A 144,179-nucleotide genomic window follows, 5' to 3' on the forward strand; every position below is an offset into this window, starting at 1 on the left:
ACTCTGTGCTACCGATGCACTTAAGTGCGAGTTGTCAGCAGCATAAATTTAGCTCAGTACAGTCACAACCACAGGAGGCGCAGCCAGAGATGTGGCTGTGTGTTAAAAAGGCTGAGGAAGAACAAAAAAGCTGCCCGTTTTCATAAGAAATCTTACCACTAGATCATGAAGAACTGTAGCCTGACACGTGCCACACCACCCTCATCCCACAGCCTGCGGATCCCAGCCTGGAACTTGGAAGCAGCCGAAACAGAGAGATCATGAAGAAAAAAAAAAAAAAAAAAGGCCTGTTACAGGGCATAAAACTGTGCTTTGCGTCCAACCTGATTATGTGAGGGAAAAATTCCCCATACATAGATGATCCTCAGAACATTTATTTATCAAAATTTCGAGGAACATCTTGGAACCAGTGACCCTCTTTAAATAGAGAATATTTAAAATACATACAACAAGGGTACATAGATGCCCACCTCTTGAAAGCCACTAGTCTGAGTCAGACGGTGTCATGGGTGTTATAATATATATTTTTCATACTAATATGAGAACTTCTTTTTAGTCCTTTCATAACGTTTTTGCCATGTTATCTAATGTAATTCTTTGGGAGGTCTTTCTTGGCTTTTCAGACAACCCCAAGTCATACCTTATAAGTGATCAGGTGTCACTGACCTCAAGCCCAGCCTACAATAAACTCCAGGGTTTAATCTGTACTCTGAGCCCTTGCCACTGCAGACAATGAAGTCTATTCATAATCACTGAAAGTGCCATAGTTTGGCGAGCAGGGCCTGGGTGCCAATCCGTGCTTCATGTCACATTAATTGTGTGTCTTAGACATTTGCTTAACATCTTTAAGCCCCAATTTTCTCATCTGTATCCTGAGGTTAACAATTTCTTCTTCACTGTGATGCTGTGCAGACAATACCAGAAAAGATGTGTGAAACACTTAGCACAACATGAAAGGTCCATCGAATGGATGGATGCACATGTCATACTGTATGGTACATAGTAGGCACTAAAGAAAAGCTTCCTCCTCCTTTTTTTTTTTCCTCTCTTCTTCCCCTAGACAGCCTAATAAGTTACTGCTCATGCAAACCTAGGTCTATTAAGAAAAATACGGCGTTTAAAGAAAATAAATATTACCCCATGTGTGACAAATGGCCACACATGTAACAGAGCACATTTAAAGCTATTCTCATCCTTTGATAGTTGTTACAGAACAGATAAGAATAATCTATTCAAAAGGAAAATTAAAAACTAAAGAGTAAGCAAGGAACCAAATTAGACATTTAGTCAAGTCTGATTAATGGCTACTTCCAATGGTGATTTGAACTGAGTTCAGGATCCCTGCCTCTCTGACTGTTAATGTACAGTGGTGAGGGGTGACCATATTAAGAAGTGGAGTGCATAATTCATTCAAAGTTCACATAGATTGTCTTAGTTTGTGAAAGACCAAACTCAGGTGCAATTCTGGTAATGCAACAAAACTAGTATGTTTCATGATAATAAGTTTAGGCATAGAAAACTATCTTTCTTCTGGATAAATTTAGCTTCCTTGCCATTTCTTCATTTTTTTTTCAGTTTTTTCAATATGAGGACCCTAGTTTATAGTAGAATTAATCATGTTAATCGTGTGTTAAAAAATTATATCACTCTAAAAGACTTCCATTCATTCTAAAAAGGGTAGTCTATGTCACATTTAAAAAAGAAGGCACTCTTGAACAGGAAAAAGTGCAATAGGTAAATTTGAGAAGTATGAGTAATTCAGTAAAGATTCATACATTTCTTTTTATATGTTTTCCAATATAAATATGTTTCTCTATCATTGTTAAGTAACTCCCATTGGCACATTTAACTCTGAATGCTCTGATGGGAGATGCGATATTAAGTTTATTAGAAGAAAATAACAACTGAAGTTTAATAAATTTGGAAAGAGTACATGCAAATTTGTGTGTGTAGGAATTGACTTTTTTCAGTTGACAAAGAAATCTTGTCTGGTTTGAAGTTACAGTTAGAAAATGTTGAAAGTAAAAACAAAAATTGAATTTGTACCAAATTCAGGGGCTTTGAAGAGCTGATGTGTAAAAATTTGGTAGTGGTGAGGACCATGCAGCCACTTCTATTTGTGTAATAAAATCAGCAAAAATACAACAAGATTTACTCTAAATATAAGCTGAGGTCATAAATCAAGCTCTAAAACAGAAAATAAAATGGGTGTACATACATCCAAATATACATGATAAATTCTTTTTGTCTCATCAAAGATAATAGAAAAAAAATAATAAAATTAAGCTGCCTTCTGCCTTCCAGCTCTCTTCCTTTTGTGTAGAGCTGATCGTAGTAGTGGCCTCTTAAATCTGGCTAATTCTGTGGTCGGTGAATATTGTTTAACAAAAATTCTTTTTCAAAAACAAGGTCCTTCCCCTGCTCATCCACATTTGCCTCAGTTTGACTTATCCCCCCATCTCCCAGGCATGTCAGATCAGAGAATCATATCAGCCCACATCAAATCGATTTAGGACACAAAATCTTTCCTCAAAAATGAAATTCCCTATGAAAACTTAACAGGGCCAACAAATACATCAGAAAAGTGTTACGGTAAAAGTGCCAGAAGTCGAGCTAAAAAAATGAAGGCCGAATCTTTGAGATCAGGGAGAAGGGGAAAAGGGTCAGACAGAAAGAGATGTGAAAGGAAAAGCAGGGCAGGAGGAGAGACAAGAAGGAGAGAAGGGACCCAAATTAGAACAAGTGGCGATGTTTATTAATAACCTTGCTGACCCACGGGCCCCTGACCCAAAATACATTAAGTCTTGTTGGGACACTGCTCTGTCACTCACAGGAGAAGCATGTAAAGTGGTGTTGGAAGCTGCAAACTTTCCGAGAACTGACAAAAAAGAGCAAAAAAAAAAAAAAGCCAGGATAAGGTAAAGGCATAGACTCACGGGGTTGAGAAGTTCCCTTTATACTCCTGCAGCATCCTCTCTGGACAGCCTACCTCACACTTCCACGCTTCCAGCCAGCTAGGATTTAAAACACACATGAAACAATGTTTTTCTTGATTGCAAAAATAATACACATTCATCGCAGAACATTTGGAAATTATGGAAAAGCACAAAGAAGTCAACACCAATTGCTAGTCCCACCGCTTGTGTATAATCATTGTCAACGTGTTGATATGCATTTTCTCATCTTTTTCCTCTCCTTTTTTACACACATATATTTGTATGTTGGAAAAGTAAGACTGATGCCCTGCTGTCATCCACTATTTTGGAATCCGGTTTTCCCATCTGACAAGTCCTTATATATATTTGCTCATGTTGTTAAAACTATTATAAAACATGATTTTTATGTTGGCGTCCTATTTCCTTATTTGAAGGTATCATAATTCATTTGACCTCTAGTTAGATATTCATGTAACTTTGTAACTTTTTGCCTTTTTTAAATGTTTGCGTGCATCTCTGTTCCTTCTGGAAATTACTGTGAGCGAAATTCCTGGGTCAAAGGCTTTTGGTGGCTAAAATTTGCAGAGTTGCCCTCCAAAGTATTTATGTCAGTTTATATTCCCACCTGCAGTGAATGAGAATACAGAATTCACAAACCATCATTAATTCTTTCCAAACTAAGATAAGAAACTTAGAACCTACTGTGATTCATATTTCCTTGATTATTTGTGATTCTAGCTTCTTCATGTTTCTTGGCTGTCTTGTGTGTATGTTATTTGTCTGTTATTTTAATTTCTATTTATTTAAAATTGTAGAAGTTCTATTGAATTTTTCAGTTGTGTTAGTTCTTTGCATATAAAGTTGTAAAAGGGGCTTCCCTGGTGGCGCAGTGGTTGAGAGTCCGCCTGCCGATGCAGGGGACACGGGTTCGTGCCCCGGTCCGGGAAGATCCCACATGCCGCGGAGCAGCTGGGCCCGTGAGCCATGGCCGCTGAGCCTGCGCATCCGGAGCCTGTGCTCCGCAGCGGGAGAGGCCACAACAGTGAGAGGCCCGCGTACCACAAAAAACAAAAAAACAAAACAAAACAAATAAAGTTGTAAAAGTTCTTTGCATATTAAATTTGTTAACCCTTTCACTATTGCCCATTGCAAGCATTTCTTCATTCTGTCACTTGATTTTTAATTGTTAATGGATTTTTAATGTATATGTTTATGAATTTAAATACATAATTATTTTCATTTAGTCTTTCTTCCTCTACTTTTATGTTCAGAAAGGCCTCTACTTTTCTTCCTCTACTTTTATGTTCAGAAAGGCACATCCCAGCGTCAGAGAAATATTAACCTATATTTTCTACTAGTGCTTTTGTGGCTCTTTTTAAAAGATTTAAATCTGTCACGTATTTGGTCTGTGTGGTAAGAATCTATTTCCACACTGATCTAAATGTTGTATGCTATTGGGCCTATTTCTGTATTTTAAAATTTTATTCATTATCTTTCTGTCTTCATCACTTTTTTTGCCAAAACCCTCCATTTTTATTATCACAATTTAAGAATATGCTTTCATATCCAGTAATGCAAGTTTATTTTTTTCTCATTACGATTAGTTTTCTGGGTTATGCCTCCTTCTTTGTTATTCTATAAGAACTCATCAAGTTCAAAATGTAAGAAAAGACAATTGATACATTAATGTGTGAGGATTTGAGGTCTTTAATACTGAGTTTTCTCATTTAGAAGTAAAGCATGCCTTCTCATTTATTTTTTCACGTGAACTCCTATTAAAGTTGTAGTTTCTTCATGTATTTTTCAATGTGCATGGTGTCAAATTTATTCATTGCTATTGTGAATACAGTTTCTCTATTAAATCTTATAACTGTTTTCTGAGGAAAGTGATTTTTATTTTGTATTTTTGCTTTTTTATTTTGTATTTTCCCACTTTACTGGTTTCTTATTCAGAGTTTGCCAGTGGATTCTTTTGAGCCATCTAATTAAATCTTATCATCTGCAGATAATGATATCTTTGTCCTGTTCCTTCAAATTATATAATTTCTTCATTTTTTACCTGTCTTATTACCAAACAGTAAACTTCCACATTATTTAAAATATTCTTTATTCGGAATGACTCCAATATTTACTACCACGTGTGGTGGCCTGAATACAATGTATTTTTGCAGGGCTGCAGCTTTTAGAATGTGTTCAAAGCTTCAAATTTCAATCTCCCTTCTTGAACCTTCTGTTCACTGGTTCCCTTGTATACCTCCCAGCCCCTCTCTGCCCAGTATTGAACAAGTCTTCCCCTTTTAATACACGAGTGGTCTATCTCCATACAGACAACCCCATCACTTACCTACCGACGCTTCTTTTCTAATCTAAACACCCACATTTCACTGTGGTAAAGCTCACCTTCAATTCTCAGACCAACACATTTAAACCACTATTGTTTTACTTAGTGTATCCCATGAAACCACCAGGCAATTTTCTGCCAAATTAGAAGTTAGAGTCTTGTGTAAGATTTTTTTTTAAGTTTGCATTTTAAGAAAATGCTAAACTATTTTTCTCACATAGAAATTATGATTTCATTTGAATTTGCTGACTTTTTGCCAGTGAAAAGTAAAAATAACCTGGGATTTTGCATATGCCATGCAAAAAACGATTGGCTCCATGGGTTCAGCTGGTTAGAACAATATGTGAAGACAGAGTGAGGAAAAGAGTAACAGCGACAGTTAGGGATCCTGCCGGGGTTACCTATGGGAAGGACGAAGGGTGAGTGTCTACAAGGTGGGAAATGGAACTAGCCTCTGGATCACACTGACCCTTCATTTCTTCAACTCTGATTGTGGATCATTACCTGCCTTGCAAGCATAATACAGGAATGAGAGACAACATGTGTAAGGCATATTGGAGGACGCTTGGCAACTACCAGGCACTTACAAAGACGAACTGTTAGCTTCCGACTAGGTTTGAAGGTAGGGATACGGGCCATGTTATAGGTAACAAAATGGAAAGAAGAGACCCTTCTCTACTATAAATTTCTACATAGAGTTAACCCCGAGTACGCTCAAGGATTTTAGGATTTAACCAACAGGCAGTGCTGTACCTGGGGCGGGTGTGTGTGTGTGTGTGCAGTTCTAAACTACACATCCCCATGACCACCTCCCAAGGAGATAGAAACTCCTACTCCTCTGTGTGGCGTGGCCTTTGCTGTGAATGCCAAGTATCACTGGAACCAACTTTTCGTCCTACTGTGATGGACCATGAGCTCCAAATGTTTAGATTTCCTCTTCTGCTGAAGGGGACCGGAAGGGCTCCTCATTTTGATATTACACTAAATAGTCCTTGTGGCCATGTGCCTGGCATTTAAGAGATTCCTTGTCAGCACGTCTTCATTTTTCCAATTTGTTAGCCTGGAGAACACGCTTATTAGTATCAAACTTAAGTCTTACCAAGGCAGAGTGAAAATTTCCTTCTATGTTTCCCAAAGTGAAGCTAGAGATCTGACTTTTTTTTTTTAACGTGGTGGGAGGTTTCTGTATTATTATTGTTTAAAATCAATTTCCTTTACTCCATATTCTTTTCCTGTTGTTTATTTTATCTGTCCTTCTCTCCCAGAGGGGCAGCATTAAGGCCCCCATTTGGTTTTTATTAGTGTAATCTGTTAATAGCTGTTCTATAATGCTTTACTTATTGTGTTAATTTTCTGTACTTATGTCCAGAGGCAGCTTCCTGGAAGACCATATTTAAAAAAATAGAAGATCTAACTTACTTCTTCTTTAATGGGTCCAGCAGCCATTTATAGTTTCAGCTAAGATTACTGAATACTGTTGATTTACAAGGTCATTGAAAATATATATAAACTGCAGCTACTATTTTAAATATATCTATGGGAAGCCTAAAAAGCCCATTAGTCTGGTAAAGGTACAAACACTAACCCCAGGGTCTCAGTGGACATTGGCTTATCACTCCACTTCTCTGGGTTTGTCTTGAATATGTCAGAGCTATGGGTACGTGCTGTTCTGTGTACTGTCCAGTTTTCACGTTTAAGCCCAGAGCTTGGCAGAACCCAAGAGCCCCTAGCTGGGAACGGAGGCTCTATTCATGATCTGCCCCTCTTCACTGAGATGTCCCCAGTCTCTGCCCCTTGGGACCCATGTGTACTGTGCCAGTCACTGCATGCTAAACTCTGGGTCCCAGGAACCACTGTCCAATTGTTGGGGATTTTGATGGAATGTACCTTACATGAACTTTAGTATTCATGGGACTAGTTCTCAAATTAAAAAGGAGCTTCAAAGCAGAGCACTTGACAAACTAACTTACCTGAAGGATAACAAAGGAGATATCTGTGATCCACGTGATAGGTTGGGCCCCCAAGTTAGGTTGCATTCGGAATTAGATGGATGCACGGAAGTGAACATGGCTCAGTGATCAGCATCATGGGTTCTAGACCTGCCTCTGGTGTGAATTAGCTCTTAAGGTTTTTAGGGGCCTCAGTTTCCTCCTCTGTAAAATGAAAGTTGGGAAGAAAGTTCTAAGGTTCCTCCTTTTACAGTCTAGGCAGTGTTCAGTCAATGATCCCTTCTGTGCATCAATTCAGGGGGGACGAATCATCAGCAGGTGATTGAATCAGGATTAGGCTGCTTCCCATTCATTGTTGAGTCTCTGGCGATGGGCAGGCTCTTGGTGCAAAACAGGAGAGCCCATCTGTGCTTTTATCATACATTAGTTTTTATTGTGAAGCCTAAGTAAAATTCTGTTTGAGACGAGGTTTGTACAGTACCATGGCCGTGAGTGGCAGCGGGGAGGGCACTAGACGGAAGTCACTGTGGCCAGCTGTGTGACCCCAGGCAATTCACCTCTTTTCTCTCAGTCTCTTCTCCTTCATTTGTCAAATACTGGGTTTGGTGATGAATAGTCAAAATAGCTTCAACTAAGAAAGTCAGTGACCTTGTAAGAATTGCCTGCTGTGTTAAGCAAATGAGAAGCATCAAATGTGCCCCAACATCCAGTACCCACAGCAGTCAGAGCATGTTACCCATGATTCAATGCTCCCTGAGAAGCCATATATGAGCTTGCTATGGGGATGGGCTGGGAAAAAGAGGGTGGGAAGGGGATCTGTATGCGAAGGGTTGACTGAGAATTCTACGCAAAGAAGGAAATGAGACCACCCGTAACTGCCTGTTTTTGAGCTGAAGACTGTATCAAATGCTGTTTTTAAATTGGTGCAATGCCTGACTCTTAGCACCGAACCCCACCTGTTTTGTCTGTTTCTATACCATGCAAGTGATGGTGATGTTTGAGGACTTTCCTTTCAGGTCGTGCCATCAAAGGGCAATGAAAAGCGACCCAGCAAATTCAAGGCATATTTAAAAGAAAGAGGGAAAAAGCCCATATACATTTCAATGGAGGTACTTTAAGGCACTTCAGGTAGGAGTCTGAGAAATAATTACAGAGTTTAAGAAAAAAGAATCTTAACTTTGATCTGATTTTCTTCTGTAAAGCAATTAGGTGCATCATTTTTCAAGTGCTAAACTGAAAATCCTAATGGCTGGACCCAAACGCTTTCATTTGTGTCTTGGGACTTCTATAATCCCCCCCAAAAGTTAAAAAAGTTATTAAGGTGATTTTCCAGAGGGATTAATACATAAAGCATTTGCTGATCAGCTCTCATAAAAACTACAGCAGCATAGAATAGCTAGATTCAAATCTTGCAAGTGTCTAGTTAATAGCACCAAACTAAGAAATCTGTAAAGTTGACTTGATGGAGATAAACTGTCAAGGTACAAATTGAATTTTCCCTTCCAATTGCTGTTGGGGGTTTTAGTGGGAATATGCGTGACGTGGACTTTAATATTCATGGGAGTAGTCCTGAAATTAAAAGAGAGCTTCAAAGCAGGACATAGGGACAAACTAACTTACCTGAAGGATAACAAAGGAGCTATGTACAAGAAAGGAATGTGATAGATTGAGCCCCAATGTTAGGTTGCTTTTCCTCTTAAGATTTTTTTTTTTTTTTTTTTTTTTTTTTTTTGCTGTACGCGGGCCTCTCACTGCTGTGGCCTCTCCCGTTGCGGAGCACAGGCTCCGGACACACAGGCTCCGCGGCCATGGCTCGCGGGCCCAGCCGCTCCGCGGCACGTGGGATCTTCCGGGACAGGGGCACGAACCCGCGTCCCCTGCATCGGCAGGCGGACTCTCAATCACTGCGCCACCAGGGAAGCCCTCCTCTTAAGATTTTAAATGCCAAGTCCTTCATAGTTCATATACATAAAAGCTAGACTGTCAGTTCCTTGATGGCAGATACTAGGTGTTACTTTTTTTTTGCTTTCCCAGTGCCCAGCATGTAGTTCTTAGCACATAATATATTTCCATTAAATGTTTGTGAAATAGTGGAATAAAAATACTTTGTTAATTTTAAAAATGTGTGGCATATCTTCTCCCCAGTAACTAGATGGATTGACCACTTGTCCACCAACTAGGAAGCAGAGCAGAGGTGGCCTACAGGCTAAATTTGGCCAGTGCTTGTCTAACCTTTAGAAACTGAGAAACTTCAACTTCACACAACAATATGGATTTCTGGATTCTTTTGAAAAATCTAAAGATGTGGGACCGTTTGGGCCACAGCTGGTGACAATTAGCTGGGGCCCAGGAGCAGCTGCCCCCATTATACAGGGTTCCTTCTAAGATGCCACTATTCCCTAGCATATGACTCCAGGCCAATTTCACTTTTTTATTTACCAGCCTGGTCCACGGGACAGGCTCTCAGATGAGGAGAGAATATCTGGTCTGCATTATATCAGTGCTAATTTCGAATTGAGTTAAAGATCTGAGTGTGAGCTTAACTGTTTTCTCCAGGTCCATGAAAAGAGAATGCAAGATTCTAAGTACTAGGCTTCGAGGGGTCATCTTTAGTATGTACATTCCTATGACTTCTCTGTGCTCCAGGGAGAATAGAGCAGGCTTGGAGCTCTGAATAATCCAAATGATACTGTGTAGGAGCCCATCAGGAACTTGTTCAACTTTGTCAGAGCATATTAAAGCACCATACCCTCACATCATCAAAAAGGGTACAGCGGTCCATCTGTCTATACCTTTCTTTCTTATGTTACATTTGTACAGGAATTTTTCAAAATTATGTCACCTACCATATTCTCTTATAGTGAATCAAAATGGGGAAAGAATGGAGAGCAAGCCAGAATAATGCACATTGGTGAAAGTCCAATAATTGAAATAATTATTGCTTAAGACACCATTGCTTTAATCAGCCCATCATAAATCAATGCTTTTCACAAATGAAGGTTTAAAATAAAGTGCTGTTCAATAAATCGGGCCTCTTAAAAGGCATGATGCAATCGGGAAGCTCTGGAAAATGGCTAAAAAAGTGGTTTCTGAATGGATCCACTGGTTCTAGTGTTTTATCTTCCACTTAATTAAAAAAAAATATTACCTGATCCTTTCTTAGAAATTACGTATCAGAGGTCTATAATGGCCAAGCCTTTAACCCATTAAAAAAATTTACTCCCAGGAAGAGTTCATATTTGACGTTTAATTGCTTTTTCTTGTTGGAAAGGAAAATCTGTTTCTTTCCTTCCTTTCTTGATTGACTTTTCAAAACTCACCTTGTGAGCTATAAAAATGGAGAGGTGTAATTGATTTTCAAAAACTCAAGTGCACACACACATATTCACATATGCTTGTGTGTGCACTCATGTGTGTAGACATAAAAATCTCCCCTGTACTGGGAACTGGCGCTTTCCTCACATAACTCTGCAAGGCAGGTGTTACTATCTCCATTTAACAGAGTAGCAGCAAAGGCCCAGAGAGGTTCATTGCTTGATTAGGGTCACACAGGTAGTAGCGATAGGAGGCTGAGTCTTTATCCCTCTACCCTGTTGCCTGCTTTTAGGTGTGCTTCATACCCAGGTGTGCAGACATCCATGGAGCCAGGATAAAATGTCATGCCAATGGTCTCCATCTTTGGAGTCACTAATCATTTTAGCCTATTTAACCAACACCAGATTCTGGAATTTAATAAATAACGCTACACCATCCATAAATGTCAAAAGAGCCCAACTGTGATTTGCTCCTTTTATGTGAATACTGCATTGTTAACTGAGCCAGGAGAAGCCGTTGAAATAGCCTTCTAAGTGATAGCATCTTAAAAGAGATTTCTCATCGGACAGTTTGGTGTGGAGGGTGGTCAGATGCTTTCTTATTAGAACAATGCCCACATAGATTTCAAATGAAATTCTGGGGCTCCTCAAGATTTGTTTAAAGAGAAAGAGGGGGTCAGCAGGACATTGATGTGGAAAGGGAAGAAAAAGCCTCTACTTGGTCACCTCAAGTTAGAAAATTTCCATTTCAACATTGTCAATCCCTCTCCTCTCACGTGTAGTAAATTCACTACCAAAGGCCAAAGTATTCTTTCTTTCTTTTCTTTTCCTTTTTTTTTTCTCTCTTGCCACAAAACCAGCTATTATTTAGGTCTCTTGCAAAGGGGCACAAACCAACTGTTCCTCCTCAGATTTTCCCTTTCAGGCCTCAGGTGATATGCCTCCTTGGGTTATACCTTCCATGTTTTGTGGTCAGATGTGGGCTGTGTCATTATATAGTATTCCATTTTGCAAGAAAATATTTATGTATGAGTCTCATTAGGTCCCATTTCCTCTGGGAATGGTCCTGCATGCAGTGTTTTCATGCCAGTGGCAGGCAGTGAATCGCTGGTCTTCATGGGACAACTGGACAGCTGGCAGGAAACCAGGAAACTGCTCCTTCCCCTCTGTGACTTCGCTCAGCCAGAAAACTACAAGGTGTGTGACTGTAGGATGAAAAGTTCCTGAGAGGTTGAATATAACACTTTGAGAAAACACTTGGACGGAAACTTGCTGATGTTGAAGGAATGGAAATTTGTACCATTCAAAGAATGTTTTTTTCCTAGATCTGGAAACACAATGGCTTATTTGTACAGAGTCTTTTCATTATTTTAATTTTTTTTTCTTTTTATTACTGGTAAATAGTAATTCCCATTATTCACCAAAGAGCAGTGAAACTGATACTCTATATAGCTGAGATGAGGGTACGTTGGCAAAACCCTTTTGGAAACTCATTTGACCATGTGTATCAAGAGCCATGAGATTTTTTATAACCCGTGACCAATTAATTTTTACTTCTAGGAATCCATTCTCATACCAAAAAGATTATGCTCGAAAATGTTCATCAAACTATTGCTTATAATAGTTAGAACAGGAAATGGAAGTATAAAATATTTTCTTGATATTCATCGTTATGCAGCTGCTGTAATAATATTGAAATAGGATATGCACTCTTAAAGATTACAAATACACAGGCAAAATATGCAGAATTATAATAATAGATAAAATTTATTCTCTGCTTAATATATAAAAGGCAATGTGTCAAATGCTTTATAGTCATGTCTCCTTTAATCTGCTCACCAGATTAAGCCAAATTTCTTATATCTCCATTTTACAGATGAGGAAAGAGAGTCACAGGAATTGGTTTATCTAAAGTAACACTGCTAGGGTGAAATTTGAACCCCATCCTGGTTGATGACAGACCTTACACAACATGCAATTCCTCATGCTATGTTGTTAATTTTGAGTAAAAAAAACCATTCATCAAACACAAAAGAAGAAAGAAAAAAGCATCCCAAACTAAAAGCAACCAACACCAATAAACAAAAATCTGACAAGCTCTATTCTTATGATAATCACATGAAAAAGTAAATAGGAAAGCTTAAACCAGGAGAAAACAGCCAAACTTGAAAAGACTCATCTTCCACCAGTTAATAAAATGACAGGTAGCTATCTGAAACAACACTTAAATGTTTAAGGTTTTTTCTCTGGATGGGAATTAGATCCTACATTTTTTTTTTTAACATCTTTGTTGGAGTATAATTGCTTTACAACGGTGTGTTAGTCTCTGCTGTGTAACAAAATGAATCAGCTATTCCTATACATATATCCCCATATCCCCTTGACATGTCTTATCTTTTACTAAGATAATCTAAGTAATATTATTCTGCCAACTTAAGAAAGCAAATCTTAATGAGAGCAGTTCTTGTACGTAGATGGAAAAGACTCTGTCCAGGGTGAATTGGGAATTTTCTGGTGGACTGGGTCCTAGACCAGTGGTTCTTAACTTACTTTGTGTGAGAACATATTTGCAAATACTAATGATAACTATGGTCTGTCTCTTGTTTCTCTCTCTCCAGGCATTTCTCAGTATCCACCTGGGATTGGTTCCTGGACCTCCGAGGATACCAAAATCTGCGGATGCTCAAGTCCCTTGTATAAAGTAGTACAATTGGTCTTCCCTAGCGGCAGGTTCCAAATCCACAGATTCATCTAACTGCGGATCAAATTTTGGTTGGTTGAACATGCAGATGAGGAATCCGCGGTTAACAAGAGCCCATCGTATTAATATTTATACAACATTTTATTGCATATCTATCTACTTTTATTCTACTTTGAAATCTTTTGGGTTCATTGATGGTTTGAGGATTTTAATTTAAATCCCCCTTTATGTTTTGGCTTGCATAGTGTTCTTTGTCCCACAATTTGGGGGATATCATTTCCTAAATCGTTCAAACACTGATACAGTTTCCTCAGAGTCTTATCTACACTTGGATAACTAAGATTTATAAAGTAAGTTAGTATAATGAATAATTTAGGTTTGATGTTTTCTTTAATATGTTCACGTGTTATTATGGATGCTTGTATTCTGATGTGGGGCTAACAACTGCCTTTTTGGTTTTCTGTGTTAGGATGAAAAAAAAAAAGGAGGATATGCATTACTAAGAATCAAAGGAAGTGCCTGACTCTATAACAAAGAGAAAAGCTTCAAAATGTGAGTGGACTGCATTATGAACAGCTTTGCTTACCACACCTGCAAAAATGCACTTTCATTGAACACATATTTGTTAAGTGCACATGCAGAAGGCATAGTGTTAGATGGACATGAAAGATGGATGGATGATGCCCTTCTATAAGATTTTCCCAGGACTTTAGCATGCTGAGGTTTGGAATTGCACAGGTAGCCTCCTGGAACTATTGGCTAGGCTGCTAATAAGATTACAGCTAGAGTATGATTTCATTCTGTGAAATATTTTCATCATCAGGAAGAAGAAAATTATTTTTACCCTTTCTGCTGTTGAATAATTTTCAGGTACAAATCCCCCCAAATTTATGTGTCCTCTCTACCTTCTATTTAGATTGTACAACACGAAGACAGAAATAACCATGTTAAGAGGTCACTGGTCCGACTTCTCCAGAAACTTCCCCTGGGCAGCGGTCTCTACCTCTGTTACAGAAGACTGCAAAAATACCAGCCATTGTGCATCTGGCCAATTATGCAATGTTCTATCACAAGGGGAAATTCCTTCCTCACTCCAGCTGGTGAGCAGTTATGCCCTGGAGCCCAGGACGGACATGCCTTGTAACTTTTTAACCTAGTTAGTGTAACTGCCAATATTATTCCTATTCATATAAATGTCTAATCCTTTCTTGAATCTTGCTAGACTATTTGCCTCAATAATATCCTGCGGCAGTGAATTCCACAGGTAGATTATATGCTGTTTTAAAAAGTATTTCCTTTTATTCATTTTAAATTTGTTACCTTTTAATGTCACAAGATGGCCCTTGTTCTTGCATTAAGGGTACAGGCATTTCAAACTGAGTTTTAATTCTTCCAAGCACTTTCTCCGCCATTATTAAAACCCTATCTTCTTCATATATTTTCTATTTTGGCATGTGTAATCTTGATTAAATGGGATGATTGATGCAGACAGTCTCATACTGCTTTGGACATATAGTAGGCACTGGAAAAAGCTCTCCATGATTTTCAATGTTGTTTATTTGGAGACATTTATTGAGCATCTATTATGGGCAAGAACTGTTCAAAGCATTGGAGAGACAGCTTTGAATAAGAGAAGGTCCTTGCTCTGAAGGACCTGGTTTCCTAGAGAGAAGGCAAGCAGTAAAATAGTGGATAAAGATAGGACTTACATTGTTTCAGGTGCCTTATGTATTATGGGAAAATTAGACTAGAGTCACTAGGAAAGGATGCCAGGGGCCACTTGAGGTGGCCTGGTCAACTGTCCCCCTGCAAAGGGGACAGTTGAGATTGACTATCAAGGAGTCGTCTATGTGACATAGATGGAAGAACACTTCACCTATGAAGGTGAACTCCAGCCCTTAGAACAATGCCCAGAGCCAGCTGAAACTCAATTGCTGCTGCATGAATGAATGAATCAAGTTTAAGAAGGGAAATCTTAGTTTCAGAAATCATCAGTATGTAACTCACAGACCCAGGAGGAACATTTCTTGAATGCCTGGGTTTGGTAACTCCAAAGACTATTAGAGTAGAAGGAACAGGGGATTTACTTAGTTAGACTCAGCTTTCAGGACCTGCACATGTCCCCAAATACCCAGCTGTATGACCTTGGGCAAGTCAGCGAATTTCTCTTATCCAAAGTGTTCTCATTCATATAAATGGGAGTAAAACTTCCTTCCTTCATGGAGTTTGGAGGCCTGGACGTAAAGTTAAGTGGCAGCCCTTTAGAAACAGCCAAACAGCGTGAACATATTGCTAATTCTTTCAGGAACCCGTCCTTCTCAGCACTCTGTTCTCTTTCCTTGCCTTTCACTCTTTTCCTTCTTCTGTTCCCTATTTGTATTCTTGCCTCTGCCTAAAGCTCATCCCTGGCATCCATGTACTTAGCTTTCTGCCCAAGAGGTGGCTTAAGAAAAGGGGGGTGGGTTACCATTCTGACATTTTTGTCTATTTCTTAAGGACTTTAAAGATAGAATAGGATGGAGGTGGTAGTTGTTGGAACAGTGGACTGGAAGTGTTATTTCCAATAGTGATTATTATTATTTTTTTTTTTTTTTCTTTTTGCGGTATGCGGGCCTCTCACTGTTGTGGCCTCTCCCGTTGCGGAGCACAGGCTCCGGATGCGCAGGCCCAGCGGCCACGGCTCACGGGCCCAGCCGCTCCGTGGCATATGGGATCCTCCCAGACCGGGGCACGAACCCGTATCCCCTGCATCGGCAGGCGGACTCTCAACCACTGCGCCACCAGGGAGGCCCTTGTTTTCATTTTGTTTACTGCTTAATCTTCTAGGGTAAGGTTAACCAAACTTCTCTACATAAAAACAGACACCTTGCCTGAATTTCTGAGGACATCTTCCCCCAGAAGTGGAGACTTTGGTTGAGGATGATCTGATTACCTTTCTGTAGCTTCCTTTTGTGTTCTAGCCTAATAGGCAGATACCATTTCCTCAGGTTCCTTCTTGTTATACTTTTTAATTGCTCTTTCATTTACTCCTCCCCCCACCCCACCCCCACCCCTGCTTTAGGCAATTTGAAGTAGAAGCGTGCAACTCTGCATAATAATATATTATAAAGGCATTTCAAGGAATAGATGATTCGAATTGTTTACATGCATGGTTCAGATTTACTGGCAAATTGCTCAGGCCTTTGTTTTATCCTAGCTGCCAGCTAGGTTCCTTCTGGGTAAAACTCTGAAATAGGAGAAGTTTCCTTTTGGTATTCCTCACCAACACTTCCTTTGCCTTGTTCCTCTCCTTTCAACACCTCCCTTCCTTTCCCACCTCCACGTAACTCCGTGAAGCTGTCAGGCGTTTTACACCTTAATGTGAAGACATATGGGTGCATGGGTCCCTGCCCTCACCCAGACTGGCCCCCAGGGAAAGTGAGGTGTGCAAAGGAATAAATCTTCAACGGTATAATTTTAGACCCAGTGGCAACTGGGAAGGGTGGCTATTTTGGGCTGTGGGTTTTCTCCTTGACCTGAGATGATATTACTTTGCCTGCTGCTAGTGTGCTGGGCCAACCCTGCACGTGGTCCTTTTAGCAGCGTGTTTGGCGTTCCTGGGGGTTGCTTCTTCATTCCTCAGCTCCGTGCTCCTCCAGAATTCCATGAATTTGTGCAGGAGCATCACTCTGTCAATGTGCGCCCACCTAGGCTTGTCACAGGTGATCTCTCAAGTAGGGGTGCAGGCTACTCCCAAGGGGCAGCACAAATGGTATGCACGCCCTTCCACATAGGGGGTGGGGGGATTTTTCTGGTTTAGTTTTTGCCTATCCCTCAGCCTCCATGCTTTATCAGCTGCTTAGTGACCATTCAGTGCCTTCACTCCCTCTTCATGCAAGGTGAGCCGGGCCGGTATCCAGGTTACAGGGTCTGAGCATCCCTCCTATGAGACCTCCTTTGAAGCTGCACTCAGCATCCTCACAGCCATTTTGACCACCCGGCTTGCTGTCTTCCCACTCAAGCTCCAGATGCAGCTGCTGCCTGCGGAGCCTCTGTACTGCCTGGGGAAGTGAGTCAGGACTCCTGCAGCGGATGGGTGGGGCAGCTGCAAAATGATCTGAAGGTGGCCCACACAACAGTGCTTTCCAGATGTGGGTGAGGTTATAGCCAAGATCATCACTGGTAGAGTATCTTGTTCTTAATTTTTACAACCTAAAAAGAACACACAAGACTCAAAGGTCATTGGGGAAGGAGGAATAAGGTCAGTAAAGAACAGGAAAATGGGAACAGGTTTTGTTTTATTTTGTTTTTAGTAAAGAATTTGAGCTCTTTTACACCAAAAGAGAGAGAAAATAAAAGCGGCCTTTTATAGGTATGAAGAGAGCCCTGGCTCTCTCTCGCACGCTTCTACAGGGAAAACTCTGTATTTGCAGAGAGAGAGAGAGATTGAGGACATGAGGAGACCTTGACTAAGGAACAGAAAATAATGGAGAGTAAGACCAAAAGGGAGAAAAAGATCAAAAGACATTGTTGCCTTCCCTTATCTGCTGTTGAAGTAAATGTGATGTTTGTTGAGAACCAACCAGGCCTGCTCCAGTTATTTATTTCTGTATGACAGATTCAGCCTGACGCTTACTCACATAAAACCACAACCAACATTTTATTATGATCCGTCATGGTTCTGAGTGGTGGCTGGGCTCAGCTGGGTGGTTCTCAAGCAGCCTTTCACGAGAACGAGGTTTGATGGTGGCAGAGGCTAGAGAGACCTCTGAGGCTTCCTCACTCACATGTGTGATGGTTGACGCTGGTCCTTCCTTGCTGCATCCTCACCTGGGGCTATCAGCTGGAAGGCCTGGTCATTCCATGTGGCCTGAGCTTCCTTACAGCATCTTTCTTGTACTCCTTTCCTGGCCACTCAGGACTCCAAAGATGAGCATCCCAAGAAAACAAAGCAAAAGCTAAAGCACCCATTTTGTCCTAGCCCAGGCACACACATTATTGGTCCACCAGTCACTAAGGTCAGCTCAGATACAAGGGGAGAGCACATAGCCCGCTCCTCTGGATTTGAGGAGTGTTAGAAAACTTGTGGACACATCTTAAAACTGCTGATGTCCAATCACAATGTCAGCTGTTCCCAACCTCCCAATCTCCAAGAACTTCCTGTCTAGTTGGAGTTATAAAAAATTGATGAAGTAATTAGTGAAAAGTAAAGAAATATCTATTCTTCAGCCAAGCAAGGTGATAGGGGAACTTGTACCAAGTGATACACAAGATGAACACATGCCTCCAGAGAGGCCACAGGCAGTGTGTGGTTAGGAAGGCCCACGACAGCTTATGATTTGGGGAGAATCGGAGGCAAATAAGATGGCAGTGGGTAACACTCTCTAACTCTGGACTGGGTGTCCTTGCTAGCTTTATTCAGGCCCAAATGTTTGTCCTCAACATCTCATTTTCCTGTTACTTGTCTTTTCTTCTTCTGCCCTACCTTGGTTCCACCACCATCCTTCTTTCAGCTCCTTTACTCTTCTATGTACTATACCTTTTATGGACCTAAAAAGTCTCTCCATTCCTTCATCTCCCTTGGCATCACTTTATCTTTCTGTGCATGGAAAATCTTACCTCTCACTCCCCTTCATCACCTATCTGCAACTCCATTGCCATTTTTCAGACCAAAGCAGTATCCCTGCTTTTCCTTGTCCCATTCCTCACTTGAGTGCTTGAAACACATATTTTCATTTTGGTTTCCTCTTTTATGGTCACTGTCTCTTGCCTTCTATAACCATATCTTATATTCCGTGTAGCTCATGCCTTTCTTCTCTGCTCTGACTTGTCTTATCCTAGGAGCCATTCGCCCAGCACAGTGTCACGGGGCGCTGGCACTGGTGCACTCAATGCCTAGCATCTCCATCAATACAGCTTTGACAGCCTCAAGGTGAGGTCTTGCTCCACATCTGGCAACTTTCAGGTGGGGTCTGCTGTTCAGCTGCTAACCTTTCTTTGGTAAGAGTTTCCTACACCTTAGCATCACTAAGGACACTTTTTTTCTCTTTCTGGTCTCCAAATATCACCCTCTCTAGACCTATATGGTTTGGCCTTTTTTCTCCCCTTAGTACAGAAATAATTTATATCCACTCTAGAAAACTTAGAACACATAGAGAAACAAACATAAGAAGACAAATGTTGTATGTTTAAACACTGCTAATACCTTGTTGTGAGTCTTTCCCATCTTTTTTCTCCATATTTATGGTTTTTAGTTACAAAAAATAGAATTACTATTTAGATGGGCAGTGCTTTCCTGTAAGCCATTTGCTGTTTTGTAGAATCAGCTGTTATAGAACTCTAGCCCCTGACCCCAGCTAAGTGGACCAGGGTGAAGCTCAGGCCTCAGCTGGTTTACAGTGAAGTGGGGTTACTGAAGAAGGTGGTTTGCAAGAGACAGGTAAAAGAGACACAAGGTGAGAAGCAGAGGAATGGATGGCAGGATGCTAGAGATACTCTTTGTATCTGGCACTAATCCTGCAGTGACTTTTGTGAGATAGCATTTCTTCTCAGTTCAAACCGTTCTTTAGTGGTAGAGCAGTGTCTGAAGGGTTCTGGTATTTTCCTCTAATGATGCCCGAGCAAGATGACACTTTTTTTTGTAACCTGCTTTTTTCACTTCATAAGTGTTTTCTGTACCATCCTATATCCTCCCAGATTATAATTTTGGTGACTGCACAACGACCACAGTGGATGTCGAATATTTATGGGAGAAGTGGAAGGTCTGGCATTAAATGAGTACTGAGTTCAAATGCCTGTGCTGACACTTGTTTGCTATGTGACTTGGACCGATTATTTAAGCACTCTGTGTCTCAGAGTCCTCATCTGTAAGATGGATAGAACAATATGGTTAAGTGATATAATGAATCCAATATTCCAAGTACACAGTCTGCCTTATAAGTGTTCAGTAGATTTCATCTCTTGTTATTAATAATCATAATCATAAGTCCTCTATTACTGCTTATGTAATAGCCCCTATATTTTTCAACATTATAAACAAAGCTGCAATGAACATACTTGTAGTAAAATATTTATGCATGATTATTCCTTGAAATAAGTGCCTCATCAGATCAAAGATTGTGGGCATTCAAAAAGTTTAAAAAAATGTATTGTCATTGCTTTCACTGAATCTTCTATGTTGTCCAAATCCCAACCTTTACCATTTTCTTCTTCTTGTCCACAGTTTCAGAGACAACATGTCTCTTTCTGATCCAGCATTTGCTCTCTGGTCACCTTCCAACAAAATTAAGACAGTGTTATATCTGACACTTGAGCTGGGGCTCTGTCAGGAAGATTTAACTTATTCATTGAGTTATTCACTCATATGCCAGGTGCAGATTAAGTTTATATATAGGCTATGTCTATAGACTAGGTTTATATTTTCAGGACTGATTCCAGTGTTGTTAACCGTGGAGTGGGCTTTGGAGTTTTGTAGGAAGAGTTCCAGACACTTCTAAAGATGTCAGATATTGACCAAGGCTTATGATATCTATGAAATCTTCCCTCTTTAGAAAGAGAGACATTTGGAATAGGGACACCTTGATTCTTTGACCTGCCTGGAATGATCTCCCACCTGCAGACCCTACCCCGGCTTTCAGGCTCAGGAAATATCAATGTAAAATTCACTGAGATGCTTTTTTTGAGCCACCCACTGTGCTGGGCACTGGAAAGACAAGGAAAACCCAACATTCTCCTTATCCTTATTGGAGAAGTAGGTGTGCTAACAATTATTGGACCAAGAATGGAGGGGTGCACCTGTAAGGAAATCCCTGAGTCAGGTGACCCAAGAGCCAAGGTCTGCACACAGCTAGCCATTTGGTCCCCAGAGGGTTTTGTTTGGCTCAAAGTTATAGCATTAAAAATCTTTTTAGGTGTCAGCAATTAACAACTGGAGGTTTCAGGTAAAAATGCAGATTTCTTTCTTACCTTGAAGAAATGGAAGTTTTGGCAATACTGTATGCTCATTTTATCATGGCCACAGTGAGGAGTGGCTGACCCTTTAGCCAGGGCATGGGTTCTCCTTTTTGCCACAGTCCCCACCACTCCCTACTGCATTACCTTGTCCTCCTTCACTTAGCTATGCTATCTGTGTGGGCCATGAGTTTGCAACCATTGACTTAGTAAAGGGAGCACTTATTTTTTTCACAAGATATCAGGGAAGACACAGAGAGATCTGCTAGAGAGGAGATCTGCAGAGTCAGCAAGGATTTGCCATGTAGATAGGTGGAAGGTGAAGCATCCATGGCAGGCAGAATAGCACGTGCAAGCGTACAGGGGCTGGAGCCCAGAAGGCCTCCTTGGATGATGACAAGCAGACAAGGATGGTAGGAGAGTTGGATATTTGAGGGAAGGGATTGAAAGAAAGAATTGGAGAAGCAGGCAAGCACCAGCTCCTGAGCAGCCTGGCACCCCAAAAGAAGGCCATTAGATATTGTCCTTTAAAAACTGGATCCGATGACTGATAGGGGAACAGCTAGCTAAAAGAGTCTCAACCAACAGTGTCCTGACTTCATGGTGGCATCTAGCAAAGCACATTCTGTGCAGACCTCATTAAATCCTGACACCAAGCCCATGAGACTTGGACTTTGATTATCCTCACCCTACAGATGAAAAAATGCAGGTAGTAGGAGTTTGGTTAAGTGAATTCCCCAAGTCACCACCAGTAAATGGCAAGGCAAGATGTGGACCCAGGCCTAACTAGAGAGCTTGCAACTTAACCAGCTTCCTTGATAGCACCAATGCTTCAGAACAACTACCCCAGCAGCAAAATCAGGGTCTTATTGGGAGTGGATGGAGGGAGGCTGAGAGAGCAGAGCTGCTGGGAGACCACTGCAGTGGCCAGCAAGAGAGCAGGAGGCCTTCACCAGGGCAACACTGGTGCATTCAGAGGAGGCTATGGTGGGAGGCCCAGAGGAGGATGAGTCAGCGGGATCCTCCTTCATGGAACCTGCCAGCCATAGGAGCTTTCTCTCCCTGCTTTGAATTCTCAGAACACTCTGTGTCTGTTTCCCAGGACCTGCTTTGGCCACATCCCTGTAACAGCTGTATGCATCTTACCACATCTTGTATATTTTAAGTTGCTAAAGGGCAGGATGAATTTTGCTTTATTTGCCTTAATAATTTTTTTTTGGATTGCTGAGTACAGAGCTTTCGTAAATTCCAAAATTATCTTTTTCAGATCATTTCTCCTTATGTATGCATTTTAGAAGTTCGTGGCAAGTTAAACACTTTTCCTTTAAAAACGTGAAAATAATTTCTTTCCATGATCTACTTTAAAATACATGAGGAAAAGGAAGACTGGGAAGTTGTTTAAAAGCAGCAAACCCTTTAAGAGTCAATGTCACATTTATTGCTATAAAATATTTTTCTCTCTCTGTTAGACATCTGGTTCCCATTATATACAGTATTGGGTACTTGAGTTCACCAGCCATTTTGCATACCAAGCAGTGTGTCTGTGAAATCCCCTCTGACATCCACCAGTACGTATGTGCAGTGTGCAATTCTTAACTTTACATTTACAGGCAGCGCTTCTATCACCAACTTCATTCTTACCTATGTGCTTTCGAGGTTATTTTGTTCATACTTAACTTAAGGACCAAATTGCCTACAACTGAGAAATGAAGAACTTCAAAACCATGGAGCCTTTGCTTTATACTATCGTATGGTCCAACTATCTCTAATCTAGCCCTGAAGTCAGTGAAACAGCTAAATCTTAAGTCTATATTTCCTTATAATGTTGACTCAGAAATGAGAAACACAATATGGAGTGTTTGCTAATGAGTCATGAATTTCATGATAATTGCTTCCACATTCAGGAGAGCTCCCTTAAACCATCTAATCTTGACATATCCTGCAACAATCCCATGTGTTGTAAATGATTTTGTTTTATTTCTTAGGTTACTGTTAAGGGCTTATTTTATGGTTCATTTCATTTTCTTAAAGAAAACCACACACATGTGTACACACACACACGTGCACACACACACGTGCACACACACACATCATAGGGGATTTTGTCTCAATCTGTACTTTTTGAAATAAAATAATTACAAAACCAAAGGAGCCCTTGTCATTTGGTTTGGAAATAAAAATAAACACAGTTAGGAAGAAAGTTGAAATATGGTCTATTTTAGAGTTCTAATTCAGATCTCAGAATTAAAGCCAGGATAGAGCAATGCCCTGGCAAGTGGCAGTCTGTCTGTCCCTGTCCTCTCTGGACTTGAGAATCTCTAACTGACTGTATGGACACAACTAGCATTCAGTACAGTAATAATGGAAAATTAAATACGACTTTTAAAAACTGCTCATATTATAAAGTGATCTATTAGCATTATACGACTTCAGCACTTAAAGTGACTGATTCTAATTGCACGATTTGGCCTATGGCAAGCATTAAAGAGCTGCAGAATCTTGCGGGTATTTTATCTCTTTGGGGATATTTTAAAGTGAATTTTCTTTGGAATAAAGCTTTGTTCCTGCCATACAAAAGATTGTGTGGAAGAAATCTCTCAGTTCTGACAGAGTCAGAGATAATTATAGTTTCTTCTTCTTTGATTCATGAATTAATAAGCCAAATATTAAAAACATTCTTGCATTTTCCCTCCCTTTCTTTTATTAAGTGAAACTCTGTCTTTACAGCTTGTGGCTGTTATCCTGAAGAAGTAAAGGCGGATGCCCTTGTCTAATGAGCTTTTCTAGCCATCAGAGGGGCATTCTTTTTCTGCACCTGGACAGTCCTTCTGCATCTTTTCTGAGCAAGCCTGTGGATTGCTAAGATGATGTCACAGTGCCATACCTGGAGCTGACCTTGATTTAAACAGGTTATCACAAAACCACAGGGACTTCTGAGCAGGTAGTCTTCTTAGATATACCTATCCAAGGTTTTCAGTTTTCAGAAAAAAAAAGGATGAATATGGGGGAATGTCATTCATCTTTGAATTTGACTTTATGTTTATGATATCTACAGGGTTTTTCATAATTTTCATCATATGGACTCCAGGAAGTTTCTTAATCGAATAGTATTGGAAATTGAAGCTTTTCATGCTGAGGAAGTTCTTGTTGACCTTCCATGTTTAAGCAGTTTAAGATAAACTGCAATTTCACCTTAATCTGCATACATATGCATTTCTTGGTGGTTTTCAGATCTCCCAATAGTAGAAAAATTGCCTACTATGCTTCAGACTTTTGATGTCATGACACACATTGTTATCCATGTAACCACCAGTGGACACTTGGACATGTAATTTAAAAACTCCAGGAGCACCATTGGAGCGTACACACTAACCATATTTGTTTAAAACATCCTTTTTTTTTTTTTTTTTGCGGTACGCGGGCCTCCCACAGCCGCGGCCTCTCCCGTCTCGGAGCACAGGCTCCAGACGCCCAGACCCAGCGGCCATGGCCCACCGGCCCAGCCGCTCCGCAGCACATGGGATCCCCCCGGACCAGGGCACGAACCCATGCCCCCCGCATCGGCAGGCGGACCCCCAACCACTGCGCCACCAGGGAAGCCCCCAAAACATCCTTTTTTAAAATTGACATTTTTTTTAAAAGGACGGTGCTAAGTAGAAGGAAGTTTAAAGGCACTCTGGCTTCCTGTGAGTTTCTCACTAATAGTTCCCTGTAGCCTGTAATTGCTCTCTGTCTTCCAAAACCTGGGCTCTGCAGAAGAGACAGAGATATTTGTTATTGACCTGACAGGATAAAAGGAAAATAGGAGAGACGATCATAGCCATCGGCAGTTTGTTTATGAAAATACCATTTCGAGGATATACTTGAATCAGGCACAAGTAATGCATCTTGTTCATCTCCCAGCATATTTTAAATGCCAGCCTGGCTGGACCAAAAGAACAGTGCCCAGAATTAGGGCATTACCTTTCCTGCATGCTGGTGTGGTATATGACGGCGTCATTTAATCATTATATTTTTCTCAGCTATCCTAAAAATAGATATGAAAATTAAAAGTACAAATATAAAAATATATAAAGATGTATAAGAGCAAAAAATTAACATTTGTTTTTAAGCCATTATAATCTTTTATTTTAAAACTGTTTTAAACTCACAAGAAGTTGTAAAAAGAATTCAGAGACATCCCCTGTTCCCTTCACTCAGTTTTCCCAAAGATAACATCTTACATAACCACAGTACCTTGTCAACATTAGGAAATTGATTCAGTACTGTTAACCCAGTTATAGACTTTATTTGGAGTTCAGCAGTTTCTACATACATTCTCTTTTTAGTTGTGTATTAATATGTAGAAATGCATTAACCATCAGTGTTAAGTGATAATCTTTCACCAGTGAATATTGATGGTATGCAAGATTCTCAGGTGATGTGGTGTTATACATCCTGTGGCTGCCTAAAGAGAAAGTGGAGTCATTGGCATTCATGAAGATCCTTTATATTAATTACTTTGTCCATACATTACTTAACTAAACAATTAATCAATCCTATATCAAGTGCCAACTGGAGATACAGAGATGGTGACATTGCTCTCAAAGAACTCACAGAGGGAGATTGAAAAAAAAAATCCACAATGACAACACAGTGTTGCAGACCATAGTACAAACGAAACAAACCAACATTACTAGGCACCTACAAGTGTCCGGCATTGTACCAGGCATTAGCAATTAAGTGGTCACTAAGATGCATGCCTCTCCTGCTCTGTGAATCTTACTGCTGTGTGGAGGAGACAGGCCATTAAGAAGTACTGACAGCAGAGGGCTCTAACAGGGGGTTCAGAGTGGGTAGGTCCTGACCGGGTCAAAGGGTGCAGGACAGTGACCCAGGAGCATGTCATGTAGTCCAGTCAGCATTCCAAGATATTGAAACTGACTACTTGTGGGATCTTTGGACCAGCTGCTACTCCATTTCATTCAGAGCTTATGTATCGTCTAGCTTTGCTGCAGCATTTGAGCAGATGTCTTGGTCTCACAAGAACAGTCCTTGTTTCTTAGAACTGACTCAGAAGTCAGTCTTTGGTATCATACCTGCTATGCCAGATGCCCCCCATCAGCACTGGTGGACCTGGTGCTGGGCTCACACAGGAAACAGGTTGGAGAGGGCTCTGTTTTCTAGCAGTAAAGGGGAAAGTGTTCCTAGGGCATGGTTGGTAGCTAGTGCTAGAGAAACAAAACCATTGTATGTTTCTTTCTTAACAAATTGAGGCTCTTTACTCAAAATGTGACATTGTCACCAAGAAGCTCACTGCAGATATGATCAGGGGCGCCTCCTGCTTAGAAACCCTCAGTTGCTTTGCATTAGATTGAAGGTAGCATCCAAAATTCTAACTGTGGTCTAAAAGCCCCTACACGGACTACCTAACCTACCTATGTCCTCAGTTTCAACACATTATACTTTACTTCCAGTTCCTAGTGGTCCAGTCACACTGGCCTGTTTAATGGTCCTTTAACTTGCTAAGCTGTGTTCTACTCCTGGGCCTTTGCAAATTCTGCTTCCAGAAATGTTTTCCCCCCATTCTCTAAACATTCATCTATAACCTCATTCTTCAGGCTTCTGTTGTAAGACTTTCTATATTGAAGCACTTGTCTATATCAACAGCCCACTATTAGTCCCATTTTACCCTCACTTATACTCCCCTTGTGTATTATATAGTATGCAATCTTGTCTTCAATGGTGTGATTATATATGTGTCTCCCCCACTAAATTGTGAGTTCCATGAGGGTAGTGATGATGTCTATTTTTGCCATTATCTCCTCAAGACTCAAAAGTATTTATTGAATGAATTGTTGAATGGAGGGATGAATGACTAAATGAAATAATGACATATACCCTCATTTCTCCTATAACTTTAGGTATCGTCACATCTGGAATTTGGACATACTTTTACACTGTTTTGGGATCCTTTGTTTTGGGCTCATTTCTGGTGTCTTCTCTTTCTCCAGTTCAGGCAGAAATAGTTTTTCATAGGAAATCATGGCTGATGTGGTTTTTACCTTTGATTTTTGCCTACTCCCATAGGCTTCTGCTTGGGATATTTTATTTGATAGAGTTATCATTTCAAGGCCACTTCTACAAGTGGCATACCATGGGTCAGCTGCCTATCTCTCATCAAAGTGGTGGCCATTCCTTTGCAAAGAACAGCCCAGAACTGCTTTGCTAATCTCAGGGCTCTGAGTCATGAGCATGGCACTTTAGTAGGCTGGGGATCTGCAGCAGATAGGTCCCGCACACCCTTGAAAGAGTTTGTATTTTCTGGATTCTGTATCCAAATCCTGTCTTCACTGGCTTCAGGATGGGAGCGGCCATTACTGGGATGAAGGAGGCTCATTTGTGGAGATCAAATCAAGGAGGTATTTGGAACAGGGGTAGAGATACAAGCCAGGGACTATTTCTAAGGAGAAGTGATCTTTGAGCTGATTCTAGATTGATGGTCAGGGTTGAGTTAGTTATATGGGAATGTGTGACAAGGGGTAAGAGTGGGGCAGAGGGCATGTGCAAAGGTCTTGGAGAGATGTTTGGTGAAAAGACTCAACTGAATCTCTGGAAAATTTGGATACAAACCCATATCTCTTAAAAAGAGTGGTCCTTGCCCTATACCTTAAATTTGAATTATCTAGATAATTGCTTCAATTTTGTGGCTGATATCTCTCCAGTCTAAGCATATGTTTGTAATCAAATACAGATTATCTTAAATTTAGGTAGGGAGGTAACAATGCAGTGTGAATTCTATCCCTTTCTTAGTTGGTGTTTATAAAGGGGTGTGTGTATGTGTGTGTGTGTCTTTACACTCATTTGTCATTTGCCCAGGTACAAATAAAGATTGAAAGGACTGTTTATAGTAAGAGCTGTAGATTCTGGAGAGTTACTGCTAATGGTGACATTGCAGCTAGTAAAGAGGCAGCATGGCCTGACAGAAGGAGCTCAGATTTTGGAGTTCAAGGCCTGGGGACAAGGATCAATTTTGCATTTACTGACTTGTGACTTTAGGCAAGTGACTTAACCTCTCTGGGCCTCAATTATCTGCCCTCTAATTTTGGGGTGATAATAAAATTATTTGCCTCATTTATCTCATAGGATTATTTATATGATGTAATTTATATGAAAGAACTGCAAAAACTATGAAGCATGGTAAATGTGAATCATCATTGTTATCAAACAAATGTACTCAAAAAAATGTGACAATTTTCAGCAAGGAAGTGCTGTAAGTGTGGAGGATACCTTCCCAGACCTAATGTCACTTGAAAGTTTAGGATATCTCCAATACGGCAGCAATGTGGCAGCTAGACAGTCAACCATTTCAAAGAGTAATGAAAATGTACATTTATTATGTTGCGGGTTTATAATTTACATGGCAGTTTAATGTTGTAAAAGTTAAGGAGAAAGCCCCCAAATAAGGACTGGTAAGAACTTTTGATTTTTAGCAAGAAAAGTATCAAGTAAATTTTCCTGAAATATTTCTGAGTAGCTCATTTTGTGGTACTATTGGAAATCATGTAACATTTGTATTGTTTTATAGGGTATAGTGATAAACTTTCCCAAAAGGTTTTATTTAACCAGGAACTGGGAGGAAATGCAAACACATTTATATGTAACAAAAGACTATCACAAACATTAATTTTAAAATATAGCAAATCTAAACATGCATGTTCAATTCAGCATTAAGAAACTAGTGAGATCCTTTTGCTAATAAAAGTGATTTTTTTGAGAAAAGCAAATAGGGTTCACAGTAAAGAAGAGAGAGTTGGATTTATTCAGACTACACAAGCCCAGGAAGTGTCTGGTGGGTCATACAAGCTGGGTTACACATGAGTGGCAGGGAATTTTCGACCAAGCTAGATTTTTTTTGTTTTCTTTTCTTTTTCCTTCTTTTCTATTTCTATCTTGCCAGTTGGGACACTTATTTCTTCCTTTACTCTTGAGACTCTCATGAATGAAACTAAAACAAATATTAAAATATTGCTGATGGAGAGCAGAAATGGCTTTGGGAATGCACAAATATTAAGTGATTGCATTCATTGGCTCACTGGCCAAAACCTTAATCAGCTGGCTTGTGTAGGAAGCTGAAGAATATTTTCTTGACAACTTATGAGATCAGAGTTTTAGATCTTGAAAAGACAAGAATTTTTTTTTGGGGGGTGCTGCAATCCACTTAAAGATGGCTATACAATTTATACATTGTGTAGGGCTAGCTTCAACCACCCAAGAGTAGAGACTATTGGTGTTCCAGAACCAACTGGGGAGATAAAACACACATTATGGTCATCTGGAGTCTCACTGGACATAAGGTCGCCACAGAACACTTTGCCAAAGTGTGCCGGCATCTTCACTGAGTCTGAGTGCTGCCCAAGTATTATCACCTCCTCCACCCCAGAGCTACCCAGCAGCTACATGGCTCTTCAATATCAGCGTCCTGCTCTCACCACTACCTGGGAAAATTTTCTCCTTTTTTAGTAGAGAGTCCTTTCCACGGAAGTTAACCCGCAGTTAGGGGTCGCTTACCTCAAGCCTCAGAATGCACATACTGCATCTTTAAGAAGTAGTTTACTTCTGAATCAGTAAACACACCAGACAAAGCAGCCATTCCTTATGCATTCCTGCATACCCAGCAAGGTGAAAATAATAGAATAAACATCATATACTTCATTATGATATCGGTTTACACTTCCAGGGTACACAAAAAGAGGCCATTTCATCAAGCTAATTGCCTGAAAGTAAAAGAGAGAGAACTTTAGCTATTAGTCTATTATGGGGCTTTTTTCTTAATCACAAATAGGGGCCATGTGTCCCTGGGGGGATGTGTATTCTAATTTACAATTGAACTACAGATCAGAGCAATCAATCTTGGGCAGCACTTTTACAGTGTAATTGCTGCAACATAACAAATAAGAAAAAAAAAAAAGGAAGAAGAAGAAGAAGGCCTGAACTTCAACTTGAGGTGGAGATATTTCCAGGCACTAGTTCAGGGTGGGAGGGAGAGAAGAAACGCCTCAGACATGAATATGCAATGAGGGCTCATTAGCGGCCTAGTGTTGCCATGACGAATGGCATTATCCCCGGCCTGGTGCTGCCTAAACATGAATTTTATAACGACCCATTTATCATGACTTGTCATGGGCTTCGGTACTGTACTTTCTTCCAGCTCAGACACCTTTCCCTATTCTGATGGTGGAAATCTTCCTTTTTATTATTACTGTTTCCTTTTGTATTGGTTTCTGGCTCTTCACAGCAAGTATTCACACAGAGCCATGTGCTGGTGAGTGATTGTGACTTCAGAAAGTTGAGGAGCTACAACCTGATTACCCATTCCATCTTCTCTATAGTCACATCAAAAGTCAGACTCAACTTTTAAAGAAATTTCTTAATGTGGGAGCTTTTTTGTACTGTAGTGTTCCGATACTGCAGACTTTTTTTTAAACTTAAAATTAACCAGGTTTGTCTTCCGTTCGTTTATTTTGTTCCCTTTTTTTGTATTTCAAGGAACTTTTCATATCTTAAAAGTAGAACTCAAAAGTTTTGGGGTTTTTCTTCCCCCAAATCTTGGAGTCATGGCAAAAAAGTCTAAGATGAAAATGCTTGAAAGGTTTTTAGGGCTTAGTGTTTTACAAATACATGAGTTGATTTCTCACTTAGAAACACTCTTATCTTGTGGGAGGAAGGTTGGCCTGTTCGTTGATGACAGTATCTCAGGACGTATGTTTTGCTAATAGCACAAAACCATAAAATCCATCTCCCTTGATAGAAACCACGAGGTCTGTTTGAATATTTAGCAGCCACAAAATTGCTATACGCAAACTTTTGAGTCTTTGCCATTGGCCAGGAGGGTGGGTGAGTCCATCAAAGTGAAGTGCACCAGTGGGTCAAGAATATGGTTCTAGACTGGCAGAAGTGTCCTATTGTAATACAGACCCAATCAATGGGACTTACGATTAGTCTATTTAGTTACCAAAGAGAGTATCCCTAAAATTATTTCTCCATTCAGCTAGATGAAGTACAGGAAGGGCATAGGTGTGCAAAGGAGTATAATCTGGTGTTGTTTTGCACACGCAGGAATTATAGTCATTCCTGTATACAATTTGTAAACATTAAATAGTTGACCAGATCTTTTTTTTTTTTTTTTTTTTTTGCCGTACGCAGGCCCCTCACTGCTGTGGCCTCTCCCGTTGCGGAGCACAGGCTCTGGACGCGCAGGCTCAGCGGCCATGGCTCACGGGCCCAGCCTCTCCGCGGCGTGTGGGATCTTCCCAGACCGGGGCACGAACCCGTGTCCCCTGCATTGGCAGGCGGACTCCCAACCACTGCGCCACCAGGGAAGCCCTGACCAGATCTTTTTGAGTGTGGTTATCTCTATTGTGCCCCTGGATTCCATATGAACAGTAACAATACCTTTACCTATTAATACTTAAACATTAATAATACATTAAATAATTGTAAAATATTTTATAATTAATGAAAATTTGTATCTGCAAAGCATTTTGCGGTTCCAAATTTCTTTCATTAGATCCTCAGGCTGACTGGGGACAGAATTATTATTCCCATTTTGAAGAAGAGAAAATTGAGGCTCAGAGCTTAAGCGATGAGCTCAAGGTCACACAGTTAAAATGGAAGTGCTGGGGCTCAATGTCAAGTCTTTCAATTCCTAGGTCAGAGCTTCTACATACCCAAAGTCACCAGGGCAGAAATTGTTCCTAAAATGTCAAGTCATCTCTTTTGGGATTTAGTAAGTTGGGAAAGGAACCCACTGAAAAGGTGGCCATGATTTACACTTGAGAGCCTGTGATTCTCCTATACTATGTACTAGAATTGAAATTAGCACATGCATGTCAATTAAGTTGCCATTCCAGCCATTTAAATCAAATTATCTTTCATCATTTAAAAATGCAGATAGGAAGTGTTTTGTAACAGAAAGACTTGAGCACCATTCTAGCTGGTGGTCTTGTGTTATGAGTCTGCTGGGCGTTATATTTTTTGCTTCTTTGTGTTTCCCCCTATGAATGAATTAAACAAAATTTTTAGAAAAAAATTGGTGAAGAAAGGATTCAAATATTGGCAAACGATATTAAAGAACACTGTGATTACGACTGAACAGATTAAAACTGTGTCTGTATGACACCAGACATCTGGATGAAAATGGAAAAAAATAGTAAAAAACCTTGATGTTTTGTTTACTTGACACCATACATCTGGATCTTTAAAAACATCTGGGCTTTTGACTCTTTTTCTCCCAGGTTTTATCTGGGTGTTTGACATCATGTACAGAAAGGTGAAAAATTAAAAAAAAATTAATATGGTTATTACTGAATTAGATAAAATTATTGTATTTAATTAATATGCAAATATTAACTAATTATTCTGTTTAACATAACATTTAATGACTACAATTCTCCACGGGGCAAATAAATACAGAAAGAAAGATATAATTAGGTGATTTAAGAATAAAACTTGGCTTCAGGCATATTGAAATCTTGGTCATAGTTTACTGACAGTAATTTCCTTGGGCAGAAATCTTTTTAGGTGCTCAGACAACAATTTTCTCTCCTGGTGAGTAGTTTCCATGTGTTATGAGGATCTGTTAATTTACAATGTGTTTTGACAATAGTAAAATTTCGTAAACACTTAATAACATATGAGATACATCTAGATACTAGATACATCTAGTAATAGACGTTTGCTTTGCCAAGTGATTATCCAGCCTGATAAAAATCAATGTAAACCCAGTCTCTAAGTAGCCTTCTGATATGCCCGAGGCTGAACCCCAAAGAGGAATCAACTGAAACGAACTTCAAAGACTTCACTGCAATGAAAAGCACCTTATGTGACTGACATTTTTTTGTGATCTCATCTAAAAAAAGTTATCATAATTATTGAACATTTCCTCTGTAGCTTATTCTCAATCCAATCAGTTATAATGAAAATAGTCTGCTTGCTTTTTAGATTCTCAAGTTTTCGAAATGATTAGTGCTTCCTTGAGATATCCCATTAATTGCACACACAACCCAGATGAAAAGCCTGAAACCCAAGAGTATATAAAAAAACATAAGGTTGTTGCAATTTAAGTGCCTTCTAAAGATCTAATTTGATTTTTAAAAGCAATTCTGCAGATGTGAAAATTAAAGGCAGGCAGAAACAGATATGGTTTAATGAATGTGCAGGTTAAGAAACATTTAGAGCTTTCAGTAGCCTTCCTCTGAATTTTTTCTTTTTTTTAATTTAGCTGTTAGGTTGGAAAGATTGGTTCCACAACACAACAGAAACTGCTGAATTTTATGGGTTGCTATTTCCTTACCAAATTGCCCCATTTTTCTTGCTCAACCTATTTCTGAAGCAACGCGGTATTTCTATGTGCAGACATTCAATCCTAGTACCTGTCAATCAGATTTCAAGTTCTAATAAAGTTAAAGGGTCTCTCCACTTGATTTGTCTTAGTTGCTTCATCCGTGAGCCCATTCCCCCTCTCACCAGGAGCAAATTGTGCACTTATTCTCACTTAAAGAAAGAAAGAATGAAAAAAAAAAATTAAAAAAACCCCTTCTACTGGTTCTAATGACATCTTCAGTCATTAATGAGTTAATAAAAATCTCAAAGTCATCTGGGGCTAGATAAGGAGGAAGAAAGAAAAGTATTGTACTGTAATGACAGGCTCCCTGGCTGCCCTCTGAGATGTCATGAGTCAGTCATGTTAAGAATGTGTGCGTCCAATCATCTACTGATTTTTATCAGCAAGCCCTCCAGCGGGAACTGACAAGGGGCAGTTTGGGAGTCACAATGAATAAACAATGACTTTTTGGATTGTTGGGGGCTGTGTAATAGAGTGAGGGGTTTATATATACTAAAACATGATGACATTAGCAATCAATATACCAATTACCGTACAAGTTATGGGATGAGGCATTCACGGGTCTTCAGCCTCCTTGCACTTTGAAGAGGCCTTGAGCATGGAAGAGACTCCCTATGCACAGAGGCAGGCAGGGGTCCAAGACCTTAGGTCCCAGTCTAAAAGGCAAGCCCTGCTCTTCTGGCGGAGGTAGTCTAGACCTGGATGTTTTGAATGGCTTGGGGAGTTTATTAAAAATAGAGATTCCCGAGTCTCCTTCCTAGAGATGCCATCTCAGGAGTCTGGGATGGGGCTTGGTGTTTAGAACAAAGGCTCCAGGTAACTCTGATTAGGCAAGTTCAGGAGCAAATTCTTCAGGCCCCTGCCCAGTCCCACTGAAACAGAAACTCTGGAGGTGCGGCTCAAGATCTGTTTTTTTAACAGAGCCTCTAGGTGGTTCTGATGCTCCCTACTGTTTGAGAACCAAGGCTGTAGAGCAAAGATTCTTGCCAGGGGGTTGTCACCCAACGCTATCATTCATGTCCTCTCAGGCACCTCATGGGTAATTTTCTACTCATACTAGTTAAGAGGCTGAAGTGTGCAAATGGTTTACTTAAAAAATTAAATGAGGGTAGATCCAAGCTTATCTCCATAATCACGTAACTCTCATTCACTTGCACACACCACTAGGTTTTCTTGCATGATATTGATGTCTGAGTGATTTTGATTACAGAAGGGGAAGGAGAAACTTGGCTTGTGTCTTATTATTTAAAATAGAGGACTTCCCTGGTGGTGCAGTGGTTAAGAATTTGCCTGACAATGCAGGGGACAGGGGTTCAACCCTTGGTCTGGGAAGATCCCACATGCAGCGGAGCAACTAAGCCTGTGCGCCACAACTACTGAACCTGGTCTCTAGAGCCCGAGAGCCACAACTGCTGAAGTCTGTGTGCCTAGAGCCCGTGCTCCGCAACAAGAGAAGTCACTGCAATGAGAAGCCCGCGCGCCGCAATGAAGAGTAGCCCCTGCTTGCTGCAACTAGAGAAAGCCCGCCCACGCAGCAAGAAAGACCCAGCGCAGCCAAAAATAAATAAATAAATTTATAAATAAAATAAAATAGAAAGGGTAAGTGGGTTTGTAAGTAATCTTACACAAAAAGGAACCTGTAAGAAAAATCAAGGTATGTGAAGCATTTACTTACTAATAAATACAACTGATATTCATCTGTGTGTTCAACGCTCTCAGGTGCTTGTGTAGATTAGTGAAATCTACTACTAAAAAGAAATATCTATATATATGTATATATATCTATATACATAGAACATGCAGCTACCCCAATTAGGAGAGGAAAGTGTGCACGATTCAAGGCTGGTGTATTGCAAGAAGGAGGCCTTCTTGCAGTGAGGTTAGAGATTTCTCTTATTTTGGCAGAGTGTCTTACTGAAGGGGCAGTCCAGAGCTTGCTAAACTTTTGAAAGAGGTGGACTGGTCTGCCAGGTGTGCAGGAAGTTTAAATCAGTGTTTCCCAGAGTATGTTTCAAAGAACAATTTCCAGGTTCTAAGCGTTAATACAAAAAGATAAAAAATGTCTGGGGTCAAGCGAGAAACGCTAGGTACACTGAATTAGAGGGATTGTTTGCAGCAGGGGCCTCTAACACATTTCTATGTGCTGTGATTCTCCAAAAGAGTGTTGTTGCCTAATGGATGTGATCAGCAGAACCCTTTTATAAAGGATAATCTTGTAGAATTAGTGTTTATGGGAGTAACCTTTAGGAAACATGCATTCACATCTTCTAAGATGGCAAACACCTGTGGGTAGAAGCTAGTTATTCTCTGTGTTGTGTAATAAGGAATCTATTTGTTATAATTTATTAAACCCTGTATGTCTGGTGTCCACATTAATTATGTGGTGGCTTGAAGCCAGCAAGCAGGTTCGTGTAGTCATCACCAAAGAGTTAAGTAAGCTGTCCAGCTGCTGATGGTCTGGTTAAATCATCCCTGAATTGTTGGCATATGTCCCAGAACAGCTACTCATTAAAAACAAAAAAAACAAAAACAAAACAAACCTGGATTTTACTACTGAGATTACATTGTGTTTTCACAAATGAGGGATGATTCCATCACAGTTCCTTGCATGTACCCAGAAATGTTATACAAAAGCAGATGTGTACCTAGGCTGGTGTTGGAAAGTCCTTCTGCCCTTCCCCCTCTCCCCCCAGGCCCCAGTGACAGCATTGCCCTAACTGTTTCCACTATACTGGGGTCCAGATGGTGGCAGCTGTGGCAGCATCTTGGCTCCTACTCTGGCTATTCCTGAAGGTGACAGGAGGCTGGGGATGTGTACCACGAAGGTCAGGCCAGTAGGGGTCTAAAGCACATCCTTGGTTATAAACGTCTCCTCTTGAAGCTCTTGCCAGAGCTGGCCGTTAATGCCAAATGTTAATTCTTGCTGGGGACATGATGTCTTATAAATGTTATGAAAGAATATCATTTTTCCTGTAGAAGTGAAGGTACTTTTTATTTTCTTTATTTTTTAAAAATAAATTTATTTATTTATTTATTTTTGGCTGCATTGGGTCTTCGTTGCTGTGAACGGACTTTCCCTAGTTGCAGTGAGTGGGGGCTACTCTTTGTTGCCTTGCGTGAGCTTCTAATTGTGGTGGCTTCTCTTGTTGCGGAGCACGGTCTCTAGGTGCACGGGCTTCAGTAGTTGTGGTTTGCAGGCTCCAGAGCGCAGGCTCACTAGTTGTGGCACACGGGTCTTAGTTGCTCCGTGGCATGTGGGATCTTCCCGGACCAGGGCTCGAACCCATGTCCCCTGCATTGGCAGGCGGATTCTTAACCACTGCGCCACCAGGGAAACCCAAAGTGAAGATACTTTTAAGGCCATGTTAAGCAAAAGATTAGTTTCCCAAGTCACATCTGTAAGTCATGTGCTTGCCTATAAATCTCTTCTTTGCTAAAATCCCACCCCATTCCCCCATGGTGACACAAGAGCTGGAAGGAATTCTCACGTGGAAGAAAGAAGAGAACTGACATTTGAAACATGGGGAAAGATGAAAAATAAACAAACAAAAAACCTAAACATAAAACAATCCCATCACCCATGCTAACATTTGTCATCTTTTCTTCATAGTCCTACAGGTCTATGCAAGACCCAGAACTCATTAGGATGTGTCTCTGAACTAAAAATAATAGAGCAGATTCAGTTTTGGGAGGTCTCAAAGCCCTTTTTTCTCATCTCCTTTGTAAATATATCCTTGTTGACACAACGTGGGCTTCCCAGCTTTGGAGCTATAAAGCGTTGGTGGGAGGGGCTTCACTTTCCACTCTTGGAGGAAAGAGCAGAAGTTCAGCAAAGTTAACCGAGGTCTACCCACCACTTGTCTGGTTTGTTATGGAGTTGAATATTTCTCCCCTCTCTATTCTTTGAAATGTTTTGAATTAAAATAGCTTACTCAAGGTCACTGAAGGCATATGGTCCTGCTCAAAACTTTAAACAAAACATTAGTTTTTACAACCTTTTGTAATTTGGTATTGTATACAACATGGTTATATGCAGAGTTTCTGTAATCTTTTCAGTGGGTGACAGAAATATGAGAAGCAAATTTATAAGCCATTTAGTGAAGCATTTAATCAATTTCATGCATAGGAAATAACTCCAATGGCTTTGCTTTATCAATCTTTCTCTCCAGGAGAACTCCAATCCACATGATCTCCAAACACTGGCTGAGGGTGGAGGTGGGGGAGTGGGGGATGATGGAGAGCAGGGACAGGGCTGGGGAGGGGTGAGAGTTTTCACAAACATTGCGATGCACTTCAAATATCAGGGGCTTCTGAAGTCTGTCTAACTGGGTTGCCAGCAACTCTGTGCCTTCTGGAGGCTGTTAATGTATTTCAGAAAGCAAGCACGGGTCTAATGTTTAGAGGAAGTTTTCAAGGCCTTTTACTGCAAAGTTATTCATTAAACACCCTTTTTCCATAGTGACTCTCATGTGCTCAGCATGACAGCCTGTTCAACTTTTAGGTTCAAAGAAATATTCAGTGGTGATTACTTTCAAACACATGAAAAATAAAACGACTTACATGAAAACTTACTTCTGAGAACTAAGGAGTCAAAGCAAGGTGACCAAAATAACTGAAAATCCACCAAAGTGGACTGTTACAAGTAGATATATTTGAGCATTTTTCAGAATATTTGAACTGTCTTTTAGGGTTCATGTTCTGATTCTCTTGTGAATTGCTTAAAAGATTAATCCAGCTCTTGGCTATGTAGTGGGTTAATATTTTCTTTTCTATCATGTGCTAGAATCCCTCTTATAACACTTTACCCCAACACCATCAAGTTTTTAAGTGAAAAAGTCCTAAGGGATCAAAAGAAGATCTTGCAATAATCACTACCTGCTAAACTATATTAAAATTGCATCAGCTCTACCTCGTCCTCGAAAATTAGAACTGATAGAAAGGTACGATAGACATAGTTTCTAATTTGGAAGATAATTTGCTTCCACTTATTTCTAAACAAAGAAAAATATTTGAGTGAATAAATTCCAATCTAGATTATTTGGAGCTGATTTGAAATCAGCGCCACTGATGGATTTCATCTCAGGAGGATATAATGTTTCACGTTCCCTTTTAAATATGACGTAAATGAGGATGTTCCTGTGTTGGTAATTCAGTAGCATGTCCTTGGATATTTATTTTGCCAAGTTATTTAAGCTGTGAGGGCTGCACCATTATATTGAACAGAGTGGCTTTGGTAATCATACATAAAATTGGTAGCTCTAATGGAGATTGCCAATGGAGGTTTGCTTGTCTGTCTGTCTATCATCTATTGCTATTCAACCTGGATTAAAGCTCACTTGACTTTAAAAAAATAATAAATTATTTTAGAGGAAAGATGTCTTTGGTATAAAATATGTGTCATATTGTAAATATCATTATACACTTGATATTTTCACTCATCAGTGTCTTGGAGAGCTTACCTTGTTAATGAACAGATACACATCATTCTTTCTGTTTCTAGACTGCCCATGTTATGGCTAGTAACACAGCCATATTATTCCTGTACAATCAATATACAGGAAGATTCTTTTCACCTTTTTGCTATTATAAACAGCACTGCAGTGAATATCCCTGTACATAATTCCTTATGTGCCCAAATATTTCTCATGTGCTCATATGCATAATACTCATTTGCTATGAGTATTTTTCTAGCATGGCTACTTAGAGTGAAATTGCTGAATATGCATATTTTATGTTTTAGTAGTTACTGTCAAATTATTTACCAATTTTAATTTTCAGTGAGTCCTACCAGAATCTCTGATACAACTTTTCTCAACTCTACTTAAACCCACACGTCACTCAGTCACTCTCATTTTTTCTTCTTTTCTTTTTTTTTAAACATCTTTATTAGAGTATAATTGCTTTACAATGGTGTATTAGTTTCTGCTTTATAACAAAGTAAATCAGCTATACTTATACATATATCCTCACATCTCCTCCCTCTTGCATCTTCTCATTTTTCTTTAACATTGCCTTTGCTTCTCCAAGAAGACAGAGAACATCCATTGTGACTTCTCACTGAATTTTCCTTCTTTCAGGGCAGGCGGGGCCAGGCAGCCTAATGATTTACCAGATATTGAGAAATTGGGTGGCTCATGTCCACTGAGGTAGTCAGCCATTCAGAGATTGGGCAGCATTAGTCAAAAAACCAAACCAAACCACACCTATTGGTCCGTTTCAAGTGTGGTCAGAAAGTCAATGACACATTTCCATTTCAATCACAACATTCGTGCCCAGGTGCAAACAATTGTTTCAGACAGTTTGATACCTGAGGCCTATAGATTTTTACTATTTTAGAAGATGGCCTTGTAACAAAGTGGTGTTTGCTTAGGACTTAGGGCCTGTGAAGGAGATTGTCCTGAGAACATATTGCTAAGATCAACTTTCTTGTCCCCTTCACCCAATGATTTCTGTTCTTCTCTTACACACATGTCCTCCTCTCCCTTCTTACTCCTGCCTCTTCATCCAGACCCTTCTCACCAGCTCTTAACCATCTGTGGCTCCCTAGTTACTTAGCCTTGGCAGGCCCTTCTCTCTTCCATCCATTTCACCGAGCTAAACCTTTACAAAGCACAATCTGGTTTTGACTTACTCTTGCTTAAAATACTTTCTTCTTATCCAGACTCTTTCTCCTGTCATTCAAAGCCCTCCATGATTTGTCCCCAAACTATCTTTTAAAACTTATTTTTTCCTTCTCCTTTGTTGATTATCTACTTAGCAAAACAACAACAACAACAAAAAGTTGCTTCCCTCAACTTTTCTGCCTCTCCACCCTTCTCATGGCCTGAAATGCCAGAGGAGCCCTTGTCCTCAAAGGTGGGCTACTCCATGAGGCTTCTTCTACTGTCATCCTCATGCTTCACCAAAATAAGTGTCACCATTACTGAGGGGACAATGACAGGTAGTAGAACAGAAAAGGGAAAACAGAAGTCAGATGTTGGGCTGGTTCTCGGTGCAATGGCTGGATTGAGTGTAATCTAAATAAAGGTTAAACAGATTCTATGTGAGGGACAGTAATGTGTTTTCAGTTCTACAGTCTAAAACAGAAAGTGAGAATGTAATCAAATTACAGCTGTATTAAAATGTTAGGCTATAGCAAATCTCTAGTCGGCTCTACCCAAGTGCAGGCATCTAATCAGGAAATGGCCTATTATGTAACCCATGAATTGTTTGTAACTCAGAACTTTTCAGTGCAATGAAGCTAACCCCATATGTATTAATAACTAATATATTTAGTCTATATTATTTATAGTAATTCATACATGAAAATGATACTTTTGGGTCTCAATAGAACATGTACATTCAGCTGATTTTTTAAGATAAAAAGGATTAATTTTATACAGTTTTCTTTATACTTTTCTGCCTGGTCCCTCTTGTGACTAATGATTTACACTTATGGGTAGGCTGATGGAAGTTAGCAAAGTAATCCTGGCTACTTTGGGCCAGCTTTTTCTTTTCTTTAAGGATAATTGTTCAATATTGGGATTGAATCCCTAAAAATCTCTAAAACTAGCTTTTAGAATTTATTTCTCATAATGAAAAATTGGAAGCCAACTCGATGTCCAAGAGTAGTAGATTTATTTCATACACATAGCATATCAAGAGTGCAATAAAAAGCTATGAAGTCTATAGCAATATCGAAAAATGTTTGTGATGTACTCTTAAGGAAAGTTAAAAAGCAAACACATACATAAACTTAACTTTATATATATATATATATATATATATATATATATATATATGGACCATGAACTTGTCAGGATGGTAGACTTGCAAGTAATTTTATTTATTTAAAATTTCTTTTAATGTTACAGTAATGAGTTACACTAGCTGTACTGTCCCTAGCTGAGTAGTGAGAAGTGGACCAGAGGAGGATAATTCCTTCTTCTCTTATCCCAGGATGGAGGCTGGAGGGGTTCCCCAAGCCGGGAAGAGAATAATTGCAAACAAGGAGAAACTGCCCCAGTTGTTCTCAGGGAGCCTGGTTTAAACAAACACTTGTAAGAGAAACCTGAGGCTTCAGCACAGGGTAGAATTCATCATAGCTTCCCCAGCCACTGTAAACACACCCAGGTCTCTGCATCTTGATGGATTGATTATCTTATAAGGGGGCAAAGAAAACCAGCAGATGGGATTAGAAATGTGGGAAATGGGAGAATTACTGGGAATTTAGAGATGTGCAAATGGTGATTTACTTTCCAAATATTTTAAAGGTGAATTTTGGAAATGCTTGAAACATTGATAGCCCATGAGTTAGATGTTGAATTCAACAAAATTTATGAGAAAATTTTAATTGGGTATTTTGTAATCCTTGATCAGAGGGTGATGTACATCGAGAACACTAGACTGGGAAGGAAGTTGGAGGTAGAAGCCTAGCTGGCTTGGAGTCCTCATGGGTTCGCTAAGAACAGTCTATGTCAAGTTGCCTGATTTTTTTCTGATAGGATTAAGGTATAATAGGAGAGGGATGTTGTAGACCAGTGCTCTTCAGACTTGAATGTGGAGAGGAAATCACTTGGGGGAATCTCCAAAGCTTCTGATTCAGTAAGCATAAGACTATTTTTTCCAAGATTCTCAGGTAATTTTCTTGTGCAATCTCATAAAAAACAACAGCCTTAGACACTGCATCACCAGTCACAAGTTCGTTAGAGTTTTGATTACAACACAGATATATTTGCAACTAGTCGGATCTTTATTCAATCCTAGATGAAGTTAATTACTTCCACCTCTGTACAACTTCCATGCCTTGCACATACTTCTATTATTGCATTTTCTATTTTTGTGTGCCTTAGCTTCTCCTACCCATGCCCTCCTCACCCACACACCCTCGCTGGACTTTGTATGCCTGGTTACTTGTTTTTGAACTGAATTAAACACTGACTTGTTCTGAGTTTCTGAGCTTCGGGCTCTCATTTGTCCATGGACATGATAATACCTTCTCTATCTCCTTTGGCGAGGATCACATAAGAAGCCTGAAGGAGTGTCCAGAGCCTGATGTAAACCGGTAAGCTTAGGTTCTAGGCTGTTCTCTGCTAAACCTGATGTGACCTCAGACAAGTCATCTGAAGTCTCTGACCCTCTCTCTCTTTTACCAATAGCAAAAAGGTTTTAAAAATATGAAATGCAGGGTTAGTGTGGGAGGGGTAAATTAAGAGTTTGGCATTAACACATATACACTACTATATATAAAATAGGCAAACAACAAGGACCCACTTTGTTGCACAGGGAACTCTACTCAATCTCTTGTAATAAGCTATAAGGGAAAATGATGTGAACTGAATCACTTTGCTGTATACTTGAAACTAACACAACATTGTAAATTAACTATACTTCAATTAAGAAAAATATGAATGCTAAATAAACTTGATAGTTTCATTATTAATGATAAGAAAATACACTACCATTTAATTTTGCAAAATTAACACCCAAAATTAATTGAACAGCATTTATTAATATGTCAATAATTTTTATATGAATTCTCCCCATTGGTCATGTTTCTTATGAATGTCTGAGAGGGGTCCAATATATAAGCATTGCTCACTGGTAGATGATTTGCACCTGGTATATACGCTAAATTTCCATCCTGTGGCATGATTCTAGTTGGGAACCATAATACTGCAGCCTTAGTTGCAGCTGAGGTATGTGGGAATTGCTCTTTTCCATGTTGCGCAAACCCATTGTGAAAGCAGAGTGCCATCAGCACTGCTATTTGTCCCTCTCGAGAATTATAGTTTTTAACCCTCTTTGGCTTTGGCCAGAGAAAGAAGCCAATGAAAGAAGCGTGTTGACTTTGCCTGCTGCCTCCAGGGCCACCTTATCCCACTGGGCTGTGAAATCAGCATTCCTGTGATGACTGTCTCCTTTGTACCATTCTTTGCCTAAACATTCTTTTCAAAAGTGAATTTCAGAGAGAATAGATACAGACAACTTTTTATTTTTATTTTATTTATTTATTTTTTTTTAGGGTTAATCTGCCTAACTGAAGACTTTTACTGAAGAAAGTCTAGCTAACAACATATAAGTATTCATGTCTCAAGGACCCAGAGAAAGGTGAGTTGGAAATAGTAACGGCCCGAGAGAGCTGGTGGGTTAAGAACATGGACTCTGACAACCTGGGCTCTTATTCTGTCTTGACTACCTTTTTGCTGAGTGACCTTAGGTAAGTTAGCTCAGCTGTCCGAGGACTAAAGGAGGCAATCAGTTCTGTTAGAATCTATACTGGTAGGAGCAGAAATCTTTGCTTTGTCCCTCGAATGTACTCCAAATGCCTAGAGAAGTTCCCTGCACATAGTAGGTGCTCAGTTGATGTTTCTTGAATGAATAGCTTCCTCCCAGATTGACATAAAATACCTAGGCTTTTCTCTAAGTTTCTTCAAAGTGTTTCTCCACATTCTCTGAAGGTGCTGCTTCATTGGAATGCTGTTACTGTTCTCCAACAGTTAACTGACCCCAGCATTTTGTTTATTAAGCCAGACAAAAACTAGCAACCCAGTTAAGAGTCTAAGCACTAGGTGGACTTTCCTATCATCTGAAGTGTTTATGGACTTGAACTAAAGTAGATGCAACAATTTGAAACTTCAACCAAGTTTAGTCTTTTTTTTAAAAATTTTACTGTTTACAAAACAAGATATTTTATGGATGTAATTTATACATCGAATAGAAGAGGGTTATTCCCAATATTATCTTTATCTTCTAGACATAAATAACAAACAACTCCAGTGATCAAAATTTACTATAATTGTAATAGATTTTGACAGAGTTTATGTATTGTATGCAATGCTAACATAATGCTGACTTCCAAGGACAGAGGCCAGGATTTCTAGTTTGGCTTTGTTAAATGGAAAAAAAAAATCACTACTGTATTTGTAGTTTGTACTACATTCAAGAGATTAATTTTTATAAATAAAATTGTTTATACCGGCTTCTAATCAGAAAACTGAAATTATCTGTGGCAATGTAACCAGTAACAACTTATATACTATGAAAATATTTCAATAATTAATGCATGCTCCATCTAGAGTAATTGACAGGAGGTCATAAACATAATGGGCCATCTGTGTTTGATTTGTACATGAAAATGCTTAAAGGGATAGGCAGGTAGTTCAAGCTTCTCTGACAAAAAAGATTTGTTCCAGTTTCTCCAAGTAGCACAGCCATTTACTATAGGGTGTTTTTCTCTTTCCTTCTTTTTTCTTAAAGACTTTTCCAGATTTCTACTTGAGCTCTGCATTTCTCACTGCTTCTCATTCTGATGCAACAAGCTCTTGTAGAGTTTTGATGCGTATGTGGATCACAGCCATCCTCAGCAATCATACTTGGCTCTCCTAACCATTTCAACAGCAACTTAAAAGCTACACATGTGATTAAAAAAATATCAGAGGCTCACTCCAATGCTATGACTTAATCATTCATTCTGCTCACTCTGATCACTTCAAAAATTTATTTTGCAAATTTGTCTTCTTCTGTCAGTAAACAAACAACCCTTCTTATATCTGTTAAAGAGTAACAGGACCATTACGAATCTCAGTAAGATTTCTGTAATTCACTCCTTTTGGAGTGGACCAGAATTGTCCTATTTCTGGAACTAAAATGGTCTTGGTGGACATCAGAAGAGGTTCTAGAATTTTCTGTGTAGGGAAACCAAAGAGCATTAAAAATTGCCTAGAACATTGTCCTGAGATCCAGAACCAATTCATACAAAAACACATATACAACTGGAATTTACTAACCATTTATCATCTGCCAGATAATGTGCTAAACAATGATTATGTTGAACTAAACGAACAGGGTGGCGGGGTGGTGGTGGTGGGATGAATTGGGAGGTGGGGATTGACATATATACACTAATATGCATAAAATAGATAACTAATAAGAACCTGCTGTATAGCACAGGGAACTCCACTTCTCTGTACAGTAGAAACTAACACAACATTGCAAAACAACTACACCCCAATTAAAAAAAAAAGAAAAAGAAAAATACATATCATTTTAACCTTTTTAAAATAAAATAATATGGGCTTCCCTGGTGGCGCAGTGTTTAAAAGTCCGCCTGCCGATGCAGGGGACACAGGTTTGTGCCCCGGTCCGGGAAGATCCCACATGCCACTGAGCGGCTGGGCCCGTGAGCCATGGCCACTGAGCCTGAGCGTCTGGTACCGCAAATAAATAAATAAATAAATAAATAAAATAATAAATAAATAAACCAACAAAGTTGCTATCCTCAGGAATCTCGTATTCTACTAAATTCAACTTCTTCCTTTGATATCTTATAGGCACCATAAACTCTATACCTAGAAAACTAAATGTGCTATATCTCCTGACCACCCCACACCTTGCGTTCTGTATTGCCTATTTTGGGAAAATGTGCCACCATCTACCCAGTTACCCAAGGCAAGAACCTACGATTCTCCTAGACCCTTCCCTACCTCTTTCTCCTTCACCATAGCAATTCACAATTTCTGTCAATGCTAGCTCCTGACCACTGCTTGACTCTGCTTCCGTCTCACCATCCCTACAGCCATTCCCTCAATTCATTTCTTAATACATTTTGTCTGAAATATCACAACAGTCTCCAAAATTACATTCTTTCCATCTATATTTCATACTATTTCCAGAATGATATTTTAAACATTAAAATGCTAATACAATGATGTAATTTCCCTGTAAAAATCCTTGCGGTAAGAGCTTCAATTGTCTTGAAGACAAAACCCAAACTTCTTAACATGGCAGAAAGGAAGACTTCTGCTAACATGCACTGGGCCTGATTCTACAGGACCGCTTCTTGCCATCTGTCCTGCTATTTAGTCACACAGAAGTGTATTCCCTGAGCACACCGTGATACCTCAGTGTCTTTGAACATGCACTTTCCTCTCCCTGGAATCCTTGGAATTCAATTTTTTTTAAACAACTTTGTTGGAGTATAATTGCTTTACAATGTTGTGTTAGTTTCTGCTGTATAACAAAGTGAATCAACTATACATATACATATATCCCCATATCTCCTCCCTCTTGCGTCTCCCTCCCACCCTCCCTATCCCACCTCTCTACGTGGTCACAAAGCACCCAGCTGATCTCCCTGTGCTATGCGGCTGCTTCTCACTAGCTATCTATTTTACATTTGGTAGTATATATTATATAAGTCCATGCCACTCTCTCACTTCGTCCCATCTTACCCTTCCCCCTCCCCATGTCCTTAAGTCCATTCTGTACGTCTGTGTCTTTATTCCTGTCCTGCCAGTAGGTTTTTCAGAACCATTTTTAAAATTATGTATGTGTTAGCATATGGTATTTGTTTTTCTCTTTCTGACTTACTTCACTCTGTATGACAGACTCCAGGTTCAACCATCTCACTACAAATAACTCAATTTTATTTCTTTTTATGGCTGAGTAATATTTCATTGTATATATGTGCCACATCTTCTTTATCCATTCATCTGTCGATAGACACTTAGGTTGCTTCCATGTCCTGGTTATTGTAAATAGAGCTGCAATGAACATTGTGGTACATGATTCTTTTTAAATTATGGTTTTCTCAGGGTATATGCCTAGTAGTGGGATTGCTGGGTCATATGGTAGTTCTATTTTTAGTTTTTTAAGGAACCTCCATACTGTTCTCCATAGTGGCTGTATCAATTTACATTCCCACCAACAGTGAAAGAGGGTTCCCTTTTCTCCACACCCTCTCCAGCATTTATTGTTCGTAGATTTTTTGATGATGGCCATTCTGCCTGGTGTGAGGTGATACCTCATTGTAGTTTTGATTTGCATTTCTCTAATGATGAGTGATGTTGAGCATTCTTTCATGTGTTTGTTGGCAATCTGTATATCTTCTTGCGAGAAAGATGTCCATTTAGGTCGTCCACCCATTTTTGGATTGGATTTTCTGTTTTTTTGATATTGAGTTGCAATGAGCTGCTTGTAAATTTTGGAGGTTAATCCTTTGTCAGTTGCTTCATTTGCAAATATTTTCTCCCATTCTGAGGGTTGTCTTTTCATCTTGTTTATGGCTTCCTTTGCTGTGCCAAAGCTTTTAAGTTTCATTAGATCACATTTGTTTATTTTTATTTCTATTTCTCTAGCATGTGGGTCAAAAAGGATCTTGCTGTGATTTATGTCATAGTTCTGCCTATGTTTTCCTCTAAGAATTTTATAGTGTCTGACCTTACATTTAGGTCCTTAATCCATTTTGAGTTTATTTTTGTGTATGGTGGTAGGGAGTGTTCTAACTTCATTCTTTTACATGTAGCTGTCCAGTTTTCCCAGCACCACTTATTAAAGAGGCTGTCTTTTCTCCATTGTATACTCTTGCCTCCTTTATCAAAAATAAGGTGACCATATATACGTGGGTTTATCTCTGAGCTTTCTATCCTGTTCCATTGATCTATATTTCTGTTTTTGTGCCAGTACAATACTGTTTGATTATGGTAGCTTAGTAGTATAGTCTGAAGTCAGGGAACCTGATTCCTCCAGCTCCGTTTTACTTTCTCAAAATTGCTTTGGTATTCGGGGTCTTTTGTGTTTCCATACAAATTGTGAACTTTTTTTGTTCTGGTTCTGTGAAAAATGCCATTGGTAGTTTGATAGGGATTCCATCGAATCTGTAGATTACTTTGGGTAGTATAGTCATTTTCATAATATTGATTCTTCCAATCCAAGAACATGGTATATCTCTCCATCTGCTTGTATCATCATTAATTTATTTCATCAGTGTCTTAGAGTGTTCTGCATACAGGTCTTTTGTCTCCTTAGGTAGGTTTATTCCTAGGTATTTTATCCTTTTTTTTGCAGTGGTAAATGGGAGTGTTTCCTTGATTTCTCTTTCAGATTTTTCATCATTAGTGTATAGGAATGCAAGAGATTTCTGTGCATTAATTTTGTATCCTGCTACTCTACCAAATTCGTTGATTAGTTCTAGTAGTTTTTTGGTAGCATCTTTAGGATTCTCTATGTATAGTATCATGTCATCTGCAAACAGTGACAGCTTTATTTCTTCTTTTCTGATTTGGATTCCTTTTATTTCTTTTTCTTCTCTGACTGCTGAGGCTAAAACTTCCAGAACTATGTTGAATAATAGTGGTGAGAGTGGACAACATTGTCTTGTTCCTGTTCTTAGTGGAAATGGTTTCAGCTTTTCACCATTGAGAACGATATTGGCTGTGGGTTTGTCATATATGGCCTTTATTATGTTGAGGTAAGTTCCCTCTATGCCTACTTTCTTGAGGGTTTTTATCATAAATGGGTCTTGAATTTTGTTGAAAGCTTTTTCTGCATCGATTGAGATGATCATATGGTTTTTATTATTCAATTTGTTAATATGGTGTATCACATTGATTGATTTGTGTATATTGAAGAATCCTTGCATTCCTGGAATAAACCCCACTTGATCATGGTCTATGATCTTTTTAATGTGCTGTTGGATTCTGTTTGCTAGTATTTTGTTGAGGATTTTTGCATCTATGTTCATCAGTGATATTGGCCTGTAATTTTCTTTCTTTGTGACATCCTTGTCTGGTTTTGGTATCAAGGTGATGGTGGCCTCGTAGAATGAGTTTGGGAGTGCTCCTCCCTCTGCTATATTTTGGAAGAGTTTGAGAAGGATAGGTGTTAGCTCTTCTCTAAGTGTTTAATAGAATTCGCCTGTGAAGCCATCTGGTCCTGGGCTTTTGCTTTGGAAGATTTTTAATCACAGTTTCAATTTCAGTGCTTGTGATTGGTCTGTTCATATTTTCTATTTCTTCCTGATTCAGTCTTGGCAGGTTTTGCATTTCTAAGAATTTGTCCATTTCTTCCAGGTTGTCCATTTTATTGGCATAGAGTTGCTTGTAGTAATCTTTCATGATCTTTTGTATTTCTGCAGTGTCAGTTGTTACTTCTCCTTTTTCATTTCTATTTTCTCAAGAACCAGCTTTTAGTTTTATTGATTTTTTTTTTTTTTTTTTTTTTCCGGTACGCGGGCCTCTCACTGCTGTGGCCTCTCCCGTTGCGGAGCACAGGCTCCGGACGTGCAGGCCCAGTGGCCATGGCTCATGGGTCCAGCCGCTCCACAGCACGTGGGATCCTCCCGGACCAGAGCACGAACCCGTGTCCCCTGCATCGGCAGGCAGACTCCCAACCACTGTGACACCAGGGAAACCCCAGTTTTATTGACCTTTGCTCGTTTCCTTCATTTATTTTTCATTTATTTCAGATCTGATCTTTATGATTTCCTTCCTTCTGCTAACTTTGGGGTTTTTTTGTTCTTCTTTTTCTAATTGCTTTAGGTGCAATGTTAGGTTGTTTATTGAAGATGTTTCCTGTTTCTTAAGGTAGGATTTTATTGCTATAAACTTCCCTCTTAGAACTGCTTGTGCTGCATCCTATAGGTTTTGAGTCATTGTGTTTCATTGTCATTTGTTTCTAGGTATTTTTTGATTGCCTCTTTGATTTCTTCAGTGATCTCTTGGTTATTTAGCAGTGTATTGTTTAACCTCCATGTGTTTGTACTTTTTGCAGATTTTTTCCTGTAATTGATATCTAGTCTCATAGTGTTGTACTCAGAAAAGATACTTGATATGATTTAAGTTTTCTTAAATTTACCAAGGCTCGATTTTTGACCCAAGATATGATCTATCCTGGAGAATGTTCCATGAGCACTTGAGAAGAAAGTTTATTCAGTTGTTTTTGGATGGAATGTCCTATAAGTATCAATTAAGTCCATTTTGTTTAATGTATCATTTAAAGCTTGTGTTTCCTTATTTATTTTCATTTTGGATGATCTGTCCATTGGTGAAAGTCGGGTGTTAAAGTCCTCTAGTATGATTGTGTTACTGTCGATTTGCCCTCTTATGGCTGGTAGCATTTGCCTTATGAATTGAGGTGCTCATATGTTGGGTGCATAAATATTTACAATTGTTATATCTTCTTCTTGGATTGTTCCCTTGATCATCATGTAGTGTCCTTCTTTGTCTCTTGTAATAGTCTTTATTTTAAAGTCTATTTTGTCTGATATGAGAATTGTTACTCCAGCTTTCTTTTGATTTCCATTTGCATGGAATATATTTTTCCATCCCTCACTTTCAGTCTGTATGTGTCCCTAGGTCTGAAGTGGGTCTCTTGTAGACAGCATATATACAGGTCTTATTTTTGTGTCCATTCAGCCAGTCTATGTCTTTTGGTTGGAACATTTGGAATTCTTTCTTTTATACATTTAGGCAAGCTCTCTCCAGCCATCAAACTCATCTGAGACAGATGATGCCTTTTTTCTACACAGCTTCTCTTCCCTGATGCTTGCCTTGGTTATCAGTGGCCTTTTTGGGGGAAAATTCCAGGTTCCCTCTATGGCACCATGGCTCAGATCTGTGTCCCTGCCTCAGGTGGCCACCAGTCCCTGTATGTGTCATATGTGTTGAATAGGTGGTGTTGAAGGACATTCACCATTTGCCCAGCATGATAAGTCTGGTCCAAGACATGACAGTTTAAAGGCAGTTCTCATGAGTCATTGTCTTTAAGTGGGGTTGGCAACAATGTGGTTACTCTCTTTTTTCTTCCATCCTGTTATTTATTTAGAACCTATTCTTCTCTTTTGGACATGATTTCTTTCATTTGGACATGATTCAATATTTCAGCAGGTAGACCCTATTCTTCTCTTTTTCAGGCTAATGTTTCTTAAATGTTTTTCATTTTTAAATACTTCTTCATAGTCAGTTATGTCAGTTCTTATAACCCTTATTTACAAATATATGCCTTTTAATAGGCTTCACCTGTGCTTTTCATGTTTTCCAAAAGCCTCTGATAAAGGTACAAGACACAAATTCTTTTGTTGTAACTTTTGTATACTTTTTCAATCCATAGGTTATTTTTTTTTAAGTTTACACTTAAAACTTCTTACGTTATCACTTAAGTGATACGAAAAGCTAGCCAAGTATCTCAATGCCATCTATGTAAAAACCTCTGCTTTTGACCCACCTCCTAGAGAAATGGAAATAGAAACAAAAATAAACAAATGGGACCTAATGAAACTTAAAAGCTTTTGCACAGCAAAGGAAGCCATAAACAAGATGAAAAGACAACCCTCAGAATGGGAGAAAATATTTGCAAATGAAGCAACTGACAAAGGATTAATCTCCAAAATATACAAGCAGCTCATGCAGCTCCATATCAAAAAAACAAACAACCCAATCCAAAAATGGGTAGAAGACCTACATAGACATTTCTCCCAAGAAGATATACAGATGGCCAACAAACATATGAAAGGATGCCCAACTCACTAATCTTTAGAGAAATGCAAATCAAAACCACAATGATGTATCACCTCACACTTGTCAGAATGGCCATCACCGAAAAATCTACAAACAATAAATGCTGGAGAGGGTGTGGAGAAAAGGGAACCCTCTTGCACTGTTGGTGGGAATGTAAATTCGTGGGAATGTAAATTGATACAGCCACTATGGAGAACAATATGGCGTTTCCTTAAAAAACTAAAAATAGAACTACCATATGACCCAGCAATCCCACTACTGGGTGTATACCCTGAGAAAACCATAATTCAAAAAGAGTCATGTACCACAATGTTCCTTGCATCACTATTTACAATAGCCAGGACATGGAAGCAACCTAAGTGTCCATCTACAGATGAATGGATAAAGAAGATGTGGCACAAATATACAATGGAATGTTACTCAGCCATAAAAAGAAATGAAATTGAGTTATCTGTAGTGAGGTTGATGGACCTAGAGACTGTCATACAGAGTGAAGTAAGTCAGAAAGAGAAAAACAAATACCGTATGCTAACACATATGGAATCTAAATTAAAAAATGGTTTGAAGAACCTAGTGGCAGGACAGGAATAAAGACACAGACGTACAGAATGGACTTAAGGACATGGGGAGGGGGAAGGGTAAGATGGGACAAAGTGAGAGAGTGGCGTTGTCATATATACACTACCAAATGTAAAGTAGATAGCTAGTGGGAAGCAGCCACATAGCACAGGGAGATCAGCTGGGTATTTTGTGACCACCTAGAGAGGAGGGTTAGGGACAGTGGGAGAGAGACGCAAGAGGGAGGCGATATGGGGATATATGTATACATATAGCTGATTCACTTTGTTATGCAGCAGAAACTATCACAATATTGTAAGGCAGTTATACTCCAATAAAGATGTTAAAAAAAAAAAACAGACCTATGCTTTCTCCATGTTTAGTATACAGCACTTTTATGTGTAGCTAATTCTTATCATTACACTTTTAAAAAATTTAAAAATAGAAATATTCTAAGTATATTTTTATTGGTATTACATTGGATTCATAGATCATTGTAGAATAATTGTTTTACCATGTAGGTCTATTCTATAGGTTTTTTTAAAATGTGTGGGATTGTTTGTTTGGTTTTGTTTAATTATTTCCATTTGCTTTTTTTTAAATTTTTACTGGCTATCCTAATTTTTGAAGGCAAGTTCATCAGTTCCACTGTGGCATTCTACATAATGCCAACTGACCAAATAAAAATAAAAAATAAAAAATAACACTACCACCCAATTATTCATGTATTTGACATTGTAAAGATATAATGTTTTTTTAAGATAAATTTTTATTTTTTTCAGATACATTTTTGTTTCTGAAGAGGAGCAGCCCCTGTCTTTCTCTCCTGTAGAAGTGAAGGAAGCACCAGTTACCCTTTTGATTTTAATAAGAAAATATAAATGTAAAATATGAATTCGATAAAAATGTAAGCTTGGCTTTTACTATTTCCTGAACATGTGCTCATTATCTTTTAATAAATAAAGTGTACTTTAAGAGTGATAAGAAGAAGGAGAACTTTAAAAATTGTTAATGAATGTGGTTAACATATGTAGTGAAGCAAAGGCGTAGTTTAAGATAAATCCCAGTAATACCAGGAAGAAAATACAGTCAGTGGTTAAAGAATCTGCGTTTGTGGTTGTTTTAAAGGCGGCTGAGTGTGCCGTACTCTGCAGAAGTGACTAGAAGGGGACAGAGGACCGTGACATGGGTCACCCTTTGTTTCTCTTTATGCTCCAAGCTTAGAAGGTTGATTTTGCCTTCAACATATTGGAATAGTGGTTCTTGATTCATCCTAATGATTAGAAGAATTTTAATGTATTTTTCTGTATATCCAAACACTAAAAAAACAATATTAGACAGCTAGTCCTTGCCACCCAGATGTTCAGAGTTCAAAGCAAATAACAACATGACAGGCCAGAGGCAACTGAGCCATCTATCAAACAAATGCATGGCCTGATGAGACAGCAGATTAAAAGGCTTAACTGAGGCTAGTTTCAGCTGGTGGAGATAAGTGCCCAACTGTGTTTTCCACCAAAATGCAGTTTTTTCTATTGTTTTTGATACTATAAAAGCAATGTATACTCATTACAGAGAAAAATTAGAGTATACAAAGCAAAACTAAGAGCACTCCCAAAATGAATTTTCCCTTTCACCAGAAATCAGCCATTGTGATTGCACTGCTATATATTCTTGTAAGTAAATAAAATTGCATCTTATTCTACATAATACGTCGTAACCAGCTTTTTCCATTTCATGTAGCATCAAATACATCCTTATCACTAGACTTATTTCCTTAGAATCATTTTTATGGCTTCAAGTTATTCCATTTCTGGATTTGCTAATGAGTATTTAAACAATTCGCTTTTATGACACGATCTGGTGGTTTCTAACTTTTCTCTATTTGAACATATTGCTTTAAAATATGTAGAGTAAGATGTTGATTGGTGTAATCATCTCAAAGTTTTATGTGCTAGAATAAGAAACTATTGTTTGTCAAGAAAGCATATTACATGCTGCAAATCAGTTCATCACCTTAAAAAAGTTAAAACATATGGAAAACTGAGAATAGATATAAACATCAAGTTAGCATGACTCTTTATTTTAAAAATTTGGATGTTATGTTTTATAAACAAACCAGTCCAGTGTTTGAGAGTGATGGTAAAAAAGTTTGGAAGGCGAGGTGGAGACTTTAAGGATATTAGGATAAGAGTGGACTTTACGTATACATATATCCCCTCTTTTTTGGATGTCCTTCTCATTTAGGTCACCACAAAGCACTGAGTAGAGTTCCCTGTGCTATACAGTAAGTTCTTATTAGTTATCTATTTTATACATAGTATCAGTAGTGTATATATAGCTGATTCACTCTGCTGTATGGTATAAACTAACACAATATTGTAAAGCAACTATACTCCAATTAAAAAAAAAAAGAGTGGGCTTTAAAGGCAAATAGATAGCTGATTGAATCATAGCTTTCTGACTGGGTCTGGTCACAGACTTCTGTGTGTAGGCGAGAATACCTAACACTATACTTGGTACCCTGTAGGCCCGGGAGAGTTGGTACTCATCTAAATGAGACGGAAGAACTAGGGTCTCAGAACATGCGGAAGGGGAATGTAGACAGTGGAGGGGGAGATGGTAAGAATGTGAAGGAAATACTCAAATGACTCTTTGCGTCTGAGAAATGGGGAGAACTTGGTGATGGAATGAGGAGAGAGAAAATGTCACCAAGTGCCATACTGCAACAGAACAGAAAGATGTGATGATAATGAGGAGGACAACAGCTAATACATGACATTTACAATAATAATGATAACAGCAGCTCATAGTTACATAGTAGTCGCTATATGCCAAACAACAAGGTCTGTAAGCACTTTAAGTACTTATACTTTAAGTATATTCACCCTTTAATTCTCACCGCACCCTATCTGACCTACCTCCTATAGTTGTTGTAAGGATTTAATAGGTTAATATTTGTAAAGCGCATAAAATAACTCTATTTAAATGTTTGTAAATAAAGTCCTCCTTTTACTGGGCATAGAGAGGTCAAACGTCTTGTCTGAGGCCACACAGCTAGTCAATGGCAGGAGTGGGATTAGAACCTGGCCATCTGGCACCAGAGCCCATCCTGCCTTGGAGAGATCTCTGGCCGTGCAAGACAGTGATGAGGTACAGGTGCCTCTGCCCTGACTTTACTTCACCCAGAAAAGAATGCAAAAGGGCTCTACCTCTCTCCACACTAATGACCCTCCAAGCTGAAGTACTCTCCAAAAATGGGCACTCACTGGACAGCTGGTGGCTACATTACTGCTGCCCCATCTTGCCTCCTCCCGTCCACTCCCATCCCTGCAGCCCTCTTTGGGGTGAACTTAGGCACTCTGGAGAGGTTTGGTGTAACATTATTTAGCAAAGTGGAAATAAAATATATAACCAGATTGTAGAAATGTCACATTACAGGGAAAGGATTTAAAATTTCCTTACCTAATCAGTGTTTCCAAGATCACAGGGTCAAGACTGGGCTAAGGTCCTCCCTTTCTTGTCCTTTTCCCAGCGCCTTCTCCACTCCCCTGGCTTCTGCCTCTCAATTATTTCCCACCCCATCACCCTGTCCCTACTGCAACAATAATGGTAATAACAATAATACTGTGAGCTCATGGCTGTGGAGCTCTTATTATGTGTCAGGCATATTCATGCATTATTTAATCCTCATAATAGCTTTGTGAGGAAAGAACTTTTTTTTTAACCTGCTTTATATGTGAATAAATTGAGGTTTGGAAAAGGTAAATCACTTGACTGGTAAGTGGAAAAGTTGGAATTGGAGCCCAGCTCTATCTTGCTTAAATCGGATGCTCTCTTCTAATAGCATCACCCCCTGAGCATTCAGTTTTCCAGCGTCACCTAATTCTTGGAGATAAATAGGTAGATGTGCATAGGCTTTGCTGAATTAGATACTCTGGCAAGTTTTATGCCTTCCATAATTTTTTTAAAAATCCTACACGTATTTAATGAGGTTCTACATGAGCAAAAAGCTGTGCTCAGTATTTTGGGAATACAAAGAATTATTTAAAGAGGAAGAGATTCTCATTTTGTGAGATAATATATACATAAAAGATTATAATACAAATATGGCAACTATGGAGGTGTGATGCTTATTCAGCTACAAGAGTGTAGTTATAATACAGTAAAGTATATACTATATGAGACATTCAAGCAAACTTTGTACTCATAAAAAATTATATCCTGAGATTATCTTTATTGTTTAAAAAAATAAGGATTGAAAGTAAATTTTAAAATACTCAAACTAAAAAGTAAAAGAAAAATTGGACTAAAGAAGGAGGTAGTTAATAAAGATAAAAACTAAAACTTATGAAGTAGAAATAAAACATGAAAAGGGGTAGGTAAAATCAAAATTAGGTACTTTGCAAGACTGATGAACTAGATACATCCCTGTAAACCTGGTTAGAGAGAAAGCAAAATAAATTCAGCATTGTAAAGGAAACATAAGCACAGATATGGAGAAGATGAGGAAACTCACTGGTAGATATTATGTGCAACTCTATAGAAATAAATTTGGAAACCTGGAGTCCGATTTTCCTAGTAAAAATACAAATTCTTCAAATGATCATTTAAAGAATCATGAACAGATCAATTATTATTGAGACCGGAAAGTAAAAGATCTATTACTATAAAAGGCACCAGACCTAGATGGTTTTACAGATGAATTCCTTACAGTCTTTAAAAATCAATTCCAGGGGCTTCCCTGGTGGCGCAGTGGTTGAAAGTCCGCCTGCTGATGCAGGGGACACAGGTTCGTGCCCCGGTCCGGGAAGATCCCACATGCCTGCAGAGCGGCTGGGCCCGTGAGCCATGGCCGCTGAGCCTGCATGTCTGGAGCCTGTGCTCCACAACGGGAGAAGCCACAGCAGTGAGAGGCCCACGTACCACAGGAAAAATAAAAATCAATTCCGGTGTTATAGAAAATCTATTCAATAAAAAAGAAAGGTACTAAAATCATTTTGTGAAGACAGCTTCTAAAGATAGTACAGAATTTGAAGACCAATTTCTACTAAGAATTATAAACAAAATATTAGCAAATCCAATCCATCACTGTATCAGAAGCATATGACACCATTACTAGAGTCTATTATCAGAATGCAAGAATGTATCTTAATCATTTCAATTTTATATAAATTGTGGGAAGGCTTCCAATCATTTATAGTGGATGTGATGGTGACCAATGAATTCTTGATGTGTAATTCTTAAACACTGATTCTTGAATAGCTTGGGGATTGTGAAGTAAGGGTGGAAAGTGAACGTTAGGGGAAAAGGAAAAGAGTCATTTAGCTTTGAGCAAATGCATTAGTTATTTGTGCTTATTTATTTAATTTGTAGGATATGCAAGTTGAAGAGAGGTGTGATAAACAAGGAATGGACCTGTGAAGAATATCTACCATGTTCCAAACCCTCCCTGGGTGCTCTGCATATAATGTCATTTAATGGTTTAATCAGGCCTGTCTTAATATGCAGAGCATACATGTGCACCCTCACGTCAATAAAATGCCTTCTAAAAACACTTATAAAGGAACACGAACCAACAAGGCATTTTTTAAAAGTTGGTTAGGAGAGGGGCTTATACATAGAGCATTATTATAGAAACAAACACTTCAAATACTTTACTGATAGATGTCACTCATAAGGCAAGAGAGACAGTAATTTTAGCTGACATGTGAGTTCATATATCCTGACATTCCTTTACAAGCTCATTAGGATGGTTTTGCTGGTTGTAGCCACAGAGACACTAATACTCATGCTGAAAAGAAATCTCTGCTCACCGTGACTTTCTCAGGCAGTCTTAATAGGGTAAGTGTCTGCTGGTTGTAGCATCTCTGAATGGAGAAACTTATAACCTCACAATGTCAGGGCAGAAGTTTCTTTTCTATCCAGCACAGCTCTATCTGAAGCTCTATCTACCCTTGGGGTCCTGGGGAGGTGCGTGGGTCTCAACAGGAGGGACATCTCTGGACATATTTTTGCCATGAAGCAGTCTCCCATTATGTCCCCTTAAGGATGTTTTCTGCTTCATGTGTCTCTGGCATAGCCTGGGAGCTGTTTTCTGTTTTCTGTTTGTCTTGAGAAAGGAGATTCTGTGCTACAGTTATCTGCCCTTGAAGACCTGGTGCCTTCCTATGGGGAGGGGAGAACTCTTTCTCTGAAGAGCAACAGAGTAGAGCTCTGGCTCAAAGATATTGCTAAGAAAATTTAAACAAAGTAAACTGTGGACACCTTAGACGCTAGACTTTGTAACTTAACAAGTTAGAGTAATAACTATTAGGTCAATGACTGTAAGTCTATCCTATAAACAGTGATTATAAGATTTAAACAGGGCTTTGCCTCCCAACAGCTATGTCGGCAGCGGGTTGGTGATAGCTGTGGAGCTACCCTGTCTTTCTGCTTCATCACTTAAAGTGACAGTATCCAGCCTTCTACTCTGCATCTATCATAAAGACACATTGATTTCCTTTCTGGAGAAACACATATTTCTTTTCTCCTGCTAAAAAGATAAATCTGACAGATTTTAATCAAATGTAGTTGTTCACAAACTACAGAACTGCATTCAGTGCCACATATGAAAACAAAAATACACCAGAAACTAAAGAAAGAGTTTGGTGGCCAAGTTTATTTGTAGAAAACACTTGTATTAAAACACACCTACCCACAAACACACACACACACACACACACACACACACACACTGACAAGGAACTGAAGCCTAAAAGTTGGTTATTTTAAAATTCTTCACAATAGTGTGTTTGTAGTGACATCAGTAAATTTCAGTCTCAATTAAAATTTTCACTAAAGCTATGCTCTTCAGAATCTCTGTTTAACCCTAAGATTCTAGAATATTGGGTTTGGTCTTTAAAATGAAGTCTTTCCCAAGATTAAACTTGGCTTTTGGAGGAAACATCATTTGAGATGTGATATAGAAGCATGAAGCACCTTCAAGTCCTTATCCAATAGGCTCTCATAATGGTACTTTTTGTTCCATATTTGGCTATGATTTGGTTAAATGTACTGTGGAGTATTTGTGCTATTTCATAAATCTATATACTGATTCTGAGTAGCTTATATTATTCTTTTCAATATATCTAAGGGAGCCAAGATTTTATACATACATGTATATGTATATATTTTTTTCTTCTGAATTAAGACATTTAAACTTATTTTTCTTAATTTTTGATATAAAAAAGTCTGTGAGAGAGACAAAGTCTACAAGGCTTGATGCTTTTTTACATCTTATTCATTGATTAGGTCAGGCCCTCTCATTACGGGTTGCACAGAGCTGATTTTTTTTTTTTTTTTTTTTTGCAGTACGCGGGCCCCTCACAGTTGTGGCCTCTCCCGTTGGGGAGCACAGGCTCTGGACGCGCAGGCTCAGCGGCCATGGCTCACGGGCCCAGCCGCTCTGCGGCATGTGGGATCTTCCCAGACTGGGGCATGAACCCGTGTCCCCTGCATCGGCAGGCGGACTCTCAACCACTGCGCCACCAGGGAAGCCCCACAGAGCTGATTTTTAATGGTACTTTTCTAAATTTTTGAGTCTTTGTCATATTTTGTCTTTTCTTCTCAGTACAGATGTGACTGATCACATTTTCATTAGAATGGAGAGATTGGATGTCTCTTATTCACACCTAGTGGCAATTTCCTGCCTATATATCTTGGCATAATATATCTTATTTCAACTACTTTACAGAGGTAAAGAAACAAAAAAAGAATCCACATCATGAATGAAAGTGTGGAGATACAGTTTTAATTGACCATCAATCCAATCCTGCCTTAAATGGTCCATCTTTTCAATAAAGTTTTTTCTCTCTGTCTTCATAATTTTGAATATGATATTAAGATATATGATTCAAGTATTGTACTTGGAAAGAAAATCACTGAAAGGAAAGTTCTTTTAATAATCCTACAGAGTGATTCATAGTGTATATACATATATGATTTCATTGCATTTAAATGGGTAAAAATAGAAAACTATTTCTCTTTTAAATGTGAGCTTTAAAATTTCCTTTTAGTGTGATTTCACTGTCATTTCTAAGCTTGCAAGAAATTAAAAACATTATTATCTATATGATAATGTGCCCTATAAGTGAATTGCCCTGCAATGCATTATTGGGTTAATTTTGACAACTACTCTGGTTTAAAAATGATCTCCAATTCTGATATTTGTTCCTGATGTGCCATTTAGAGATATTTTTTCTTAAAAGCATAGGGTGATATGGGAAAGAAGGAAGATGATGAGTGGCCAAATCCAAAATTATCTTGCAAGAATAATATTAGAAGAGGTTGGCATTTAAATTGTAAGAGGAATAAATTAACTTCTTAAAGTAGAAAGTAAAAAAAGGAAGCTAATAAAAGTGGGTGAATTCATTCACTTGAAAATCATGGTGTCCTCATTAAGTGTCAGCCAAGAAATTTGTGGTTAAAGATATGTCCCAATTTCTATCGGGTGTCACTGGAAAGTTTAACCCAAAATGAAAGGCTATCATTACACAGGAAATATGCAATTCTTTCCTGAAAGTATATTTGTGATGCTCCAAACTACAGCCACCAGAAGATATGAAGGCAAGTACAAAATATTTCCTGGATCATGATTTATATATGCTGAACAAACAATAAACTCTCTACCCTCTTTTGCCCCTACAGAAAGCGCTACCAGCTAGCTATAACTCCAGCACAGTATTTCAAAGCAATATTTCCTGAAGTTTTTTTCTTATTTACAAAAGAAGCAATTCATTTTGTAGGACATTTCAAACAGGCAAATGGCCAAAAACAATTTTGACCGAAGCGAGTGTAAAAGGTATTGCAAAACACAAAGCGAAAGAATATTTAGGAAAGATGGAAACAAAAAAGAAGATCATTCATCCTTCCATATGGCTTTTTAAGGCCATTTACAATTATGTATCGTTTATGGGAGTTTCTATAAAATTTCTTCCATTGAGCAGGCAGAAGACTGAATAAGTTTGTGAATGCATCACGGAAGAAAGAGAAGAAATTCAGAATGACAATGGAATTTAGCTGATTGTTTGAGGAACTGTACATGATAATGACACTGTTAGCCAGGAGGATGCAGAATGTGATCTCATTTGTCTTTCCAGAAAGGGATTTCAAGAGTTTAACTAAAAATTAAAGTTGCTAATGATCCTGTGAAACATTAAGCAATGAGTCCTACCACAATTACGCATCTGACTGAAAAGGTACAGTATATCAGAAGTCTTAGAGTCAATGATTGTTTAGCTATCTGGTGTTCATGCAAATGCACTTCAAGAGAAAAGGAAAAATGTGGCATTTTCTCAAGACATCTTTAGATAACTTTATACATCACACGATTTAGACCATGTGCCGTGCCACCAATTCATGTCCTTGACCTCTTATGGAAACTGTAAGGAAGTTTATAGACATTTGTGGCTAAATGGGATTCTTGGAGGTGTCATAGTCTATTCCATAGCTGCCAAGTAGAGTCTTTGTTACAGAATTCCAGCTAGATTGAAAGACATTTTATGTGTCAAATTATTCACAGATCTTCACACACAACCCCACTTCTCCAACATACTACCACTTGATGACTCCCAATTTTCTGTCCTAAAGGTGAAATGTTCAAAGCCTCTCTACTGGGGCTGGCTTTCCATTTGTTTTGGAAATAATTCTTGGAACCCTCTCAAAATTCTCTGTAGCTCCCTAAAATTGGGATGTCAAACCATGGCATTTCCTTAAGAGGACACTCACTTTGGACATGGAAAGACCCAAGGCTGAGTCTCAGCTTGGCCAAATACTCTAGGTTTGACTTCAGCCAAGTTATTAACACTTTTAAGCCTTAACATTCTCATAAGGAAAAAAGGAATGACAATGCCTACCTCATAGAAATGGCATGCGTTAAGGTAGCTCACGTATTGAAAACACTAGCATAGAAGAACTTACTAGATAATAGTGAGCTAAAGTCAGAAATGGAAAGAGCCTCTGCTCTGCACCAAGGCTTTTATCTCATTCAATAACACCTTTACATTGTGCAACAAAGTATTTGTTGAGTACCTACTATGTATACTGTGCTATGTGTTAGGGATGTGGGAAGCAAAGCAGAGTCCCTGATCTCAAGAAGAACACAGTCTAGTGGAAGAATGACAGAAACAGGTTATGATGGAAATGCAAGAAGAAGAACCCAACCCAGACTACTGAGCATCTGAACTGTGGCAAGTCCTTATTACGGTGTACTAAAATTGTAAAATATACACCAAATTTCAGACTTAGTCCTGGAAAAGAATATACAATACCTCATTACCTATTATATTGAATCCATGTTGAAATGATAGCATTTTTTGGTATACTGAGTTAAACAAAACTACTATTAAAATTTTTAAAAACAGGAAAGCAGGAGAGGCTTGTGGCTTTTACTTTCCTCTCTATCATTCGTATCCTGTTGTTTCTGCTAATTTTATCAACAATGCTGTAGACACGAACATTTGATAGACTCTTGTGTTTGTTCCTCGTTTTTTCCTGACATAGTCTCTGCTCATCTTGTTACAGACCACTCTGAATTTGGAACCTCAGAACTTCAAGAAATTAAACCTTCTCTGTAAAAGAGGGACTTCTGAGGTGTTCCATTTAGTAAAGTACTACTTTGATGCAATAAAAAACACCCAGGAGGCAAGAAGTAGTGTCTCCTGCATCCAAAGCACCCAGCCTTCTCCAGGATTACTTGCTTGGCTGTCTCACTATGCAGCTAGTAATTCAGAGATAATCATGTTACCAAGATGCCATTTGATCTGTATTTGGCATATCTCAAGTTTTCATCTTCATTAATAGAGCCATCAAAGTTTTATTGGCCCTGACTGGTATTGGACACACTAGTGATTCACCCACAGGGGGAGTTTGCAGTTTGCATGGAAAGACTCTGCTTGCCAGATGGTAGCTGTTAATCTGCCTGCATCAGGGGTGCGAGGCGGGGCTAAGCTTGCCTGGCCCCCAGCCAGTGGGGCTCTCCCACACCTTTGATTACACAGTGCTGCAGGCCAGGCTGGGGAACCCAGGCCCTCGTGGCATGGTTAGCTCTCCCTACAGGTTTGAAGGCCCCTGGGGGAATGGATGTCTGGTGAAAGGAACGGATACTTCTTCCTGGCCTGTTTAGTGTGTCCTGCTGCCTCTAGTATAGGTCATTGAATCAGAAGATCCCTGTGGAAGGCAGTGTGGTACAGTGGAAGGGAAGTCAGAGAAACTTGGCTTTGAATCCTGACTCTGTAGCACTGAACCAGCTCTGTGGGGTTAGGCATATCACTTAACCTCTCTAAGCCTCAGATTCTCCCATTTACATGATATGAACCTGGTACTGTCACCGTGATAGGTGTTCCATATAGTAGTCAGGACAGAACAGCCAGATGGAAACCATCCTTCAGTCCCACTCCCAGATGTAGAGCCCAGAGAAGCTGTCATACAGGTCCCTGAGGGGGCTGGACCAGGATATTTATCAAAGTGTGGTTTGTGGTAGTGAGGAGGGTGGCGACCTAGGGGTTCATCCCCGGGGGAATAGATAATGAGGCTTACCATGCAATGCCATGCAAAGCAGCTTGAAGTATCTAGATAAATCTTAAAAACTGTGCTGGGGGGGCAAAAAAGAAAAAGAAACAGAACTAAGTCTGTGGACATGATTTGTAAAAGTTAAGAATATATATACACACAGCACAAGGACATACCACATGTTTTATGAGGATACATGGAAATTCAAGGAGATCATCAAATCTACTAGTGCTGTGGTGATGGGTTGGAAAAGAAAATGCAGAAGGGAAATGGGATAAAAGGCAATAAACAATGAGGGAAGGGCCTGGTACAAACTTGTAATGATATTGTGTTATCAGTAGAGGAGTATGACTTATTCAGTGTTCTGACTCTGGATCTAAAAGAAAAAGGAGAGATCAAGAAAAAAGTCAAGGTATTACTGACCAGAGTTCTTGGCCTCCTTAATCAATAGAAACTGATCAGAGGCCAGACAACAAATTCAGGGAGGCTTTGTTGGAGCCCTTGCTGCACCAGGGGGCAGCAAGAACAGGTAACAGGTTTCTTTGCTAGCTTGCTCCCTGAGGGGGGCAGGAGAGCTGGTCCCTTATATGGGGTGAGGGTGGGGGCGGGTCCAGGGGTGGGGCCAGAGGGCTGGCTTAGGTGTTTTGCCCACCCCTTTGGTGGTGTTGTGTGCAGGGGCCATGCGCAGTACCCTGTTTTTTTTCCTGCCTCTTCAGAAGTGGCAGTTGGGCTTTTTGGTCTCTTTGTATATTTTTTGTCCACAATTTGCCCCAACTGCACATGCACACAGTTATTTTTAGTCCCTTATAGTTTCTTTGTATTTTGTTGCTTGAGGAGACATTTGTCCAGGTGCAAGCACTGCAGCAGAGGATCCCAGGTCCCAGCCTGTCTCAAAGGGAAGGGAGAGGGGCTAATAAGAGTAGTGCTGTGGGGGATTTAGGATCAGGGCATGAGGATGGGCACCTATGTGGCTGTGGAATGGCTCTCCATTTCTCTCTCCACTTCCCCCCACCCCCTTGGGTGAGAAGAAGTCTTAGGAAAAATGCAAGACTAGAATGAAGCAGAGCAGCCTGAGATACTCATTTGCTGGTCTCTGAACTCTCAATCTCCACAGACCCTTGTTGCCCAAAGGCACTTCCCTCATTTTTCCCAATTCTCATGGTGGACCCAATTTTTGTGACTTGGTCACTGTAGAGCTTCAAGAAGGTGTGGTGCCCATTCCTGTTAAACCAGCTGGGAATTTCCTGGATCCTTAACCCTTTGGCCCTGCACATCAGTGTAGCTGCCCTTCCAATCAATGAGACCTTTGTGTGCAATAGGGCAGAAGGATATGACTGTGTGAGAAAGGATCACAGGGAAACTCCCATCATGTTCATAGAGTATGAGATAAAAAGATTATAAACATGTAACAGGGCACACTCTCTAGTGTCCTTTTGTTAATTTATGAATTGGAAGATGAATGTGGGTTTATTGGAATGGTATAATTGTCACCATGGTACAGATCGTAATTATCACCAAGTATAATGAAGCAGGGAAAGAAACAATTTCCCCCCTGAACGGCATGGCATCATCCATATAAGCCTTGCCCTCTTCAAAGCTCTGTGTCCATTTCCTTTAAATATAATAAATAAGACAGCACAAATACAGAATGTAATCTAACAAAGAGGATGGAATGACCTATCATTCACTTCCTTTCTTGGAAGCTAAATTTTTGAGATAATACTGAAACTAAAAATCAGCAAGATATCTCCGGAGTAAGAAAGGCTACTCTTGTGTCACACTTCAGTTTATCACCAACTTCTCCTTCTCTTATTCTTTCTACTCCTTTCCTCTGTTCCTCCTCCTCCTTCTTGATTGGCCAATCAGATGCCTTATCTCTCTGAAGGCAGTGATTAGTTCCAGGATGGGTATATGATGCAGGCTATGCCAACTCAAGGCTTCCTTGGGACTTTGGTTGGTGATATAAAGAGAGAAGTGCTGACATTTCTAGAACAGCCATATATAATCCAATAACTGCTGGTGAAGAGAAGCTGACTGAGAAGGAAGCCAAGGAGGAGAAAGGCAGAGTAGAGCCGGAACAGTAGTGAGATGGACAAGACATGCCCAAGTGCTAGCATCCAGCCATGCTGGGAACCAGAGCTCTCTAGACTCTTCACTTACATGAGCTAATCAGTTCCTCTTTTGCTTTTAGCTGGTTTGAGTTGACTTTTTGTCATTTGCAAACCAAACCAAAGATTTCTGAACATGCAGGCAAGTAAGGCAAATACTGCCACGCTGGGGAACACATGCTTATTTATCAAACATTTAGTACATGATTACCTTATGCTAGAAAGAGCCTTTGCAGAACAAAATCACATGACCCATTTGAATCATTGTCAAATCAAGAGAACACACCTATGTGTTAGTTCAAGGATACTTCATATATCTCTGGGAATCTGAATAAGTCTGCATGTATGTGTACATGTGTATGTGTCCTTTTTCTTCAATAACTAAAAAGTAATATGACCATATGTGGGGTTACCTGGATCACATAACATAACTAGACCTAATTCATGAATTCTTTACCAACACTTGTATTTGCATGAGGGTGTGAAGAACTACTTTAATGTCATAGGCTGATGAGCTGTGTGACCTAAGGCAATTTTCTTAACTTCTCTGAGCTCTTAGTGTTCCTCTGTAAAATGGAGATAATGATAGTCTGACATTAACCAATTGTTGTGAGTAATGAATAAGCAAATACATGGAAAGTGCTTAGCATAGTTGCTGCCATATAATAAAAATCACTCGATCGGTGATAGCTATCATTATTATTGTTACCATCACCATCATCATAATGAAGGAAGCTTCACAGGCAGTTTGAATAATTTGCATGCTTGTAGTGTTTTATTTATCTTTTTCAAAGTACTTTCACATGCCTCATCCAATGTGATATCATGAGCCTACAGGGCGTCACAATATCCATTTCACTTTTTGGCTTCTTGCAAGTTGATAAGAGCAGTTTTTTAGATTTCCATATTTGGCAAGATCCACTGATTCTATTGTAGTATCACATATAGTGACTGAGAAATGCATTTGTTTTTGTAGAAGAGTTAAAAAAAAAAAAAAAAGGAAAACATTTTTACCACAAATGTGGCCTGGTCCAAATCTTTCATCAAAATCAGAATTTTTAACTGCATAGTAAGACTTTGGTTACAGCTGTTACACTTGTGAACAGACCTAATCAGCAGACATGAAATACTGTATTACTTTGACAAGAGTGTCTTTCTTTTTCCTTTCCTTCCTATGTCAAGGCTACCAAAAAGAAAGGTCTAAAGCAAACTCATTTTTTATGTCACTGGTCACTTAAAATATTCTCAAAGTTGGAGCTCCTGGAAGAGGAGCTTGTGTTTCATGTTACCAACATAAGCAGATTGTTGAATTTGACACAGGTAAATGTTATCTTTGTTTAGGGAATTTTTTTCACAAAGGCATGCTTTCAGAAATGCTAAAATATGAATCCATAGTAAATACTTTTTTTTTCTTTTGCACAGGAACATACTTCTGAATTAACAACTGGGTAAAAATCCTCAATTGTATCGTTTAAGGGAATGTCACTATTTTTTTTTTTTTTGCAGTACACGGGGCTCTCACTGTTGTGGCCTCTCCCGTTGCAGAGCACAGGCTCCGGACGCGCAGGCTCAGCGGCCATGGCTCACAGGCCCAGCCACTCCGCGGCACGTGGGATCTTCCCGGACCGGGGCACGAACCCATGTCCCCTGCATCGGCAGGCAGACTCTCAACCACTGCGCCACCAGGGAAGCCCGGAATGTCACATTTTTGATCTTATACAAAGAATAAGAAAAGGCCTTGATTTACTAATTTAGCAAAGTTTGCTAGTAATTCCATCTTTTTATTTTGAATCTGTATATTGTTTTATCTAATTCAGGGAAAACAAAGCTTCCTTATTAACTGCTAAGGGGACAATGATGATGTGAAAGGGAAGATTCATACAGTTTTACAAGTGTAAATTTTAACAGTCTCTTGCATAAAAAAAATGAACAAGCTTATAAAACAAAACTTTCTATTTAGATTTAGATTATTTAGATTATTTCCCCTTTGTCAGAGCTCCTGCAAGAAGCTGGAAGAAATAATGAGTTCTGGATTTTTCTCCTTTAAGTTACTCATGTAGTTCTGTTTCTAAATGACTTCTGACATTGCAACAGTAAAAAAATTTCAAGAAGTGCTCTTTTCTTTGTATCATTGATTTACTGATCTATTCTGTACCTAGATTCTTAGAGTAGCTTATCAAGAGTACTTAATTCTATATTATCAATATTTATTGTACATCACAAAATGAACACCAAATTCCAGACTTAGATATTGACACATAATTATGTATGCCAATCATTATAAGAAGATGAACCATAATATTTAGGTTTTATGAAAACTGAATGTATTTTAAAAGACAGGGAGCTTGATTCTCCTAATTCTTAAGCAATTTCTTACAAGTAAATTAGACACCCTTAGAAGCTATATTAATCTAGATGTCCATCGACAGATGAATGGATAAAGAAGATGTAGTGTATTTATACAATGGAATATTACTCAGCCATAAAAAAGAATGAAATAGTGCCATTTGCAGCAACATGAATGGATCTAGACATTATTATACTAAGTGAAATAAGCCAGACAAAGATCATGTGATATCACTTATGTATGGATATTAAAAAAATGATACAAATGAACTCATATACAAAACAGAAATAAACACAGACATAGAAAACAAACTTATGGTTACCAAAGGAGAAAGGGGTGGGAAAAGGGATAAATTAGGAGTTTAGGATTAACATACACACACTACTATATATAAAATAGATAACCAGCAAGGGCCTACTGTATAGCACAGGGAACTATACTCAATATTTTGTAAAGAAGGGAAAAGAAGCTGAAAAAAAAATATATATGTATATACGTATAACTGAATAACTTTACTGTACACCTGAAACTAACACAATATTGCAAATTAACTATACTTCTATAAAAAATAAATATTAAAAAAGATATGCAGCAGAATTATTTGGTAATACATAGAAGAGGTGTATTAGTGTTGGTGGTGAAGAGTCTGTATTAGAGAAAGAACCACAGGGACACGCTTCACATTATCAGTGAACATCTTAGGTAACTTTCTGCTAAGTATTCCAGACTTAACAAATACTGCTTATAGGTTTCAGGTGTGTAATGCATGTTCCACTCAATGTTCCACCTAGGATGTTCCTAGGTCTCAATTAACTGGCACCCAGGAAGTCAAATTAACATTAATAGTTCTTGAGGGCCTCGCCTGGCCACCAGCAGGACCTCCTGTGCATGCCTTGTCCCTTCCATAGCTCCATCTGGGCTCTGCTGGGCTCAGCCGTTAACCGTGGCTGAGAGTCAGAGATGCTGCGAAGTCTGAGGTAGGCTGTGGGAGGTTCCTCGATCTGTGTCGCACTTCATCACTTCAGCTTGGAGGCAACACATCTTGGACCTGAGTCTCACAATGGCTTTCGTCAAATCAGCCCCTTTAATCTCATCCTGCAGTGTCTCGATAGAAGGTAAGACTGAGTTTCCGGCACTGCCTGGGAAGTACACAGCATCCTGCTCCATCTACCTGGCCTCCAGTGTCATCATGGATGCCTGTGCTCCAAAGTTCTTCTCTTTCAGTTCAGACTTCCAACCAATGTTGGACATGAACTCATGCAAATAAATGGGGTAGCAAGATAGGGAGTTTGTGGTCCCATAAGTTTCAATACTTATTTTGCTACTGTTAGTATATTTCATTTTTTTTTAAGAAGATGTTGGGGGTAGGAGTTTATCAATTAATGTATTTATTTTGGCTGTGTCGGGTCTTTGTTTCTGTGCGAGGGCTTCCCCTAGTTGTGGCAAGCGGGGACCATTCTTCATCGTGGTGCGTGGGCCTCTCACTATCGCGGCCTCCTTTGTTGTGGAGCACAGGCTCCAGACGTGCAGGCTCAGTAGTTGTGGCTCACGGACCCAGTTGCTCCGCGGCATGTGGGATCTTCCCGGACCAGGGCTTGAACCCGTGTCCCCTGCACTGGCAGGCAGATTCTCAACCACTGCGCCACCAGGGAAGCCCCATATTTCATTTTTTAATTAAAATTATTTGATTTATTTAAACCAAAAAAAACCCAACCCCATTCATTCATTTCTCTAACCCCCACCCCCCACCTCTGGCAACCACTAATCTCTTCTCTGTATCTGTGAGCTTGTTGCTGTTTTTTTTTTTTTTTTTTGCGGTACATGGGCCTCTCACTGTTGTGGCCTCTCCCGTTGTGCAGCACAGGCTCCGGACGTGCAGGCTCAGCAGCCATGGCTCACGGGCCCAGCTGCTCCGCGGCATGTGGGATCTTCCTGGACCGGGGCATGAACCCATGTCCCCTGCATCGGCAGGCGGACTCTCAACCACTGTGCCACCAGGGAAGCCCTGCTGTTCTTTTTTTTATTTAGGTTCCACATATAAGAGAGATCATAACAGTATTTGTCTTTCTCTGTCTGACTTATTTCACTTAGCATAATACCTTCAAAGTCCATCCATGTTGTCATAAATGGCAATATATCTATTGAGAGGTTGTTTCCATATTTTGACTATTGTAAACAATGCTGCAATGAATATGGAGGTTCATCAATCTTTTTGAGTTAGTGTTTTCAGTTTCTTTGGAAAAATTCCCAGAAGTGAGATTGCTGGATCACAGGGTAGTTCTATTTATAATTTTTTTGAGGGTCCTCCATACTGTTTTCTATAGTGGCTCCACCAATTTCCATTCCCACCAACAGTGCACAAGGATTCCCTTTTCTCCACATCCTTGCCAACACTTTTTATTTCTTGTCTTTTTGATGATAGCCATTCTAACAGGTGTGAGGTGACGTGTCATTGTGGTTTTGATTTGCATTTCCCTAATGATTAATGATGGTGAGCATCTTTTCACGTACCTGTTGGCCATCTGTATGTCTTCTTTGGAAACTCTGTTCAGATCTTCTGCCCATTTTTAAATCAAATTGTTGGGGTTTTTTTTTGCTATTAAATTGTATTTGTTCTTTATATATTTTGAATGTATTTTTCATTTTAATAGATCATTTTAGAGGATGACTTGATCATAGAGTGAGTATTCAAAGATAAATAGCCCCAGAAGCTTTATAAAAAAGCTTTTTTTGTGATTTTGTGGTTATGCCTGTATGGGACTCTTAAGAAATGTACTATTAATAGATGATGATTGTAGGTACACAGACCATCACAGAAAGTGAATAGGAATTTAAAGAAATCGGTGAAAGATCAAAATAACAAGCTTGCCATGATGATTTTTCAGGGTGGTTCAGATATTGAAGAGATGTGCAGTTTTCAGTAGTCAGTGATTTCTGCATGATATTTGCATAGAGAGAACTTTAAAAAGGTTACATTTCTTTTCTACTTTCATATTTACTTTGTGTTAAGGTTATAGGATCTTGTTGGCAGTGTTGCTGATGCTATTTTGGTAAACTCCAACTCTGTACATGTAGTAGGATGGAAAATTTGAGCTACAGCAACAATAAATATATTTTACGTCCCTGTAACATTCAAGCTGTAGTATGTTTGAGATACAGTGCAAGTTATTTTTTGCCTCGAACTCTGAAGGAAGAGAGAAACTTTTGTTTATAAATTTTAGAGATTTTTGTCTCTGCACTTAACACAAAGTCAAATGTAGATAAAATCCACTTTAAGCACTTTTGGCAAAATCAAATATGCCTGTTTTTTGATAAGGGAAAAAAAATAAACTTTTCATCAGTACAAATCCTCTGCTCTGTGTATGACTTCTGTCGGTCAAGCTGTGATCCTGTGGGCTTATGGAATACTGATGCTGTACAGGAAGTAAGAGGCAGATATGTAATTGGACACATCTTCCTCTTCCATTTTAGTTATGTCTGATTCTGAGTTGACTTATATAGAATTTCACATAAAGGGCCCTGTTTATATATTCTTTATTCCTCTCTCCTAAAAGTGTACAATTTTATATGCTTATTTGAGTGAAATAGTCTAAGGGTATTCAAAATCAATCAAACAAAGATTATTTAATTTGTGCTTCAGTGTGTTCTATAATGGATTCCTTTACAGAGATATTTGATAACATAACAACTGTCTGTGTGTATATAAATTTTTTTTAACTCACCGTGCTGGCATGTGTGTACTAGACTGTAAGTGCTTTGAAGAGCAGGGCTGTGTGGTTTTGTTCATTTTGTTAACCCTGTAACACCTAGTGGAAGGCTTTCGAGAAAGAAACACCAGCTTATAATTGTATAGACTTTACCTTCCTGAAGACGTCTGTCCGTGGTGCTTTAAACCATCTAGTGAGGTGGATTGGGCAAGTCTTAGAATCCTTTGTTTCACAGATGATTAAGTCTCAGAGAGTGAGTGAGTGATCTTTGATTCCCTCCATGTCTAACTGCATCCATTTTTTTGTGTCCCACAGCTGGACTCTTTGAGTGGAAGGAGCCTTACCATGAAAGGCAGTGGGAAAAGGGTTGCTGACAAATTTTATATTTGAGTTCAGTTGTCAGGCTAGTGACAATTAATAGAAGCTTTCCTACAAAGACACAGGACTTCTTCCTCACCTCTGTCACGTCACTTCCAGGACTAGAGGGAGTATCCAACTACATTTAAGATAGCCATGAGCAAAACCTCAGTATGACTGGCAATGGAAATGCACTGGATGCATGGATGGCAGTGGAAATGCATCTCTGCCTAAAAGTGGTCTCCAGTGTGTAGTCATTTTTCCTTAAGCTTCAGGTTCAGCCCTTGAGTTGCTGGACCATCTTTACCTTACTTTTACCTGGTCTCATTCACTATAGACTGAGTTATCTCTCAGATAGACAGGAATTTGTATTGAGAATGAGTCAGTCACAATAAGCATGGCTCACTGGGCACATGCCACCTTGTATCTTTGGGTTACAAACATTTATCTAACAAATGTTCTTATCTCTCAGAGTCTTAGTGAGGAGGCTTAACATTTAGCTAAGTCCTGCACATAATTCTGGGATGGACAATGTAGCAGTATGGCTTGACCTTTGGCATTGTGCTACATGCTGATATGTTACTATCCAATTCCACAAATAGTATATTGAGTACCTACTACATGCCAGGTGACTGTGTTGATGCTGGGAATAGTGTGGAAAATGACATATACACAGTTCTTGCCTTCATGAAACATATAACCTAGTAGGGACAGATGAGAAGAAAGGAATGGCAGTTGGATTAGTGTGATGAAAGAAGAGTCCCATAAGATGGGGACAACTTTTTCAGAGGGCTAAGTAGGCTGGAACTTTCTGGTTATCTCAGATCTTAGATTGCCTTAACTTCTTCATGTCCTAACAGGTATAGACTCTGGTCTTAGTAGAGGTGAAATATTTTGAAAGTTCTATGACCTATTGAGACTGTAGTTTCATCATCTGTGAACACATAGGAATTAAACTGGATGGTTTTAAAGTCTTTTGGTGAAACACTGAAGTCTTTCTTCTAAGCCTGAGAATAAGACAAGGGTGCCCACTTTTACCACTTCTATTCAACAGAGTTCTAGAAGTCCTAGCCAGAGCAGTTAGGCAAGAAAAAGAAATAAGTTAACTAAACTGGAAAGATAAAAGTAAAACTTTCTGTTTGCAGATGATATATAATCTTATGTACTGAAAATCTTAAAGATTCCACCAAAAAACTCTTAGATCTAATAAATGTATTCAGTAAAGTTTCAGGATAAAAAATTAACATACATAAATCAGTTGTGTTTTTATATATTAACAACAAAATATCTGAAGAAGAAATAAAGAAAACAATCCCATTTATAATAGCATCAAAAACAATAGGAATAAATGTATTCAAGGAGGTGAAAAATCTGTACACAGAAAACTATAAGATTTGGATGAAAAAAATGAAGAAGTCACAAATAAATGGAAAGATATCTCTTATTCATGGATTGGAAGAAATAATATTGTTAAAATGTCCATAGTACCCAAAGCCATCTATAGATTCAATGCAGTTATCAAAATTCCAATAGTATTTTTCACAGAAATAGAAAAATCCTAAAATTCATATGGAGCCACAAAAGACTTTGAATAGCCAAAGCAATTTTGAGAAAGAACAAAGCGGGAGGCATCACATTTACTTATTTCAAATTATATTACAAAGCTATAGTAATCAAAACAATATGGTGCTAATATAAAAATGAACACATAGACTAATGGAACAGAATCAAGAGCCCAGAAATAAACCTTTGCATATATGGTCAACTAATATTTGACAAAGGAACCAAGAATACTCAACAGGGAAAGGCTAATTTCTTCAATAAATTGTGCTGGGAAAACTGGATAATCATGTGCAAAAGAATGAAACTAGAACTCTATCTCACACCACCCACAAAAAATAACTCAGAATAACTCAAAATGGATTAAATACTTAAACATAAGACCAAAAGCCACAACACTTAAAAGAAAACATAGGGATACGTCTTCTTGACAATGGCCTTGGCAATAAATTTTTGGAAAAGACATTAAAAGTACAAATAACAAAGGCAAAATTAAACATGTGGGGCTACATCAAACTAAAAAGCTTCTGCACAGTAAAAGAAACAATCAACAAAATGAAAATGGAATGGCAGAAAATATTTGCAAACCATATATCTGATAAGGAGTTAATATCAAAAATATTTAAGAAACTCTTTCAACTCAATAGCAAAAAGCCCCAAACAACATAATTAAGAAATGGTCAGAATACCTAGATATATATTTTCCCATAGAAAACATAAAAATGGCCAACAGGTACATGAAAAGGTGTTCAACATCACTAATCAACAAGAAAATGCAAATCAGAAACCACGATGAGATATCACCTCACACTTGTTAGGATGGCTATTATCAAAAAGACAAGCGATAACAAATGTTGGTGAGGATGTGAAGAAAAGGGAACACTTTTGCACTGTTGGTGGAAATGTGAATTGGTACAACTACTATGGAAAAGAGTATGGAGGCTCCTCAAAAAGTTAAAAATAGAACTACTCTATGATTTAGCAATTCCACTTCTGGGTATTTATCCAAAGGAAATGAAATCAGGATCTTGAGGAGGTGTCTGCACTCCCATGTTCCTTGCAGCATTATCCACAATAGCCAAGATATGGAAGCAATGAGGTGTCCATCAATGGATGAACGGATAAAAGAAGATGTGAAATATATTATATATATAATATTCCCCAGTAGAATATTATTCAGCTATGAGAAAGAAGGAAATCCTGCCATTTGCAACAACATGGATAAACCTTGAGAACTATGCTAAGTAAAATAAGTCAGACAGAGAAAGACAAATACTGTAAGGATCCCACTTATATGTGGAACCTAAAAAAGTCAAACTCATAGAAACAAAGAGTAGAATGCTGGTGCCAGGGGCTGAGGGCCTGGAGAAATGGAGAGATGTTAGCCAAAGGATACAAACTTCCAGTTATAAGATGAATAATTTCCAAGGATCTAATGTATGGCATGGCTATTATAGCTAACAATACTGCATTATATACTTGAAAATTTCTAAGAGAGTAGATCTTAAATGATCTTACCATGCACACATATGTTTTGCCGTATACACGTGTATCAAATCATCACCAGTACACTTTAAACTTGCACAGTGTTATAGGTCAATCATATCTCAATAAAATTAGAAAAAGCAAAAAAATTTTTAACCTGAATATTTTTTTTGTATTATTGTAATAGCTAACATTGATCAAAGGTTGAATATGTACCAAGGATTGAACAGGAGGCTCTTACAGGCATCATTTCATTTAATAGTAAGTAATTTTTGTGGATCTGCTGTGTAAACTTGTCTATAACTAACACCAAGAATAGTGTGTTGGGACTTCCCTGGTGGCGCAGTGGTTAAGAATCTGCCTGCTAATGCAGAGGACACGAGTTTGATTCCTGGTCCAGGAAGATCCCACATGCCGCGGAGCAACTAAACCTGCAAGCCACAACTACTGAGGCCTGCATGCTTTAGGACTCACGTGCCACAACTACTGAGCCCGTGTGCTGCAATTACTGAAGCCCACGTGCCTAGAGCCTGTGCTCCACAACAAGAGAAGCCACGGCAATGAGAAGCCCACGCACCCAACAAAGAGTAGCTGCCGCTGAGTGCAACTTGAGAAAGCCCGCACGCAGCAGTGAAGACCCAATGCAGCCAAAAAAATAAAAGAAAGAAAGAAAGAATAGTGTGGTGGGTGTTAGATAACCATCAAGAGAGCAGATAGATGGTCCTGCCCAGATATCTTCCTGGATTTAGATATTTGATATCCTTTTGGGAGGAATTTGCATCACCTATACCTATAAACATCTATGTTCAATTTATATAATATTTGTATGTATACATTTGTTCATGTGAAAGCCAATCCATTTGATTCCTCATATAACTAAAAAAAAAACTATCAAGACAAAAAAGCAGTTTTCAAAGCAAAAGAGGTTCCTTTCATCTGTTATATCTACTTATTTAAAAGGGGAATTACATTTAAATTACATTTAAAATGCTTCATAGCCACTCATCTCCATCAAGTATCTTCTTCTGCACAGTTAAGTCTTTTTGGAATTACTTTGTGCTGCTTTCAAATGTTCTTGGGTTTATTTGAAGCCTGACTTATTAGGCATTCTTGGTTTTCAGCTACCTGCCAGGGATTAGTGCACATTCCTTTCTATAATGTGAGAGCTGGAAAATGAGCAATGCACTTGCAATAGACTAAAAAGCACAGGCTAGGAGAAAGAGGGTGGGGTGTTTAATGTCCCACTAACCTGGCAAGTTAGTTAAGTAACCATGATGATGATGCTATGATGATAATAATGATGATGAAGATGATGATGGCAGTGCTGGTGGTGTTAGTGACAAATGTGTATTGGGGGTCTCAGAAAGTTAGAAAAGTGGTTTGCATAACTATTCATTTAATCCTCACAACAACCAAGTGAACTCGGTGTTCATATATCCACTTATAGAGAATGAAACTGAACATCAGCCTCCATGTCCCCCTGCTCTCAATCACACCATCAGGAACTGGACAAGCTGAGATTTGAACCCAAGTCAATCTAATTCCAGATCTTGGGCTTTTAGCTTCTACATGGCACTAATTTAATACCTTTGTGCCAAGATTCCTTTCTAAGGGACAAGGTAAGTCAGCTCTACTATCTTTAGTTCTCTTATGATTTAAATGGAGCTATCATCATTTGAACATTATCAATCAATAAATTGTAAATTCTCCTAAAGTGTCATAGAGTTGGAAAAAGTAATGTTACATAACTGTCACAAATGCTTAGCAGGTTAAGAGTCAGTCTGTGTGTGGGGTTGGCCTGGCCAGGACCTGGTCCCACACTGCCAGCTGTGTGATCTGGTGTGATCTTACACATACAGCCTCAGTTTCCTCTCACCTCAAAGGAATGCTGGAACCATTGGAGATCATAAATTATAAATCTGTACAGTGCCTGGCAAGGAAAGTGCAACTTTACCACTACTCAAAAATGGTAATAAAGGGCTGCCCTGGTGGCGCAGTGGTTGAGAGTCCGCCTGCTGATGCAGGGGACACGGGTTCGTGCCCCGGTCTGGGAAGATCCCACATGCCGCGGAGTGGCTGGGCCCGTGAGCCATGGCCGCTGAGCCTGCGCGTCTGGAGCCTGTGCTCTGCAACGGGAGAGACCACAATAGTGAGAGACCCGCGTATCGCAAAAAAAAAAAAAAAAAAAAAAAAGAAAAATGGTAGTAAGGTTCTATCATGGTAATGACCATTTCACTTTTCTGCTTACAAACCACGGGTTCCAATCAAACTTTTGGGATAAAATTCTAACTCCTTAACTCAGCCTAAAGTAGCCCTGCTTGATCTGATCCCCGCCCATGTTGTCAGTCCTGTTTTTTAGCCACTCTCCCTCTCACTGGGTTTTTGAGTGCTTGGATGATTTAAACATTACTTTTCCACCCCAGGACCTTTAAACATGCTGTCCGGTGGCTTTCTATGAACTCACAACTCGATCTTGTCTTTGAGGTCTCAGCTTAAATGTCACTTCCCCAGGGTGTCTTCCCGGAACTCCAGAAAACATCAGTCCCCCTCTTATATATTCCCAGAGTCCTTTATTATTTGGGATACTCCTCACAGTGGTAATTAAGTACTTAACTCATCATTACTTGTTTAATGTCTGTCTCTTCACTAGGATGTAACCTCCAGGGGGTCATGTCCATGCTCTAGCTCTAGTTCCTGGCACAGGGCTCCATTCATAGCTGGTGTCTGATAAGTGTTTATGAAATGAATGAATAAAAGAATCAATGAGTTGATGAACAAAGGATTGGCTTATTTAAAAGATTCCTCTTGTCATTTCCCAACCTGTTTTGCTTAAAAGAAGACCATGGGCTGTGAGCCATGGAGACTTTTACCAAAGTCACAGATTGTTACCCCAAAGTTGTGTCCTTTCACCCCTGACGAGAACAAGACTTCCTGAGGGACCATTTGTTACCTGTGGCACGGGAGGCAGCCTTGTGTACCAAATGAGCTGCATCCACTCTGACCAGAGTGATACACCAGATGATAAAAAAGATACCACCTCCCTGAAACAGATGCTTCATTTTATGATGGAAGTTGAGAAGCCGAAGCCTGCAGGTGCGGGCTGGGCTGACACAGGCTCTGTGGAGGATCATTAGAGCCTCCTTAGGATTTACTCTGTGTTTAATCAGCCACAGGCAGAAGAAATGGCTTCATTTCAGCTCGATGAGAGCCAGATCACAAAAGGAAGATAGATGGCCAATATGGTTCATCACTTCAAGCATATTGTCTTCATTTGAAGGAACAGCCTGGCACCCGTGCTGATCAAGGAGGAAAGTACAATATAGCTAGCATGGAGGGTCAGCCAGTTTAACTCTCACTGCGCCCCTTAAAGAAAAGCTCTCATTTGTTTCCTTAACTAATATTTTAAGGAAAGTGAGAACCATAAAACACATGACTCAATCACTTAAGAAGTTCCCCGGCTTGGAATTCAAGATGTTTAAGGAAGGACTTTTTATACCCAAAATGTCTAAACCTCTACCTCTAAAGAAGTATTGCAACCAATGAAGGAAGTGCCTAAGGAAGGACAATCCATTTTCTGGCTGCTTTACATACCTGGTCATATTTGGGGAATAGCTACAAACACAGACGATGTCCTATCTATTGTGTGGTTACCTGCTGGTCGCTTGGAGGCTCTTGTTGTCGGTGGCTCAGTCCTCTGTTCACTTTGGGGAGGCATGTGAAATGAGATTCAGCTCAGCTCAACCGCAGTTTGCTTCTCGATGGCCTAAAAATGCCAGAAAAGGGATTTGAAGCTTGTGTGGGAGCCATAACACAGATCTGAACTCAGCGTCCTTGTCAAAACCTTCTTATTTGAAGTCAGAGCAGATAATGAGTAGTTTGGGTACTTACAAACAAGTGGATGTTTTAGAATCATTTGGTGTGTGTCACATCCGTGTTTTCCTGAGATCCCCGGAGCCTTAGCACAAAAAGCTTTTACAGCCCTCCCCACCCCAATGACTATTTTCCAGATGTTCTGAAACAACATCAAGTGACCCAGTTTACCCCTGAGAGGTTTATAAAGGTGCATTTATGGAGAGACTGGCTGAGGGGAGCTGAGATATTCGCTCAACAGCTTAGTCCTAGATAATCTCCCATGAACGTGGTATTGAATCGTACTTTACCTAAGGCACACCGAGGATGGTTTTTAGAAAACGATATGCTAAACACTCCTAAAGTGAAGAAGAAACTTAAGAAGCTTAACAATGCATGTAGAAATATTATCATCAGCTATCAGGGTAATAGTATCCAGTCATTCCCCACCTACAGGCACAGATTTAGGCTTAAGCAGATGAAGACAACATGGGAGAAGCGTGTGGTCTTAGAGTGTTTAAATAGCAGCCAGTCAAGGGGAAGGACTTTGTTAACATAAAACCTGAACACGTGTCTTTTGCTTTTTGTGCTGAATATGATGAATTACAGAATCACAATTGCAGAAATGAAAATAGCATACTGAGGTGAGGAGGGAAAAATTAGGAGTTTGGGATTAACAGATACTCACTACTATATATAAAATAGATAAATGACAAGGACCTACTCTAGAGCACAGGAAACTACATTCAATATCTTGTAATAACCTACAATGGAAAAGCATCTGAAAAAAGAATATTTTATATATATATATTATATTCATATATATACATATATATGAATCACTTTGCTGGACACCTGAAACTAACACAACGTTGTAAATCAACTATACTTCAATAAAAAAAATAGCATACCAAGAGGCACGCTGAGGCTTTGTACAGACCTTTATGGGGAAGCAATAACATTGAAACAAGAGAAGGCATCATTTGCAGATAGGAAATTGTTTCGTTCTCTGCACATGGGCAGCATATGCAGAGCAGTCCCCGGGATCAGAACCCAGCTCTTTGCCCACATGATGGAGGTGAGCCATTTTCGCAAGTAGAAACAGTATATTGCCTTATACTCAGTCTTATTTAAAAAGCCACCAATTCCCTCCTAACGTGGACTTCAGACAATATGTCAACATCTGGCATGAAGGTGGGATATTTCTTCCACAGTACATCTGCTACATGTAGACGACATTCAGTGGAATCGATCTCCCGGACTACCCAAAGTAAGCAACATGCCAAAGCCTTGATACGAAAAGTATTTAATGTTCTATAGTGTGTCAATCTCCCAGTGGCTGCTAGTGCAAAATGAACAACCTTCCTGGCACGACATCCATGATCACTGGCACTGAACTCAGGGCATTCATCCTGTGGAGGTCCTTTACACATGAAAGGGAAAGGAAGCACGTGTGAGAGGCTCCTAGTCTCTGAAGATCTCAGAATGCCTGCTGGTGGCCCTGATGTTTAGCAACCATTTATACCAGAGGCTGTTAGGCTACAACACGTCACCAACTCAGGGATGACAGTCCTTTCCCCGAATTTGGAAATAAATGCCTCTCATCTATTAGAAGGCTGGGAATCTTGGCCAACGTTGACATGTTTGTCTGACTCCCACTCTGGTAAAGAAGTAGAACTTCACCTTTTGTGAAGACATGGATGCCCACTTGAGATGAGATGAATACTTGTTGCTTTGCAAACATGTGGTCTGGAACATTAAAGACTGATCCTTTTGAGTCAATTGTCACTGCTGGTGCTTTTTTGATTCCTGCAAATGATCTACCCATAGTTAGAAGCATGACTCACATTACCTTTATCTTAACAGCCTGAACGGTCAATGCTGTTATTGATCATCAAGTTAGCCACTTCCTCTCATTTAAAATCCACTGACAGTTTTGGGTGGTTTGAGTTCAGTGGGTTGGGCAAGGGGAAATAGGCGATTTCCTCTGCCTCTTGTAGAGTTAATCTCTCATCCACATACTGCTAAAGCATCTCTTTCAACAGAGGTCTTTATTCCTAGTTTAGCAGCATGGAACTGTAAGGAACAAGTTTCCTCTTTACAATGCCGCAACTCAAAGTCCAAATGATAGATGATTTCCCAGAACTGAAGAAGACACTTAAGCACTTATATTTCTTTCAACAATTTATTCCAGTTGAACAAGACAGTCTACTCATGTAGGCATGCAGCAAGCAGGTTATGTGTGTGCAAACAAAAATGTCTGGCATTCATTCAAGTGTTGGGTGAGAAGAAGGACTTAGAAAGAATGTTGCTAACTAGAAATAGTGTTTTTTGAGTGTCCACCATTCAATATTTGGGGGCCTCTCTCCTGTCTGCATGAATTTTCTCTGTTCTTAAACATCCTGTTTAGGTCTGCTGAGAGAACAAAATTTCTTACCATGGATCTTTGGATATTTTCTTGGTTCTCTCTGGTGGCCTCAATAAAGGAAACTTCTAGTTCTTCATCTTCACATTCTTTATTATGTATCAACCCTCCCCCTCACCCCCACCCTGTCTACCCACCAAACAGCTACTTGGGCTGCTCAGATAGTCAGGCTGGCCCAGAATCTAAATCTAGAAAGTACCCACAGCTTCATCCAGCTGGTTAAGTTTTTCTCTCCCCTTAAGTAGAAATATTTGTTTCAACTAACATGTTTTGTTAGGTGTATTAATATCACTTCTGTTGCAATTATTGCCACAAGGAAACATTTGTAAATATCTTTGAAAAGGAGTCCTCCTTTTTTATCCCAACAAAAATATAGCTAAATTAGCATATGTCTTTCTAAAGTCCTTTTTCCTTTATAAAAGTCATCCCTTTCCTTCCTTCCCGATCTGCTGGAAGAGGTACATATGCCCACGTTCTCTACCCAAGGGTGAAGCATTATATATTTTGCCATATGTACTTGGCCCACAGAGGCTCAAAGGAGCTATAACAGCTCTGAGCATAGTAGTGATTTTGGTAATCTTGTGAAAGATTTTCCAACTGGCAGGTCTTTGGGGAACTGAGACAGGCTTCTTCCATGGGTGCCTCTCAAGGGATCAATTAGGATCAGAAATGATTGCTGTTTCCCTCCTATATTTACAGTATGTAATGAGAGTCCAAGTGTCCAGGATTCTCACCCACCTGAAACCTCCTTTGAAGGCTGAGCCATCCTATTTCTAAAGAGGGATCACTGCCACTCAGAAAAACTTCCATCAACTTCCTTCTGTGCTGTGTGAACTTAAGACTCATCTGAGTAAAGTGTTCTGAGAAAATTCATGCCCCATCTCAGAGAAACAGCTGTGTTGCCACAGTCACTAACTTTTGAAAGACGTTAAAGGAAGGTATTTGTTTCAAGCCAGTCGTTTCAGCTACAGCTTCCCCTTCAGGTTTTCACATCATGGTGTCTCCTTCTGGTCCCATAAGTGTTACTCTTGTTTCTCTGATAGGGAAACCACTCCTATTAATAGGGCTGGTAGACATGCAGACAATATGTCAATAATTATTTCTGGTGGGGCCCAAACAGCAGAGGAAATGCCTTTGTAGAATGGCTTATTTTAACAGAAGACAGATATGCCTCACCTGGGTTTTATGACAAATGTCAAATATATAGAAGGGTGTTGTGAAGCAGACCACCTTATTGGCAAAGGCATGGAAGACCACCAAGAAGATGGATGGGAAGCTTTCCTCAAGGGCTTTCCTGTCTCTTTGTGCAGGTATGGTAGTGAACCTGATGGAGGGCCATTGGGCAGGGGAGAGTGGAGACTTCAGTGAGCTGTCTGAATTTCAGCCTTGTCCACCAGGCTTGGCAATGAAAGTCCCCAAACCATGGAGGGTTGATAGGAGAGTGCAGGGAGGGATGGAGGAGCAGGGTGAGGGACGGGAGATGGGAGAGGGGACACCCTGGGAGCAAGCACCTTTTACATGTGGCATCTTAGGAACTTCCTGGACCTGCTCAAGAAATGTTGGTTCTCCAGGCTTCCTTACTGAGTTCAGTTCAATAAATACTTCTTGAGGGTCCACCATGTGCCAAGCATAGTGCTGGGCATTGGAGATCAGTGCTGACACCACTGGGTTTCAGCTCCAACCCCACCCCAATCACAGAGCTCTCTGCCCTACTTCTCCTGGGTCCCTCTACCTTGGGAGGACATGGAGTCTTGGGGTCACTTATTAGCTGCTGAGTGGCCTGGGGTAAGTTAATTTACTTCTCTGAGCCTTGTTTCCCTCAGTCGCAAAAAGGACACTTGGACTCCTGCCTCATGGAGTTGAGATGATTGAACATAACCGCGTGATTGTGCTTTGCTAAAAAGACCAGATAGAGAAATTGTAAAAGGGGAAGTGATGACTACCTCACTGTTTACCTTTTATCTCATCAAGACTGCTTTTCAGGTAATTTATATCACCCTTCACTGAAATTATCTGCCACTAGATTACAAGCTCCTGGCTCCCCTAGACCTGAGCTCATTTAGTCAAATACGGTTATCAGAAAACTGTACCCCTTGGGACAAATAAATTATAAAAAGGCCACCTTTCCTTAAGGTCGGTGTAGCCAGCACCTGGGTGTTCTGCTTGGTTAGAGAACAAGCTGGGTATCAGCTGCCCCTTCAGCTGGGCACCCTTGTACTGCGCACTACCCACACAACCGTTCATGGTGACCCTGCCAGCACTTCACATGGTGCTTGGCCCAACACACATACTCAGTAAATGTTTGCAAACTAAATTTATTACAGTCACTGTTGTGCCTAGAATTATGGCATTACATTTTCAATAAGATTACTTTAGTCATTGGGTAGACTTAATAGATAAATTATGGATAAAATATTAAAAGTCATCACAACAGGATTATTTTCTCCTCTTAAAATGTTTCTTCCTCTAAGTCAGTCATGGAAAGAATATATATTTCATTCCTTCTGTGTTTGCTGGACATAAACTGCTACATTTTTTTGCTTGTTTGCTTTTTAGCTTTTGTGACCATGAACTATGAGGAATCAACACTGACGTGGATTCGGAGAAAAGCATGGAGCAACTGAGGTGACACAAATTATAAAAGAAGGATAGATATGTCTTTATACATATGGGATTCCCCATGATTAGGGAATGGAGATGAAATAGAGAATTTGAGAATAGCTTGTAGGGAAAGTTAGCTGTGATACAGAATATTTGTTGGTTTAACTATTTTCCTTTTGCTTATTCTGTAAAGATAGTTTAGTTGCTAAAAGTAAAATCCTTAAAAGATGGAAGAGCCGCACAGTTTTGCATTTATCTATCCCATTTTGTGGTAGTAACATGGGGAGAAATCTCAAGAATGCAGATCTGCATAGGTTTCATCCTCCAGACCAGCTACCAACGTGGTCAGATGTTTTCTCTGTGGTCAGATGTTTTCTCTATGGAGCAGCAAATGCAAGTCTCTCTAGAAGGAAAAATAAGCAGGATCTAGTTTCATGTAAACGACAGGGGAACGAAGTAAAAACGGAACTAAAAATGGAATTGCTTTGTATGTGGGGCAGTTAACTTTAGTGAGACCCTAATGATTAGATTTTCGGCTCCTAAGGAGAGAGTGTGATGCTGTAGATGTCCATCTCTTAGGCGGTCCTGAGATGTCAAAGGAAAAATGATTTTTCGTTTAAACCTAGAAAATGTAGAATCTGTCACTGGCTGAAGGTGGAGCAAATGGCTCTTCAACCACAAGAGGATTCCTCAAATTCATATACTTTTCACTTCTTCATTCTGATCCCCCAGCCCCCACCCTGCCTGGCTTCTTTTATTTCCCTTTGAATTTGTATTAAATTCATTATAGGCTCTTAAAGGAGAAAGGTTCTCAAGGGTTTAATAGAGATGTTAGATGCTATGAATAATAAAAGGTGGGTGGGGGAGAGTAATTCACCATTGCTTCTTTGAACTAAACTGTAGTTCATCTCAAGTGCTTTTCCCCTTTTGGAGAAAAATATACCCTTCTCCTCCAGGAAGTTCTAAGTCTCTAAGGCCTATATTAACTTGATCTTTGGGAATAGTGTTTTAATTTTTTCCATAATCATCATGCAAATTGATCATGATAATCTCTGGGAAGGAAAATAAGTGAACCAATGGCCTCATTAACTCCAATGCTAGGGGGACCCACATTCCTAAGAGCTGGTGCCCTTACCCTGCACTGGCCCAGGCCTTCTTTGTGTGTGACTTGGTCCAGTCCCCAGTGTAAGCTGTGGCTTCTTCCCTCCCTGGCCTATTTAAATTGGCTCATTCATTTTACTCCCCTACAAAATAATGAGGGAATAATTTGAAAGGTCCCAACCTTACGAAAGAAATGTTCGTGCTCTGCTGGGTTCCAACCAACATCTCTTAACTGCCCTATGACAGGATCATACCATTGATGAACGTGTTTTATCTGGACCTTACCTTAAAGGCATTGAGGTCTCAAAATTGGACAATAAACGGAGTCAGCGTTAAAATGTGTGGCTCAGGTGCCTAATTCTAAATGCTATTCTGCTGAATTAGAAGAGCTTTTTTAAAGAGCGTGTTTTAATTTTAATTTAACATGGAAAATGGCAGAGACAAATAGATCTGTCCAAAATATACTGAGTAACAAATTTTTGAGTTGGTTATTAATTTCATGTAAGTGGTTCCTCTATTTTTATAAACTGTAAAATTCAGGAGAAAACAGAACCAAATGTAATATACTTTTATTGATTGCCTGCTAGGTGCCAAGCAAGGTGTTAAATGTTTTCAAATGCTGCCTCATTTATCTTTGTCTTACAGATGAGGAAAAGTGGGTGGTAAGAGGTGAAATAGATTGCCCAGCTGGAAAACAGCACCATCATTTACAGAACTGCCTCATTGTTAAAAAATATTTGACACCACTCTTTGAAAATTAACTGCCTCAGACAAGGGTAGACCTACACTGTTTCTCAGTGGAGCTTGTCCTACTAGTGAGTAGTGAGCAAGTAACTAGAACTCTTGGAGCCACTGGGTACCATGTGTCTGGATGAGGACAGTTACTCAATGGGTGTCCAGCACTGTACCCTGTGCACGCTAATGCCTTCCACTGATTAACTGTATCCGTAGCTGAAAAATTGATATATGTCTATGTACAACTAAGTTACTTTGCTGTATACCTGAAACTGACAAAACATTGTGAATCAACTATCCTCCAATATAAAATAAAAATCTTAAAAAAAGAAAGAAAAACATCAAAGCTAAGGAAAAAGTATAGCATTGAGCATATAGGAATACAAATAAATAATTGGCATAAAAAATAAATTTTCATAAACAATTAAAAAATATATCTCTTCCTCTTTGGGAAGGTTGTCCCCTTTTAGTGAGGTGCAGACACAGGAGGTGCTCATGAATTTGGGGATGGGGAGGAATAACCAGATTGCTAGATGGATTAGCTGATTGAATCTAGCCTCTCAAGACAGAGCAGAGCCAAAGGTGCCTCTTCTTTTGGAAAATCCCTTTATCGTAGCTGCAGCCATCCAGGTGACATTTCTTTGAAGTTAATTTGACCTCTCTCAAGAAATTCTATAATAAATATTCAATGACACCTACTTTCTGTAAGGTACTGAATTAGAATACAATAAAATACACCTGTAATCTACATTTGTTGAGTTTCTGCTACACGCTGGAAATTGTGCTATGAGCTACAGATACAAAGATAAAAGGGCCTAACAGTCTGGTAGGGAAGGTGGTTTATGAACATATGCAAGCAGTGTTAGAATGATGACAAACAGCAGGGTGACGTGAGGAGTTGAAGAAAGCTTTAGAGAGATAGTAACACTGGAGTTGGGTCTTGAAGTTGTTAGTAAGAGTCCTTCAGATTGAGAAGTTGGGGAAAACACTTGCTATTTTGAAGGAACTTCATGTTTCACTTGACAAAATGAGAGTACGTTATTGCATTGGGAATAACCATAAACATGGTTGTAATTGGTGTGTCATGGAGCAGGGCTGGCACTACAATTCATTTATCTGGTAGGATGGTATTTTCTCAGACTATGCTTAGAAGAACGCTGGTTCCTTGAGATGTGAATTGGTATTGTCTGGGAAAACAGGGGGTATTAAGGCCAAAGAAAATGTAGGGAACACTAGGTTAGGCTGTAACATCGGGTTTTTTCCTGCAAGACCTCAGAATCTTTAATATGATGCTCTGCATTATCGATTTCTAAGAACTTGCCCTAAACTTCTTTGTCTTTCCCTTTTCACTGTGCTCTCAGGGTTCCATGGGTCCCAGTGGAAAATACTGCTGTAAGGTAGAGGCAGCTGTCAGCAGTCTTTAAGAAGTGAATGTTTTCTATTTCAGAAAGGAACTCTGGGCACCTGGGAGGAAGAATGCCAATGATGAGAGACTGGATGCAAGGCAACTTATAACCAAATTGTTAAAATCTTCTTGGCAAAAGAAAATGAGTCAGAAATAAAGCACTTAAGGAGTAAAGGTGGGGATAGAATTGAAAGATACTTAGCAGGTAGAATGGATACTCTAAGATGATATGGGGGCAGTGAATGAGAAAAAATATTTGAAGGTGACACCCTAGTGTCTAGTTGGGACACTTGGGCAGTGAAGAAATGGTATGTAGAAGGTGAGAAGATTCATTCAATTTGGGATAGGACATAACTGAGGGTCTATAAAACCTCTCGATAGAGCTGGTCAACTCAGCCAAAAGCTGGGGACAGTAATCCACAGCTCAAGATACACACAAACACAATTTTATCTTTCTATGATGCTTCAGATGACTCTTTATTATCCATCAGTGTTTGAGGGATCACTGTAATTAACATTAAGTGTTGCTTGACCATAAATATATAGAAATGCAGGTAATAGAGAGTTGTGTTTAATAGAAAGTGGAATGTAAATCATTCATTGACTGTATTTATTGAGCTACTAATAAGTGTTTAGTCTAGCAACAGTGCATAAGGGAAAAGCAAGCAAACAAAAATAAAAATAAGTAAATATGTAAAGAAAGAAAGAAAAGAAAAAGAAAAAGACATGAACTTTGCTCAAGGACCTAACTGTCTAAAGCCTACAGAAGATGTTACAAGTGGTTGGATTTCTGTTGGGATCTTTGGACCTTCCACTTGCTAGAAGACCAGGGCAAGTTATATAACTTTTTTAAAGCATGGGTGTTCTCATTTGTAAAATTTTATCTGTAGAATATTTGTGTCTCCCTCATTAAGGAGTTGTGAGGATTAGCTAGGGTTAAACTAAAATGTATTTACTGTATTTTGAACGGATAAAATAAATTTCTTTAGGAAATAATGTATGCATTGTGATCTATTAATACATTTCACTATTTTTTATTTGATTTCCAGTTAATATCAAATAATAACCTGTGTATTTGAATTGCAAAAATCAAGCTGGTTTGAATTAAAGAAGTGTGAAAAATTCTTGGGTTGGCAAGATACATAACAGTTTCGTCAATTAAAAATAGGTAAAATGTGTTAAAAATAATGAAAAGTTCATGCTTTAATTGAACTGGCCTTTTCATGAGCCTATATTTTTATGAAGCTTAATGAAACAAAAATTGAAATGGTGCCCATTATGAAATCTGTGTTAATTGTTATGATTCCCATAAAGTTCACATGATTCCACAAAGTTTTGCACTTATTCCAACTCAAAATGTACAGTACCTGCCTTTCATTCTCTCTGGATTTATTTTTGGTAATAAAGACCAATATTCACCTTGGCAAACAGAGCATTTGCTAAATTGAAAACTTCCTTAAAATCACTAGAAACTTTGGACATGAGATTGCCAAAACTGCAGGATGCTTTTGTCAGTCTGACAAAATGTTTTTGTTCTTCCTGGCTTCATCAAGAGCAAGGCTGTTTCTTCACTTTACTGTTACTCCAATACTATCATCATCTTAAATATCCTTGTGCTAGAAGGCACTGCAATATTAATTAAAAATATAGTCTAATTATTTACCCTAGTTGGTTCATACAAACCTCTACAGTATAATCAGTGCACTCCCTTATGGGGTTTCACAGCATTTTGGAGTGAAATAGGAAGGTTTGTTACTGACTTATACTTTGCTCAGGAGTGTAATTAAGTATAACCTACAATTCACCTTTAGGTCACTAGATCAAACATAACTTATCTGGGCAATGTCCAAAGGTATGTGCCGTGTTGACTGGTGGGTGGCATACATAAATGAGTAGAACTTTTAATTTTACCTCCAGGCCTCTCAGAGAACATTTCAAGTGTTTCTAAAGACAGATGGAAAGCAGAGGGTGACCAAATCAGTCACTGACTTTAGACAATCCTCAACACAAAGCACCATAAACCAAGCCTGAGAACAGCTCAGCTGGCTGATGGTGTTCAGTGACCACCACTAGCCTAGAGTTGCAGACAAATATTTTCTAGCAGTTAGAGGTGTGGTGTGAAGACTCTGGGTGTGTCTGGGCCTGACTCATCAGGGGAGCTTGTCCTTTGGAAGCATAGAAGAGAAATGTTGCCAGGCCCAGCAGAGGGGTCAGATCTGTCTTTAAAATCTTATATCCTTGGGCTTATCTGGCATTATTTAATAAGGGAGAAATTTCTTCCAGAAGGAGATGCAAAGGGCTCACTGGTCTCCTCCACAAATATGTCTTAGAAAGAGTGACAGTAACAAAACTGACTTAATGGCATAAAATGTCCAAATGTTACCCCAACTCCCTTAAAATTCAAATTGGTGTCTAAGAGTCCTATTCAATTTGAAACATCGAATTGGCTGGTCTGAGGAAGAAACAACGGCACAAGCAACCACATTAAAAAGTTTGGGCAGTGAGAAACAGTAGTAAAAATAAAATAATATTTGATTTTAGTTATTGAAACTCATTAGAACTCAGGGTGGCTGAACTGTACATTCATTGAGAGACATGGTGGAAGATGAGATTCTTTTTTTAAAGGTCGTTTGGGCTAGATATGGAAGACTTTGAGTATCGTGACATGTAAAAAAAAAATGGTGTCATTTTACCTACATAAGCAATTCAATAGGAAAATCTTAATTCACTCAGAGTCTGAAGTGTGGGCAGGAATTTACTTTGACTTTCCTGATTAAATTCAACCTGACATTTTGGCTGAGGCAAGTTGAGAGTTCAGGGTAGAAATGGGCTAACTCTCTTCATCCCAACTTCCCCCCACCCCCAGCCCTGTTTCCTCAAGTCCATTCTCTACGTCTGTGTCTTTATTCCTGTCCTGCCTCTAGGTTCATCAGAACCATTTTTTTTTTTTTAGATTATATATATGTGTTAGCATATGGTATTTGTTTTTCTCTTTCTGACTTACTTCACTCTGTATGACAGACTCTAGGTCCACCCACCTCACTACAAATAACTCAATTTAGTTTCTTTTTATGCTGAATAATATTTCATTGTATATATGTGCCACATCTTCTTTATCCATTCATCTGTCGATGGACATTTAGGCTGCTTCCATGTCCTGGCTATTGTAAATAGAGCTGCAGTGAACATTGTGGTACATGACTCTTTTTGAATTATGGTTTTCTCAGGGTATATGCCCAGTAGTGGAAACAGCTGTATAACACAGGGAGATCAGCTTGGTGCTTTGTGACCACCTAGAGGGGTGGGATAGGGAGGATGGGAGGGAGGCACAAGAGGGAGGGGATATGGGGATATATGTATACATATATACTTTATTGTACAGCAGAAAGTAACACAACATTGTAAAGCAATTATACGCCAATAAAAATGTAAAAAAAAAAAAGAAAGAAAAAAGAAAGAAAGAAATAGGCTATTCTGTTTTACAATTCAACCGACATTAGCATTCAGGAAGGTAAATCAAGACGCCAAAGGCATCCATGAGGAAGATAGTACATGATGCCTCTCCCGGCATGCTCTGTGAATAGGAAAAAGGACAGAGCAACCAGGGATGGCAGTATTTGTGTTCTGCCTGCAAAGAAGTGACTGCCACCTGAAGGCTCTGACTCACAGAAACATAAGACGTCACATGAGATATAAAATCAAACAGAAAGAGATATATCAATATATGCACCCGAAAGATTTTATTTTATAATGAGTTGATTTTGGGGAGTTGGTCTGGAAGTTGGTTGAATCCACTGGAAAGCATTCCAAAACCCACCACTTCTGTTCCAGTAGATATGCTGTCCACCCATCCATTCACTCAACAGTATTTATGCAGCACTTACTACCAGCTGGTCACTGGGATATGCAAAAACAGAAGCCCCTGACCTCACAGAACTTAAACTCAAATGAAGTGTCTGAGTAGAGAAGGCTCATGGTGTCCACTGGGAATGTGGGCAAAGGGGATGACCATTTGAGGTGTGAAGGGGAGGTGGGCCCTCCCCAAAGGGGAGGTGAAGGGCCCCATCATACAGGCCCTTGTAGGCAATATTGTATTTTTAATACTAAGAGAAATGAGGAGCCACTGAAGGTTTTTAAGTAGGGAAATAAAATGATCAGATTAGCTTCTGTGTCCTCTTTCACCATCCTCAAAGTGTTCTGTAGATGTTCCATTTCTCCCTGCTGCCCATGTATACAGAGTTTTCTAACAACCTAAGAAGACAAGAAGAGCACAAGAGCTTTTGTGATGAGAAACTGGAGAAATGGAAATGGATGAAGAGATTATATTTTTCAGTTGAGTTTGGACACTCAAGACCTTACAACTGGACCACACAGTAGCTCTCTATGGTTGTCCTGGGTCTGATGCTCTCCTCTGCTGCCTGACCAGTCTTCTCAAACAATTGATCACATCATCTCCCAACGTGGAAGCCTCTACCAGCTGCCTAGGGCTACAGCCGCAGAGCCCAGTCTCTGTGGAATGGTCCCCTCAGTCTGCCCTGTACTATTATCCATGATATTTAATTCACAGTAGCACTTCCCAAACTGGTTCCACAGAATGCAAGTTTAGTGAGATGTTAAAAGGTGCTCTGTAAAAAATGAGAGGGGGGGCATCTACAAGTCAAGTAAATTGATAAAACAAACCCAGGGTATGATAACATCCTCTCTTTGAGATTCATAAGGCAGTTAACCTCGCTAAAGTCTCTGAGAAGTCCTGCAAAATGTTGTTTAACCTATCACTTCTCAAGCACAATTAACATCAAATTCTTTCCTCTAAGGGGTGCCTTCAAGATGACAGAGGAGTAAGATGTGGAGATCACCTTCCTCCCCACAGATACATCAAAACTACATCTACATGTGGAACACCTCCTACAGAACACCTACTGAACGCTGGCAGAAAACTTCAGACTTTCTAAAAGACGCCCTCAGGCGACCTACACACAGAGGTGGGGACAAATCCAAAGCTGAACCCCAGGAGCTGTGTAAACAAAGAAAAGAAAGGAAAATTTCTCCCAGCAGCCTCAGAAGCAGTGGATGAAATCTCCACAATCAACTGGATGTACCCTGCATCTGTGGAATACCTGAATAGACAACGAATTATACCAAAATTGAGATGGTGGACTTTGGGAGTAACTGTAGACTTGGGGTTTGCTTCTGCATCTAATTTGTTTCTGGTTTTATGCTTATCTTAGTTAAGTATTTAGAGCTTATTATCATTGGTAGATTTGTTTATTGATTTGGTTGCTCTCTTCCTTTTTTGATTTTTTATATATATATACACTTCCTTTTTCTCTTTTTGTGACTGTGTATTTGTATGTTTCTTTGTGTTATTTTGTCTGTATAGCTTTGCTTTTGCCATTTGTCCTAGGGTTCTGACTGTCTTTTTTTTTTTTAGTATAGTTTTTTTTTGTTTTGTTTTTTTTGAGGTACGCAGGCCTCTGACTGTTGTGGCCTCTCCCGTTGAAGAACACAGGTTCCAGACGTGCAGGCCCAGCGGCCATGGCTCACGGGCCTAGCCGCTCCGTGGCATGTGGGATCCTCCCGGACTGGGGCACAAACCCGTGTCCCCTGCATCAGCAGGCGGACTCTCAACCACTGTGCCACCAGGGAAGTCCTTTTTTAGTATAGTTTTTAACTCTTGTTATCATTGGTGGATTTGTTTTTTGGTTTGGTTGCTCCCTTATTTCTTTCTGTCTTTATTTTTTTACTACTTTTTTTGTTTTTAATAATATTTTTCTATTTTAATAACTTTATTTTATTTTTTCTTTCTTTCCTTCTTTCTTTTTTTTTTTTTCCTCCCTTTTCTTCTGAGCCGTGTGGCAGACAGGGTCTTGGTGCTGTGGCTGGGTGTCAGGCCTGAGCCTCGGATGTGGGAGAGCTGAGTTTAGGACATTAGCCCACCAGAGACCTCCCAGCCCCATGTAATATGAACCGGCAAAAGCTCTCCCAGAGATGTCCATTTCAATGCTAAGACCCAGCTCCACTAAACGACCAGCAAGCTACAGTGCTGGACACCCTATCCCAAACAACTACCAAGACAGGAAAACAAACCCACCCATTAGTAGAGAGGCTGCCTAAAACCATAATAAGTTCACAGACACCCCAAAACACACCACCAGACGTGGACCTGCCCAACAGAAAGACAAGATTCAGCCTCATCCACTAGAACACAGGCACCAGTCCCCTCCACCAGGAAGCCTACACAACCCACTGAACCAACATTACCCACTGGGACCAGACACCAAAAGAAACGGGAACTACTAACCTGCAGCCTGCGAAACAGAGACCCCGAACACAGAAAGTTAAGGAAAATGAGAAGACAGAGAAATACACAGCAGATGAAGGAGCAAGGTAAAAACCCACCAGACCAACCAAATGAAGAGGAAACAGGCAGTCTACCTGAAAAAGAATTCAGAGTAATGATAGTAGAGATGATCCAAAATCTTGGAAATAGAGTGGAGAAAATACAAGAAATATTTAACAAGGATTTACAGGAACTAAAGGGCAAACAAACAATGATGAACAACACAATAAATCAAATTAAAAATTCTCTAGAAAGAATCAATAGCAGAATAACTGAGGCAGAAGAATGGATAAGTTACCTGGAATATAAAATAGTGGAAATAACTACCGCAGAGCAGAATAAAGAAAAAAGAATAAAAAGAATTGAGGACAATCTCAGAGACATCTGGGGCAACAGTAAACGCACCAACATTCGAATTACAGGGGTCGCAAAGAAGAATAGAAAAAAAAAAGGGGACTGAGAAAATATTTCAAAAGATTATAGTTGAAAACTTCCCTAATATGGGTAAGGAAATAGTAAATCAAGATCAAGAAGTTCAGAGAGTCCCATAAAGGATAAATCCAAGGAGAAACATGCCAAGACATATATTAATCAAATTATAAAAAATTAAATACAAAGAAAAAATATTAAATGCAGCAAGGGGGGCTTCCCTGGTGGCACAGTGGTTGAGAATCTGCCTGCCAATGCAGGGGACAGGGGTTCGGGCACAGGTCTGGGAGGATCCCGCATGCCGTGGAGCAACTGGGCCCGTGAACCATAATTACTGAGCCTGCACATCTAGAGCCTGTGCTCCACAACAAGAGAGGCCATGATAGTGAGAGGCCCGTGCACCAGGATGAAGAGTGGCCCCCACTTGCCACACCTAGAGAAAGCCCTCACACAGAAACGAAGACCCAACACAGCCATAAATAAATAAATAAATAAACTTAAATCATATGGGCTTCTAAGAAGACCTCTGCTTAAAAAAAAAAAAAAAAATGCAGCAAGGGAAAAGCAACAATTAACATACAAGGGAATCCACATAAGTTTAACAGCTGATCTTTCAGCAGAAACTCTACAAGCCAGAAGGGAGTGGCAGGACATATTTAAAGTGATGAAAGGGAAAAACCTACAACCAAGATTACTCCCCAGCAAGGATATCATTCAGATTTGATGGAGAAGTTAAAAGCTTTACAGATAAGCAAAAGCTAAGAGAATTCAGCACCACCAAACCAGCTTTACAACAAATGCTAAAGGAACTTCTCAAGGCAGGAAACACAAGAGAAGGAAAAGACTTACAATAACAAACACAAAACAATTAAGAAAATGGTAATAGGAACATACATATCGATAACTACCTTAAATGTAAATGGATTAAATGCTCCAAAAAAAAGATATAGACAGGCTGAATGGATCCAAAAACAAGACCCAAACATATGCTGTCTACAAGAGACCCACTTCAGACCTAGGGACACATACAGACTGAAAGTGAGGGATGGAAAAATATATTCCATGCAAATGGAAATCAAAAGAAAGCTGGAGTAACAATTCTCATATCAGACAAAATAGTCTTTAAAATAAAGACAATTACAAGAGACAAAGAAGGACACTACATAATGATCAAGGGACCAATACAAGAAGAAGATATAACAATTGTAAATATATATGCACCCAACATAGGAGCACCTCAATTCATAAGTCAAATGCTAACAGCCATAAAAGGGGAAATTGACAGTAACACAATCATAGTAAGGGACTTTAACACACAACTTTCACCAATGGACAGAACATCCAAAATGAAAATAAATAAGCAAACACAAGCTTTAAATGATACATTAAACAAGATGGACTTAATTGATATTGATATTGATAGGACATTCCATCCAAAAACAGCAGATTACACCTTCTTCTCAAGTGCTCATGGAACATTCTCCAGGATAGATCATATCTTGGGTCACAAATTAAGCCTTGGTAAATTTAATAAAATTTAAATCATATCAAGTATCTTTTCCAACCATAGCACTATGCAACTAGATAGCAATTACAGAAAAAAATCTGTAAAAAATACAAACACATGGAGGCTAAACAATACACTACAAAATAACCAAGAGATCACTGAAGAAATGAAAGAAGACATAAAAAAATACCTAGAAACAAATGACAATGAAAACACGATGACCCAAAACCTCTGGTATGCAGCAAAGGCAGTTCTAAGAGGGAAGTTTATAGCAATACAACCTACCTCAAGAAACAAGGAACATCTCAAATAAACAACCTAACCTTACAGCTAAAGCAATTAGAGAAAGAAGAACAAAAAAACCCCAAAGTTAGCAGATGGAAAGAAATCATAAAGATCAGATCAGAAATAAATGAAAAAGAAATGAAGGAAATGATAACAAAGATAAAGAAAACTAAAAGCTGTTTCTTTGAGAAGATAAACAAAATTGATAAACCATTAGCCTGGCTCATCAAGGAAAAAAGGGAGAAGACTCAAATCAATAGAATTAGAAATGAAAAAGGAGAAGTAACAACTGACACTACAGAAATACAAGAATCATGAGATTACTACAAGCAACGATATGCCAATAAAATGGACAAACTGGAAGAAATGGACAAATTCTTAGAAATTCACAACCTTCCTAGACTGAATCAGGAAGAAATAGAAAATATGAACAGACCAATCGCATGCACTGAAATTGAAACTGTGATTAAAAATCTCCCAACAAAAAATAGCCCAGGACCAGATGGCTTCACAGGGGAATTCTATCAAACATTTAGAGAAGAGCTAACACCTATCCTTCTCAAACTCTTCCAAAATATAGCAGAGGGAGGAGCACTCCCAAACTCATTCTGAGGCCACCATCACCCTGATATCAAAACCGCACAAAGATGTCACAAAGAAAGAAAACTCCCGGCCAATATCACTGATGAACATAGATGCAAAAATCCTCAACAAAATACTAGCAAACAGAATCCAACAGCACATTAAAAGGATCATACACCATGATCAAGTGGGGTTTATCCCAGGAATGGATTCTTCAGTATACACAAATCAATCAATGTGATATACCGTATTAACAAATCGAAGGATAAAAACCATATGATCATCTCAGTAGATGCAGAAAATGTTTTGACAAAATTCAACACCCATTTATGATAAAAACACTCCACAATGTAGGCATAGAGGGAACCTACCTCAACGTAATAAAGGCCATATGTGACAAACCCACAGACAGCATCATTCTCAATGGTGAAAAACTGAAACCACTGCCACTAAGATCAGGAACAAGACAAGGTTGTCCACTCTCACCACTCTTATTCTACATAGTTTTGGAAGTTTTAGCCACAGCAATCAGAGAAGAAAAAGAAATAAAAGGAATTCAAATCAGCAAAGAAGAAGTAAAACTGTCACTGTTTGCAGATGACATGATACTATACATAGAGAATCCTAAAGATGCTACCAGAAAACTATTACAGCTGACCAATGAATCTGGTTAAGTAGCAGGATACAACATTGATGCACAGAAATCCCTTGCATTCCTATACACTAATGATGAAAAATTTGAAAGAGAAATTAAGGAAACACTCCCATTTATCATTGCAACAAAAAGAATAAAATACCTAGGAATAAACCTACCTAAGCAGACAGAAGACCTGTATGCAGAAAACTATGAGACACTGAAGAAAGAAATTAAAGATGTTACAAACAGATGGAGAGATATACCATGTTCTTGGATTGGAAGAATCGACGTTATGAAAATTACTATACAAGCCAAAGCAATCTACAGATTCAGTGTAATCCCTATCAAACTACCAATGGCATTTTTCACACAACTAGAACAAAATATATCACAATTTCTATGGAAACACAAAATACCCTGAATAGCGAAAGCAATCTTGAGAAAGAAAAACACTGCTGGAGGAATCAGGCTCCTGGACTTCCAACTGTACTACAAAGCTACAGTAATCAAGACAGTATAGTACTGGCACAAAAACAGAAATATAGATCAGTGGAACAGGACAGAAAGCCCAGAGATAAACCACGCACATAAGGTCACCTTATCTTTGTTAAAGGAGGCAAGAATATACAATGGAGAAAAGACAGCCTCTTCAATAAGTGGTGCTGGGAAAACTGGACAACTACGTGTAAAAGGATGGAATTAGAACACTCCCTAACACCATACACAAAAATAAACTCAAAATAGATTAAAGATCTAAATGTAAGGCCAGACACTATCAAACTCTTAGAGGAAAACAAAGGCACAGCACTCTATGACATAAATCACAGCAAGATCCTTTTTGACCCACCTCCTAGAGAAATGGAAATAAAAACAAAAATAAACAAATGGGACCTAATGAAACTTAAAAGCTTTTGCACAGCAAAGGAAGCCATAAACAAGATGAAAAGACAACCCTCAGAATGGGAGAAAATATTTACAAATGAAGCAACTGACAAAGGATTAATCTCCAAAATATACAAGCAGCTCATGCAGCTCCGTATCAAAAAAACAAACAACCCAATCCAAAAATGGGTAGAAGACCTAAATAGACATTTCTCCCAAGAAGATATACAGATTGCCAACAAATACATCACTATTCATTAGAGAAATGTAAATCAAAACCACAATAAGGTATCACCTCACACCTGTCAGGATGGCCATCATCAAAAAATCTACAAACAATAAATGCTGGAGAGGGTGTGGACAAAAGGCAACCCTCTTGCACTGTTGGTGGGAACGTAAATTGATACAGCCACTATGGAGAACAGTATGGAGGCTCCTCTAAAAACTAAATATAGAACTACCATATGACCCAGCAATCCCACTACTGGGCATATACCCTGAGAAAACCATAATTCAAAAAGAGAAGTATACCACAATATTCATTTCAGCTCTATTTACAATAGCCAGGACATGGAAGCAATCTAAGTGTCCATCAACAGATGAATGGATAAAGAAGATGTGGCACATACATACAATGGAATATTACTCGGCCATAAAAATAAATGAAATTGAGTTATTTGTACTGAGGTGGATGGACCTAGAAACTGTCATACAAAGTGAAGTAAGTCAGAAAAAGAAAACCAAATACCGTATGTTAACACATATATATGGAATCTAAAAAAACAAAAAAATGGTCCAAAGAACCTAGGGGCAGGACAAGAATAAAGACACAGACATAGAGAATGGGCTTGAGGACACAGGGAGGGGGAAGGGTAAGCTGTGACAAAGTGAGAGAGTGACATGGACATATATACACTACCAAATGTAAAATAGATATATAGTGGGAAGCAGCCGCATAGCACAGGGAGATCAGCTTGGTGCTTTGTGTCCACCTAGAGGGGTGGGATAGGGAGGGTGGGAGGCAGACACAAGAGGAAGGAGACATGGGGAAGTATGTATGTATAGCTGATTCACTTTCTTATACAGCAGAAACTAACACACCAGTGTAAAGCAATTATACTCCAATAAAGATGTTAAAATATATATATATATATATATATATATATATATATACATATACTAGTACAAACAATTAGAAAATTCAGGAGAACTTTTAAGTAATAAAATATAAAATTAATAAATAATGACAAGTTTTCTGCAAAAAAAAAAATTCTTTCCTCTCCATAACAGCTATGGTCACCCGGTTGAACAGTTTGGGAAACACTGCTCAAGCTAACCCTCCACTTTTGCCACATTGGTCTATTTAACCCCAAATGAGCCTTTGAACTTCACCTGCCATGGCATTCCTTATCTGTTCGCCTATTTTGGAAAATTCTTCATTATTCACTCTATCCTTCTAAGCTCATCCAAATTAAGTGCCACCTCCTTCAGGAAACCCACCTTGATTATCCCACCTCGGAATGATGTTGCTTTTCTCCTGACTTTTTTTTTTTTTTTTGGTGGTGGTATGCGGGCCTCTCACTGTTGTGGCCTCTCCCGTTGCAGACCACAGGCTCCAGACGCACAGGCTCAGCAGCCATGGCTCATGGGCCCAGCTGCTCCACAGCATGTGGGATCCCCCAGACCAGGGCACGAACCCGTGTCCCCTGCATCGGCAGGCGGACTCTCAACCACTGCGTCACCAGGGAAGCCCTCTCCTGACTTTTAAAGCATTTTATTTACTGCCTCATATTGTTGTTTTTACCATTTATGTTTACAATATTACTCTTTCCATCTTTAGACTTATGAAATGAGCTGATAAGTCTCTTGAAGGCGTTGATCGTTTTACTTTTTACATTGAAAGGCAGAATTATGAAAGAACACGAGCTTTGTAATAAGACTAGTAGTTATTCCAGTCACTTTTCAGCTAACCCGCTGCATGGCTTTGGGCGAGTTACCCAGCCTCAGTAAGCCTGTTTTCTCATCTGTAAAATAGGGATAATAAGGTACCTCCTTGTTAGAAGTGTCGTGAAGATCAAATGAGTCCATGGTCAGAATCTGACATGTTGTAAGCAATTAATACATGTCAGCTGCTATTATTATTGTAATTTCTGTTACTACTACTACAAGAAAAAAATCGCCTTTTTCTGTTATAGTGACTGTACATGTCCAATATTCCAGGACATCAAAATTTCTGAATAGTTTGATATTTTGGCATCCAAAGAGACTGCTTCTCTCTTTGCTGAGAGAGGTATACTGGATAAACCTATCACCTAGCAAGAAATGGTTTTCCTTCCAGAGAGGGAAGGCCTGTGGCTGTAACAGCCATGCTTCCGGGATTTTCTGGTTCACACAGATTTTTTTTTTTTTTTTTTGCGGTACGCGGGACTCTCACCTTTGTGGCCTCTCCGGTTGCGGAGCACAGGCTCCGGACGCGCAGGCTCAGCGGCCATGGCTCACGGGTCCAGCTGCTCCGCAGCACGCGGGATCCTCCCCAACTCCCTGACCGAGGCATGAACCCACGTCCCCTGCATCGGCAGGCGGACTCCCAACCACTGCGCCACCAGGGAAGCCCCACACAGATTTTAAGAGTAAATCTCGTCAGCAAACAAGGAATGAGTGAGACGTATCTGACTTCTGGTTCACTGTGAATTCTGTGTGTTGTGTGAAGAGGTGCTTGGTTCCTGCTAGTGATTGACTTGCCTGGTCTACGTGACCTGGACGTCAGAGGTCACGCAGCTAGAATCAGTGTCTGGGCAGGATCAGCATTTGATTGCTTTAGCCTAGGTTTCACTTGAATCTTGACATATTGTCTGATATTAAAGTTCAGAAAAAGAAAATGCCAAGTGTTCTATCTCATACATAGTAGTTATATGTGAATTAAGATAAAAGAGCAACATATATGGATATATTTTTTTCATGTTTCTATTCATTCAGTACTGTAAATGTTTATTGAGTATGCACTATGTGCTAGGCATGGTTACAGGAATTTGTGATGTAACAGTAAGCAAAAGACAGACGTCCCTATTATAATGGAGCTTAACTCTGGCTGCAGAAGACGGAAAACAAACAAGTAAACAAATGAAGATATAACATACAAAGTGGTGGGAAGTGCTGTGAGAAAAATCAAAGCAAGGGTATGAGGGATGCAGAGTTGGGGAGGTCAGGGAAGGTCTCTGGGTTAAGATGACATTTGAGTAAAGGTGTGAAGGAAATGTGAGAAGCACGTAGGTTAAGGAACTCTGGAAAGGAAAAGGACCCTGTCACCTAATAGGTGAGAGAAGAAAGCTGAGATAAAGGGAAAGAATGGCTTGAAGCTAGATAAAGAAACAACACCCAAGGACTTCCCTGGTGGCACAGTGGTTGAGAATCTGCCTGCCAATGTAGGGGATGCGGGTTCGTGCCCCGGTCCGGGAAGATCCCACATGCCGCGGAGTGGCTGGGCCTGTGATCCATGGTCGCTAAGCCTGCGCGTTCGGAGCCTGTGCTCCACAACGGGAGAAGGCACAACAGTGAGAGGCCCGTGTACCGCAAAAAAAAAAAAAAGAAACACACCCGATTTTCTGGCCAACTTTGTATTTTCTGTGATGTAAAGGAATTGGGAAGCCGTGGGTGGGTGTTTTAAGCAGCAGCACTACATTTGCCTTCTGAAAAGATCCTTCTGGCAGCGTGGAGTGGAGAGTGGGCTGGAGAGAGTCAGGTGGAAATGGAGAGAGGGGTGGGGGGATATGACAATAGCTCAGGTGGGAGATGATGCTGGCTTGGACTGGACCAGGGTTTGTTAACCTCAGCACTAGTGGTATTTTGAGCTGTATAATCTTTGCTCTTGGGGGCTGTCCTGGGCAGTGCAGGTTGTTTAGAAGTTGCTCTAGTCTCTACCAACTGTATGTCTGTAACATCCTCGCTCCCTAGTTGTGACAACTCCAGATAAATATCCTCTGAGAGGTAAAGTTGTCCCCTATTGAGAATAACTGGATTGCACAGTTGGTAGAGATAGATGGAAGAGGATGGATGTGAGAGGTCGGAGGAGGTAGAGTCAGTGAGACGTGGTGTACATGGGCTGGTGATGAAGAAGAAGAAGGAGAGAGAGGAGACAGGAGACTGGCTTGGATGGATGTGCTGTTACTGCCATACTGGAGGAGGAGCAGGCTTGCTGCCAAAGACACTCAGGTCAGTTCTGGAAGGGCAGCACTGGGGTGGCCCACGAGACTCCTACCCGCTTCCCTGCCAGGTGGACATGCGAGCAGCAAGGCCTGGAGTACAGCAGAGGGACCTGGGTGTAGAGGCAGGTTTTTACATTGGTGTCTGGTGGCTGGTGATGGGAGTAGATGGGACCAAATTAAGGAGCTATTTAGAGGGAGAAAGGAAAGATGAGGGCTGAGGGTAAAGCCACACGAACTCAAAGGGCTAAGGCCTTCATGAGCAGCCAGCAAGAAGGCCAGAAAGCTCCCTGGAGCTTGTGATTAACCTGGACACTCTACAGGAAATAGCGTGGTGATCAAGATAGGGGGCTCTGGAGTCCAACCACCTGGCTTTGCATCCTGATTCCACCACTTAAATTTACATGCTTGTGGACACATTACTTAGCCTTTCTAAGCTTTGCAGTGATGCTGGGAGGGATTAGATGTAATGCTGTATTTTAGATCTTTAACTCAGTGCCTGGCTTGTAGGAGGTGCTCAGTTAATGTTAAATGTAGAAGGAGATGTGGAGAGGAACAAAGCAGTGAATGCTGCATATACATGGAGATGGAGATGGAGATATTCTCTGCAAATGTTCAATTTGAGGCCCTTGGCAGCCTGCACAGAAGAAGCAGCAGCATCTCAGCTAGCGTGCCTGAATAGGATCTGCTGAAACCCTACACAGCCTGAAGCCCACGTGCTGGTGTGTAATGTAATGAAAGGTGTTTCCCTCCCTACAGGGCTCAACTGATACAATTTAGAGTCTCAAATTCCAGAGCTTAATTGTTTGTTCTACATGCAAGTTAGCCCAGCTCAGCACACCTGTGGACTAAGATCTTTTGATGCACCAAAGCCTGTCTTTTATTAAGCTTTTCGCAAGCAGTGAGAATAACACCAAACGTCCATGTGTCACCAACTATGCACAAGGACGTAAAAAGAGCCAGCGCAGTGAGGACTGCACAGAAAATGTGCAAAATAGCAAGTGAATCCCAGGGCTCTGGAAAATACAGTTACATGATTAATGTAACCAGAGTTAGATATAAAATAAAATTAAATATTTTATATGTAGAGAAGCACCTACACAGACATAAAATTCCCTATTAGTTGTATTTGAGGTTTAGCCATGTTGAATCGATAAAAAATGATTTAGAACGGATGGTTTCCAGCAGCTGGTTGCGCTTTCAGTCTTCCATAAAGAAGTTAAAATTAATTTTAATATGTTGATGGTGCTTATTGATGATAATATTCATAATAAATATCCATTGGAAAAATTCTCTGGGACATCTATGTGACTGGGAGGTCAAAAATGTTAATGACAATCACAACTACAAAATGCAATTCAGTCAATTACTTTAATTAAATCTAAAACTACTTTATGTCTTCTCATTTATATAGTAAACTAATAGTGGGGAAAGGGCATCATCTTTATCTGGCTCATTTCAGAGTCCAAAGATGTGGTCTCAGATTGTGTTTTCACATTGGTAGCTCTGACACGTTTGTGGAACATTTACGGTAATTATGGTCTTACAAGTAATGCTGCTGCTTCTATAAGGGGGAAAAAGGTGGAGATTTCCTTTTTGAATGCAGTTTTGTAGAAGGAGAATTTTCCCTTCACAGATGCTAATCTTGTATTTACAGACTGGGTTATGTTGGATGGAGCCAACATTCCAGGGTAAACAGTAGAAACATCTACATTTCAGTGAATCCTTTTTAATTATATTGTTTGATATCGGAAGAAAAGGAACACAGCTGTCTGAAGTTCTCACTGCCATACAGGTTCAAGTGCTTACAACTCACACAGTCCCTAAGAAATGTTTTCTTTTTTTTTTTAATTGTGGTGTCATATGAAACTTTATATTCCTTATGCCTTAATGTTGTTGAACTTGGAAAGCAGAAAGGTGAGCATTTTAAAGAATGAGTCAATTAATCAACAGTTTATTCAGTCCTTCTACAGATAGTTATTTAATGCCTATTATAGGCCAAGTAGTATTGTGGGCATCTAAATACAGCTGTGAACCGCACAGACGAAATCCTGACCCTCCCCTCAAGGGGCTTACCTTTAGTTTGAGTGAAATGAGAAAACAAACAAGTGAATTGAATAATATTAGAGAGTGGCAAAGATCATGGGAAAAAATGCAGGATGACGGTAGGGTGACTGACTTTTCAAGTATGCCCAGCACTGTTCTGCTTTTAGCACAGAAAGTCCTGCATCCCAGGAAACCCCTCTGGTCCAGGCAAACTGGGATGATTGGCCACCCTTGTAATGGGAAAAAGAGTGACTAAGAGAAAGCCATCTTTTGGATGAGGGGTCAGGGAAGGCCTCCCTGGGGAAGTGACCTTTGAGTTGAGGCAAGAATGATACAAAAGAGCTGTCTTCACATATCTGTCCAACCATCAGGATGAGGGTCATCCCCTCCTAGAGGTGTTCCAAAAAGGAATTTGTGCTATGAAAATATGAATAAACATTTATGGAGTATTTTCCATGGGTCAGACAATGTAAATATTTTATATTATTCAATTCTTCAGCCCAAGTGACAGGCATTATTATTCCCATTTTACAAGTCAGACATAAAGTGACAAATATTATCTGAAGTCTTGAGGCTAATAAGTAGAGAGTTGGGATAAAATTTTGCTCTGCCTGAGTTCAAAGCTCACCCCAAAGAGAGTGAGTGAGTTTGAACTACTTTTAGGAGAAAGAATCACTTCCTGCTTGGAGAGGAGATATTAAGAGAACTTTTATTTCATGGAGCCCAGACTATTGCTATATAGCCCATTAAAACCCCACTAAACTGGATTAACTTGGACATTGTTCTTTATTTAATCTAGACCTGACAACATCTGCATTAATCAGCCTCTAAAGAGTAAGCTATCTCCTAAAGAGCTCAGGGTTCCTTGGGGAAATATGTTGGGATACAAAGGTAAGACTGAAGAGTTTCTGCAAATCACAGATGAGGTAAAAAGCAAAAAATATACCTTTTTTTTTTTTTTCTTAAGCATAACTGTGATCCTATTTATCTCTGGGCTAGTGTTGCCTGTGGACAAATTAGGAGGCATATATTTTTGTCTTATTATTTAGCTTCTGGCATGTGTGCATTCCTTAAGTCTTTTCAGAGCAGACCTTGTGTATTATATCTTTGGATTTTCCACTGCAACTAACATAGGTCCTTGCATGTAGTATGAAATCCATAAATATATGCTGAAATTCAAATATTTGTAGGACCAGCATTGGTATCCTAATAGAGTTAAGATTATAATTTTAAGTAATTTTCTACAAGATAACTTCTGAAGTGAGTCACTTCTGGGTTTGGCTAACAATCATTTAGACCCCAAAAGGAACACTATCCCTTGCCAGTTATATTTTAACCCAACTCATGCCATAATGACAAACTTCGAATATATAAATTTATTTACATTAAAATGCAAATAAAGAAAGCAATTCTAGAATTGCTTGGTAGAATTGGTAGTGTGAGGGCATTAAAAAAAAAAACAACTCCACCATAAAAGCAATGAGAACACTGGCAAAAATCATCAAAAACAACTTTATCAGAACTCTGGAAATTAACCAAAGATTTACAGTAACCCAAAAAGTGTTTATTCAAGGAAGATGACTAAATGATGGTAAGAAGAGTGAGTGCTGTGACATTTTTAACTTGCCCATGTCCCATCCCACTCTCCCCAGTTCTGTAGTAGCCTTGAACACCAACAGCCCTCATAAGTATGGTAGGTAAGAAAATGAGTAGCCTAGAAGCCATTGAAGGGGGTAGAATGGTATTAAAGCTCCCCACAGGCCCCATCCCCAGAAAATTGGCACTATTTGACCTGTCTCACAACTTGTCTTTATTTGATCTGACTCAGAGCTCACTCTGTACAAAATGCCTTTTCTCTAGGGTATTGGTTAAAAACAATCAGTGGCACTGTTTAACTTAGCAGCTGTCTCAGTTGCTGATAACATTTGGAGCTACCACGAGACTAAGCAAGACATTAAAAAGGAAAAACTGGGGAGTAAGATGTCTACAGAAGGCTTTGAAAAGTTCCAACATATTCCAGGGAACCCGGAAGCCCACATGTGACTGCAGGGCTATGCACATACCCAAGAAAGACCTGAGAAGTTTCTAATCTCTCACCTGTGGCTGATCTTGTATAAGCAGGAAGTAAGGCTAAAGTGGAGTTCTCAACTTCCTGGCTGAGCATTGAAAGTACCTCTTCCCTCTTTCAGAGCTTCTTGGCAAATGCTGTGAGATTTATTGATTCAAATTATTTAATGAAATATTTGACTAATCATGAGCTGATAATATCTATATCGAGATTTCAGTGGCTGCACATGACAAAGATAATAGACTTTACTGAATTAGTTCAAGCCAGTAACCAAAAAAGCAGCAACAAAAATAAAAACTTCTACAGCAATGAATCCTGGGCTGGGGGGATCTTATTTACAGAGCAACCACATCATATTTTTTAAAGAGTTTAGTTTTCAAAGAAACAGAAAAGTATGGCTCACACCCAGGGAAAAAGCAGTGAACAGAAACTGTTCCTGAAGAAGCTCAGGTGTTGGACTTAAAAGACAAATACTTTAAGAGAACAAAGGGAAAATATATCTAAATAATTAAAGGAAAATATGAGAATAATATTTCACCAAGTAGATGATATCAATAAAAAGATAGAAATTTAAAGAAAAAGAACCAAATAGAATTTTTGGAGTTGAAAAGTACAAAAATTGAAGTGAAGAATTTGCTAGAGGGGCTCAAAAGCAGATTTGAACTGACAGAGGAAAGAATCAGTGAGCTTGAAGATAGTTTATTGAGATTACCCAAGGCTGAGAAACAGAAAGAAAAAAAAAATGAGTAAAAATAAATGGCACTTCAGATACCTATGGAACACTATCTAATGTATACACATAATGGGAGTCACAGAAGAAAAGGAGAGAGAAAAGAGTTGGAATAGAGTTTGAGGGAATAATAGCTGATATCTTCCTAAATTTGAAGAAAAATATTAATCTGAACATTCAAGAATCTCAAAAAACTCCAAGTAGGATAAACTTAGAGAGATCCACACCTAGCTACATCATGAAATTATTCCCAGATAAACAAAACTGAGAGATTTTGGCTAGCACACCTGCCCTACAAGAAATACTAAAGGGAGTTCTTCAGGCTGAAATAAAATGATGCTAGACAGTAGCTCATAAATGTATGAGTACCTACATAGGTCCTACATAGATACCTACATAGGTAAGTATAGAAGAGGGTATAAATGTGTTTTTTGCTTTTAAAACTGTTCTTGTCTTATTTTATTTAAAAGTCAAATGCATGAGCAAGAATTATAAAACTGTGTTGATGTGCTTACAATGTTTAAAGCTAATAACAATAATAATTGCACAAAAGTGGGGGAGAAAATGGAGGTATATTGGTACCTCCATTGGTACCTCCAATACTATACAAAGTTTTGGTATGGTATTGAAATTAAGTTGGTATTAATCCAAACTAGATTATTGTAAATTAGGATGTTCATTATAATACCCTGGGCAACTACTAAGAAAATAACAAAAAATAGTAAAACAAATAGCAAGGATATTAAAATAGTATACTATAAAATATCTAGCTTAACACAAAAGAAAGCAATTATGGATGAATAGTGAAACAAAAAAAAGACATAAGTTATATAGAGAACAAATAGCAAAATGGCAGATATATATCCTATCTTATCAGTAATTACCTAATGTAGATGGACTAACCACTTCAATCAAAGGCAGAGATTGGCAAAATGGATATAAAACATGATCTAACTATATGCTGTCTATAAGAGACACACAAAGACACAAATAGGACAAAAGTAAAAGAATAGGAAAACCTATACCAGTTAAACAGTAACCAAAAGAGAGCTGGAGTGGCTATACTAAGTCATATTAAATAGGCTTTAAGACAAGTTGTTACTAGATATAAGGAATGGCATTTTATAATAGTAAAAGGATCAGTGCATCAGGAAGACTTAACAATGATATAAGTATATGTACCCCCAAACAGAGTACCAAAATATATTAAACAAAAACTGACATAACTGAAGTGAGAAATAGAGAATCCCACAGTAATTGTTGGAGACTTCAGTACTCCACTTTCAAAAATGGATAGACCAACTAAACAGAAAATCAAAAAGAAAACAGAAAATTCAAACAACAGTGTAAACCCACAAGACCTGACAGACATCCAGAGAACTCTCCACCCAACAACTACAGAATACAAATTCTTTTCAAGTACATGTGGAACATTCTCCAGGAAAGACCATAATAAGTTTAAAAGGATTGAAATCACACAAAGTATATAAATATATTCTTTGACTACCATGGAATGAAATTAGAGATCAATAACAAGAATTTTTGGAAGATTTACCAATATATGGAAATTAAACTACATACTTCTAATTAATCAATGAGCCAAAGAGTAAATCACAAAGGCAAATTATTAAATACTTTGAGATGAATGAAAAGGAAAACAAAACCTGCAAAACTTATGGGATGCAGCTAAAGCAGTGCTTATAGGAAAATTTTATGATGGTAAGCACCTATGTTAAAAGGAAGAAAGATCTAAAATCAGTAGCCAAAACTTCTACCTTAAGAAACTAGAGAAAGAAGAGCCTGTTAAAGCCAAAGCACGCAAGGGAATAATAAAGAATAGAGCAGCAATAAATGAGATAGAGTCTAGAAAACAACAGAGAAAATTAACCCCCAAAGTTGGTTATTTGAAAAGATCAACAAAATTGACAAATCTTGGGAATTCTCTAATGGTTCAGTGGTTAGGACTCAAAGCTTCCTCTGCAGGGGGCACGTGTTCAATCCCTGGTCTGGGAACTAAGATCCTGTAAGCCGCACAGCGCGGCCAAAAAGAAAAAGAAAAAGAAAAAAAATGGACTTCCTTGGCGGTCCAGTGGTTAAGACTTCACCTTCCACTGCAGGGGGCACGTGTTCAATCCCTGGTCAGGGAACTGAGATCCCACAAGTCTCGCAGCCAAAAAACAAAACATAAAACAGAAGCAGTATTGTAACAAATTTAATAAAGACTTTAAAAATGGTCCACATCAAAAAAAAATCTTTAAAAAAAAGAAAAAAAAAGACAAATCTTTAACTGGATTGATCAAGAAAAAAAGAGAGAAGACTCAAATTACTAACAATTAGGAATAAAAGAGGGGCATCTCTAGTCACCTTACTAAAATAAAAAAGGATTGTAAGGGAAAACTACGACCAATCATTGCTAACAAATTATATAAACTAGATGGAAACAAACAAATGGCTGGAAACACACGAACTACTGAAACTGATTTGAGAAGAAATACAATATGTGAATAGACCAATAAAAAGTAAAGAGATTGAATTAGAAATCAAAACAATTTCCACAACAAAAAGCCAAGGCCTAGATGCCTTCACTGATTAAGTCTTTCAAATATTTAAAAAATACACAAGGAGACCAGAATTACCCAGATATTACCCTGATATCAAAACCAGACAATGACATCACAAGAACAGTGCTACAGACTATTATCCTCTAATAACATAGCCATCAATATCCTCAACAAAATACTAACAAACCAAGTCCTGCAAACATATAAAAAGGATCATTTACCATGATTAATTTAGCACATGAAAGTTTAGCAAGGTTAGTTTAGCATATGAAAATCAGTCTATTTGATATAATATACTAATAGAATAAAAAACAAATACCACATACTCATCTTCATAGAAGTAGAAAAAGCATTTGACAGTATTCAACACCCATTTATGATAAAAACACAGAACAAACCAGGAATAGAAGGGAACTTTCTTAAGCTGTGCAGATCACCCATGAAAGATATATAGCTAATTTCATACTTAATGGTGAAAGATCAAGATCAAAAACACGATCAGGAACAAGAGGAAGATGTCTGCTCTTTCCACTTCAATTCTACATTATACTGGCCATTCTAGCCAGGGCAATTGAACAAGAAAAGGAAATAAAAGTCATCTAGGCTGAAAAGAAAGAAATAAAACCTCTCTTTGAAGATGACTAATGCTGTTTGTAGAAAATCCTAAGAAATCCACTAAAAAATTGTTAGAGCTAATATGTAAGTTTATCAAGGTTGCATAATACAAGATCAATATAAAAAAATCAATTGTATTTCTATACACTAATAATGAAAAACTGGAAATAAAATTAAGAAAACAATTCTGTTTTTTCTTGTTTTATTCATTTTCTTTCACTTTTATTGAGATATAATTGACATACAGCACTATATGAGTTTAAAGTGTACAGCATAATATTTTACTTACATACATCATGAAATGATTACTACAATAAGTTTAGTGAACATCCATCATCTAGTATAGATACAAGACAAAAGGAAAAGATAAAAACTTATTTTTTCCTTGGGATATCTCTTAGGATTTACTCTTTTAACTTTCACATATAACATCCATCAGTGTTAACTATATTAACCATGTTGTACATAACATCCCTATTATTATTTATCTTATAACTGGAAGTTTGTACTTTTGACCACCTTCACTCAATTCCCTCTTCCCCCAATCCCACCTCCAGTAACCGCAAATCTGATCTCTTTTTCTACCAGTTTGTTTGTTTTTTGGAATATAATTGACCTACAACATTATGTTAGTTCCTAGTGCTCAACATAGTGATTTGTTATTTCTGTACATTATAAAATAATCACCATGATAAGTCTAGTTATCATACCATCTGTCTCCATATAAAGATACTACATTATTACTGACTCTATCTCCTATACTGTACATTTCATCCCCATGACTCACTTATTTTATAATTAGAAGTTTGTCCCTCTTAATTTCTCTCACCCATTTCACTCATTCCCCCATAACCCTCCCCTCTGGCAACCACTAATTTGTTTTCTGTATCTGTGAGTCTGTTTCTGCTTTGTTATGTCCATTTGTTTTGTTTTTTAGATTCAAAGTATAAGTGAAATCATACGGTATTTGTCTTTCCCTGTCTGACTTATTTCAGTTAGCATAATACCCTCTAGGTCCATGCAGGTTGCTGCAAATGGCAATATTTAATTCTTTTCAATGGCTGAGTAATATTTCATTGTATTATTACCACATCTTCATTGGTTCATTGGGCACTTAGGTTGCATCCATATCTTGGTTATTGTGAATCATGATGCAATAAACACAGAGATGCATATATCTTTTTGAATTAACGTTTTTGTTTTCTTTGGAAAAATACCCAGAAATGGAATTGTTGGATTGTATGGTAATTCTATTTTAAATGTTTTTCTTATTTTAAATTTATGTTTTGTTTTTTCTTTCTATTTTTAATATTTTGAGGAACCTCCATACTCTTCTCCACAGTGGCTCTACCAATTTACATTCCCACCAACAGTGCAGGAGGGATTCCTTTTCTCCACATCCCCACCAGCACTTGTTAATTGTGGTCTTTTTGATAATAGCCATTCTGACAGGTGTGAGATGATATCTCACTGTTGTTTTGATTTACATTTCCCTAATGATTAGTGATGTTGAGCATCTTTTCATGTCTGTTGGCCATCTGTTATGTCTTATTTGGAAAAATGTCTATTCAGCTCCTCTGCCCATTTTTCAATTGTTTGTTTGTTTGAAGTTGAGTTGTACATGTTCTTTGCATATTTTAGATATTAATCTCTTATCAGATATATTGCTTGAAAATATTTTCTCCCATTCCATAGGTGGCCTTTTCATTCTGTTGATGATTTCCTTTGCTGTGCAAGAGCTTTTTAATTTGATGTACTCCCACTTGTTTATTTTTGCTTTTGTTTCCATTGCCTGAGGAGACATCTAAAAACTTACTGCTAAGACCAATGTCAAAGAGTGTACTATCTATGTTTTCCTCCAGGAGTTTTATGGTTTCAGGCCTTACATTTAAGTATTTAATCCATTTTAAGTTTATTTTTGTAAATAGTTGAGAAAGCAGTCCAGTTTGATTCTTTTGCATGTAACTATTCGGTTTTCCCAGCATCATTTATTCAAGAGGCTATCTTTTCCTCATTGTATATTCTTGCCTCTTTTGTTTCAAATTAATTGACCATGTAAGTGTGGGTTAATTTCTGGGTTCTCTGTTCCATTGATCTATGTGCCTGTTTTTTTTGGCCAGTGTCATACTGTTTTGATAACTGTAGCTTTTGGTAGTATAGTTTGAAATCAAGGAATGTGATACCTTCAGCTTTGTTCTTCTTTCTCAAGATTGTTTTGGTTATTCAGGGTCTTTTGTGTTTCTATACAAATTTTAGAATTATTTATTCTAGTTCTGTAAAACATGACACCAGTATTTTGATAGGGGTTGCATCAAATCTGTAGATTGCCTTGGTTAGTATGGTCATTTCAACAATATCAATTCTTCAAATTCCTGAGCATGGTATATCTTTCCATGTGCTTTTGTTGTCTTCAATTTCTTTCATCAGTGTCTTATAGTTTTCTGAGTATAGATCTTTTACCTCCTTAGTGAGTTTTATTCCAAGATATTTTATTCTTTTTGATGCAGTTGTAGATGGGCTTGTTTTCTTAATTTCTCTTTCTGATAGTTTGTTGTTAGTGTATAGAAACACAGCAGATTTTTGTATGTTAATTTTGTATCCTGAAACTTTGCTGAATTCATTTATTAGTTCTACTAGTTTTTTGGTGGTGTCTTTAGGATTTTCTTTGTATAGTATCATGTCATCTGCAAACAGTGGCAGTTTTACTTCTTCCTTGCAATTTGGATTCCTTTTATTTCTTTTTCTTGTTTGATTTCTGTTGTTAGGAAAAGTGCAATACTGATACACTAAAAACTACCAAACATCAGTGAAAGAAATTGAAGAAGACCTAAATAAAGAAAAAGATGTCTCATGTTCATGGATTGGAGGAAAATATTGTTCAAATGGCAACAATTCCCCAAATGATCTGCAGATTCAAGGCAATCCCACTCAAAATATCACCTGCTTTTTTTCTTTACAATGACAAACTGATCCTAAAATTTAAATGTAAATGAAAACTACCCAGAATAGATGATCTTGAAAAACAACAAAGTGGGAGGACTCACATTTTTCAATTTGATGCTTACTCTAAAGGTATAATAATCAAGACAGTGTGGTTCTGACATAAGGATAGACATTTAGATCAATGGAATAGAATTAATAATCCAGAAACAAACCCACACTTGTCCAATCAATTGATTTTTTGACAAGGGTGACAAGAGGATTCACTGTAGTAAAGAATAATCTTCCTAAAAATGATGCTAGGACAATAGGAAATCCACCTGCAAAATAATTAATTTGGATCCCTACCCCACAGCATATTTAAAAATTAACTAAAAATGGATCATAGTCCTAAAGGCACCCAGCTAAAACTACAAGAATGAATTAGGCAATGGTTTCCTAGATAACACCAAAAGCAAAAGCAGCAAAAGCAAAAATAGGTAAATTGGGCTTTATTAAAATTATATTAACATTTTTGTGCTCCAAAAAACATCATCAAGAAAGTAAAAACACAACCCACAGAATATGGGAAAATATTTTCAAACCATATATCCCATAAGGGACTTATATCCATAATATACCAAATATAATTGAACAATAAAAAGAAATAATCCAATTAAAAATGGACAAAGAATTTAAATAGACAGTTTTCTAAAGGAGATATACAAAGGGCCAATAAGCACATGAAAAGATGCTCATTATCATTAGTCGTTAAGGAAATGCAAATCCAAACCACAGTGAGATTCTACTTCACACCCACTAGCCTGGCTAAAATCAAAAAAGACAACAAAAAGTGTTGATGAGGATGTAGAGAAATTGGAACCCTTATATATTGTTAGTAAGACTGTGAAATGATGCAGCCACCTTGGAAAACAGTTTGGCAGTTTCTTAAAATGTTAAACATAGAGTTACCATATGACCCAGCAATTCTACACCCAGGAGAATTAAAAATATATGTCCCCACAAAACTTCTTCAGGAATGTTCTGAGCAGCATTATTTATAATGGCCCCAAAGTGAAAGCAACCCAAATGTTCTTCAAGTGATGATTAGAAAAACAAAATGTGGTATAGCCATACAACGGATATTATTTAGTCATAAAAAGGAATGAAGTGTTAATACAACACAGATGAACCTTAAAATATCATACTAAATGTAAGAAGGCAGACACAAAAGGCCACATATTATATGATTCCATTTATATGAAATATCCAAAACAAGCAAATGCATAGAGACAGGAATTAGATTAGTGGTCAACAGGGGTTGGGAGAGGGGGAAACAGGGAGTAACTGCTAATGCATGCAGGGTTTATTTTTGGAGTGATGAATATATTCTGAAATTAGATAGTGGTGATGGCTGCACAACTCTGGGAACATACTAAAAGCCATTGAACTGTGCACTTAAATAAAAAGGGTACATTGTATAGTATGTAAATTTTATTTCAATAATGCTATCATAGAAAATACTTGGTAAGTCAACTTCTATGAGAAAAAATAGACATCTTAATAGATAAATTTCTATAAGACAAAATAAGTGCGGCAAGGAATCAGAATTGTCCTCTAACATCCAACTTTCTCCTGTTTTAGGTGATTATAAGGCTATTTAGCTGGATTAAATTTACCAGCTCCCTTTGCAGGTAGGAGTAACCATTTGACTAAATGCTGGCCTACAGTGTAAGAATAAAAGGTTTTGTGAAATTGCTCTTTTGTTCTTTTAGAGGGAAGTTGCTGGCCCTCTATTTCCTCCTTCCCATTCTAGGCAGGCTGAAGCCTGGACTTGGGGGTAGTGAGCAGCCATCTTTGTACAGGCTGTCAAGAGCAACCCCTTAGGGCATGCCATACAGCAACATGAAAGGAAGCTGGGTCGTTTGAGGAGGAGAACCTTTTGAATCACTCTGATGTGATGGAGGAATAAACTCTCTGCCATATATTGGCCATTGTTATCTTGGACACTTTCAAAGCAGTCAAATCAATCTTCCAACATCTTTGGGATCATGATAATTCTTATTAAAGATTGTTTTTCTTTCTATGGATTTATGCTCAGATCGTTTCAAATGAACAGCACTGAGGGTATGTTGAGGATAAACAGGGCATCATCCTTTTACTCTGTGAGTTCAAAGTAAAGTGGAAGCATTTGTCATGTGCATAAATAGTGAATGTAAAAAACAACAGAAACCAGAGATTCAGGTAGAATTTTGTGGGGAGTAAAGGAGGGCTGGTGAAGACTGAGCGGACAGGGTAGGCACGAATTTGAAGAACCATTTGCTAGCAGAGGAAGGTAATATCATTTCTCATTCCATTTTATACGTTTTTGTTATATAATGTATTTTTGTGTTTTGATAATGTGGAGTTGTTATTATTGTCAAAAACTTTTTAATCTGAAATGACCTTAGAGTAATGGAAGAATTCAAAGGTAATGCAGAAAATTCCTATATACCCTTCACCCGGTTTGCCCTAATGCTAACCTATGATCCTAAGAAATTAACTACAGTTAAGTACAGTACTATATATATATATTTTATAATATCAGTATTTAAAAAAATTTTTTAACATCTTTATTCGAGTATAATTGTTTTACAATGGTGTGTTAGTTTCTGCTTTATAACAAAGTGAATCAGTTATACATATACATATGTTCCCATATCTCTTCCCTCTTGCATCTCCCTCCCTCCCACCCTCCCTATCCCACCCATCTAGGTGGTCACAAACCATGGAGCTGATCTCCCTGTGCTATGCAGCTGCTTCCCACTCGCTATCTATTTTACATTTGGTAGTGTATATATGTCCATGCCACTCTCTCACTTTGTCACAGCTTACCCTTCCCCCTCCCCATATCCTCAAGTCCATGCTCTAGTAGGTCTGTGTCTTTATTCCCGTCTTAGCCCTAGGTTCTTCATGACCTTTTTTTTTTTTTTCTTAGATTCCATTTATATGTGTTAGCATACGGTATTTGTTTTTCTCTTTCTGTAAGTACAGTACTATTAATGGAAGTCCAGACTATCAGATTTCACCAGTTTTTCCTTGAATGTTTTTTTATTTCTGTTCCAGGATCCAATCCAGGATCCAGAGTCACATTTAATCTTTAACTTGTAAATTCCTCCTTAGCCAGCCTTAGAACACAGGCCATTCCCAGACCATCTCTCCAGTCCATTTGAAGTCAAAAAGATTATAATGGGAGCCCCGCAGTGCCAGTTCCAGGCCTAGATCAGTCATTAATGAAACTCTAGGCCTATCAAGTGGATGGCTGCAGGAATCAAACATGAAAGCGCTCTGTAAATGATGGAGAACTATCCTCCAGTGAGATCATTTATTCATTCATCAATCACCCAAAAAATTTTTCCTGAGCGCCAGCCACATCTGAGACACTGTGTTAAGCATAGGGCCACATAGGCCATGACTCGCATTCGTTGCTTGCCAGCAGTTCCAGTCCTGTAAGGCCGATCATTAAATATTTATGGAACGCCTACCACAGGCCCTATGACATCCTTTATGAACTTTCCATTAGCGTGAACTCCATGAATATTCCATTACAGGCCTGAAAGAGTTAATGTGCTGCCAATGCCTCCCCCTGGGCCTGGGGAGTCCCGCACCACTCAGGAAAGGCTATAGATGCATTAGGCTCCAAGTATGTATTTTCTTTTCCCCTCTGTTTATGTCTGTGTTTTCTGTAAAGTCTCCTAAACTGCAGCCATATCTACCAAGTCCTCTGACAATGCCATAAATTTCATTAAGAAGATGAAGCCTTATGGGGCAATTAACTCCAAAAGTGGTACAAAGCAATAGCGAGGAGATACTGGCCTGTAGTACTTAGCACTTAGCTCTGAAATTGAGATAAGCCCTATCAACTCGGGGTTGTGTTTAATGTTCACTGCCGCTTCCAGACCACAGCTACAACCCAGCGGTCACCGTGTTAACACTCCCCAATATCTATTACAATTAGTTTTTGATTAAGAGGCCTAACATGGCTTTTGAAGCCTTTTATGTTGTGTCAAATGGCTAGTGATGGAGTGAGATGGTCGGACACCTCCCAGTAACAAAGCATCTTGTAAAAGGTTTCAAGTGAACTATTTTATCATCCTAATGGAAACCAGATGACTCTAACTCCCCCCTTAATTTCAACTATTTACTGAAGAGTCCTTGTTTTGAATTACTTAAAGATTTATTCTTAAAGGACTACCTCATGCATCAAGAATCGCTAATAACAGAGCCATTTGGAATTTGGGAAAGCTTTTAAAGATGATGGAGGCGATTTTCACAGAAGGTTTATTTTATTTTATTATTTCTTTCAATTTTTAAAGGAGCAAATGCCTTTGCCCTTTTCTGGTATTTAATTATTACTTTAATGATTGTTTAGGAGGTCTCTCTCTGAGTTATGCTTTCTCTGCTGGGGTTTCAGTCGATAGTCTTGGCCTATTTTCCAAGAGAGAGGTCGCTGGCATTTTGTGAGGAAAAACAACTTTTGGTAGTTATGTAAGATTTAATTCTGTGTGAATGGAATATATATGTCATTTTTATAAAGGTACATTGGATCAAAGGAGAATTATTTAAAAGCTTTTCATGAACTATAAAATATACTTGTAAATTTAATCAAAATAGTACATAAATAAGATGTAACATGTGAATGTGAAACATACTAGCCTTTTTTTACAACCTTTTTATTTTTTTTACTGTCTTGGTAGCCTTGGCCATGTCCCTGCTTTGAACCTCTGTTTTGTCATCTGGGATCTGGGGGTTGGACTAGATGCGCCGTGAGACTTTGTTTACCACTAAGAATCATTGACTCTGTGCTATTAGATGTGCTGGAAACTATTAACCCCTGGAGTACAAAAGCTTCATCACAAGAGGCAGTGTGGTGTATGTGTTTAAGCCTTCTTAGTAGCTGTGTGTCCTTTGGTGTGATACCTGACTCACTGAGACTCAGAGTCCTTCCATGTAAAATAAGGACGATGTTATCTATTTCACAGGGTTACAACTAATAAATAAAATCAGGTATATAGAGTGCCCAGTAAATGGTGGTCTTTCAATAATTTCTATTTCCCTTTTTTTTTCTTTCATATTCTGTCCTGTTTAGTGGTGTCTGGTACAATTGGAATGAATTTTGTACCATGATATTTGTCATGTATATCATTATATTACAAATATTTAGTGAGCACTTGCTCAGTGCTGGGTGTCCTACCAGGTCTGGGAATCCTGAGATTAGAAGCAGAGTCTTTGTGCAGACATAAATTGGGTCAGTAGGCAGAGAATTTTAATAGAGTCTAACAGATAGAAATGAGCAGAGGAGGGGTGACTACCCAGTCCAGATTGCATTTGGGGCTTTATCATTTGTAGGGTAACTCTTTTCAGTATGGTCACATACATCATATGAGGGAGTCTTTCCAACCACACTCTGAACCTAGAAGGGCAGGTACTATCACCTCCACTTTACAGATGAGGAAGCCAAAGAACTGAACTGGTACTGTGTTTAACAAGATTCATAAGATTTTTTAAAATAGGACTCGCTGTCACAAATGTCATTGCAGTTGAACATATGAAAGATTTCAACCAAAAAAAAAGCTACAACAGATTCATTCACGGGTATTTTACTTGTCAGAGTTTCCTTTCTAAGCATTATTGCTGAGAGGCCCATTCATTTTATTCGTTTGGACATTCGCTCAACATTAATGTGCTGTTTTCCAAGCACAGGGCTAGGTGATGGAGGCTCAAAGGTGAAAAGAGTAGCTTCTACCTTCAGCAAGGAGTTCAAGGTCCTGTGGGCAGATAGCTATGTGCACCCATGGTCCCTATGACTGTAGTGCAGAGGTGGGGCTAAAAGACGGAGGTTGGTAGACGTGCTTGAGGGAACACAGAGGAGAGGCACCCTGATCACCTGGACAGGAGTTAGGTGTGGCTTTCTGTAAAATGAGGCACTTGAATTTAGGTGAATTTTATAGGACAAATAAGGAATTGCCCACGTCAAATGTAAGGGTGATGTAGAAAAGGCTTTAGGTTCAGAGAGGCCAGGAGAGATGAGAAAGCACAGCGAACCAGGCCAGCTGCCAATGGTGAGCAGAAAGCACGGGGTGGGAATGTGACCGTGGAGAAGGGGAGATGGACCAGACAACAAGGCCATTAGACCACTCCAGCCCTCCCACACCACACTCAGAAACAAGATCTCACACATCCTCTGCCATTTATCTTAACATCGACCCCACATATAACTAGTAGACCAGCCCTGTACCTTGTTTTCTTTCTACTTCCTCTCTAACCCATCCCATTTACTGCCTTTGGCTAGTCTTTTGGGTTTTTTTTTTTGCAGTACGCGGGCCTCTCACTGTTGTGTCCTCTCCCATTGCGGAGCACAGGCTCCGGACGCGCAGGCTCAGCGGCCATGGCTCACGGGCCCAGCCGCACCATGGCACGTGGGATCTTCCTGGACCGGGGCACGAACCTGTGTCCCCTGCATCGGCAGGCGGACTCTCAACCACTGCGCCACTAGGGAAGCCCGGCTACTCTGGGTTTATAGTTCACCTTAGCAGTTGGTTAGGGACTGTTATTAGTATAACCAACCTTAAATAATTTGATTTTCAGGTTGGGTACGTCACAATGTCTCCTGTGGGCGTGATAGTCAAACTACACATTTATTTAAAAATTGGTTTCCTCACATTTTATTTGAAAGCAGTGCTACTCACTCATCTGTAAACCATTAGGCCACATATAATATAGTATCTCATCTGACTTTTATTCACATGGTTCTGAAAGTAAGCTTTAGGCCCTTACTGATAGTCCACTTCTCTATTAAGTCTGTTGACCTATTAGTTTTTCTTTTTCTGAATATTCCTACAGAGAACTGTGTGTTTAAAAGAGAATACAGTCTGTACAATAAATTTTAAAGATACACTCAGACTCTCTTCCTCCTCAGTACATTTTCAGGGATTTTTGTTTTTTTGTTTATTTATTTTTAATTTAGACAAGCAATTAAACTGGGCTGATGTAGCCTGCAGTTCAATATATATCATTTGGACTGAGCAAAGTTTCAATGAGCCGTCAACATTTAAAAGTCCAGGAATCTAGTGATTTTACAAAAAATCTGGCTTCTTTAAAAAAATCAAAAGATGTGATGCCCTGGGCTTACAGGGGAACATTCTGAAAGGCTCAGGTGCATTTATTCTCAGTTCCCCACGGTCCTGGGGTGGGCTGGGGTGGGGAATGAAGGTGGTGAGAGTGGGTGGGCATCTCACTCACCAAGATTCTTTGCCTGGAGCCCCATGCCTTTGCCTTTGTCACCACAGATCTGGCTTTGACTTTTCCCAGTGAAAAACAGGGATGAAACTACTTCCACGCAAAAACCTGCTCATAGATGTTTATAGCAGCTTTATTCATAATTGCCCAAATTTGGAAGTGATCAAGTTGTCCTTTAGTAGGTGAATGGATAAATAAACTGTGGTACATCCAGACAATGGACTAGCCTTCAGTGGTAAAAAGTAATGAGCTATCAAGCCATAGGAAGACATACAGGAGACTTATACTACTAAGTGGAAGGAGCCAATCCGAAAAGGCTACATATTGTATGATTCTAATTATATGACATTCTGGAGAAGGCAAAACTACAGAGACAGTAAAAAGATCAGTGGTTACCAGGGGCTGGGGGGGTGGGGGCGTGGCTGAATAGGAGGAGCATAGAGAATTTTTAGGCAGTGAAAATACTCAATGACAGTATAATGATCATTATACATTTGCCCAAACCTAGAGAAAGTGCAACACCAAGAATGTACACTAAGTTAAACTATGGACTTTGGGTGATTATGATGTGTCAATGTAGGTTCATCAGTTCTAACAAACGCACCACCCTAGTGGTGGGATGTTGATAATGGCAGAGGCTATGCATGTGTGTGATGCAGGAGATATATGGAAATCTCTACACCTTCCTCTCAATTTTGCTGTGAACCTAGTACTGCTTTAAAAAATAGTCTTTAAAAAACAAAAACAAAAAATGGGGGTGAATGCCAATCAGTACATGCAAAATTTAACCCTCAGCTCACAAGTTTTAATACAACACAGGGTCAAAATAGCAAAATGAGGGAGTTAATACTTTTAGAAAGACTTTCTAGGTTAGTAATAAAAAATTTCTTGAGCACTTTTACACATTGCCATGGAAGGAAAACAAAGACATAGGCAGTGTTCGGCTGAGTATCACTTTTCAAAAAAATAGTCACCGAAAAGTTTTTCTTCCATGATACCACCTACTTCTTATCATTTCCATCTCAAAACTGATTTTTGGTGAGTATGTGAGAAGTGTAAAAATGAAACAGTAATTTTTCACTCTCTAGCAACCAGAAATCAGCATGGCTTTCTCATCCACTTTTGGGGAATTTCCTCGGCACCTACTTTCCTGAGGTTGGTTGAAAGTGCTAAGTCTTTCCTGGTGTTAATTATTAAAGTGACCTGTTTATGTACCAGTTATCCGGCTAACCATTAATATCTGTTTACTCATTGATGACCTTTGCAATTCCGTACCTCTCTCCTGGCTGTAAATGTCAACCTTTTTTTTTTTTTTCCATATGCACAATGTTTTTGTCATATCTTCTGGCTGCCTGAAACGATTCCTTCACAAAGTAAAATAATATCAGGCAACACAAACATAATCTTTATGTATACGAAAAAGAAGACAAGTGCTATTGGTTTAAAAGGATTATGACCCAGAACTTTCTGTTTTGGAATGAGCAAGAGATATACACAAATGGCAAAAGCAAGTCTCACTGGGAGGGAAACAAAAAATGACCAGAAATAAAGTTCTTTTGCTTCTGTGCTTAGGTGGAGGGGAAAGCAAGGACAGGTTCTGGGGAAGGGAACCCACTTTTCCTTTTGTAAAATGTCAGAGTTAAGTGCTTGTACATTGGAGGAAGCCTGCGGGATTTATTTCTAGTTACACAGTCAGCCTACATTAACCCCCAAACTAGCAAGATATTACCATTCCGCTCACTTGTAATGGCTAAAGCCGAGACTAAGCAATGCAGCTGGATTAGGGCTACAACTGGTGACCTTAATTTTACCCATCATTGGAGCCTGTGTATATTTGACTCGTCTTAATTGCATTTACCTAATTTAAACAGACAGTAGCAACCCAAGACATTTTCCCCCCCCCAAATAATAAAAAAAGGAAGAAGAGCTATTTCTTAGAACTTAAGCACAGGACCATCTTGCTCTAGCTGTTGCCCAGATGACAAAAGCAGCCGTTTTTCTTTTCTTTGCTCCATTAATATACCAGCACAGGGAAGGACCCATTGAAATAGTATTATCTTTGCATAATACCATTTTAAAGTCTCACGGTGCTTCTTTATTGAAATATTTGAAAATATTAATATCATCCCGGCCATGAATAACCATTATGGCATTCATAGAGATTAAAGCTTTGAGATATGCCCTAGGTGTATATTCACATTTTCTCATTCATTGAGTTCTAACTTCAGTAGAATTAGTTTTTTTAGATACAGCTCTGAACACTTGCTGTGACTGTCACTTTGCGTTGAATTTATCATATAGAATTAAATGCAGAAGACAGGGGAGCAATATGTCACAAGTGATTGTATTTGTAATTTTTGAGGGTTGGGATGGGGGCTGCGGAGAAGATAAGCCTTCTAGAGCCTTGGACCACTCATTTGGCTCCAGTGGCCACTGTGTTGAGGGGATTTGCGTGGATTGTGTAATGTGTTTCCTCCCAGCCTGACTCTGTGTCGACAGTGCTGCTGTACTTTATACTCATAAATGCCGCTCAGATTTTCTCAGCTAAATGATAACTCAGCTTGTCTTTCCCAGTGAGTTTGGTAATACATAGATATATGGGTGAGCCGTGGGGTGTTCCGACTTAGTGAGCTCCGCTAGTGTCCTAGAATAGACAAGTGGACTTAATCGTTGTGCCAGCAACAGAACGCAGACTTTCCAAGGAAACACAGGGACTGGGGGTTTGCTAAGTTTTCAACGATGTGAGATGAGAAGCAGTTTAAAATCAAGGTTAGTATCACAATTTCATGTCAGTCCCATGCTTCTAAAGGGGAAAAGTGGTCAAAAACCACATCATTTTCTTTGAAAACTGAACACCTATTAGGGGAATTTGAAATTATAGGTAAGTATAACAGTCGAGTTGATTCTTGATCTCACTGAACGTGTATGTTTTGCTGTGGGAACCAAGCAGGGTATTTTCCCAAGACCGCTCTTCATGGCTGTACTTTTTTCCCTCTGATGTGCAAAGCAGGCATTCCTTCACAGCCTCTGGAGTTTGGAAGTCGAGTACTCTTAATAGCTTGCAGATCTGTCTCTGCGTATCGAAATCAGAGGCCTTGAACTGTGCCAATCAGAGTCCCACATTTACATTTCCTTTTTATGTCACGTGGTCATTGAGCTTAATTGACACATGGAAAATGTTCCTTTACACATCTTATTCAAGGCAGCTCTGGAAATTTGGGTTTATGGAATGTGCCAGCAGCTCTGAGCTGTCTTGGCTTTTCCTCTGCAGGCTTGGTCCATGGCCCAGTGTGATGCAAGTTCTACATTGCTCAAAACACTCAAATTAACTGCTGGAGCAGTGTCAGGAGTGTGCTTAGGCCCAGGAGCCTTTCCTGAGGGCCAGAAGGGGTTATGGGGAGCCTCCTAGCTCACTTCCCACTGTGAGGCGGAGGTTACTGTCATTTGTAAAGGCTCGGCCCATTGACTTCTGTAGGAAACCTGACATCATCCCCACCCTGCAGTCTCCTTTGGGGCCCCTGACCTGGGCCCCCATGGGATACTGGGATTATCCCATTTGTAGCCCTTACCACGTAGCACTAAAAGATGCCTCATGGGTCTCTTCTATAGCCAGACCTTGGATGCTGAGGGCTCCTCGGCACCCAGCACAGTGACTGACATACAGAGATACTCAGTAAAAGCAGCCAAGGCAGCTGGGTAGGCAGTAGGACTAAGCAGGATGGACCACTGGGATAATAATGACAATAATAATGATGATGATAATAATAATAACTTCTAATTATTGGGCAGATATCCAATGAGTCTAACTACTGAGCTAGGTTATTTCTTTATCTTGACTTTACAGACAACCAGACTTGGCAAGGTCAAGTCGTGTAGAGAAGTTAGGAAACAGGCAAAATAAAAGGGGAAGACCTGGAATTCCAGGTACCTGTGCTTGACTCTTTACACTCTGAGCATATGCACCTCTGCTTCCTCTGAATCAAGACAGTATTTCCATCATCAAAATACAACTCAGCAGGAGTCGCAGAGCTGGTGACGTCTAGAAAGAGGCTCCTCAATGGAAAGGAAGCAGGTCTGCCAACAGTCCCCCTTTTGGTGGTACTCAGAGGGCTGGATACTTTCAGTTTCGGGGTTGCTATTGTTGGTCCCATGGAGCATTTCATTCTTTTTTTTAATATAAATTTTATTTATTTATTTATTTATTTATTTATTTATTTATTGTTGGCTGTATTGGGTCTTTGTTGCTTGTGCGGGCTTTCTCTAGTCGTGGTGAGCAGGGGCTACTCCTCATTGCAGTGTGCGGGCTTCTCTTTGTGGCGGCTTCTTTTTTTTTTTTTTTTTTTTTTTTTTTTTTTTTTATTTTTGCGTTATGCGGGCCTCTCACTGTTGTGGCCTCTCCCGTTGCGGAGCACAGGCTCCGGACGCGCAGGCCCAGCGGCCATGGCTCACGGGCCCAGCCGCTCCGCTGCATATGGGATCCTCCCAGACCGGGGCACGAACCCGTGTCTCCTGCATCGGCAGGCAGACTCCCAACCACTGCGCCACCAGGGAAGCCCTGTGGCGGCTTCTTTTATTGCAGAGCATGGGCTCTAGGCTTGCAGACTTCAGTAGTTGTGGCACACAGGCTCAGTAGTTGTGGCTCGCGGGCTCTAGAGCACAGGCTCAGTAGTTGTGGTGCACGGGCTTAGTTGCTCCGTGGCATGTGGGATCTTCCCGGACCAGGGCTCGAACCCCTGTCCCCGGCATTGGCAGGTGGATTCTTAACCACTGCGCCACCAGGGAAGACCCAGCATTTCATTCTTAACATTCTACAGTAAATTGGTGACCTCTTTTAATATTTCTACTTGAATTGGACTCCCAGCTTCACCGGGTCCTACCTGCGTGATACGGAATAAGTTGCTTGCCTTCTCTGAGCCTATTTCTTTGTCTATGTATGTGGAAATATAAGGTTGTCTTGGGAAGCAACTGTTCTTACACTTGTAAAGATCCTAGAATAGTGCTTGGCACAGTCTGAGTGGGCAGCAGACGTTAGGGGTTATGATTTACTGTTTTGCTCTGTCCCTGTCTCCTCTGGTTACTGCTGTCCTGGCAGGCATGAGCTTTACTACTTCTGTGGCTCTGCTGCCCATGGGGGCATCAGTGCAGGGAATGGTTGGTGGGATGTTTGCTGAGCCCAGTGGCCTGGGGCTGGGGGTTAGTTATTTAGACATGCTTTAAAGCCATTTTCTTTGTGGTCCAGCCACTTCCCCAGGGGTAGCCATGGGTGGGAGCCAAGGCTTGCTGGTAGCCTGATCTTCAGGCCCTTACCCCCTTCCCATCTATCAAATCCCCCCCCGCACCCCCCCCCCCCCCGCTTTCCTTCCCTCTGTCTCTGTTCTCAAAGGCCCGAGCTTCTCTCTTCCTCCTGGCTGGCATTCTCTCCTCCCAGAACACAGGGCTTTGGGGAAAAAAAAGCCAGGTTTCTCAGCTTTGGCCTCTTAACACAAACCTCCCCTGAGGCAGGCGAACAGAAAGGCCTGGCTTCCTTTATATAGAGGAGAGCTAGCAAACCCTGAGGTAAAAACACAAATTAATATATCAGTAAATTATCCTGCCACGCTGACATACGCTGTAATCAGGAAGGCAGTGAAAACATAGGGAGGATGCCAGAAAGGAATCTGTAGGAGGAGGGGGGAGTTGCCAAGATAAGAGCTGAAGGGGGAGCAGAACTTTGGGATGCTTCAAGGGCTGAACTTTTTCCCTGAGATTTCACTGGGTGGGCAGGGAGCACCAGCTACCGCTGACTATGGGGTGACAGGAGGAGAAGGGAGACAGAAGGAAAAGGAGAATGGAGGAAACTAAGAAGGAAAAGGAGGGAGGGGCAGAAACGACAGGTAACCACAGATAAGTGAGAGGCAAACATTATTGAGAGCTTACCATATGCCAGGCATTGCCTGTGCTAAGATTGAGCGCCCCCCCACCTTTTTTTTCTTTGCGGTACGCGGGCCTCTCACTGTTGTGGCCTCTCCCGTTGCGGAGCACAGGCTCCGGACGCGCAGGCTCAGCGGCCATGGCTCACGGGCCTAGCCGCTCCGCGGCACGTGGGATCTTCCCGGACCGGGGCATGAACCCGTGTCCCCTGCATCGGCAGGCGGACTCTCAACCCCTGTGCCACCAGGGAAGCCCTGAGTACCCTTTGACGTCCTGTAATCATCACAACCACCTTGTGCAGTGAATGCTTCCTATTATCCCCATTTTAAAGATGAGACAACTGAGGAAGTCAAGGCTGAGTGGACATTTCCAATTTCTACATCAAGTAAGTGCTGAAGCTAGGCTTTCAGCCCCCAGATTTGAGGCTGCACTTAACCACTTTCCTATCTGACTCCCCACTGACAAGTCCATGTTCTGATAAATAGCAGTAGCAGAAATTAATTTATTCTCAGCTGGGGAATTTGGTAGTGGTATGTGGAGAATGAGCTAATCCCTGTTAGAACGAGAAGAAATTAAGAATGTAAAAGAGAATGAAGGTCTACTCCCAGGATTTCAATAAGAACAAAGCTTTCAAAGTAGAGGAAGAAGGCTGTCATATCCTACAGCTGATGAAGAGCCTGCTCAAGCAGGATCCCATCAGCTCCACCCAACCCTGTAGGATAGATCAGACCCCAAGTATTTTTGCCATTTTTATAGATGTGGAAACTGAAGCTCAGAGAAGCCAAATGACTGGGCAAAAAAGTGAGTAAGAGACAGAATTCAAGATTGAACACAGATCTACCGGCTCAGAGTCCAATGCTGATTAGATGACAGACATTGTCTGTCAAGGTGACCCTGAGCCTCACACTCGGGCTGACCAGAGAAGGGGAATAAAGCCATATCCCTTGACCCCATGCAGGCTGGTGGGCTCCCTCAGGAAAAATGCATGTTGAAGTCAAGTGGTGAGGGCTGCACAAATGGGAAGGGAATGAGGATTTTTAGGTGGGTCTCAGCTGAAGCATTTGATTTAAGCAAAAGCAGAAAAACAGTGCAAAGCTATGAGATGAACAGGAAATGCAGGAGGGGCTTAGAAGGGATGTCTGAGCGTAGACTGCTTGGCACGTTGCTTGGAGAGGAAAAAGATGGGAAAAGAAAGGCAGAAGTGAGAAGGGAGGGAAGTGAACATGTGGATGATTTGGAAGGTGTCCTCAGAAACTAGATATGTTGCCTGGAATTTGTAAACAACAGATTGCTGTGCAGGGAGTAGAAATTCGGGAATGGGAGAGGAAACACCTGTGTAAAGGAGGGTGTGGGAGAAGTTCAGAGCCACACCTAGACCAGAAGATTCAGGCAGACTGACGGACATTGTTATGATGAGAAAAGAAAATAGCATCAATAAGCTTCAGCCAAAATAAAAGAAAAAAAAGGGGAATGGGAAAAAGAAGGGTGAAAAAAACGATGTTCTTTTTAGAGGTCCCTGGAGTCATAACAGATATGCTGTGGCATTGACGTTGAGACCAATATTTCCTGAGGATGTCTGATAATAGCCCTCCTCTTTTTTATTTTTAAGGACTATCTTTAATATCTTGTGGAACTGTTCCTTCATTGGTAGTATTAAGGTGAACACCTTTTTTGTCCATAATTTATCCTCCCAAATTACAGTGCATTTTGAGTTTTGAACGGTGGCTAATAATTCTTCCCATTCTTGACACTTTCACTGTGCCAGCCTCTGTGCAATCTTTCCTAAGGTATGAGCTGGAAATCCAGGCTTGTTAGAATTTTCCCTATGGAAGGATGATAGGATTTTGAGTGTCAGCTTTAGAGACTCTTCCAGGAGTGAATACAGGAGCTTGGAGCCCTGATGCTCTCACAGTTAGTCTGACTGCCTTCGGGATTTTTCTTGCTTACTTCCTTGGTTCTTAGCTTCCATTTGGAAACAGCAGAATTTTCCAGCTAATTGACCTCCAAATAGTTGAAGCATGATTGTGTTATTGCTTCTAATATTGGCATTGCATAAAAGCAACAGAATCAGACTGCAGATTATACACTGCAGAGGCCCTTAAAGAAACAGTTAATCCAGAGATTAGGCTGCATCTTTTGAGAACTTTTTCAAATTTTTATCATGTACACATGCTCATCTGATGTTTGTAACAGTGATGAGCATATTGTTTGTCAAATGATAGTGAACCGTAGTATGAGAAATACATGACAACCTACCGGTGAGGTTAAAGAGGCCAGGAATTCAACCATGATCAAACGCATTCCTCTTCTTTCTACAAGTCCATGAGGCAAGAGTGTAAACTCACTTGAGGAATTTACACTGTTTTCCACAAATGAGTTTGATGGAAACATCTCATTGGGGCTGTTTCTGTGTCTTTCATTTTATACATTTTCTTAAATAATAAACTACAGACCCAGAATTTAGACGGTGAAAAAATTAAAGTTGGCCTCTTGGAGTGAAGTTAGCTTGTGTCATTGAATACATCCTTATCACTAGTCCCAATAGTTATGTATAACCAAGGTATCTCTTTGGGTAAGTTAAGAAAGGGCACTTCAGGATCCAAACAGATGTATTAAAGGAAAATAAAAAGTAACAGTAAAATGGCTTCCAGGTGAAGGGAAATAACAATGTCACTTTGTGCAACATTTAGAGTAGTTTGTTTCATACTAAGCATTACTTTATCCCCTCCTTCTCATTTTATTATGAAAATTTTATTTTGAAGAATAAAATTTTCTATGAAAAATTTCAACCACAGAAGTCAGAAGAATTAGAGAATACCCATATACCTGAATCTAGAATCCACAATGAACATTTTACTCTTCTTGTTTCATCCTCTATCTTGCTATCTGTCCATACCGCTATCCAATCATCCAATCATGTTGATTTCTGGACTCATTTCAAAATAAGTTGCAGGTATTGACACCCTTCACTCCTAAACATTTCAGGACCCAGATCATTAACTAAAGTTCAATATTTGTTTTTGGAGGTGGATACAGTGTCATGTACAAATTGTAAGTGTATCTTTAGATTTAATTTGGCAAATGTATGCAACTATGTAACTGAAACAATTGTCAAGATTTGGAATATTTCCAAAATCCCGGAGAGTTTAATTCCCATCCTAGCTAATTCTTCGTCCATTCTCCTATAGACAACCATTGTTCTGATGTTCTTTTCACCATAGGTGAGTTCTGCCTGCTTTAGAATTTTATATACATACCATCCTACCATAAGGGTGCTTTGGGTAAGGCTTAGGAATTCAGCATAATGCTTTGGAGATTCTTCCGTGTTATTGGGGTCTGGGTAGTTTATTCCTTTTTATTGCTGAGTAGTATTCCATGGTATGAATATGCCACTAGGCACTATTTTAAGAGGTATGGGATATGTGGTACCCAAGAAACTCCAGAGAGGAGTATCCAGGATGATGTGAGGTTGGGGGAAGGAGGAGGATTTGAGAGAGTTACCATAAAAAAGAGTACATTTAGGAAAGGACGTGAGAACTACCCTCAACTATTTAAAGTAGGAGTCAGCAAACATTTTCTGTAATGGGCCAGCTAGTAAATGTTTTAGGCTTTGCTGGGCCAGATGGTCTTTGTCACAAGTGCTCAATTCTGACCTTGCTGTAGAGTGAATGCAGCCACAGATGTAAATGAAGAAGTGTAGTTGTGTTCCAATAAAATTTTATTTATGGACACAGAGATCTGAATTTCAGATGATTTTCATGTGTCTTGACATATTACTCTTCTTTTGATTTTGTTAACTGTCTGAAAGTTTAAAATCTACTCTTAGCTCATGACCCATACAAAAACAAACCATAGTTTCCCAATCTCTGATATAAGGAGGCACATTTGGCCTAGGAAACTAAAGATCTTTCTACTAAGTAGTGTTGAAACAAACTCTATGTTCTCACCCTGGCTCCTCCCTAGCTCCGCAACTGGTAGCATAAGGTTAAAGAGACAGGCTCCAGAGCTTGTCTGTTTAGTTCAATTCCCCAGCACCTAGCTAGCTGTGTGACTTCATGCAAGTTATTTAACCCTTTCATGTTTCTATTGACTCATGGATAAAATAAGAGGCATTGTAAGGATTCAGTAAGTTAGTGCTAAGAACCGTGATGATTTATAATCAGTGTTCAATATACGTGCACAGTATCTGGCAACATAGTAACTGTGGAATAAGTGCTTTCATTATTATCATTATAGTTATCATCATATTATTGTTGTTATTATTATTATCATAGAGAGGCTAGATAGGAATTCTGACTTTTCATGGTAGGCTGAACTAATAGATGCTTAGATGCTTTCTTATACTAACAATCAGTGTTCTCTGCAATTTAGTGCCTGAGGCTTCAACCATAAGATTTGACTGTTGCTGAAATCTGAGAAGAAACAGCACAATATTTTAATCATTAAAGTCAGCTAACCTACACAATAAGGTAAGAGTGTTTCCTTTCTACTTGATCTCTCTTGATCTTGGATGTTAGGTTTACCTCTAAGCGTACTTTATTAACTATAACTTGTGTAGGTAATGACTGGTAGAAAGGTTACTTTAATTTTTTCCCCATATGAGAAAGTGAGAAGAGGAAAGATCTTTGCTTTGCCATGGAAATGGGTCACACCAAAAGGATTAAGCAAGGACATGATTCTTCCTGTGAGCTGTGGTCACCTATCAGGCACTGCTGGATAGCGGGATAGCTGTGAGAATATTTTACAACTGGATCTGTGTGTAATGGGATGCTCTGTGACTGTGCTCCGAGTCCATCGGGACTGCTGCTGCATGATGAGAAAAGAGGAGTGAAAGTAGACCTCCGTGTGCACCTCCTCATCCCCCAGGTATAACTCTTGTCCTATATTGTTGTCTCTGACATTTGTGTTCCCCAGCCAATTTATCTTTAGAGATGTCTGCTTACTTTACCTTGTTTTTCTCTGCTAGCTAGCTAGAAATGGTGTCTTGGAGAGCTAAGCACAATATGAAATCACAAAAGAGCACTAGAAGAGAACTCTGGCAACATCTTCATTTTCCAGATGAGGAAACAAAGGTTCAGATAAGATGGAACCTAATGACATCCTCACAGCTTCCAGTTCAGTGCTCTTTTAATTTCACCACATTAATCTTTGCCAATAAGCAGGGTCTGATGTATGGATGCTTTTGGTCATGTGGGCTGGGGGCAGGAGGGACAGAAGGACATGAGCTCCACATTCATGCCTGAAATGCAGAATTTGGGCCTTATTTCCACATAAAGCTAGACTATAATTGGAATAATATTGTATTGAACATTTTCAGATGACATGAATGACTATTAAATATTAAAACCAAATCCATTTTTAAACTTATTTGGAGGTGTCTTTAGTATTTCATATACTGGAGTCTCAAAATGTGGCATTGGTCTCAGCCTTTCTGTAACTCCAAAAAGTCTTACTGATGAGAAAGTGAAACTAGAGTATTTAAGTGGATCTGGGCATGAGAAGAGATGATTACAGAAAGAAGATCTGGTAGAGGCACAGCAATATCAAAAGAGACTTCATTGACATTAGATGAGGAGTTGAGAAAACTGTCAACATGGAAGAGAAGGAAGAATAATAGAGAAGAAGAAATGCCAGCTAGTGGGAAAGAGGAGAGGTGGTGGACCACAGTGATTTCCAAGAAGTTAAGGTGCAGGGAGAAATGCATAGCTCCCTGGTGGAGTGAGGCTTCTAGCCTTTTGGCAAAAATAGGAATAGGGGTATCCCCATTACCTTCCTTAGTTCCACAACACTTAATAAAAACTTGCAATCATCTGAAGCTTTTTTGGAAGCACGAAAGGATTTGAATTGACTCTTACTATTTTCCACCTTGACCCAAGATGGTTTACAGAGCAGGAAGTTCCAAGGGTGCATGTAAACAATATCATAATAGTTATTAATTTTAGGGGTAAAGATTATTGCTTCTGGCTGACTTTTTGAGCTTTTAGGATTTAGTAACTATTGTTTGGAATGCAAACGGATTTTGCTCTCTATAGTATAATGTAAAATCATACAATGACATGAGCTAAATGAACTAAATTGATGATTGACCCAAACTCCTTTTTTTTTTTTTTTTTTTGCGGTACGCGGGCTTCTCACTGTTGTGGCCTCTCCCGTTGCAGAGCACAGGCTCCAGACGCACAGGCTCAACGGCCATGGCTCACGGGCCCAGCCGCTCTGCAGCATGTGGGATCTTCCCGGACCGGGGCACGAACCCGTGTCCCCTGCATTGGCAGGCGGACTCTCAACCACTGCGCCACCAGAGAAGCCCCCAAACTCCTTTTAAAAAAAAAATTTGTATCTATAAAATTGGAAAACTACCTTAGCTTCCCCCTTGTATAACGTATTTATGCTAGTGCCTTACTCATTCATTTAAAATATACCTATGCTAATGACTTATTCATTTAAAAAAAAAAAACCTCTTTGAGGAGAATGAAGATTTCTTCTGCAAAAACAAGTTGAAGTTCGAAAATTTGTTTATCACAGTAGAGGCTCTGAGATCACACATGTCCATTAAAGGTATTCAGCACAGGGTCATTGAGGGTCAGCAAGAGACAGCCAATTAGACGTCTGTTTTTCCTTTCAAGGTCCTGTCTGTTTCTTTCACCCTCTTCAAAACACCCTTAAGGAGACATATATATCCTAAGGTCAAAGTAAAAGAAAAAATAAAAAGAGAGTAAAAAAAAAAAAAGAAAGGCTTAGAACAATGAGAGTTCTTCCTTTATTATCCAATAGTCATGTGTATTTTAAATACCCATCATTATCAAGAGAAAAATGAAGCCAAGTGTCTGATAAGATGTGCTGCGAAGTAGAATGAGATTCCATTTTGTCAAGACTTCTTCTGACTTAGGCAGCAAAAGTGACTGACTGAAATCATTGAGTTTCCCACCGTGGACAAGGGCTTCAAAGTTGTAGGAGAAGTGTTTGTTTAGAGTAGGGAGGATCAAGACGCTATGGTATTTACAGCGGAAAAAACAACAACAAGCAGCCTATCTTTTGGAAAAGGAATGCATGGCTAAATTGGCTCAGCCTGTCCTTAGCAACCTGAACTCAGAGGGCACATTTTTTCCTCTCTAGGAAGCAAGTGGGAACTTGAAAAGTATGTAGCATGTCGTGAAAAGGGAGCAGTGAACTTTGCCCAGGTCTGCAGCCAGCGCTGAAATCTGAACCTTTAGAAGTTTCAGAACTGGTGGATCCCGCCCACCCCCCCACACCCCTCCCGCCAACCCCTTTTAAATCGCTGTACAGCTCGTGCCTTTACAAAGTATCTTGGTCTGGAAGCAGTCCTGCTCCGAAGAGAAAACCTGTTATCTAGCATGTTCTCTCAGTATTTCTGGTGTCATTAAAAAGGAAGTCCTCAAAACAAAAATAAAACATTAAATCCAACTTTATAATGATTATATTTAACCTAGATTTATAGAGCTGGGGAACAGGGAGATTTTGTTTTGTATTCATTTTAAAACTAGCTTTCAAAAGTTTTGAGATTCCCTATGTAGAGATGATCACGGGCTGGAAAGATTTCCTTATATTGTTGGGGGAGAAAAATGAAATGACGAAAAGTCCCTGCATTCAAGCAGCTTGCGGTCTGAATCTTTTCACAACAGCCAGTTACTTGGTAACTTGAGTTGTGTTCGTTCCTGAAATTCTTTCACATAATTGAAGATTAATTTGATTCCCTAGATTGTTGAGGGTTGTTGACAGTGGGGAGCTGGGGTGGGTGGAAATAGATTATTCAAATCACAAAGCAGGAGGTGTGCCCTAAGTGACTGTTCCATTACTGCTCAGAAATGTTTGCCTTCCTAAGTGTTCATCAGACTCGGTGTAGCAGGATCCTGGGGGGAGGGAGGGGAGGGAGGGGAGGGCCCTGCCCATGTTCAGAAAGCAGGTGAACCTCAGAGAAACCGAAATATTTTGTCAAGCGAGTTCTATGTATTAATGGCTCCTCCAGAATCCATTAACGCGGACTCAAGGGCCCTGGCTTTCTCAAGTGTGTAATGTAAACAATATGAAAGTCAATAGTGGGGGACATTCCAAGATAGTATTAGCACAATTGATTTATTGATGGTTGCACAATGGGAGGTTATCTTTTGTTAATTGACTCAGTAAATAAACTGGAAGGCGTCAGGGGATGGGGAAAAAGTAGCTGGTGGAGGTAAAGGGGAGGCACCTGGATTATAATTTGTTCAACTGCCAGCCTGTCTTGGTAAATTCCAAAGACCACTTCCGCTGCCAACCTCAAACACTGTCGAGTAAAATTAATTCTGCCTGGAACTCGGCATCCGTCTCCCAGGAGGAGAAGACTCAAAGGCCATGGATTTCTATCAAACACTATATTTTTTAAACTTTTGCTTCAGGAAGGTTCAAAACCCAATAAGTGTAAAGTGTTAAAGTAAGAGCTAGAGAGAGGGAACTCGATCTACTTGACTTCTTTACAAATCTAGAAACAGTGGGGAAGATTTGTGTACAATGTGTGTGATACTTGTAACTTCTGAGCAGTGAGTGATTGAACTAAAGATAGAAAAAAATCCATCTTTTCCTGTTCACAGTCCATATGCAGCACTTCTTCACAAAGGCTACTATAATTTGGTAGCTCCTCCTGGGAGAAAAAAGGGTGAGGGGAAAAACCCAACAACAATAAACCCTGTATAAATTCTGGGCAATTCCTAGTACTGTATCAACTGAAGTGGGATCTCTTGTATGGATATGTAACATTTTGGACTTGTTTAGATGGATTCTTTTTGAGACTTTTAAACTTTCATCAGAGATAGTTTAAAAATTAAAATTCTTGCTGTCTTAAGGAATATCAGTTTCTTTCAAGCTAGTTTTTCCTTTGGTCTCCTTAAGGCCTTTTTTTTTTCTTTTCTTTTGTTATGGGAATTCTCTAACTCCTGGCTTTTCCTTTCCTCTGCCAGCTCCAGGCCAATCCATTCCAGCTACTGGCTATACTCTCTGCAGAGGAGTCCAGAGTTCAGGTCAAGGATGTATCAACACCTGTACCAACTTGGTTACTTCTCTACCTGTGAACCTGCCCCAGCTGCCCTTTCAACCATCTCCCTTCCTAATTTCCCTACTTCTGTACCTCCCTACCCCATCACACCCCTTCTCCCATTATCTTTGGCCCCAAAACTTGAAGTCTGCTTAACTTCTTCACTTCCCTCATTGTCCTCAGTAAGTTCTTCAGTCCTATAGATCCTGCTTCTTTTATCTATTTCTTTTATGCAAGGTTCACATACTATGAATTTTGCCTCCCAACTGGAATAAATTAGCCCAGGGATTGGCACATGGTAAGTGTTCAATTAACATCTGTTAAATGAAGAACTGAATGAGTGCATATCTTTGCCTACAGCTGTATTTTTCTTCATGAAAATCATCTCTGATCACAGTATTTTAGGGCTCAGAAACTATCAGTTACTAGTTAACTCTCAAATTAAGTGTAAACTATTCTTTCTAAGATACCCACAATCTATTTTTTTCTCCTGTTTTCTCTTCCACCAAACTCATAAACATCCTATTCTCAATCCAAAATATTGCTCAATTTCCCAGAAACTCTTCATATCTGTCTACCTCCATATCTTGTCTTATCTTCATTTCTTCAATCAGAATGTTCAATCATCTTTCCAAGATCAATTTTTGCCAGGTTCTTAAAGCCCAATGCTACCCCCTCCATGGAGCTATTTTTGGTTCCATATGCCTCTCTCTCAGTCAAGCTGGATATGCTCTCTTCCTTTTGGGGCACTTATTGTATTTAGTCCATATTACAGATATTTCTACACCTGATTTATTCTTTCCTAGTAGAAGGTAAATGCTTGGGAGACAGTGGTTAAACCTTACTTCTTTTTCTATGTCTGTATTTTCAATGCCTCATAAACAGTAAGTGCATACTATACTGTCGTTGAATTACATTGATTTTGATTTCTTCCTTATTGTTGCAAGATTTTTTCTTTCTCTTTTGACTTCATGTTGTTCTGCATTGTGTGTGTGTGTGTGTGTGTGTGTGTATCTGTGGTTTCACTATTTGCTAGCCCAATTAACATCTTTTGTCTGGAAATACACATTTGTTAACCATTATTTTAAAGCTGTCTTCAAGATGAACAGAGGTATGGGAGAAAAACTCCTTCAGTTTGGACTCATGCAGCTCAATTTGGGTTTACCCAACTTTATGCTCTTTCCCTGCCTCTTTTAACATCTGGTAATTTGTGACACTAAAGTTCCACTGCGCACAGAGCTGCCTGTGACTGGAGAGGCAAACTCCAACTCTGTGGGCCACTTTTTAGAAGCCTGTGGTCATTCCGGAAACAAAGGCACTCCTGTTGCCTCTTCTTAATAACAATTAAGACATCAGATCAATAGAATCTTTAAATTCTTGAATGATGCTTGCAGAATAGTTTGTGTTTGTGTTAAGACAAGGGAATACTTTCCAAGCCATAAAGGTCACCCAAGAAATAAGAGCGAGACAGCTTATGCATTGGGTATGCTGGTAGATTTTTGGAGAATGGCGTGTGTCCTTCTCAATGTGTTCTGGCTTTGGAACCACTTGGCCTGTGATTTACTCCGGAGAGGGATTTCCTGGGCAAGGAGTCCCTTGTGTTGTAGGAGCCTGCCTTCAGGAGGAGGAGAGAAAATGGGGAGGGGGAGGGGGAGGGGGAAGTTTCTCTGTTCACATCTAGGGTTCCCTTAATGAGTGTAATGTTGTTGCTAATGGGATTTAACTACAATACCTATCCCTAACCTTGTCACCAAAACGGTAGTCTACATGCCCCTTTTTTCAATACCGTCTGCCTGGTAACTATGCAGAAGTCTGTTCTCCCAATTTTCTAAGTGGTAATCCTAGAATTATCTTGGCTCAGAAATAAATGAAGAACTCGTGTACAGGACTCAAATTTCCCTACAGGGGTTGTAACTGAAACAAGGATTAAGTACCAGTACACAAAACCTCTCAAGCAATGGACAACGCGTCAATTGCTAAACATTCCATCGTAGAAGGCCCTCAGTGTTTCTCTTTTATAAAGCTTGAGATCAAGTTTGGGTAGGGAGTAAAAAAGCAAGGCAATTTAGCTCCTTTAAAGGCTTGCTCATTGGGAAGGACAGAGCTATATTTAGCTCTGTGTGGTCGCTCAGGGAAGCTAAAACGACAGGCAATTAAATGGTAAGTGTGTGTGTGTGTGTGTGTGTGTGTGTGAGTGTGTGTGTAGGGGAGTGTGCAGGAGGAGGGAAGATTTGGGGAGATGACAATGTGGGCCGTAGGAAAGAGTCTGTTGAGGAAAAATTTCATAACAGTGAAGAGTAACATGTGGATGAAACAGACTACTGGTTGACCATTGTTGCAAATGTTTATTCTGATTGTGATGCCCTCAGGGCCTGAATGATTCTGAATTAGCTAGTTTGTTATGCCCCAGCTCCCCTCCCCCATAGAGTAATAATACTTATAAACCACCTGCCATTTATTGACTACCTATTACGTACTAAACACAATGCTTTAGTTTTAGAAATGTCATTTTGTTGTTTTTTTTTTAATTGAAGTGTAGTTGATTTACAGTGGTGTGCTAGTTTCAGGTGTACAGCACAGTGCTTCAGTTATACTTACATACTTACATATATATATACACACATATATCAGATATATATACACATATATACACTATTTTTCAGATTCTTTTCCATTATGGGTTATTACAAAATACTGAATATAACTCCCTGTGCTATACAGTAGGTCCTTGTTTTCTATCTGCTTTATATATAGTAGTGTGTATATATTAACCCAAACTCCTGATTTATCCTTCCCCCTCCATTTCCTTTTTGGATATCATAAGTTTGTTTTCTATGTCTGTGAGTCTATTTCTGTTTTGTAAATAAGTTCATTTGCATCTTTTTTTTTTAGATTCCACATATAAGTGATATTTGTCTTTCTCTGTCTGGCTTACTTTACTTAGTATGATAATCTCCAGGTCCCTCCATGTTGCTGCAAATGGCATTATTTCATTCTTTTTTATGGCTGAGTAATATTCCAATGTGTATATATGTACCACATCTTCTTTATCTATTTATCTGCAGATGGATATTTAGGTTGCTTCCATGTCATGGCTACTGTAAATAGTGCTGCTATGAACATAGGGGTGCATGTATTTTTTGAATTAGAGTTTTCTCCAGATACATGCCCAGGAGTGGGATTGGTGGCTCATATGGTAACTCTATTTTTAGTTTTTTAAGGAACCTCCAAACTATTCTCCATAGTGGCTGCACCAATTTACATTTACAAAAGTTTTGACAACTGTGCTCTGAGAAGCAGATAATGGGAGGGTTTTGCCCTAAATCATATAGCTGGTTTAGGTTGAGGTCGATATGATTGAGGTAGATTTGAATCTAGTTCTGTTTCTGGCTCTGCTTTATGGTGCTTCTATATCTTGCCTCCTCTACAATTCCCTGCTGCACCGGCATTTCACGGTTTTAAATTCATATATGAGCACTTTGACTTTCTTAGAGAAGGGCATTGAAATGCATATATATATATATATATATATGTATATAAAATTTACAGCTAAATCTACATTTTAAGGGGAGTGGTATCTTTAAAAAAGGAGTAACGAGTGACTTATTTATATTTTAATTTACACTCAAATCTCCTGGAACTGTAAATTATACTCCTCTTTAAAAAAAAAAAAAAACCTCTTTTCCTTCTTTTATTTATAGTGATCCTTGGAGACTATGCTCTGCCCTTGTTCCTAGATATGGGATCATGGGGGTGGGACAGAGATTAACCAGATAGAAATATGCCAGGAAAGGAAACAGCAGGGTAGAATTGAGTGACCTATAACCATCTCTCTGTGGTCCTTTCTTCCATTTTGTATGGCGACCCTTAAGCCTGTTCAGTCTGGCATCTTTGGATTCAAACCCTGGGTGAGTCAGGTCGATGACAGTGAATAATTCCAAGTGGAAAGCTGATTTACAGGAGGGTTCATATAAACAGAGGATTCTTCTTTTAAGAGTTGAGTTTATAAAATCCCAGGGCATTTTAGTGCAAGAGTATTTTCTTTTTTCATACCTACCTACTCTCTTACTGAGATAGGTTAGAATCAAGGATTGTATCTTTTGGAAGATTAGTTAATGTTCTTTCATAAACAAACATCATATGAAAAAGAAGTATATTTCCTTGAGTGGTATATTAGTTTTAATGTAGAAGGGATTCAATAATTATTTGGAAAATCACATTTAGAAACAAACCTTAAGCTATAGAGGGCTTATCAAGGTTTTGCTCAAAGTAGACAGAGGAACACTTTCAATGTGATAGAACCTCTTTGGGCCTCATTGGACAAGATCACCTCCCAGGCCCTGTTGAGCTCAAATAGTCTATGAATCTATAATAGCCAAACTTGCTTTCACTTCTGGGTTCATTCCTTGAGGGATGGGGATGAAGTTGCCAAGGGGGCAGAAACCAGATGTAACCCTAGATGTAGCTGTAGATATAAAGCAGAATCTTCCCCCCATTGTCGCAGATAATAGAGAAAGGGACCTTAGAGGTGCTCAAGTTTGAAGCAGATGAAGACGAAACAGAACACTGAACATTAAAAATTGTGGTGGATAAAAAAAAAAAAAATCAAGGCTTATCACTGAGACCCAGGAAGCAGCTCTTAGGGGTCAGTCCTGCTGCCATTTACCTGGGCCGATTTAACTACAGGCACTTGGTGATTACCTGTGAAAGAGGGAGGTGGAAGGAAAACTCAAACAGTAGGTGTGACAAAATCACACTGATGGGCTTTGGGATCTTTCCTATGATTCTCCCCTCAGAAATTTGCCTTCCTAATTATGTTTGGCTTAGCCCAATATTGAAAATTAGTTGTTCTCCCCAGAGTTGCTCTGAAGTTAAACTGCAGAGGGAGTTAGTTGAGGAGCATGCCCTTTGGAATATGGAGGATAAAACATTTTCTGGCACCAATGAAGTAAAAAAATCCCAAAGTTGTCTTAATTTTAAAGAAAAGCATAATTTGAGCACCTTACCAGCCTTCAAGTATTTATTGCATTTATAACAACTATATAAATGAGATTATTTTTACTTACATATATATGTTTTTACCCAGAGAATGTTATGTCTTCACCCCCAGCCTTCTTGGAAGCTATAATAATGAACCAAATCTCTCAGACTCAAGCACAGTGCCCTGCATATAATATAATCAGAAATCTTTGTTGAATAAATAAATGTTCCTGATTGGGAAGGGCCTCATTCCGTAGCACTGAAGCAATAGATTAGGATGGATTTGAAATGTTCCAGCTAGGGATGGCTTGGCGATCTTGGATCCTCAGGCTACACAGTTGTTGTCATAGGTGTTCTTGAAGGAGCTCCCTTCCTTCCTTCCTTTTCTTTCTTTAAATTGAAATTACTTCAAGTTCTAATCTTATTTATATACAAATTTGAAAGTAGGTACAGTCCTTGAGTTTATTGCTTTGAAACAACTGCAAATCCAAAGCAAATTTACAGATAGAATTTAAACAAAATGACAAAACACAACATTCCAATTAACGGCATTGGTTTAACATGATGGATGATGGTTTGCTAACACTGAATCTCCACTCATGGCATTAATATTGTGCCAACTAGTAGGATGAAGATGTTTTGATTTTTGACATGCTTATATTTCCATGCAGAGTATATCAGATGATTCTTCTAGCACTTTCCTCTGCTTAAACTACTGCTTTGGTAACCAACAAAGCTTTGGTCCACACAGCATACTGGAACATCATTTGACCTTCACTTGACATAAATCTATAATTTACTTACTGGGACAGATCCAGGTTTTGTGGGACTTGAATAGCATACAATTCTGAGAGTTTTCTTTAGTAAAAAGAATGAAAACAGAATTGCTAGCACCCCTCCCAGGGCCTTGGAATGGGTCTGTGTACATTAGGAGTTCTGAATCTCAAACTCCATTACCTTCTTGCTAAATCCATCTGTGTTCATGCATCAAACCCTTCTCCACTGTTTTTTTTTCCCTTGTTGCCAATAAAACAGTACAATCCTGCAACAATTAGGAGTGGCATTTTTTTTAATATTAAGAAAATCAACTTTAAATGACACATTAGTGCTTTTAAGATTATTCTCAAAATAAAAACAGAGAATTAAACATTATCATTGATAACACAGAGAAAGTTGAGAAATATGTTTCTATTAAATTCTCTTCCCCTGATACATTTCCTTAGAGGAGAGATACCAGGGTGAGGTTTTAGGGCTCTTGCTATATTTTGCTATGTTGGATTTACAGTGGTCAAAACTTGGGAATAGAGAGTTTAGCAGTCCCCTGGAAAATCTTTTTCTAACCTGTCTGACTTCTCAGGGTTTGAGTTTCGGGCACAGCCACTGTGCATTGACAACCCCTGTGCTCCACAGTTTGCTTGTTTTCTGACCTGATGTCAAAGTTGTGAAGACCTGTGGGCACGCAGTGCCAAAGCAAACCTTAGGCCAGTATTTCTCTGGGGACCAGAGGAACAAACAGAATGCAGACGTCAGGATCTGTCTCAGGAGTGGTGTCTTAGAGTCCAACAGGTGTGATTAGATGTGCTATGAGTCACAACTCTGGAGGCGGGCAAACAGTGGGCACAGATGGTAATGGAAGGGTCAGACAGGCAAAGGAAATCAGGCTCAGGAAGCTCTTGGAGCCAAGACATTGGTTGACATGATGGAGAAGGTATTAATATCATGATCAAGCAAGTCCCATGCTTTGGGCCTGAGGTCTTCCTGCCTTCCTTCCCCAGGGGAACTCACGTCTACAGGACTGTTCTTGGGCTCATAAACATTAGGTCTGAAACCACATATAAGGACAGGAAATGGATGTGTCTCTTTCTTACTGGGGAGATTCTGGAATTGAGACAAGCTGGGACCTGGAAACTTTACTGTGGTGCTTGCACATGGACAAATGTCTCCTTAAGCAACAAAATATGAAGAAACTATATGGGACTAAAAATAACTGTGTGCATGTGCAGTTGGGGCAAATTATGGACAACAAGATACAAAGAGACCAAAAAAACCCAGCTGCCAATTCTGAAGAGCAGGGAGAACAAACAGGGTGTCAGGAGCAAAGGTAGGGTACTGCACATGCCTCCTGCACTCAACACCACCAAAGGGGTGAGTAGACCACCTAAGCCAGCCCTCTAGCCCAACCCCTGGACACACCCCTACCCTCACCCCATATAAGGAACCAGCTTGATCCCCTTGGGAAGTGAGCAAGCAAGGGAACCGGCTACTTGTTTTTGCTCCCCTCTGCTGCAGCAGGGACCCCAAAAAAGCCTTTCCTGGATTTCCTGTCTGGCCTCTAATCAGTTTCTACTGATTAAGGAGGCCAAGAACTCTGGTAGGTAACAGAATTATCTTTACTAGAGCTAATTGGAGAATGAACTATATGATAGTCAAGATCTGCCCTCCTCCCTCAGGCTCTCCTTCCTTCTAAGACAGGAGAATCTTCCAAGAAACCCCCATAGAAGACAGCCTCCAGGTTGCCAGTATCCAGGATGCAAATTCTGATTTGAGCTTAGTTTCAAGAAAACGTTTATCTTGGAAAATTTTGAGGCTTGTCATCAAAGACCCTAACTTTCTCTCTCCCTATCTTATGGGGTTACTGTGAAATTCAAGTGTGAATATATATATATATATATATATATATATATATATATATATGTATGTATGTATGTATGTGTGGTGTGTGTGTGTGTGTGTGTGTGTGTGTGTGTGTGTGTTTTGCAACGGGTGAAGATCCATGCTGTACTAGGTTATGGTAATCCCATTCCTTTCCACTGGAGATGCTGATTTTTCTCTCACCTGGTAATTGTTTTCAGATGAGATTATCTCACCTGATAATAATACATTTTTACTGAGATATAATTGACATAGAACACTATATTAATTTCAGATGTACAACACAATGTTTAGATATTTTTATATGTTGCATAATTATAGCCACAATCAGTCTAGTTAATGTCCATTACCACACATAGTTACAACTTTTTTTTCTTGTGACTCTAAATCCTTTTTTTTTTTCTTTATGTTTTTGTTTCCTTTCTATTTCTGGTGAAAAATTATTCCATTGGAAATTTTATATTGGAAGAAATATTTTTAGAGAAGGGACAGTTCCTCAGGTTTAAAAGAGAACTTTTTTTTTTTTAAACTCCTAGCTGTTTAAGGTACTAAATAAACCTCTTTATCTAATCAATTAGGCCTTTCACACAATGCACTCAACTGATGTTGGGGTAGAATACATATTCATTCCCAGTCACATGAGGTCTTATCAGTTATAAGACAGAAAAAGAATTAGCCACTCTTGCGTTGTAAGAGGATACCTGTGGGCTGGTTCATTTTTCTTGAAATATTTGCGGGGGGATGCGGGGTGATCTGAAAGCTCATGAAGTAAACAGGTTATTTTGTTCAGGAAACCTCTGAAGTAGTTAGTAGGGTTCATCTGATGACATTAACTTTGGTGGTAATTTCCATGACGTCAAGGGCATGCTGGAGATTGAAGAGGTATTAAAGCCAACTTGAACAATCAAAGCATTACAGTACA

This window comes from Mesoplodon bidens, assembly GCF_964165515.1.
Source record: "Mesoplodon bidens genome assembly, chromosome: 3".
NCBI lineage: Eukaryota > Metazoa > Chordata > Mammalia > Artiodactyla > Ziphiidae > Mesoplodon > Mesoplodon bidens.